The following is a 142,776-nucleotide window of genomic DNA, read 5'->3' as shown; positions in this document are numbered from 1 at the left end:
CCACAGGAAGAACCACAGGTTCTCATGGGCACAAAACTAATAAACGACTACCCCATCCCTTGTAGCAAATCAAGTCTCTGGTGGCTCACTCAGCTTCTCCAAGGAGCACTTGCATTTCCAGGGGTCCTGGAACCCATCTTGTTGTTCAGGATCCCATTCTGTATCCCACATCATATCACACAGGAATTCCTGAGCATTCGTCCACGTGTCTCCTGGACATCACAGGGACCAGTTGATCTCCGAGTGGAAAGCGTTGTTGCACTCCAAGCCTTCTCCCTTATTGCCAAAGACAAAGGCAGAGAGGGCTAACCTTGAGCCTTCTCACACACATCCCAAATTCATCCACCACCAAATTCCTCTCTTCTCTATTTGAGACTTCATGCCAGCTCTTCTTTTGTCTACATTTACATCCTTCAAACTTCATTTAGGTCACCACCATTTTGTTTTCTGTTGCTAGGACCACTGGAGTAGCCTCTGCTATTCTATTCTCCTCTTAGTAATTATAATATCCCTGCCAGCAGGCAGAGGTTATTATCGCTCTGGTCATGTTGACAGAATTTGGGCAATGCCATCTGGCCATAGACAATCCTGTGTTGTATGGTTATTGTCTTTCTTTGCTGGGATCAGAGAATCTCTCTGATCTCATGTCTACCCTTCCTCACAGCCACAATGAAAGAACTTTAAGTTCCTTGAGGGGCCATGTTCTGTCCTCTGCCAGGGCCCCTTGTACCAGGCTGGTTTTTCTCCCTGAAGTGATTTGCTTACATTAAGCGCTCTACAAATGCACACTTGAACAAATTCCAGGATGTTCCTTCCTTCTTCTCTAGCAGTTCACAACTAATGGCCCACAGTTAGGGCTGCAGACAGCTATGATCATGAATGCCCAAGCTGGATGTTCTTCTTGTCTTCCACCATTACAGCCAGTATCTCTACCGTGATACCCATCACCCTTAACTTCACCATCACCAATATGCATTATACAGAAGAGATGGGGCGTCCAGGTTCCTCAAAGTTCAACACCACCGAGAGGATCCTACAGCGCTTGGTGAGCCTCTGCCCATAATCATCTTACCTTCATATCACAGGCTCTCAGCCATCCTCGCTAACCTCCTTCTCTTTTCTCATTAGCTTGAGATTTTGCTCAATAAGACCAGTATCAGCACCCTCTGCACAGGCTGCAGCCTGGCTTCACTGAGGTAAGACACACACACACACACACACACACACACACACACACACACACACACACACTTCCCCCAGACAGAAGAGAGTTTATATGGGAGAGCCAAATCTGCCTGCACCAGATTTAGATGGAGGTGTGCAGAGAGAGAACTTATGGGGGGTGGGGGAGAGAGATACAGGAAAGGGCAAAGAGGAGGTGTGGCCTCAATGGATATGGAAGTGATCTCAGTGCGGGGGGAACTTCCCACTGCCCCCAGGTGCACCAGTTACCTGGTTACAAGTGCTGGTCGTGGACTTCTAGGTAAGATCATGTGCAGAACTGCAAGAGAAGAGAACAAAAGGAATGGGCCATTTTTTCCTGGGCAGACCTAACAGCAAGGCTCAGGCCTGACTCCAGCACTCACCACAATACCTTCAAACCTTTTTCTTCCCAGGAGAAGTGGAGTCGTCCAAACAAGGAACTACATTTAGTGCACAAAATCTAAACAACATTCCACTGGAAATGAGGGTTCTCCTCTTAGAAGAAGGGGGAGGATTACTCACTTTAAAAATGTTTTCTGGAGCTGAGTGCTAGTGGCTCACACCTGTAATCCTAGCTACTCAGGAGATTGAGATCTAAGGATCATGGCGCCAAGTCAGTCCAGGCAGGAAAGTTTGTGAGACTCTTATTTCCAAGTAAGCACCAAAACTCCGGAAGTGGAGGTATGACTCTGGTGGTAGAGCACTAGCTTTAAGCAGAAAAACATCGAAGGGACAGCACCCAAGTAGTGAGTTCAAGCCCCAGTACCAGCACACACACACACACACACACACACACACACACACACACACACTTTCTGTCCTCAGTACAAGGAGGCTGTCTCAGATGAGACACACTTAGCATTCTCACCACAACCTTAATGCTTGGGACCCCTCCTCAGGATTCCACATCCCCTTTCTTCTACAGGCTTGCAAAGGATGGGGCAGCCACAGGTGTCAATGCCATCTGTACCTTCCACCCTGACCCTACTGGCTCTGGACCAGACAGAGAGCGGCTGTACTGGGAGCTGAGCCATGAAACCCACGGCGTCTCCCGGCTGGGCCCCTACACCCTGGACCAGAACAGTCTCTATGTCAATGGTGAGGGTCCATGTTACTGCCATGCCATACTCTCTCCACCCCAGTTGGAGTTTGGGATTTTCCCAAAGTGCTGAGCAAAAACTCTGTGTTGTTCCCCTTTTTGTGGGGCTGGATTGTGTAGTCCTGGTGATGAATCAAAAACATCCGGAGAACCAGAACAGGCTCACACCCTGTAATTCCAACTATTCAGAAGGCTAAGATCCAGAGGATTGAAATTTGAGGCCATCTCAGGCAGAAAAGTCCAAGAAACTCCATTTCTAACATAAAATAAGGTGGGCTGGAGGCATGGCTCAGGTGTAGAGTACCAGTGGAAGAAGTCCAAGGCTCCAAGTTCAAACCTCAAATCCAGAGGACAATGACCAGGTCCAGCTGCCTTGCGATCTTAGTACCTGTTTGCCTCCACTCCCTTGCCTCTTTCCTTTTGCTTTTATCAAAGGTCTTCTTTTTTACCCATAATCCTTTATGTTCACTCAACCTGCCATCAGCTCCTCTTCTCTCCTCACTGCAGGTTTCAGCCTTGGAGCTGCAGTCCCAACTGCCACCAGTAAGTATTCCTGGCCCTCATTTCTGGGTACCAGTTCCATTTTCAGACTGTGGAGCAACTGTTCTCCTCCTTCAGCTCCAATCCTTGGTGATAGAAGCCATCGCTCAGCCCAGGGGGGGTGGAAGGAAGTATGCACAGGAAGATGCATAAAAGAAGGTTTGAAAGGAAGAAGGAGGAAGGAAAGATGGGAGGATTTATCCATGAATGGATGAAAGAAAATAAAGAGATGGAAGGAAAGGGAAGAAGAAACCGATGCAAGGGATGGCTTCACTGGCTCATGCTTAGAACCCCAGCTATTCTGGAGAGGCAGAAATTGGGAAGATCACAATTTGAGGTGAACACTCAGGCAAAAAGTTAGCAACAGGGGCCAGGAAGGTGGCTCAGTAGTAGAGTGCTTGCCTTACATGCATGAGGCCCTGAGTTCGATTCCTCAGTACCACACAAGCAGAAAAAACCAGAAGTAGCGCTGTGGCTCAAGTGGTAGAGTGCTAGCCTTGAGCTGAAGAGCTGAGGGGCAGAGCCCAGGCCCAGAGTTCAGGCCCCACAACTGACCCCCCCCCAAAAAAAAAGGGCAAAAAAAAAGCTTGGCATTATATACATAGGGATGAACATTGCCATCAGAAGGCAGTCCAAAGAGGAAAAATAGAAGACTTTATCTAAAATAATAATAACTAAAACAAAAAGAGCTCTACCCAAATGGTAGAGTGATTTCTGAAAGAAAAATAAAAGAGAAAGATTAAAGGAAGGAAAGAGAGAGGGGGATAGAGGGAAGTGAAGAAGTGATGAAGGGAAGATGAAGGGAAGCTAGGATATGAGAGAGGACAGGAAGGACAGAAAGATGCATAGAAGATATAAAAGGGAGGAAGTGGAAGAGTGAGGAAAGGAGAAGGAAGGGCAGTGAATGAATGGATGGGTGGATGAGTTGTTTAAGTAGATGGGTGGGTGGATGGAAGGGTGGATGTGTGTGTGTGTGTGTGTGTGTGTGTGTGTGTGTGTGTGTGTGTGTGTATGGATGAATGGATTGATGGGTGAATAGATAGATGGTGGATGGGATGGATGGATGGATGGATGATGGATGGATGAATGAATGGATGGATAGATGGGTGGGTGGGTGGATGGATGGATGGATAATTGAATGGATGGATGAGTGGACAGATGGATGGGTGGATAGATGGATAGATTGATAAGTGGGTGGGTGGGTAAATGGATGGGTATGTGGATCGATGGATGGATGGTAAGTTGATGGGTAGATGGATGGTGGATTGATGAGTAAATGGATAGATGAATAGATAGCTGGATGGATGGATGGATGGGTGGCTGGGTGGGTGGATTGATGGATACATGGTGGGTGGATGAGTGGAAATCGTCCACCTAGACCCCCAGTCAAGGACACCCTTACCTTGCCACTAGAGTTGTCTTTTTTCACAAGTCATCCTGGACTTTACCAGGAGACAGACAAAGGGTCCTTGGAAGCCCCACACCAAGGAACCCCACTCCATTCCAACCCCGCCCACCCACTATCTTCCTTCAATATCCCATAATTTCTGTACCTGACATAGCTGGCGAGATCAGTGAGGAGCTGTTCACTGTGAACTTCACCATCGCCAACCTGCGCTACTCAGCCGACATGGGCCACCCTGACTCTGTCAAGTTCAACATCACAGATGCCCTCATGGTGCACCTGGTGAGCAGCCTCCTGTCCCATGACGACCTTCCATGCCCAGTCTTGGCCTAACACTTGTCGCTAATCCCTCCTTCTCCCTCCTTCTCACCCCCCTCCCATACTCTCTCCTCCAGCTCAGCCCATTGTTCCAGAAGAGTAGCCTGGGTCCCCGATATACTGGGTGCAGGGTCACCACCCTAAGGTGAGAAATACCCCCTCCTTACATCCCCAACCTCCCCATCTTCCCCTCCCCCACCCACTGTTCACTCAGAAGGACTTGGAATTCTCATGGTACCAATTCTACAATATGAGATCCCTTTGGATTGAAGGAAGCTGGGATTTCCATTTCCCCTCAGTCATTTAGATTCTTAGCCAGGTGCCAGTGGCTCACATCTGTCATCCTAGCTACTCAGGAGACTGAAATCTGAGGATCTCTATTCGAAGTCATCCCAGGCAGGAAAGTCTGTGAGACTCTTACCTCCAATGAACTACCAAAAAACAAAATGGAAGTGGAGCTGTAGCTCAATTGGTAGAGTACTACTAGCCTGGAGCAAAAAAGCTCAGGAACAGCACCCAAAGCCTAAGTTCAAGGCCCACAACAGGCACACATGTGTGCACACACACATACACACACACACACACACACACACACACACACACACACACACACATCATTCTTAGATAGGCACTGGTGGCTCACGCCTGTAAGCCTAGATACTCAGGATGCTGACATCTGAGGATCACAGTTCAAAGTCAGCCTGGGCAGAACAGTCCCAGTGAGACTCTTATCTCCAAATAACCACTCAAAAACCAGAAATTCAGCTTTGGCTTGAATAGTAGAGCGGTAGCCTTGAGCACAAAGAAGCTCAGGGACAGTGCCCAGGCCCTGAGTTCAAGCCCCACAACTAACAAAAAACAAATTTTCTACCTTATGATTATTTATTTATAGTGCTGAGGGCCAAACCCAGAGCCTTGTAACAGAACAGACCAGTCCCCTGCCACGGAGCAACTCCTTTCCTGAGCTCCTGGCCCTTCTGCTATCACAATTTAGCTACCTGTGTTTGTGCTCATTTAAACTTACTTTAGCTTTGTGAGATTTTAATAGTTGAATCACTGGGAAGATTGCTGCCTTTTCCTTTTTTTTTTTTTGGTCCGGTCGTGGGGCCTGAACTCCGGGCCTGGGCGCTGTCCCTCAGCTCTTCAGCTCAAAGCTAGCACTCTACCGCTTGAGCCACAGCATCACTTCCAGATTTTTCTGCTTATGTGGTGCTGAGGAATCGAACCCAGGGCCTCATGCATGCTAGGCAAGCAGTCTACCACTGAGCCACCTTCCCAGCCCTGATTGTTGCCTTTTCAAACACACTTCTAATTGAAATTTTCTTTTCCTCCACCCTTTATTTCTGTGGAGTGGTGGATTCAACCCAGGATCCTTGCATATGTGAGACAAAAGCTCTAACACTGTGTCCCATGCCCTGGCTGCCACCGCCATACTCCCTTTTTCTATGACTGTTATTCATTTAAGATCTCTTTAGATTCCATGTAGAAGTGAGATCACTGTTGCTTTGTGGTCCCCAGTTTGTTTCATTTAGCATAATGTTTGTGTGTGTGTGTGTATGTGTGTGCATGCACACACATACACACACACATGCGCGCATGCGTGCATATCAGTACTAGGGATGCTGCCCCTGAGCTTTTTTGGTCAAGGCTGGCACTCTCCCTCTTGAGCTTCCAGCTTTCCCATGGGGAGGCAATTGTGCCAGGCGCTGGGGCCTCCAGAGGCCAATAATACACAACGCTGCCCTCATGGAACCACAATCTAGAAGGAATAAGGATAAATGATTTATGATTACGTTGAGATGGGCCAGAGGGAAGGGTGTGGGGACTGTAGTATCCAGAGGAGCCCCCTGATTGATCCTAGGGCAGGGAATTTTTTTTGAGGAAAAGGAGGCAGAAGAAGTGAAGGAAAATAAAGAGGAAGAGGAGGAGAAAGAGAAAGTGGAGGGAGAGGAAGAGAAAAGGGAAAGGGGAGGAAAAGAAAGAGGAGAAGGGGAAGAGAAAGAGGAAAATGGGGAAGAAGAGAAAGAGGAAACAAAAGAGGGAGGAGAAGAAAGGGGAGGAGGAAGGAAGGGAATGAGGAGGAGAAGGTGACAGAAGAAGAGACAGGAGAAAGGGGGAGAAAGAAGGAAAGGGAGAGGAAGGGGAGCAAACAGAAAGAGGATAACAAGGAAGAGGAAGAGGAGGGAAAGGAGGAGGAGGAGGGAACGAAAGCTGGGAGCTGAACAGTGACCAGGAAATAACCTGGGAAAGGAGTGCTGGAGAGACGCTTGCAGACCTAGGAAGAATGCCTGGGTCTCTGCAGTAGCCACAAGCGAGTCAACATGGCTGGGGACTGGGCTATCTGATGTGTGGGGACCACAGATTCAGATGCTGCACCCCTACCCTAAAAGTACACCCTCTCCTTCACCAGGTCTGTGAATAACGGTGCCCAGACACAAGTAGACATGGTTTGTGCCTACCAGAAGGCCCCGGGCAGCCTGGAACTGCCTGCCAAGTTGGTGTTCCAAGAACTGAGCTGGCACACACGTGGGATCACCCGGCTGGGCCCCTACCTGCTAGACAAAGACAGTCTGTACCTCAATGGTAAGAGGCCCTTAGCCCCACCGCCCTAGCCCCTGCACCCCACAAAAAGGCCAAGTGATCTGTTCTGTAAGAGGAGACACAGAAGGGTAATTCGTCAACCTTCCATACCCATCCTGCAAATCTTTATCTTTGAAAAATCCCCCTTTTTTGTTGATTGTGGGGCTTGAAGTCCGGGCCTGGGCTCTGTCTCTGAGCCTCTTCGTGTTCAAGGCTAGCTTATGCCTTGTTCTGAGTAATTTATTGGAAGTAAGAGTGTCACCGACTTTCCTGCCCAGGCTGGCTTCAAACTGTGATCCTCAGATCTCAGCCTCCTGAGTAGCTAGGATGATGACAGGTGTAATCCACCATCTGGACCCAGCTAGGAAATTCTTTTCTTCACCATCATTACTATTATTGTTAAAGAACACAAAGGGGTTTTGATTCAATGTGTCGGTATATGAGTACAGTGCATGTTGATCATGCTCCCCCATCTCTCCCAACCCCACCCCCTTAAGTTACCTGGTTCCACTTTCCTATATGAACATTGACTCCAGGCAGAGTTCAGGCAGACCTATGTAGATGGTGGCCCCACCGGGACAGTTTTACCCACTGTGTGACATTGTTTTCCAGGTTATAATGAACCGGGTCCGGACAAGCCTCCTACAAGTATGTGTCTTCATCCCCCTCCCCTTTTAGCCCCTATGGGTCATGGGCCATGGCTCTCTCCTCATCACAAAGGAGGCCCACCCCAGACACCAGGCAACCTCCTGAGTAGGGTCAAGATCCCTGCAGAAGGATGAAAGCCTGGTCCTTAACCTGTTCATGAACCTGTACCCGTGGTGTTGGATTTCTGAATTTTCCATACTGCTCCAGGTTGGAGGAAGATATTTAAATAAGCATTCCCTATAGAGTTAGAAGTTAAAGTCAGATAGCAACTATCTATCTATCTATCTATATATATATATATATATATATACATATATATATATATATATATCCACCCACCCATCATCCATACATCCATTCACCCGCCATCCATACATCCACCCACCCACTATCCATCTATTCATCCACCCATCCATCTACCCACCCATTATCCATCCATTCATCCACCTATCACCAACCCCCAATTCATCCATCTACCCGTCTGTCCATCCATCCATCCATCTGTCTACTCATCTACCCATTAATCCACTCATCCTTCCATCACCCATCCACCTACCCCTAATCTATCCATCCAACCCATCCATCCATCTATGTATCCATCCATTCATCCATTCATCCACCGGTTCACTCATGCATCCATCCATTTATCCATTTACTCATCTTTCAATCCATCCACCCATCTATCCATTCATGTCTACTCATCTATCCATTTACCCATTCATCCATTCATCTATCCATCTACACATCTGTTCACCAACTCACCAGCTTGTCCTTCCTTCTCTCCTTCCTGTCTCCCCAACTTCTCTTTCTGATTTGCCTGTGCACACATGTATACACACATGTGTGATGCTGGGCCTGGGGCTTGGACTCAAAAGCCTGGGTGCTGTCCCTGAGCTTCTTTTGCTCAAGGCTAAGTGTTCTACCACTTGAGCCACAGTGCCACTTCCAGTTTTTTCTGAGTAGTTTATTGGAGATAAGAGTCTCCCAGACTTTCCTGCTTGTGCTGGCTTTGAACCACAACTCTCCCCTCTAAGCCTCCTCAGCCACTCGGATTATAGGCATGAGTCAGCACCCAGCAGTCTCTTTCTGATTTTTATTCTTCCTGGCCTCCCACTGACCCTCCATTTATGCTTTTTTTCACCTTCATCCATTCTCTTGATCTCTCCCACTTTTTGCCCATCCAACTCACACATCTTCCATGTTAGGCTTCCCTCTTGCTCACCTCTCTGACTCCTTTGAGCTAATGTCGATCACACCCTCACCCCTCCCTCCACATACACACAACCATTCTTTTTCTCACTCCTGTTTCTGGTCTTCTTGGAAATGGGAACACTGGCTTGGGCCTCTGCTGGAGGAATAGTGCAGAGCTCTGCAAAAGGCAGAGCGCCGTCCTTCCTTGACCACAATCTTTTTCCACAGCGCTTGAGCCAGCCACCACAATCCTGCCTTCTCCATCCACGTCTGTGCAGCCAGAATCTACCACAGGTACCTGGGGACCCCTTTCCACCCCGGGGATGACATCCCTCATGCCTCCTGTCTCCTAGCTAGGCTGACACATTCGTTCCAGAGCTAGAGAGCTGGGAGATGAAGATTAAAAGTGTTGGAATCATTGCTGTGATCGTAAATTTAACTAGAAGTCAGTCAGATGCCTGTCTTCATGTAGCTGCCAGTCCTCTGAGATAAACTCCCCATGAGAGCACAAAATGGAATTTGGAGGGAGACACTAGGCCTAGTTTGGAGAGGGAAGGACTTTCTAGAGAAACTTCCACATGTGTGGAGTCCTCCAGGATGAATAGGAATGACCCAGAAAAACAAGATATAAAAGAGTATTCCTGGTCAGGTGCTGGCGGCTCTCACACTTGTCATCCTCCTTACTCAAGAGGTTGAGATCTGAAGGATCACAGTTCAAAGCCATCCCAGGCAATAAAGTCCATGAGATTCTTCTCTTCCAATTAACCAGCAAAAAAAAAAAGCCAAAAGTGGAGCTGTGGATCAAGTGGTACAGTGCTAAAAGGCTAAGGGACAGCAGGCCCTGAGTTCAAGCCTCAGTACCAGCACAAAATAATTAATTAACCAATTAATTAAAAGGGAAGGGGGGGTAGTTCCAGCTCAGGGGATTCTATGAATGAAGACTCAGTAGCCAGAAACTGAATATTGGGGGACTGGGGAGAGACATTGGTTTGCAAGAAATCATAAGGCCTCAACAAGAGCAAATGGATCAGCAAGAACTAGATTGGAATTGGAAAGGGCCTTGAATGTCTAGCCAAGTTGCTGACCACTGAAAATCCATAAGAAACCACAGGTGGTATTTGGAGAAAAAGAGTGATCCTAGTTTTAAAAAAATTACTTCAGAAAAGATTTGCCCAGTATCAAAGCATAGGGAATGATTTAAACAGAGCCATCCACTGGGCTGGGTAGGAGAAGCTCAGACTTGAGCTGGAGATGGGGAAAGAAATCATGGCACAGGAGGAGAATTTATGGTCGCTTGGAGATGACGTGCATGCATATTCTGACTTTGTGTGGCCTCATTGGCTGCTGCGGATGGTGATGCATGGAAAGAAGGAAGAGGACATGAACTTAGGAATCCAGTCTGGTGCCAAAGCCAATGTCCCACTGCCAACATCTCACCTTCTCCCCTCCCCACAGCCACGAGTTCCTCCCTGACAACCTTCACCCTCAACTTCACCATCACCAACCTTCCATTCTCAGAAGACTTGAGCACCGGCTCCACCATGTTCAACGCCACAGAGAGGATCCTGCAGCGTCTGGTGAGGCGGAATCAATTCCACCCATCTCTCTCCTTCCTTCTCCCCCACCAACTCCTGTCTCTCTGAGCCTCCTCCTTCCTCCGCAGCTCGAATCTTTGTTCTGGAACAGCAGCCTGGGCCCTGTCTACTCCCACTGCAGACTGAACGCCCTCAGGTGAGCAGGCAACGCCATTTTGCCAAGAAGGACCAGATCTGTTGGGGGATGAGATTAAACACTGCTCTCCTGCTCCCCATTTTCAGGGGTGCCAGGGTCTCTTCAGAGTCTCCACTTTTTCTCTCTCCCTCCCCCACTTTGTCTTCCCTCCCCCCAGGCCTGAAAAAGAAGGAGCCGCTACCAGCGTGAATGCTATCTGTGCCTACCACCATGACCCTGTGGGTCCCGGGCTGAATATCCAACAGCTGTACCAGGAACTGAGCCAAATGACACACAATGCCACCCAGCTGGGCAGCTACACCTTGGATCAGCACAGCCTGCACGTCAATGGTGAGAGTCAGTTGTCTGTGTTTGCTGTAATGTAGAGCCCACATGCTCCCTCGATTAGTTCGTGCAGATATATAAACATATATATACATATATATGTGTATATATATATACCAACCAATTCCCCCCCCCCTGCAGGTTACACTCAACAGGTCACCATAATCGCCTCTGTTGGTGAGTAGCCAGTGACCCCCCCATATTTGTCCCAAAATCCAGAGAAGGAAGTAACAATTCCTGCCAACGTCTTCATCCTTTCAGAAAAGGATAGAGTAAGGAGAGATGGACACAGACTAGGAATTCATTACAGTCGAACTCAGAATTACTACTGGATCCTGGGCCGGACACAGAGAAAGGGCCACTCGATGTTGTTGGTTGGATGAGAGGTGGTGGGGGTGTGATAGTGAACACCTGTAGTCTTGGCTGCTTGGAAGGAGAAAAGCAGGAAAATGGAGTCCAAGAGTTAGAAGGCTAATCTGGGCAATACAGCAGCACTCCTCCTGAAACAAAAAAAATAGGTTGATTGGGCCAGGTACCAGGGCCTCACACCTGCAATCCTAGCTACTCAGGAGGCTGAGATAGGAGGATCACGGTTTGAAGCCAGCCCAGGGACGTAAGTTCAAGAGACTTTTATCTCCAATTAATCACAGAAAAAGCCAGAAGTAGCTCAAGCTGGTAGATTGCTAACCTTGAGCAAAAGGAGCTCAGAGACAGTACCCAGGCTCCGAGTTCAAGCCCCAGGACTGTAAAAAAAAGAAAAAAAGTTGATTGGTTAGATGGATGGAGGAAAGTACATGAAGAATTCAGTAGACGTACTGTATGCAAGATTGGCAAAGCCAGATGCTGGTGGTTCATGTTTGTCAACCAAGCTACTCAGGAGGCTGAGATCTGAGATCAAAGCCAGCCTGGGCAAGAAAATCTATGAGATTCTTATCTCCAGTAAACCATTCAAAGCCAGAAGTAGAGCTGTGGCTCAAGTGGTAGAGTACTAGCCTTGAGAACAAAAGCTTGGAGATAACATCCAGGCTCTGGGCTCAAGCCCCAGAACTGGCACAAAAAAAAGAAAAAAATTGTTGGGTCTTATACATCTTGGATGTGATGATTCATGCTTGTAATCCCAGCTACTCAGGAGGCCAAGATCAGGAGGATTTCAATTCAAGGCCAGTTCTGGCAAAAAAAAAGTTCGCAAGACCCCACCTCAGCCAATAAAAGCTGAGTATGGTATTGGCTATGTGTCATCCCAGCCACAGCCTATGAAATGTACATAGGAAGATCTTCATCTAGGTTGGCTGAGGTAGTCATGGATGATGATCCTATCTGAAAATAAGGATAAGGATGTGGCTCAGTGATAGAGCAACCTGCCTCACAAACCTAAGGCCCAGGGCTGGGAAGGTGGCTCAGTGGTAGAGTGCTTGCTTTGCAGGCATGAGGCCCTGGATTTGATTCCTCAGCACCACATAAGCAGAAAAAGCTAGAAGTGTCACTGTGGCTCAAGTGGTAGAGAGCTAGCCTTGAGCTAAAGAGCTGAGGGACAGCACCCAGGCCCAGAGTTCAGGCCCCACAACTGACTCCCCCCCCAAAAAAATAAAACCTAAGGCCCAGAGTTCAAATCTGAGTGAAACCATCCATTCTTCTTCCTACAGAAATGCCAACCAGCAGTCCCAGCTCTGAGAACTTCCACCTGAACTTCACCATCACCAACCTGCCCTATTCTCAGGACATTGCCCAGCCAGGCACTGCCCTGCACCGGCACAGCAAAAGAAGCATCGAACACGCGGTGAGGATGGGTTGTCTGTCCACTCTGCTACTAGGCCCAGACTGACCTATGGACCTATTCACAGTTCCTATAGACCGTCCCTTCTTCCCATTCACAAGTTCAGAAACAAGCACAGAGACATTCGGGAGCTAGTTAACGGTCACACCATTGTATCAGACCTTAGAAGAAGAAGAACGTATCTTTGGTACATACACCTGAGCTGCTATTTGTCCAAATAACAATAAATGAAGGGAGCAGACACCAGTGGCTCTCTCCTGTAATCCCCGCTACTCAGGAGGCTGAGATCTGAGGTTTATGGTCCGAAGCCAGCCCCCACCGGGAAAATCTGTGTGACTCTTATCTGCAATGAGCCACCAAAAAGCTGAAGGTGAAGGTATGGCTCAAGTGGTAAAGTGTTAGCCTTGAGTGAAATGGCCAAGTGAGAGCACAGGGCCCTGAGTTCAAACTCCATTCAAAGAAAACACACACAAACAAGAAAAAACAAAACAGATGGACAGAATCGGGCACCAGTGGTGCATGCCTGTAATCTTAGCTCCTCAGAAGGCTGGGATTTGAAGATTGAAGTTTGGAGTCAGCCTAGACAGAAAAAACTGAGAGACTTTTTTTATCTGGGACTTGAACTCAGGGCATGAGTGCTACCCTTGAGCTTTTTCTTTATTCAAAGCTAGTGCTCTACCACTTGAGCCACAGCTCCACTTCCAGCTTTCCTTCTTTCTTTCTTTCTCTCTCTTTCTCTCTCTTTTTTTTTTTTTGGTCAGTCATGGGGCTTGAACCTGCCTGGGCGCTGTCCCTCAGCTCTTCTGCTCAAGGCTAGTGCTCTACCACTTGAGTCACAGCACCACTTCCTGTTTTCCAGTTTTCCTTAGATCTCAGCCTCCTGAGTAGCTAGGGTTACAGGCATGAGCCACTGGTACCCAGCTTTCTTTCTTTTTTACTTTTCCCTTTCTTTTTCTTTCTTTCTTTCTCTCTTTTATTTATTTATTTATTTTTCTTTCTCTCTCTCTTGCTTTTTGGTGAGTAATTGGAGATTAAGAGTCTCACAAATTTTCCTGCCCAGACTGGCTTCAAACCAGGATCCTAAGCCTCCAAAGTAGCTAAGATTCCAGGAGTAAACCACCAGTGCCAGGCCCAAGAGACTCTTATTTTCAGTGAACCACCAAAAAGCTAGAAGCAGAGCTGTGGTTCAAGTGGTAGAGCACCAGCCTTGAGCACAAAAGCTCAGGGACAGCACCCTGACCCTGAGTTCAAGTCCTGGGACTGGTGTGTGCGCGTGTGCGCGTGCGCACACGCGCACACACACACAGATGATGAGTTGCTTTGAGGAACCATACATTCTCTTCTGGCCCTGGGTAAGAAACCCTATTCTGTCTTTCAGCTCAACGCAGTCTTCCGAAACAGCAGCATCAAAAGCTACTTTTCTGACTGTCAAGTCTTGGCGTTCAGGTGAGTCCTAGCACAGGACCTGATGCCTGTATTAATTCTGCGCTTCAAAGAAAAGTGTCCCCTGGTCATCATCTCCTAGTTTTCTCACTCTTGTGGGAGAGTGACTAGAAACAGAGACTTCATCTCTCACAACCAGCTTCTTTCTCAATTAGTCACTCCATGCCCAAGAAAGAGACCATGCTAGCCAGTCCTCTGAACCATGGCCTAAGAGTAGGTACAGCCTCACTGGGCATGGTGATGGATGCTCACTGGGGTGGGGAGCCATTGAAACTAGACTGTGGAATCCTTGCCACAGTCACACCTGTAATCCTAGCCACTCAGGAGGCTGCGATCTAGAGGATCACAGTTCAAAGCCAATCCAGGAAGGAAAGACCATGACACTCTTCTCTCCAATGAACCAGCACCAAAAAAAAGTGGAAATAGAGCTGGGACTCGAGAGGTAGAGCACCACCCTTGACTGGAAAAGCCAAATGCAAGCATGAAGCCCAAAATTCAAGTCCCAGTCATAGCACCAAAAAAAAAAAAGCAACAAGACATGTTGTCTTTATGGAGAGTAAACCATTTTTTTGGTCAGTTGTGGGACTTGAACTCAGGGTCTGGGAGCTATCTTTCAGATCTTTTGCTCAAGGATAGCTCTCTATCACTTTGAGCCACAGCTCCATTCCTGTTGTTTTTTTTTCCTGGTGGTTAATTGGAGATAAGAGTTTCATGGACTTTTCTGCCAGGTCTGGCTTTGAACCATGATCCTCAGATCTCAGCCTCCTGAGTAGCTAGTATTACAGGCGTGAGCCACCAGCACCCTGCTCAACCACTTTTTTTTGGGGGGGGGGGGGGTCCAGTCGTGGGGCCTGAACTCGGCCTGGGCGCTGTCCCTCAGCAGTTCAGCTCAAGGCTAGCACTCTACCACTTGAGCCACAGTGCCACTTCCAGCTTTTTTTTTTTCTGCTTATGTGGTGCTGAGGAATTGAACCCAGGGCCTCATGCATGCAAGGCAAACACTCTACCACTGAGCCACCTTCCCAGCCCCAACCATTTTTTTTTTAAATCAGACCCTCCCTATATTATTCTAAGACTTTCATTCATTTCTAGACTTCTGGGAAAAGTTAATTTTGACAACTATGGCCAGCATTCATTGTTGTATGGATAATTTTCCCTATAACCTTACTTTTATTGTTCCAGAAATGTTCTCTCTGGGGTACTTTCTTTGTATGTGAAGTAAATTAAATCATTAGACATTCCATTCTTCCTTCTACCTAAAGTAGAAGCTTAAGTGTTTCATTAACACTTGGGACAAAGAAGGTCTGGATTCAAAAGCTAGGATTCCATGCCTGTAATCTTAGCTACTCAAGGGGCTGAGATCTGAGGATTAAGGTTCAAAGGTAGCCCAGGCAGAAAAGTCCTTGAGATTCTTATCTCTCATAAACCACCAGAAAACTGGAAGTGGTGCTGTGGCTCAAAGTGGTAGAGTGCTAGCCTTGAACACAAATGCTCAGGGACAGTGCCCAGGTCCTGAGTTCAGAGAGAGGAGGGAGGGAAAGAGGAAGGAAGAGAAGGAGGGACAGAAGGGAGGGAGGGAGGGGAAGGGAAGGGAAGGGAAGGGAAGGGAGGGGAATGGAAGGGAAGGGAAGGGAAGGGAGGGAGAGAGAGGGAAGGATGGGGAGGAGGAGGGGAAGAGGAAGGAAGCGGAGGAGATGAGAGGGAAGATCCTCAGATCTTAGGACTACTAAGCAGCTAAGATCGATTGCAGGTGTGAGTCGCCATCACCCAGATATGGTTCTAGTCATTGATGGCCCACATAGATGACAGTGGTCATTTATGGGAGGGAAGGAGGACATGGAAAGTTCTCGAAGCGCAGCATCCATAGCCCAGGCAGAGCATCACCCATCTTTGTCGTCTGTGCCCCGCCCGCAGGCCTGTCTCCCACAGCAACCACACAGGCGTGGACTCCCTGTGTGGCTTCTCCCCATTGGCCCGGAGGGTGGACAGAGTGGCCATCTATGAGGAATTCCTGCGGATGACACAGAACGGAACCCAGCTCCAGAACTTCACCCTGGACAGGAACAGCGTCCTGGTGGATGGTAAGGGTCCCGAGCCTTCAATCTGTAGCAGAGGCTCTGGCTTCTTCTCTTGGGGTTGCTTGCTGGCTTCTCTGGGAACCTTGAAGCTGGGGCTGGGGTAGCCTTGAACTTGTGCACAGAAAAGGTGCTTCCAGCATTCAGCCACCATGAAAGAAGAAAGGCCATGCCATGGAGCAGGGGAGATTGGCTTCTCTTCCCCAGCAAGCTCTGGGACTTCAAAATCATCATAACAAGAACAAAACCTCAGCCAGGCACTGGTGGCTCATGCCTGTAATCCTAGCTACTAAGGAGGCTGAGATCTGAGGATCTCAGTTCAAAGCCAGCCCAGGTAGGAAAGTCCATGAGATGCTTATCTCCAGTGAACCACCAGAAAACAAGAAGTAGAACTGTGGCTCAAGCGGTAGAGCACTCACCCTGAGGAGCTGAAGAGCTCAGGGACAGTACCCAGGCCCAGAGTTCAAGCCCCATGACTGACAAAAACAAAAACAAAACCTCCTCACATTGACCCCTACCACTACCACCAACCACCATCATTTTCATTTCTTTCCAGGATATTCTGCCATCAGAAATGATTTGGTGACTAAACAAGCAGGTAAGCTTCCAGAAATCCATGCCGGGGGTAGGAAAAGTACAAGGTGATCAACTCTGACCTATCAAGCAGCACCATGCACACAGGGCCTTGAAGCCTGATGAAACTTGGCCCAACCCTGCCCAGGGTCATGGGTATGAGTATACATCTTGCTGCTATAACAGCATAATGTGGAGATTTCTGAGGCATGCTACAAAGACAGCAAGGAGTCTTGTACCCATAAGAGATACCTATGGGTAAAGGTGTGGGTGAGGGGGTAGACAGAGAAATCACATATATTTGTCTACCTAGGCCTTCCATTCTGGGCCATCATTCTCATCTGTTTGGCGGGACTCCTGGGTCTCATTTCCTGCCTGATCTGCTGTTTCCTGGTAAGAGAAGATGACTTGTCTCCTTCTACTTAGGTTGTGAGAATATTTAGTACAATCCAGCATCATCTAGTGGTGTGTGTGTGTGTGTGTGTGTGTGTGTGTGTGTGTGTGTGTGTGTGTGTTTGCGCGCGCGCGTGCTGGCTTCTCAAGGCTGGTGTTCTGCCAACTGAGCTGCAATTCCACTTCTGCTGTGTGTGTGTGTGTGTGTGTGTGTGTGTGTGTGTGTGTGTGTGTGTGTGTGGTTTAATTGGAGATAAGAGTTTCCTGGATCTTTCTGCCAGGCTGGCTTTGAACTATGATCCTCAGATCTCAGCCTTCTGAGTCTCTAGGAATACAGACATGAGCTACAACACTTAGTCTGAATATGTGGTTTTGTCTGCTCTGTGTGTGTGTGTGTGTGTGTGTGTGTGTGTGTGTGTGTGCGTGCATGTGTGCATGTGTGTGCATTCATGTGCATGCACACACACGTATGCCAGTCCTGGGGCTTGAACTGTCCATGACCTTGTATACTGAAGGCTAGCGCTCTACCACTTAAAGCACTCCTCCACTTCTGGCTTCTTTTGTTTAAGATAAAAAGTCTTACAGACTTTTCTGCATAGGCCGTCTTTGAACCTCCAGCCTCAGCTCTCAGCAGCTAGGATCGCAGGCCACCAGCCCCCGGCTCTGTGTTTGGTTGTGGATGGGCCACATCCAGGATAGTGGTCCCATAAGATTTTCTTGCCCAGAGACATCACAACCATCTTTTAGTCAGTGTAAGCCCATTCCTGCAACTCCCCCAATGGCAGCCTTCTCTAAAGATGCATTCATTGGATGCACTGACTATGTGTCATAAATACAAATTCTTAGTCCGGTGCCCATGGCTCACACCTATAAATCCTAGCTACTCAGGAGGCTGAGATGTGAGGATTGTGGTTCAAACCCAAGATCTGACCAAATAAATAAATCAAGAGTGAAAAGAAAGAGCTGAGGAGAAACATCCAAGTAGAAAGAGGAAGACAAGAAAGCCATTAGGTTATTTCACCCCTGTGGTATCCCTTACCTAAGTATCTATATTGTTCATTCATTTTTTCATTTTCTCAGTCATGAAGCTTGGACTCAGGGTCTGTGTACTGTCCCTGAGTTATTTTGCTCAAGGTAAGCACTCTACCACTTTGAGCCACAGCATCACTTCTGGTTTTCTGGTGGGTCCTTGGAGATAAGAAGCTCACAAGGACTTTTCTGCTCAAGCTGGCTTTGAACTGCAATCCTCAGATCTCAGCCTCCTGCTAGGATGAGCCACCAGCACCTGACTCTGTCAATTCATCTTCCCCCTCTTCTCACTCATGCAGGTGACCATCTGCCGGCGGAAGAGGGAAGGAGATTACCAAGTCCAGCGTCACCGCCTGGGCTATTACCTGCCACACCTGGATCTCAGAAAGCTTCAGTGAAATCCCTCCGGCGGGGGGGCCATGGGTGAAATAAACTATACTGCCCCCCCATCTCCTCTCTTTCTTCAGTTGGCCTCTGACTGATTCTGTGGGAACTCAATAAGAGGTGTTTTGTAGGGTGAAGGCCTGGTTCAGGTGGTAGAGCGCCAGCCAATGGGCAAAATTATCAGATGCTAAGCTCAAGTAGCAGTTTTAAACCAAAAAATAAAAGAGGTGTTTTTCTTTTGTTAAGGCCTAGAAGTGAATTTCACATTTTTTATTTTTCACATCATGGTACCCTTCATGGACACCAGAACTGGGTATATCAGTAGTAGTAGTAGTAGTAATAAAATAATTAAAAACACTAAGGTAGAAATGGTAATTGTATGAAAATGAACATCTTGTTTCCATGTGAGATTTTCACTTCCCACTGCCCAGTACATGTCTGCCCATGGCACCAATGCCAGCTGCCACACTCTTCTCTCTCTCTCTCTCTCTCTCTCTCTCTCTCTCTCTCTCCTCTCCTCTCCTTTTCTCTCCACCCTTCTGAGTTTGGAATCACAGCCTCCACACTCTTCACAGAATCAATTCCTGTTTTTGGTTGTTGTGGGGCTTGAACTCAGGGCCTGGGTGCTGTCCCTCAGCAATTCAGCTCAATGCTAGCACTCTACCACTTGAGGTACAATGCCACTTCTGGTTTTCTGATGGTTCATTAGAGATAAGAGTCTCACAGACTTTCCGGCTTGGGCTGGCTTTGAACCATGATCCTTAGATCTCAGCCTCCTGAGTAGCTAGGATTACTGGCGTGAGCCACCGGTGCCTGGCTTCATTTCCTATTTTTTGAATCAGTTATTACATAAAATGGACAAAAAGCCAGGCACTTGTGGCTGAAGCCTTAATCCCAATCACTCAGGAGGCTGAGATCTGAGGATCATGGTTCAAAAACAGGGCAGGAGGGGCTGGGAAGATGGCTCAGTGGTAGAGTGCTTGCCTTGCATGCCCGAGGCCCTGGGTTCAATTCCTCAGCACCACATAAGCAAAAAGAAAAAAGCCGAAAGTGGCGCTGTGGCTCAAGTGGTAGAGCGCTAGCCTTGAGCTGAAGAGCTGAGGGACAGCACCCAGGCCCAGAGTTCAGGCCCCACGACTGGGCCCAAAAAAATAAAAAAACAGGGCAGGAAAGTCCGTGAGACTCCTATCTCCAATAAACTACCACAAAACCAGAAGTGACGCTGTGGCTCAAAGTGGTAGAGCACTAGCGTTGAGCAAAGAGCCCAGGGACAACATTTGGGCCCTGAGTTCAAGCCCCTCCCCTCCACACACACAAGGACACAGAGACCATGAGTTTATTCCCATTCAATAGCTAATGAGATGGATGACTCTGAAAGGTAAGATAATCAGCCGGGCACCAGTGGCTCACGTCTGTAATACTTTCTACTCGTCTGTAATACTTTCTACTCGAGGCTGAGATCTGAGAATTGTGGTTCAAAGCCAACCCAGGCAGGAAAGTCCCTGAGACTTTTTTTTTTCTGGGACATTTTTTTTTTTTTTGGTTGGTCGTGGGGCTTGAACTCTGAGCTTGGGTGCTGTCCCTCAGCTCTTCAGCTCAAGGCGAGCACTCTACCGCTTGAGCCACAGTGCCACTTCTGATTTTCTAGTGGTTTATTGGAGATAGAGTCTCATGGACTTTCCTGCCCAGGCTGGCTTCGAACCGCAATCCTCAGATCTCAGCCTCCTGAGTAGCTAGAATCACAGGCATGAGCCACCGGCACCCAGCTTTCTGGGACATATTTATGCTTATTGCTAATGTAGGACATCCTCCACCTAAAACATCAAGTTTTTTTGTCTTTTTTGGTCGGTTGTCGGGCTTGAACTCTGGGCTTGGGCGCTGTCCCTGCACTCTTCAGCTCAAGGCGAGAGCTCTGCGCTTGAGCCATAGCACCACTTCCAGTTTTCTAGTGGTTTTTATTGGAGATAAGCGTCTCACAGACTTTCCTACCCTGGTTGGCTTTGAACCGAAATCCTCAGATCTCAGCCTCCTAAGTAGTAGGATTACAGGCATGAGCCACCGGTGCCCCGTCCTTGTGAGACTCTTATCTCCAATTAACCACCAGAAAACCAGAAGTGGTGCTGTAGCTCAAGTAGTAGTATGCTAGCCTTGAGCTGAAGAGCTGAGGACAGTGCCAGGCCCAGAGTTCAAGCCCCACAACTGACCAAAAAAAAAATTTATAAATTTTAAAAGGTAAGATAATCACTAAAACCTAAGTTACATACCTAGTCAAACTATCCGTTAAATGTGGGGATCACTGGATGCTGGTGGCTCACTCCTGTAATCCTAGCTACTCAGGAGGCTGAGATCTAAGGATCTCGGTTCAAAGTTAGCCCGGGTAGGAAAGTCCGTGTGACTCTTATCTCCAATAAAAACCACTAGAAAACCGAAAATGGTGCTGTGGCTCAAGTGGTAGAGTTCTCGCCTTGAGCTGAAGAGCACAGGGACAGCGCCCAGGCCCAGAGTTCAAGACCCATAACCGACCAAAAAAAAGGAAAAAAAAAAGAAATCAACTGTCTACTTTCCATGTTACGCAAGGGAAGGGAAGGAGAGGGAAGAGGAAGGGAAAGGGATGGGAGGGGAGGGGAGGAGTGGGAAAGAAAAGGAAAGGAATTGCTGTCTACTTCTGTGTTACATAAAGGGATTTAATAAAAATATTTATGGTAAAGTTTCAAGAAACTCAAATCCAGAGCAATCCCAGACTCTGCAAGGAGACATTGCCCCAGAGCCCAACTCTGTTTCCTCTGTGATATTTTGGTGTAGGTAATGACGATCATTTTTCCTTTCTCAGTCTCTTCTGCATCTCCGCCTCGCTGGCCAGCCTATCTACTAGCAGGGCTAGGGCCAGCCTCTCTCTGGCCGCCTTCACCTTCTTTTCCTGGATCTTTATATCTTCCTCGGTGACCAGAAATTCTCTGCAGAGGAACGGTGGCACACGCAGCTCCGCTTTGGCCGGAATCATCTCCACAAAGGGCAACGATGAGGCCTGACCAGCGTGAACACCTGCCATCCCGGCTTGGTCGAGCAAAGCACCTGTGCCTGCCGCGATGTGTTTCTGCAGAGCTTTGACCAGATCCAAAGTACTTAAAAGATCACCCACACTGCCGTAGGCCTGGACTCCTTGAAGCCTGTTCTGCCAACACACCTGTTGGGGTTTCTCTAAGTTCTCCTCCCAGTGGTCGAACCTAACCTCGTTGTCCGGATATGATGTAATTTTAGTGACTGGCCTCTTAAAGGAGTGACTGGACATCCGCAGGGGGATGGAGAGGCCTAAGGAGGGCTTTGGGTCAGGTGGGTGGGTGCAGTCATTTGGCTTCCTCTGAGAAATCTTCGCCATCAGATTCCTCCTCTACCCCTATAAACAGACAAGTTGGGAAGTTGGATGGGAAATCATCAGTGATCGCTGGGTGATGGGGCTCATGCCTGTGATCCTAGCTACTCCAGGGACTGAGATATGAGGATCCCAGTTCAAAGCTAGCCCAGGAAAGAAAATCCCTGGGCCTCATCTCCAATGAACCAGCAACAAACAAGTAGAGTGGAGGTGTGGCTCAGGGATATCTTGAACTCAGGACCCCCCACCTCTCTCTCTTTGCTGGTGCTCTCCACTTGAGCCACAGCTCTACTTCCAGCTTTTTGCTGGTTGATTGGAGATAAAGAATCTCAAAGGCTTTCCTGCCCAAGCTGGCTTTGAACTGCAATCCTCAGATCTCAGCCTCCAGAGTAGCTAGGATTACAGGTGTGAACCATCAGTGCCAGGCTTCATTAATCTCTTGTCATATGTGTGCTTTAAGTACTTAGATCATAGTCACCCCCTTTTATCCTCTTCCTTGGCCCTTCCCTCTCCTCACTGGCTCTCACTTCCAAACAGCCCTTGCTTCACAGCTCTAGATCCATATATTGATAAAACATCTGTCCTCAGTCCGGATCATTTTGCTTTAACATAATGATCTCCAGTTTTCTCTATTCTTCTACAAGTGACATCATTTTTCATGGCTGAATAATACTCCATTGTACTTATGTACCATGTTTTCCTTATTCCCTTCTAGTTCATCTATCACTCTTGGGCATATACTCATTCTTTGTATGTGTTGGCATATTGAGTTTCCCCAGATCCTGGATTGGATTTGCTCTGCTTGCTTTTACTGTTGTGTTTTCTTCATGTACAGTCCAATCCTCTTTAAATGTCTGTGCTAGTTCAATGGGAAATTGTAAACTACTAGGTTGAAACTGGGGGAGGGGGAGGGTTCTAGTGGTTGAATCAGTGATAATCTCCCAATGATTCTCATGTTTCCCTCCAGTTAACTGAGATTTCCTTGAGTCTCCAATTGGGATGAGTCTCTCATTCCTTCTTACAGCCTCAGGGCCTCCATATTCCAACAGAGTGCTACTTTTTCCTCTTCTCCTGTTCCCACCCAATGTCCTTCCTAATTTAAATATGCCTACATTTCTCCCTACAACCTGGAGATCACATTGGCCCCACCTTCCTGTGATCTCTCTCCAGCCACTTCCTTCTTCCCAGTCCGCTCAGCCCAAAACCCCAGAGGTCAGGCCCCTCTACCTCATCTTTCTCTCATCTCTTACCTCCTGCCAGGTCTGCAGATCAGGACAACCTTCCATCTCCAACCTTCCATCTGCACATCACCATTCCACAGCTGCTTCCCCACCCCAATAAGGTCACAATGGCCCTTTATTGTTGTTAGATCCGAAAGGAACTATTCATCTGTCAGCTGACACCATCTTCAAGGAGAAAGCTTTCATATATATTTGGAGTGACCTGAATTCTGCTTTACATTTGTGGATCTTTTTTTGTTTTTTTAATATGTGTGCTAGTCCTTGGGCTTGAACTCAGGACTTACGCACTGTTCCTGAGCTTTCTTATTTTTGCTCAAGGCTGGTGCTCTACCACTTGAACCATAGCTCTACTTCTGGCTTTTTGGTGATTCATTGTAGATAAGAGTCTCAGGGAGTTTCCTAGCTGGGTTTACACCATGATTCTCAGATATCAACTTCCTGAGTAGCTGGGATTATAGGTGTGAGCCACCAGAACCCAGATACATTTGTGAATTCTGTAAACTCTAAATATGGAACAGGTATATTTGAGAGAGGGATGGAAAGAATAAAACAAAAAGGAGGAAGAATGAGGAAAGAGAGGACAGAGAGAGATAGGAAGGAGGAGGAAATAGGAAACGGGAGGGAGAAGAAAGAGGAAGAGGTAGAAATAAAGACATAAGACATAAGACACAAAAGGATAAAAAGAAGCTAGAGGCTGGAGACTGATGCCTGTCATCATAACTATTCAGGAGGCTGAGATCAAGAAGATCATAGTTTGAGGTCAGCCTGGACAGAAAGTCCAAATCAAATAGCAAAAACCAGAGCTGGGGGCATGGCTCAACACTAACCAGGAACAGATAAGCTGAATGAGTTCTAGCCTTTGAGTTCAAACTCTAATACCAGAGGGAGAAGGAGAGGGAAAGGGGACACAAAACAGGAAAGACATATGTCCAAACTGGTGATCCTCAGCTTTCATCCTCACTACTCATCCCTAGCCTTGAGAGGCATCCCAAAGAAGGCTGAAGTCAGCACAGAGCTCCATGATCTGAGGTCTAGACTTGCATCCAACTCTTCACGGAGACCTGCCTCCTCTGCCAAGTTCATGGCTCCAGACAGGGGCCATCCCAGACCTCCTATCATGGCCACAGAGAGCGCAGGAACCACACCCTCTGTACCTAAAGTGACAAGAGTTCTCTGTGTACGTTCCTGAGTAGCTGGAGGCACCAGTGCCCAGCTGTGGCAGGATGTATGATTGGTTCTATTTACACACTGTTAAGCTGGTGCAGATAGTGAGGACCCCAGCTCCCCACTCTAGGGCTCCTCACTGCCTACATCAACCTGAACTCCTTCAAATACGGATACCATGCTGGAACTGTAGAGGTTGGAGCTGGGATTAAGTCCAGCAAGGGCCTGGCAAGCCAGGGCACAGAGAAGCCTCACTGTCTGAATAACTAGAATTGGGAGGTAATTTGGTTTCTCAGGAAAGGCAGGAGGCATCAACCGAAAGATGACTCAAGACAATAACCCTCATTTCCCCTCCTTCCCACGGGTCAATAAAATAACACTCCATGCACTTTATTTGTCATGTCCACTCTCACTCCCTTTGGCCATCCCCTCCCTCAAACACAGTTAAAATGCAAGTTTTCTGAGGGCAGGGAATTTTATATTTGGTTCCATAATCCCAGGATCTGAAACTGTACCTGAGGAGAAGCACAATGGGCATTAATTCTAGCATATACACAGGCACAAATACACACACACATACAAGTACCCTGCGTGTCTGGAAGGCAGAGGAGAAATCAGTTACCTCTGGGTAAAGGACTAAGAGGGATCCCTACACAGCCATCCCTGGAGTTAAACGCCCCCCACGCCCCGCCCTTATCAAGCCACGCCCATATGAACCGCGCCCAGTCCCGATAAGCCCAATTCTGGTCTCCATCCATTACTGGCTCCGCCCCCGCCTACCAATAGCCCCGCCCCGAAACACTGGTCCCGCCCCGGAAGTGGTCTTCGCCCCCAACCCTGGCCGGGCTCTCCCGTGCTGAAGTAACCCAGGGCCTAATCTCACTCTTTCTGAGTAAACCCAACAACTGGACCTGAGGAGGAGGCACGGCCGCCGCCCGTCATCACCTTCCCCGCCTACCCTCGAGTCCCCCAACGTCTCCCCGCGACTGACAGCCAGAGCCGGAAGTTGACAGCGGGGAGAGCCGCCCACGGCTGGCAGCGGAAGCGCGGGGCGGTCGGCGGACAGCCCTGTGGCGACCAGAGCGGGTGGACGCGCTGCGAGCCCCGGGTGGACCCGGACGCGGTGAGCGAGAAAGGGGGAGGAGGGGCGTGTTACCCCAGGCCGCCGGCTCCGCGTCCCCGGGTCCCTCCCGGGAGCCCCGGTTCCTCCCGCTGAGGCCTCAGGCGCTACTCGCCCTGGTCCGCCCGGGTCTCCTCCGCTTGGGACTCGGCGCTGCCCTCACCCGGGGAGTCTGCACCCCGGAGACTGAGAGCACTCCAGGGGGCCAGTCTGCACCCCGGAGGGTGTGTCTGCACCCCGAGGGGAGTCAGCCACCCCCAGGGACCCTGGCCAAGCCTGGGGACATTGCTTGTTATTTAGCCAGTGCAAACCCACCCCGCCCCCCAGCAAAGAATTTCGGCAGTGCAAAGTTTGGAAATTCCACTGTCAAGTTTTTTTTAAGTGTCAGGTTCTGGGAGAACTATGTAAACTGTGTTGGTGCAGCGCCCTCACTGCTAAGGCCTCTAAGTGACGAGTTTGCAGCATCTGATATCACCCTGGGCTCTCTCTCCTCCCAGCCAAAGGAGTTGAGCAAGTCAGAAACACAGCCTTCAGCTGCTCTCTGCTGTCCTCAGCCCGGGCCTGAAATAAGGATACAGGTTGATCCATTGTAACAATGAGGCCTGATGTACAAGACACAATGTTGAAAACGAACTTTACAACTTGGTGGGGGGATGGAGGAGTTGGAGAGGTGGGGAGGAAAAGAATGGTAGAGGGAAAACAGGAGGTAACAAAACTCAATAGGAAATGTACTCATTACCTTACTCATGTAACTGTAACCCCTCTGTACAGTATCTTTACTATACACACACACACACACACACACACATACACACACACACACACACACACACACACACACACACACACACAAGGATCAGGAAAGTCCTGTCAGGCAGTGGGCTTCTATTACATCATACTAAACATCACACAGGTAATATAAAAAGAATAAAAGTTTTTTCCTATTAAAAACTCATTACTACCAATTAAAATGTCAGAAGTCACCTTTGTACATTTCATTTTTCAGGTCAAGGAGCTCATCATTCAAGCTCAGATTTGTGTTGAAGCCAGGGCTCACTGATCTAAGTTTCATGTGTCCAGGTAAGGACCATACAGAACTTGGATTGTTCCAAGAACCTGAGAACTGGCTTTGCTTGTGCTGGAGCTATAACTATGAGGAGCTATAGGCCTGAAGGTTGTGTGTTTGTGTGTGTGAGCTTGCACCCATCCTGGGACTTGAACTCAGAGCCTGGGCACTTTGCCTGAGCTTTGGTGCTCAAGGCTAGTACTCTACCACTTGAACCACAGCTCTACTTCTGGATATAGATAAATGGAGATAACAGTCTCATAGATTGTCCTTTCTGTGCTGGCCTCTAACAATGATCCTCAGATCTCAGCCTCCTAAGTAGCTAGAATTGCAGACATCTGTACTGATACCAACAGTTTGGTTTTGGTTTTTTAAACAATCCTACAGATAGACTCCAGGACCTTATATACACCAGACAAGTGCTCTGCCTCAAAGCCACATCTCATTGCCTTATTTCTATTTTCTTTCTAGTTTTTATATACTCTGTGTGTGTGTGTGTGTGTGTGTGTGTGTGAGAGAGAGAGAGAGAGAGAGAGAGATTTGGATTTGAACTCTGCGCTCTCGGTGAGCAAATGCTCTACCTCCTGAGCCACACCCCAAGTCCATTCTGTTTTCTAAGCCCACACCCAGTTCATTTCTTGAACTAGGGATCTGGGTTCTGTCTCTGAGCTCTTTTGCTCAAGGCTACCACTTGGACCTCAGCTCTACTTCCAGTTTTTTGCTGGTTAACTAGAGATAAGAGTCTCAAGGACTCCTTAGCTAAGCTGGCTTTGAACTGTGATCCTAGGATCTCAGCCTCCTGAGTAGCTAGGAGTACAGGTGCACATCCAGCATCTAGCCACTTTTCTGTCATTTTTCAAATAGTCTTTTGGTTTTGCTTACATCTGGCCTCAGACCTCAGTCCTCCAACCTGTGGCTCCCATGTAGCTGGACTCACAAGTGTGGGATTACCATGCCCAGCTGTTCTTTGAGATAGAGCCTCACTTTTTGCCTGGACTGACCTCAAACCAGCATCCTTTTTATTTGCATATCCCAAATAGCTGGGATTACAGACAAGATTCACTGCCATCGCTTTCCTTTTACATTCTTGAGATAATAGTTGCCTACCATGGAATGCATAGTCTTGGGTTACAGAATTTAGGATGATCAACTGCCTCTATTCACTCAGGACAGAAGGCATACAGTGTTCAAACTAGAGCAGGCCTAGACAACCAGGGCATTCCATGGCTTTGTAGCTCCCTCCTCCAACTTTAAAGCTATCACAGTGCCATTCTCAGATCTCTCTCCTTTTTTCTCTCTCTCCTTCTATCCCTCACCTTCAAAACACCTGCTTCCCTTGACTCTCCTCTTACAAGGACCCTTAGAATGCCATCTGTGTCATTCTAGGAAAGCATGTGCACCTGATTAAGTCTTCCATCTGCAGAGGAAGGACACACTCACACAGGCCTGGGACTAGAACTCAGGTGTGCACCTTATTGGTGGCAGGAAGTGGTTGCTTACCTGTCTTCCCAGAAGTCCAGGAGTCTGTGACTGTTTCTCCATGTGGCCCAAAATCCACTGTTGGGGTCCAAGCCCATTCCTGCACCATGTTCCCTCCCTCCTTGATTTCTTCTTTGGGACACACAGAGCTCACCAAGACCCCAAGAAGCTGGTCTTACAGGGCTGTATTTTGTCCTGTGACTACATAGGAGGAAGCTCTCCGTATACACTGTTGTTCCTCTACTGTGCATGGTTCCCCTTAAATTGACCAGAGGTGATTGTCTTCATCAGTAAAGATTTTTGCAGGTTTGTGTTTGTCTTACTGGTTACATGTTTCTCCTCTGGAGAAAGCCCATGTTTCCTTTTGATGGCCACAGGATTGGCCATTGTTATCTGTTCTAAGTAATGCTCCAGTGAAATAATGCCACTGTGAACATGTAATGCCCCAAAGAACAAGTGAAGTAATGCCACAGTGAACAAGTCCACATATGCTTCACCAAGGCCAGGAATCAGGAAGAGGAGGGCAGGCTTCTGTAACTTTGTTCAGCCTTGCACCTGTCCTTGGGCCCTTGTTCCCAGAGGCTGTGGTCCCCTGGGCTTTGCTGACAGGACATGTGAAAATAGCCACTGTGGTGGAGCACAGGGGACTGCCGGAGCTGCCACGTTGTGGTCCTGGAGGTAGCGGTGGCCAGGTGTGAGGAGCTAGTGGAAGATGAGGGGAAGAGACAGAAACGTTGGCTGGGTGAGGAAGAGGCCAGGCAGTGAGGGAAAGAAACCCCTGCTTGGAGCTGGGGGTGGCGGCCCCCCTCCCCTGTCATCTTAGCTGATCCAGAGGCTGAGATAGGGAGGATCACAGGTTGAGGTCAAGCCACAAGGGAGGTGATTTGCTCTGTTGTTGTGTAAGACCCCTACACCTTAGTGAAGCCAACAGTAACCACTGGTTTCTCTGACAGCGTTTGTGGGTGAGGAATTCAGGAGTGGCTGGGGAAGATTCTGATTTGGGAACAGCCTGCAAGGGCTACACATCTGAGGCCTACCATCTCCTGGAAATCACCCCCAAGGTCTCACTCACGGGGGCCATGGGCCTGGGCAGTGCTGCTAAGTATTCTCCCCACAGCTGCCCCAGAGCAGCTGCAGAGCCTTCCAGCCCTTTCCTCAGGTTCACCCCTGAAAGTGACTTAGAGCTACTGAGGCAGAGGCTGCCACAAGCAGAGTGGACCTAGGCTATGGAGAGCAGGCCTAAGGCCCTGGGTGAAGGTCTCTGCCCTCACCCAGAAAGATGGGCCTTGGTTCCAAGTCTGCAGGGACCACTTGTTCGGTGTGGAGTTGGTGCTGTGACTTGGTAAAGCCAAGGTCTTCGAAGCCAGCAGGGCAGTGATAGTCACTGCTAGTGTCACGGACATGGGTGGGCTGTGCCATCCTTCGTGTGTGTGTGTGTGTGTGTGTGTGTGTGTGTGTGTGTGTGTGTGTGTGTGTGTGTGTGTGGTGTGTGTGTGTGTGGTGTGTGTGTGTGTGGTGTGTGTGTGTGTGGTGTGTGTGGTGTGTGTGTGTGTGTGGTGTGTGTGTGTGTGTGTGCGCATGCGCCGTGCACGCACACACGTGAGCGGCAGCACAGGCGGCCATGTGGATGTCCTGTCTATTCTAGGGGTGTCCCTGGGGGTCCCAGGACGTCTTCCCTCCACCTCTGCCCTGTGGTCAGTAGCTCTGCCATCGGAGTCGCAAGATGACAGCTGCAGTCCTGCTCCCAACTTGTGGTGAGACTCTGGGTGCTTGAAGGCCTAGACCCCCAAGAGAGGCCAGATGGGGGCTAAGTAGGAGGCAGGACAACAGCACAGCAGCCCCCAAGACCACAGGGCTGGAGAGCGATCTTAGGCCTTGGACTTGTGTGGTGGGTGTCTGCGATGAGCCAGCTCTGGAATATGTCAGACCTTCTGAAAGGGACCCCCCATGGGCCCCTGGAAACCTGTTCCCCCTCTGCCCAGTAGCAATGACCTGCTCCCAGGGGTGTCCAGGATTTGCACAGTTTTATAGCTGGGTTTCAAAACATCAGGTGGAGGTTGTGCCAGGTTGGAGGTGTGTGCATGTGTGAGTAGGGGAAATGAGTATGTGGGGCTGAATGTGGGGGTCAAGGGGAAGACAGTAGGGGTAAAGAAATGAGTTGAGTCACAGGTGAGGAGAGCAGTGTCAGAACACAGAGCAGCTTAGAGTATTCTAACTCATTCCTCTTCGGCAGCTCAGCCTCACCTATACCTGGCCTCTCTCCAGAAAGAAGGCCTGGGGAAGGAGAGGCTGGCCAGCGAGGTCCTCATGGGCTGGACACGTGTGAGTAGACACTTCCTTCTCCCATCTCATGGGGAAAGCAGGGCCTGTTGAGTCCCCAGGCCTAGCAGGTCTCCTTGGAGGTCAGAGTAAGCCACCATGTCCTCCACTCAAGGAATCATTCATTCATCCCCAATCATCCCTCCTCTGTACCCGAGGGAGGTGGGTTGTGTGGGAAGGGACATTCTGGGACACTGCACTGCCCATGCAGAGGGGCACTGGGGCCTCCCCAGCAGGCTCCGGGACTGAGCTGGGACATGTGCAATGCCATAGGACCTTGTGACCTTCAAGGACGTGGCTGTGGAGTTCAGCCAGGAGGAGTGGGCCCTGCTGGACACTTGGCAGAGGACGCTGTACAGTGAGGTGATGCTGGAGAATTGCCGCAACCTGGTCTCTCTGGGTGAGAGGAGCCACGCCCCACATCCATGACACAACTCACCTTTCTCATCTATAGAGGGAGAGTTCACACATTTGAGTTGCTCAGCGATATGCCCGCAGGGTAGACCCCACTGTAACTACAGGACGTTGCCATTGCCCTGCTGTGGTTTCGCTGTGGTCCTCCGCTGGAACCTTTGCTAACCCCTCCTCCTAGAAAACAGTACTGAGGTCCTGGAATGTCGAAGAGGTGAGGCCTCAGAGGCAAGTGTGGTGGGCACAAGCTCAGTAGAGGCACCGGTAGGAGGACTGAGGTGGGAGACTGGCCCCAAGCAGCAAGTCCAAGATCTTACCCAAAACTGGCTCAAGTTGTAGAATTCCTGCCTAGCAAGATTCACACACACACACACACACACACACACTCTCTCTCTCTCTCTCCAGTAGAAGGGGTAGGCATACTGTGAGATGACTGGACAGGGACTGTTTCCTGGCAGTGAGTGGGTCAGGACTCAGGGACCTATTCAGTTTTCTTGGTGGTGGTGGTGGTCATGGGGCTTGAACTCAAGAGCCTGGATACTGTCCCTGAGCTTTCACTCAAGAATAGTGCTCCACACACCAGAATCCTGATCCACAGATAACCTTTTTTCATTATAAAGTACCCAGCCTTGAGCATTTTATTATGTGGGCAGTTAAAGACTAAGACAGCTTTGGGAGAAACTTTCCCACTTGCTAGCACTTCACTGTCCTCTGACTGTGGGCTTGCTGTTCAGAACGCTTTATCAAATAGAGTCACAAAACACAAGAACTTTGTATCTGATTTCTATCACACAACATGCTATTTTAAAGGGTTAACTGATATAGCACATACTCATCGCATTCCTTTTCGTGGTTGATATTATTCCATCATATGGCCATAACATACCAGGCTTACCCATTCTTTGGGGCAGCTGTGAATCTTGAGCACAAGCTTTTGTTTTCCTGCCTTCCCTTCCCTTCCTATGACATCTGTGTTTCACCAGTTTGAGGCACTGGCAGGCTTTTTGGTGGAGGCCACCCCCGCTTTCCTTCCCGTAGCACACAAGAGTTTGTGTCCCCCATCTTCCAATTCCTTCTGATCATGGCCGTCCCAACACAGAAACACACGTAGCATTGTTCTGGCTTGCATTCCCCCATGATGGGTGCCCTAGGATCATCCATATCCTTATTGGCTATTGCAAGGCCTACTGAAGGCAAAGAAGGCAAAGTCTAGTGAACCTGTAGATCAGGAACAGGTTGTCGCTGACTGGGGTGAACCTCTGTGTTTTGTATTGTACTCTCATCTCAGAGTGGAGGAAAGATGGTGGGCACAGGTCATTTACAACATCACCATCAAGTTCTCTGGCCCACATTCTGCTACTTGTTCACCATCCCATTCCTTGCTGCCTACTCTGGGGAAGTTTCCAGACTTCCTGCTTGGAAGGGGGAGGACAGGCTTTGTAGCCCCCACATCACCAACTCTACTGCTGTGGCTATTTCCCAGTCTTGGGCTTGAACTCAGGGCCTGGAAACTATCCCCAAGTTCTTTTGCTCAAGGCTAGTATTGTACCACTTTGAGCCATAGTTCCACTTCCAGGTTTTCTGGTGGTTCACTGGAGATAAGAGGTTAGACTTTTCTGCCCAGGGTTGGCTTTGGACCATGATCCTCAGATCTCAGCCTCCTGAGTAGCTAGGAGTACAGGCATGAGCCACCAGCACCCAGTTGCTGCAGCTTTTCCCAAGTATTTCTCGAGCCCCTGATGTCCCTCTGTTTGTGCATGCCAGAGGAACAGTGGGGGGGGGGGGGAGGGAACTGTGGTCCCCACCTACAGCACTGCCTCATGTCCTCCTCTGTGGACTGGATCTCTTTTTTGCCCTGACTTCCTATTCTTCCTGGCCCACAGTTGAGGACTTGTCCTTGGGCTTTAGCAAGGACTGTGCCTGTCCCATCACCCTGAGTACTGAGTGAAGTAGTACTGAGTCCTGCCTTCTTGGTCCTCAGGAAGGTTCTTACTCTCATTACTATCCAGCAGAACTACTCCCTGCTCTAAAGCCATACTTCCATCCTCCAAATGTCGGCCTGCCCTGCATGGAGATGTTGCCCTGAACCACCTCCCTCCATCGCTTTTTTTCTCTCCATCTGCAGGGTGCCATGTTGATGTGCCCAGCCTGGCTGCCCAGTTGGAACTCTGTCCCCAGGTGGGGACAGAGGAGAGTGGAGTTGTCCAAGACACCTGTGCAGGTAAGCGCCTGCAAGGGACCACACGGGGCGAAGGAGTCAGAACATCCTAGCATCCACTGGGGACCTGTGCTCTTTTCGGATGGAGATGGAAGGAACACAATGGTACGGTGCTTTCAGCTCTCCTCGTCATCTGTGGCTTCTGGGGAGAGGGAGAGGAACAGCTCTCTCCTTCTGGAAGGTTAAGTCCCAGCTTGCAACCTAGGAGCCTTCTTGTCACTCTCTTCGCAAGCTCAGTTTGTTTTGTTTTTTGTTCTTTTTGGTACCAGTACTGGGGCTTGAACTCAGGGCCTAGGCTCTGTCCCTGAGCTTTTCTTGCTCAAGGCTGGCACCCTACCACTTTGAGCCACAGCTCCACTTCTGATTTTCTGGTGGTTAATTAGAGATGAGTGTCAGGAGCTTTCCTGCCCTGGCTGGCTTCTAATCATAATTCTCAAATCTCAGCCTCCTGAATAGCTAGGATTACAAGCATGAGCAACCAAGACTTGTCTTGAGAGACCTTTTTTGGGGGTCAGTCATGGGGCTTGAACTCAGTGCCTGGGCACTGTCCCTGAATTCTTGTGCTCAAGGCTAGTGCTCTATCACTTTGACCCACAGCACCTTCTGGTTTTTGAGTGGTTAATTGGAGATAAGAGTCTCACAGACTTTCCTGCCCAGGATGGCTTTGAACCTTGATCCTCAGATCTGCCTCCTGAGTACCTAGGATTATACGTGTGGGCTACCAGCACCCTGCAAATAGTCATTTAAAAAAGAAGTACCTAAAATCTCCCCTTCATTGCAAATATCCCTGGAAGTAATTTCTCAGAGTGGACCTCACTAATGGGTTCACTCAATCATTTCTTTTTCTCCATCAACCTAAATTCTTTTCATTCTGTTTCAGAGTTGGAGCATGCCCTTCAAGCCAAATGGCTAAGTCCTGAAAAGCATGTTTTTAGAAGACAGCAGTCTAAACGTGGGAAAACAGTAAGACTTAGCATGGATGATCTATGGTTCCCCATAGTAATGTCAAAAGTCAGAAAGAGCTGGGCACCAGTGGCTCACGCCTATAATCCTAACTACTCAGGAGGCTGAGATCTGAGGATTGCGGTTCAAAGCCAGCCCAGGCAGGAAAGTCCATGAGACTCTTATCTCCAATAAACCACTAGAAAACCGGTAGTGGTGCTGTGGCTCAAGCAGTAAAGCGCTCACCTTGAGCTGAAGAGCATAAGGACAGTGCCCAAGCCCAGAGTTCAAGCCCCACGACCGACAAAAAAAAAAAAAAGTCAGAAAGACAAAGTGTGCAGAGTCATTGTGGGAATGTCACATTTATACATGAAAAAGTGGTGTGACACTGGTGATTTTACTAAAGAGTGTGAGCGCCAGACTTCTTCACTGAAGGTTTCCACAAGTAAATATTTTCACTCCTATTTTGGCAGTTTGAAACATACATGGGTCTTAAATCAATTAGAAAATGTCATACTTAAGCAACTTATAGCAAAACTTGTGTGTGCATGTGTGCACATGTGTGTACCCCACGCACAATGATCCTGGGGTTTGAACTCAGACGCTGGATGTTATTCCCTGAGCTTTTTCCCTTTGTTTTTTTTTTTTGGGGGGGGGTGGGGGTGTTTATTGGAAACAAGAATCTCACAGACTTCCCTGCCCAGGCTAGCTTCGAACCACACTCCTCAGATCTCAGCCTCCCCAGTAGCTAAGATAGGCTACTGACGTCAAACATCATTTTAAATTAAAGCTGGGGCTGGGAAGGTGGCTCAGTGGTAGAGTGCTTGCCTTGCATGCATGAGGCCCTGGGTTCGATTCCTCAGCACCACATAAACAGAAAAGGCCAGAGGTGGCGCTGTGGCTCAAGTGGTAGAGCGCTAGCCTTGAGCTGAAGAGCTGAGGGACAGCGCCCAGGCCCAGAGTTCAAGCCCCACAAACAAATAATAATAATAATAAAGAGCCGGGCGCTGGTGGCTCACGCCTGTAATCCTAGCTACTCAGGAGGCTGAGATCTGAGGATCGCAGTTCAAAGCCAGCCCGGGCAGGAGAGACCGTGAGACTCCTATCTCCAATAAACCACCAGAAAACCGGAAGTGGCGCTGTGGCTCAAGTGGTAGAGCACTCGCCTTGAGCTGAAGAGCTGAGGGACAGCGCCCAGGCCCAGAGTTCAAGCCCCACGACCGACCAAAAAAAAATAAAATAAAATAATAATAATAATAAAGCTAATGGCTTCACCAGGACTAGAGCCTTACTCAGGCACCAGAGGGCCCACCAGAGAAAGCATCCATCATCAGTTGGAGGGGAGCGGGGAGCATTCATGTTCTACACCAAGTAGCACAAAATGACAGCCCGCATCCCTTACCCGGCAGGACAGCGGCCATGGCAGGGCGAACGTCAACGAATGCAGCCAGTGTTTTAAGGTGTTCAGCACCAAGTCCAACCTGACCCAGCACCAGCGGACCCACACGGGCGAGAAGCCGTACGGCTGCACCGAGTGCGGCAAGGCCTTCAGCAGCCGCTCGTACCTGACCATCCACCGGCGGATCCACAACGGGGAGAAGCCGTTCGCCTGCCGCCACTGCGGCAAGGCCTTCAGCGACCCGTCGTCGCTGCGGCTGCACGTGCGCATCCACACCGGGGAGAAGCCCTACGCCTGCGGCCAGTGCTCCCACGTCTTCCGCACCAGCTGCAACCTCAAGAGCCACACGCGCACGCACGGCGGGGAGAGCCACCACGAGTGCCGCCAGTGCGGCAAGGCCTTCAGCACCCGGTCCTCGCTGACCGGCCACCGCAGCGTGCACACCGGCGAGAAGCCCTTCGCCTGCCGCCTCTGCGGCAAAGCCTTCCGCAAGAGCTCGTACCTGACGCAGCACGCGCGCACGCACACTGGGGAGAAGCCCTACGCATGCGCGCACTGCGGCAAGGCCTTCAGCAGCAGCTTCTCACTGACGGTGCACAAGCGCACGCACACCGGGGAGAAGCCCTACGCATGCGCCGACTGCGGCAAGGCCTTCAACAACCTCTCGGCGGTCAAGAAGCACGTGCGCACGCACACCGGGGAAAAGCCCTACGCATGCGCGCACTGCGGCAAGGCCTTCACCAGCAACTCCTACCTCTCTGTGCACCAGCGGCTGCATAGCCAGTGGACCTGACCCGTCCTCCCCCCCCCCCCCCGCCCCCACGCAAACACGTACGGGCTCGCGCTGAGCGCGGGCACTCAGGGAGGCTCAGCCAAAGCTCCAGGTCTCCCGGGAGGCGGCCATGGCACGGAGGCCACTGAGGAAGCTGCCGCCGCCTCCTTCATAAGAACGCAGTTCATAGCGCTGCCCCCCACCGCCCAGTCTTGACGCGGCCGGAGGCCACCCACAGGACGAAAGCTTCCGGGAAACACGGCGTCAACGTGATGACATCAAGCCCCCAGCCGCCCGCCGCCGCATCCGGGAAACAGGCCGTGACCATGATGGCGTCAAGCCCTCAGCCGGCTTCCTCCTTTGAACCCATAGACGTGCCCTGCATTCGCTCGGAGGGACCTTGCGTCATCTCTATACAGAGCTTCATCTCGAGGTCACCCTGGTGGGCCCAGACGACGCGGCATAGGAGCCCTGGGACCCAGAGGACAGCAGGAGAGCCTTCCGGGCCGGGGCCCGACGGCGGCCCACCCCCAGCGGGGGCTGGGGACGCAGGCGACCCCCACAGACCCCGCAGTACGCCCAGCCTTCCGGGGTGCACCGTGAGACCACAGGGGCTGCAGGAAGGCTTCGCGTGTCCCCCCGCTTGCAGAGACCCCCGAGCGTCCATTCCAGAGAGGAAACCCCAAAGCCTTCCGTTGTCACCATCGGGGAAACTTGGGAAGGTGAAACAAGGAAAGGCTTCCGCGATGCCCTTTAACATTGAGGAAAGTAGGAACGTTTTCCTGGAGGCCAAACCCCCAAGTGTGCTAATGGGGGGCGTTTTCCTGCATGAGTTTGCACACAAGCCAACCCGGGGGGGGGCGGGCTTCAGCCTCCCCCTTAAGTAATGGTGGAGTAAGTGGGGGTGGAGCAGTCGTCACCAACTTTGATCCGCAGGTTGGACCGGTAGATCACCAATTTCTAGTCTTTGCTTTTGTAAGAACATTTATGCATTTATGTCCATGTCATCTCCCCAAAGTAAGGCTCCTGTTAACATCCCCACAATTTTTATTATAATTTGCTCTAAAGAGCAGTAACATGGTCATCAGAGTTCATTAAAACAAATGCAGCATGGTAACACAAGCCTATAATCCCAGCACTTAGGAGGCCCAGGCAGGGAGATGGAGAGCTTGAGGCCAGCCTGCACTGTTACAGAGCAAGACCTTGTCTCAGGAAGCCAAATTAATGCTAACAACATGCTCTTTAAACTATCAAAAAACTCTATATCCCAAAAGGATTTCTGAACCACTCCTGAGTGCTCTAGTTCATCCTGATGGATGAACTAGCACATACTGGCTGTTCCACACCTGGGAATGATAGACTGGGTGGGTGTGGGTAAGCATATGAGCTAGTGATCTCTCCAGTAATTTCTCTGAAACTGACTTGAGGCCTGGGCTGTGAAGGGATGGGTGTGTGTGTGTTCACACACGCATGCTCCTTTGTGTCATTACTAAGGCTTGAACCCAGGGCCTGAGCGCTCTCCACTCAGGCAGGAAAGTCTGTGAGAATGATCTCCAATGAACCACCCAAAAACCAGAAGTGGAGCTGTGGCTCAGAGTGGTAGAACACTAGCCCTGAGTACAAAAGCTTAGGGACAGCACCCAGTTCCTGAGTTCAAGCCTCAGGACTGGCAAGTCACAGCCTGAACTACGGGCTATTCCTATCAAGCACACTATAATAAAAGGTTGAATCAGGGTTACAGATGAGACTCAGGAATACACTCAGGTAGCTGAGTAGCTGCAAGGGGCTCCATTAAACACCCAAAAGACAAATTGGAGTGGACAACCTCTTAGCACTGCACATGAGAGGAAAGGAATGTAAGCTAGGTGCAGTACCTCATGCCTTTAATCCTAGCTACGCAGAAGGCAGAATAGGAGGATCAAAATTCAAGTCCAGGCAAAAAGTTCTTAGAACCCCCCTCCCATCTCAACCAATAAAAAGCTGGGCACGATGCCTCACACATCTGGCACCCCAATTATGCTGAAAGCCTAAACAGGATTGTAGTCCAGGCTGGCCTGGCCATAAATGTGACAGCCTATTCAAAACAACAAAAGAAAAAGGGTAAGGGGCGTGGCTCAAGCCACAGAACACCTGCCTAGCAAGCCTAAAACCCAGAGTTCAGACTCCAGTATCTCAAAAAAGTAAAAGGCCTGGCACACATTTGGTCTTTCAAAAAAAAAAAAAAGTTCAATAAAGAATAGTTGGAGCTGGGTGTGGTGGCTCACCCCTGTAATCCTAGCTACTCAGGAGGCTGAGAGCTCAGGATCAAGGTTCAAAGCCAGCCTGGGCAAGAAAGTCCATGAGACTCTTATCTCCAATTAACCACTCAGAAAACCAGAAGTAGCATTGCGGCTCAAGTGGTAGATAGCCTTGAACTGAAGAGCTGAGGGACAGCACCCAGGCCCAGAGTTGAAGCCCCATGACCACCACCAACAAAAAAAGAATAGTTGGGATGTGGTGGGATCAAGGTTAATGGCAGGGCTGGCAGCAAAAGACAGACAGGGTGTGATGGCTCATGCCTGCCATCCTAGCTACTCAGGAGGCTGAAATTTGAAGAGCATAGTTCAAAAGCCAGCTTGGGCAGGAAATCCTGAGAGACTCTTATCTCCAATGAACCACCCTCCCGCCCCCTGCAAAAAAAGCCAGAAGTGAAGGTGTGTCTCAAGTGATAGAGCACCAGCCTCGAGTAAAAAAGCTAAGTTAAAAGCCATGGGCAGTGGTTCACGCCTATAATCCTAACTACTCAGGAGGCTGAGATCTGAGAATCTCCATTCAAAGCCAGCCCAGGCAGGAAAAAGTCTGTGAGACTCTTATCTGCAATAAACCACTAGAAAACTGGAAGTGGCACTGTGACTCAAACAATAGAGCACTTGCCTTGAGCTGAAGAGCACAGGGACAGCACCCAAGCCCAGAGTTCAAGCCCCAGAACTGGCACATGTGTGTGCATGGGAATACACACACACAAACACACACATACACACATGACAAGTAAAAATGAGACGTTCTTCCACCATGAACCTTGCCCCCTATCCAGCCTTCACATCAGGTGTCTTCTGAGGGACTGTTTCCATTTTGATGAAAGTTCCAGCCCACTCATCTCAGTTCTCCCTCCTCTCTGACCCTCTCTGCCTGCCTGGCCAGGCTGTCAGCTTTTAAGGCTTCAGCCAACCTCTTTCTGGCTTGGTTTACCTTCTGCATCTGTCTCCGGACATCTGCAGCAGTCACTTGTTGCTTGAAGAGAGGCAGCCGCTGAGGGCCTCCATCTGGGATCACCGCTCTGTGATAGGGAGGCTGGCTTGAGGAGGGCTCTGGGTGAACAGGCCGATTGTCAGCTCCAGCTTGGCCCCATGATTTATCGTCCTGGCTTCCCCAAGACATGATTAATGAGGGATTCACAAAATCAAACGGAGGTAAACGCTGTCCTTCGCTGTCGTAAACCTGCAGGCCCTGAAGTCTCCTGAACCCGCTCAGTTGTTGTGGCTTGGCTAGCTTCCCCAGCACCTCCTCCTCTTCCTGTCTGTATCTGACCTTGCTATCAGGATGGGATGTGATTTTGGTCACAGATCTCTTGAAGACACAACTGGTCATCCTCACAGGTAGGATGGAGGACACCTTGGCTCTCTGCTGGCCCCTGGGGACACGCACGGCCTTCTTCCTCTGCAGAGTCTTAGGTAGGATACTCCTTTTCATGTTCCCCTTTAGCAAACAAAAATTAGGGGGAAAACAAAGGGAGGAGGAAAATGAGTCAGATGGAGGAAGGAGCTTCTCAGTAGCCATGGAAACATTTCCGGTTATCTCAAACCACTGTCCTCTCTCAGTTACCTGGAAAGCTGGTTTACAATTCGGGTTTGTGGAACCCAAGTAAGTTTGGGGGTAGGCATCCCAGAACTTACCACTTCCTAGTTGCCAGCTGTGGCTGCTGCTGCAGCCTTTCCTCCTCCTCCCCTCAGCTCTCCTGGATATCCAATGCATCAAGGTCAAGTGCAAACAATTGTCTACATTTCCAGGAGGAAGTTACTCCCTCCTCTCTTCCCTGTTTGAACATGTAATGATAGCACAATTCCCCCACCTCCACTCCCACCCCCGCTTACTGAGACCCAGAGATCACAGGCTTTCTATGGAGGGATTGATGCCCAATACCTACATTCCTATACAACACAAGCTGGGAACCAGTAGTTCATGCTTGTAATCCTAGCTACTCAGGAGGCTGAGATCTGAGGAACACAGTTCAAAGCCGGCCCAGACAAGAAAGCCTATGAGACTCTTATCTCCAATGAACCAGTAAAAAACTTGAAGTGGAGCTATGGCTCAAGTACTAGAGCACCAGCCTTAAGAGGATAAAGTGCAGGACAGTGCCTAGGTCCTAAGATCAAGCCCCAGTGCTGGCACAAAAATTAAAGATAAAATGGTATGCAACTCACTGAGTTCTTGTTTGCATGGATAAAAGACATCAAACCACAGATTCCCTGAACTCCAAGTCTTGCTTGCAATGTAAATAAAGAAACCAGAACTCAACTACAGTATCATTAAAGAACTAAAGATAACCCTGTGTTGGTGACTTATGGCCTATAATCCCAGCTACTAAGGAAGCTAAGATCTGAGGATTGCAGTTCAAAGCCAGCCTGGGGAGGAAAAGTCTGTGAGACTCTTATTTCCAATAACTACCAAAAAGCCAGAAGTGGAGCAGCGGCTTAAGTAGTAGAGACTTGCCTTGAGTGAATAAAGCTTAGGGACAGTGCCCAGGCCCTGAGTTCAAGCCCCAGAAATTAATTAATTAAAGATCCAAGGATAATCTGGCCCCAAAATCACAGAGATTACATGATTTCAGAGATTATACATTCCAAATACTTAAGCAAAACCAAACCAAAAAAATTACTGAGTGATGACAGCATGTAAGATAGATTTTTGTAAGTACAATTTCTAACTGCCATCTCTTCCAGCACCAGATTCAGGTACCCAGTAGAGCTAATTTAAGTAAGTTACCTCTACCTCTGGAGATGGCAATAACCTGATTAAGATTTTTTTTCTTCTTTCAAAAAGTTCTCTGGAAAAAAAAACTTTGTGCTAGTCCTGGGACTTGAACTCAAGGCCTGGACACTGTCCCAGAGCTTCTGTGCTCAAGGCTGGCACTCTACCATGTTGAGCCGCAGCTCCATTTCCAGCTTTTGGGTGGTTCACTGGAGATAAGAGTCTTGTGGACTTCCCTGCCGAGGGTGGCTTTGAACCTCAGTCCTCAGCTCTCAGCCTCCTGAGTAGCTAGGATGACAGGCGTGAGCCACCAGGGCCTAGCTTCTCTTGTGATTTTTATGAATAAACAGCTTCCTGATAAATCAGATGGAGAAAATGGGAAGGCTTACTCTTACTCTTTTCCTAGATGTAACTAGCACTTGCTTCTAATTTAAAGGGCTTGAACCACAAGATGCACCAGGTGAAGCTTATCTTCTTCCCTGTGAGGATGACCTTCCCGGGAGCTCCAAGTCACCCTGCAGCCCCTCTCTCAGTGTCTCACTCAGCACAAAGCCCGGGGTGACCCCATCTTGAATCTTAGTCAAGCAAGTTAGTCATCACCCAGAAACCAGCAAAAACATCTGACACTAATTCACAGAAGACAAAAAATAAAGAGATGGAAAATGAGATTAAAGGTCCTTGTCGTCTCTAGGGAGCGTGTACTCACTAGCAAAGGTCGGCCAGAAAGAGAGTTTTCTGCTGGGTCCGCCATGGCCACTGAATTGATCCTTTGGACTCCACTCCTGAGAGGGCCGTGGGCTGCTGGAAAGCCACAGAAACCTCTTTATCAGCTTCTCCTTTTATATAGGAAGAGGGTAACCCAAATCTCTCTGACAAGCCAATCCCAGCAGAATTTGGCCAGTGGATAAACCCATTAGCAAAGGCCACCCTGACTGGATAAAACCATCAGCGGATAATCTGCAAAAGACAGGCTATCTCACTCAGATCCTTGGATTTTTGAGGCCTTAAATTTCCAAAAGCCAGGCCCCAGTGGCTCACGCCTCCTAGCTACTCAGGAGGCTGAGATCAGAGGATTAAGGTTTGAAGCCAGTCTGGGCAGAAAAGTCCCGTGAGACTCTTTTCTCCAATAAACTACTCAAAATAGCCAAAGTGGCGCTGTGGCTCGGTAGAGACTCAGTCTTGAGCACAAAGAGGCTCAGGGATAGTGCCCAGGCTCTGAGTTCAAGCACCAGAACCAATTAAAAAAAAAAAACTTTATACAGAAACAACAACAACAAATACCTATCAGATACTATTGCTAAATAAACATTGTTAATGCATTTGTGTAGAAAGAAGGTAGTGTTACAGTTAGTATCCATATTTTATTTTATTGGCACTTTTAAATTGTTGTGCAAGTACTGGGGTTTGAACTCTGGTCCTGGACACTGTCCTTGAGCTTTTTCCAATCAAAGCTAGCATTTTACCACTTGAGCCACAGTTTCACTTCTGGCTTTTTGGTGGTTAATTTGGCAATAAAGTCTCATGTACTTTCCTGCCCATGCTGACTTTGAACAATGATTCTCTGATCTCAGACTCCTGAGTAGCTAGGATTACAGGTGTGAGCCACTGGCAACATCTTGTTAGGTTATTTAATTAGAAAAAAAAAAGGGGCTGGGAGCTGGGTGCTGGTGGCTCATGCCTGTAATCCTAGCTACTCAGAAGGCTAAGATCTGAAAATTGAGATTCAAAGCTAGACCAGGTAGGAGAGTCCATGAGACTCTATCTCCAGTGAACAAGAAAACCAGAAAAGTGGAGCTCAAAGTGGTAAAGTACTAGCCTTGAGCAAAAGTGTTTAGGAACAGCACCCAGGCCCCAAGTTCAACAAAAAAGAAGGAAGAGGAGAAAGGGGGGGGGGGGTAGAGGAAGAGAAAGGGGAAGAGGAAGGGGAGGAGGAGAGGAAAAAGCAAAGATATGGGGTATAGCTTAGTGATAGAATATTTGCCTAGCATGCTTGAAGCTCTAAGGTTGATCCCTGGGACTGGAAGGAGGGAGGGAGAGAGAGAGAGAGAGAGAGAGAGAACAGGAAAATGAAATAGAGATAGAGGGAGACAGATGGAAAGAAAGAAATGAAACTGTGTTCCAAATCACTATCCAGGATTAGTAATGAGAAGCCTCCAGGACCAGCACCTCCTTTTGTTGTTGGTGGTGGTGGTGGTGGTCATGGGGCCTGAACTCTGGGCCTGGGCGCTGTCCTTCAGCTCTTCAGCTCAAAGCTAGTGCTCTACCACTTGATCCATAGTGCCACTTCTGGCTTTTTTTGCTTCTGTGGTGCTGAGGAATCAAACCCAGGGCCTCATGCATGCAAGGCAAGCACTCTACCACTGAGCCACCTTCCCAGCCCCCAGCACCTCCTTTTTTATTTTTGTCAGTCTTGGGGCTTGAACTCTGGTCCTGGGTGCTGTCCCTGAGCTCTTCAGCTCAAGGCTAGAACTCTACCACTTAAGCCAGAGCACCATTTCTTGTTTTCTGGTGGTTCAGTGGAGATAAGAGTCTCCTAGATTTTTCTGCCTGGACTGGCTTTGAACCACAATCCTGGGATCTCAGCCTCCTGAGTAGCTAGGATTACAAGAGTGAGCCACCAGCACCTGGCTGGCACCTTCTTTTAGTGTTTATTTTTCCTTTCTAAGATGTTGTGGGCTTGGGGGTACATGACCATTTAATTGGCAGCTGTTTGACCTTTCATAGACCTAGACAGTTTGAGTACAGGAGTCTCAGCCTACCAGACAGACAGCCTGTGAGACAGCCTAGCTGATTTGAACATGGCAGTCACTCATTTCCAAAGCTCAGCTCTGGTCTCACCCATGACAGTTTCAAAATAGCTCATGCTGCACTTGTTTGCTAGTGAAACTATAGATAACCCACTTCACCATGTATGGAGGTAAAAGCTTGTCCTGTTGGTCTAGTAAAACCTTAAAACCTTCATTTGCTGGAGGGATTATGCTGTGATTGGTTTAAATAATCATTATTTGCATACTTGATTGGGCCCTGACAGGCACAAAAACAGACCTTCATTTGTATAATGTGATTGGTTGAAACATGGTCTTTGATTTTCATAGGGGATTGATTGTGCCTTGATGGGTGCAAACACAGTCCTGGATTTGCATAAGAGACTACTCTCTGATTGGTGTAAATGGCCCTTCATTTACATGGTGATTGGTTCAAACACAGTTCTTCATTTGCATGAAAGTCTGCTATGGTTGTAATGGTAATGGTTGGTTGAACAGTCCTTTTTCACACCCCTTTTTCCGGCTATATAAGCAAACTTTTCTATTTTCAAGCCAATTGGGACATTTTTTTTTCTGCCTGTTCTTTTGGGGTGTGTGTGTGTGTGTGTGTGTGTGTGTGTGTTGTGTGTGTATGCATACAAAAATGTCTTAAGGGCTGGGAAGGTGGCTCAGTGGTAGAGCACTTGCCTTGCATGCATGAAGCCATGGGTTCTATTCCTCAGCACCACATAAGCAAAAAAGAAAAAACCAGAAGTGGCGCTATGGCTCAAGTGGTAGGACTGGACCAAAAACAAACAAACAAAAAAAAAACCCAGAAATGTCTTAAATATAGTCAACCTTCACAGGCAACTGAATCCATGAATTGAACCAATTTCAGTGGAAAATATACAGGAAAAAATATATACCGAACATACATATTTCCTTTCTCTAATTCCCTAAGCAGTACAATACAACTACTCATCATTTGCATTGGATTTAGCATTGTAAGACTTCTAGATAGAAGATATGAGTAGATTATTGTTTTATTTTGTGTTCTGGTACCATGGCTTGAGCTCAGGTCCTTTAGTTCTTGCTCTGCTTTCTTGCTCACAGCTGGTACTCTACCACTTTAATCATGCTTCCAGCCTAGATTTTTGCTGGTGAATTAGAGATAGAGTCACTAGATCTTTTCTCTGGGGCTGGCTTCACTGAAACACAATCCTCCAAGCTCTTAGTCTCCTGAGTAGCTAGAATCACAAGGGTGAGCCCCCACACCTTGCATGAATAGATTCTTTGCAAATGCAATGCCATTTTATCACAAATTTTTTTTTGTTGGTCGTGGGTCTTGAACTCTGGGTCTGAGCGCTGTCCATTTGCTCTTCAGCTCAAGGCTAGCGCTCTACAAGAGACTTGGGCATTTGTAGCTTACAGATAAGGACATTCCATTCCCTTCCTGAAGTCACATCTTCCAACTGGTGCTTACGTACTGAGAATGAAACTTCTCTTCTTGCTTGTGTGATCTTGGTTGTCTCGTATAGGATTAACAGCAAAGCACTACAGACAGTTCCTCCTGAGATAACCCCCAAGGCATAGAGAGGTTGTGTGCAAAATCAGAGAGGCTGGAGGTGAGGAGAGATGGCTTCTCACTCACCTCTGACACCTGAAGGGGTGGGTGGGGCACAGGGTGGGGCTGCCCAGTTAGACTCTCCAAAAGGATGCCAAGTGACAAGGGGGAGGAGCCACCTCTGTGCCACTCCCTGTGCTCTGCAGGAAGAGTTTGGGGGATGTTACTAGGGGTGATGTATTCCCACTTAACCCAGGGAGTTTCTTCAGTATTACCCTTCCTTGCCTCTTCACAAGGCTTCCTGCTGCCATGGTGACTACTTCCCCACTCTTCAAGTGTCCTCCCATCCCAAATCTCTCTGCTCCTCTCTCTCCCTAGAACTGCACCCCAGTCCTGAGCGTGTACCCCCTCACACTCCAGTAGAATGGATCCAGGTGCTACAGAACACTTGGGTAACTCTTGGGCTTCTAGATGTATCATCTGGCATTGCCTAACGTGGATCGGGATTCAGCGTTCTCCACCTGGTTTGACGATAGTGCTCACTGGGCAAGCCCTTACAACCACCGAGGGCTGGGCCCCAGTGATTCCTGAGATGATTACTCTACAGCTGTTGGATCCATGGTGGGGGGATTGGAGTTTTACAGTCCCTTGAAGGGGTGCAGAAAATGGGTGAAGATAGCAGACCACTATTCTGATTAAAAACAAAAACAAAAACAGGTGCTGGAGTTTTGCTGTAAGTACCAGGAGATACTCCAAACTGTAACTGAATGGTTGTGGGAGGCTAACAATATCACAGTCTCACCACCTTCCTGCTCCCTCTCCTCTCCTCTCCTCTCCTCCTCTCTCTTCCTGTCCTCCTCTCTCCTCCTGTCCGCCTCTCCTCCTCTCTCCTCTCATCCTTTGTTTTTTTTTTGGTCAGTCTTGGGGCTTGAACTCTGGGCCTGAGCACTGTCCCTCAGGTCTTCAGCTCAAGGCTAATGCTTTACCACTTGAGCCACAGTGCCACTTCCAATTTTCTGGTGGTTTATTGGAGATAAGAGTTTCACAGCTTTTCCTGCCCAAGCTGGCTTTAAACCGTGATCCTCAGATCTCAGCCTCCTGATTAGCTAGGGTTACAGGCATGAGCCCAGCACCCAGCTTCATCCTCTCCTCTCCTCTCCTCCTCTGTCTGTCTGTCTCTGTCTGTGTCTCTGAGTGTAAGCCACTAGAGACCAGCTCTAAGAGTTTCTTCCTTCATAACCAACCTGCCATCCCAAATTCACCACCCCACCCGGACCAGCCTGCATATCTCACACACACACACACACACACACACACACACACACACACACACACACACACACACAGAGAGAGACAGACAGACAGACAGAGAGAGAGAGAAATAGTATTCTCAGATAATTTATTCAGAATTTTAATATAAACAAGTAATTATTCCAATATTTTACATGCAGAACAAAATTTCAACACTCCCCTTTTCCCTCCCTGAGTTCCCCCCTCCCCTTACAAAAAAAAAGGCATATTCTGTACATGGTGCTCTTTTTGTCTCTTGGAGGAAAACTTTTTTTATTTTGGAGAACTGAGTTTGAGGGTGTTTTGTGTTTCTGAGTTGTCTTTTTCAGAAGCCGTGGAAGCTTTGACCCCCCGTGTTGGTGACACAAAGGACTGAGGTGCAAAGTGGTCACAGGTGACTTTCGACTCCTTGACACACACTGCTAGAGACCAGACACACTGACACACGTGTGGATGTCCACTCATTTCTCTCCCTTCTCAAATAAGATCCAGAACCCCTGATTCAGAATCTTACAAAAAAATTTTTTTTTGTTATGGCCCACACCCAGATCAAAGTTTGTTTGTTTTTTTTTGGTGTTTTTTTCCCCCCAGAGACAGATCCTACAACCTGATTGGTGACAATTCAAGCTCAGAAAGCCAATGCATCCATCTTCTCAGGGAGACTTGAAAGCATATCTTTGCCTTTAGTTAACTCTATCACACTTCTGTGTGCCCCCAAAGGACAAGGGCTGACCTTGAGCATCTCATCAATCTGGTGTAAATTAGGATGCTGAAAAACACTCTGGAAGATTCTTCTGAAAAGGAAACAAATCTATGTACACCATTTGTATATAAAACCATCTCTTCTCTTTTCCCCAAGCCCAACAACAAGCATAATTCCTGAAGAGCCTAAGGCGCTCCCCACCCCACCCCCTCTTTTACTAGGTTGCATCCAAAATATACCCAGCTTCCCAAATATCCACCTGCCATGAAGTTAAAGGATTATGGTTGGAACAATTCATTTACTAGGAACCCTTGTCTGTTGATCACATTGAGGGCATGCTATATAAATAACTGCTCACGCTGGGCCACCCTTCCATGCTGGTGGGGGTGGGATGAGGTAAGATTCACCCCAAGCAGGTGGTATGGTTCCCAGTGGTCACAGATTGTTGCTCCAATTCCTACATTTCCCCTACCATACACACACTCAAATTGGGCTCGTGATCCTGTAAAGAACCAGCAGCGCCCACCTCCTAGCTTCAAATCTCAGGGCAGCACCAAGGACAGCTCCCAGTAGGCATGCCATTTCCTGAGAATCTATCTGCTTGACATCACTGGTCTAGGCAGAAAATACAGTTTTGCTAATATTCTCTTCCTGGAGGAAGTTAACGGCTGTGTGGGTCTCCTCATGGTGATTTAAACAAAAAGAAAAAAAAAGAAAAACATTTTCTTATAATAGTGAGATGTCTTTTAAAACAGCAGAAAGTGCCGGGCACTGGTGGCTCATGCCTTTAATCCTAGCTACTCAGGAGGCTGAGATCTGAGGATCCCGGTTCAAAGCCAGCCCAGGCAGGAAAGTTCATGAGACTCTTGTCTCCAATAAACTGCTCAGAAAATCAGAAGTGGTGCTATGGCTCAAGTGATAGAGTGCTAGCCTTGAGCTGAAGAGCTGAGGGACAGTGCCCAGGCCCAGAGTTCAAGCTCCATGACCGACCAAAAAAAAGTGTCTGTTAAAGCAAAAAGCTGGGGGTGGATGCTTCCTCCTCCTCACTCCCACCCCCTTGTCATGACAAACTCTCAAGATAGCTGGGTAGCAGTGCTTATGCCTGTAATCCCAGCTACTCAGAAGGCTGAGATCTAATGATCTTAGTTCGAAGCCAGCCCAGGCAGGAAAGTTTGTGAGACAATTCATCTCCAATGAACCATCAAACAGTCAAAAGTCGAGTTGTGGCTTAAGCAGTAGAGCACCAGCCTTGAGGGGGGGGAAAAAAAAAAGCTCAGGGGACAGCATGCTGGCTCTGAGTTCAAGCCCCAGGACTGATACAACAAAAATGTGTTTTCAGTGCACTGATGGGCTTGAGATTTCCCAGAATTCCTTCCTTCCACTCCAAGAATATGAAATGTTGCATTGGGTGGTTGAATGTGAAGTGCTGGTGAACAAAACACATCGCCAATCTGAAATGGGTGAGATCGACCTCCGTACTCACTTCTGTCTAAGCCGTGGGAGTCAGTGGGACAAATGGGGACGTTGGCTCTAAGCCAGTAATTAGGGAAAAGCCATCTCTTACAATCTCTTACCCTCTAAACTCTGACAGTTGGTTTATATTTGGGAAACACAGTGTCCCATAGATCAAGGATTTTTTTTAAAGGAAGAGTGAATTCAGAATACAAATGTTATCACGACCAGGAGAAAAGGAATTTATGCCCACTTGAAGACCACACCTTCATTCCCAACTCCTTCCCTCAAAATTCTTCCCGGTCCCTGGCTTTTGTGTTTTGTTCTGCTTTGTTTTCATCAACTGATAAAGCATTATTTTTACCTCACCCCACCACCTGACTTGAGCCAGTTCCAGTCAGAACTCTTAAGTCTTAAAGATAGCCATTGTTGAACCACATCCTAACAAACACTGAGGTAGACTGTGCTGGAGAGGAAAAAAAAATTTTTTTTCATTACCCACATTCACCTGTTTATTTTTCCTTGATAAAAATTTACATGCACTCCTTTTTTTTCTTTTACCAAAGTGATTTTTTTATATATTAAAATAAATACTTTCCCCTCCCCCCATACAAGAAAACCTTTCTGAATTATAAAAAAAAAAAAAAAGTGAAAATTGCTACGAGCGCAATATACAACCACTATGGATTTACTACAAAAAAAAAACAAACAAAATTGCTTAAATCTACATGTGTGTCTTCATTGATGTAAAGACCCTCTTTCTATTTACAAAAGAATTTTGGCGGAAAATAATTTCTGTAACTCTTGCTTCTTGCACTCAATTACTGAGGCTTCCCCACCATTTTTTTTGTTTGCTTTTATTACCATGCTGTCATTTCTCGAGTTATATAAATGAGCTGGCGATAGGTGATTGGAATTTGTGTCTACCTGTGTTCTTGGTGAAGACTGGAGAGAGGGGCTCGGATTTTGTCATTGTCTCTCCATCCACAGGTCTTAACAGAGGGGAAGAGGAGAAGGATACAATCAAGATGCACAAGCTTGTGAGACAATGCACTCACTCCGGTTAAAAACCATAGGCGACGATTTAGATGAACCCCAGATGGTGAGTTCACCGCCTTCGGGACTTGAGCAGCTGCGGTGATTTTTTTTTTCCTGCCAAGAGGAGATACCTATGGATTCACACCTATCCATAAAGTCCTCAATGGCAAATAATAATAATAATAATAATAATAATAAAGGCCATTGGATTGTTTCTCCTCCTGACTTAAGTCTTATGGGGATGACACAAGAAGCACCTAAGAAATGACCCTCAGGCTCTCCACACCTGGCCCAGGGGATGATGGCTACCCCCGAGTACAGAGCAATTCCATCCAGCTATTGTTGTTTTGGGGGGGGATGGGGTGGTGTACCCTTTTATATTGCTTAGTGTTCTCCAGGTCCATCCAGAAGATGAACACAAGGTGTTCTCCAGGAATGGCTCAGCTCCAGCTCACCAACCACCACCAGTTTATTATCCAAGCAGAAAACTTGGCAGCACAAATCTTGATATTCAAACCATTAAAAAAAAAAATCCAGCTGCCCACATTCCAACACTGGGACCTCACAATGTCCACGGAAGGGTTAGCAGCGAACTGTGGCTTGATTCCCAGTCAACAGGTGCCTTTCACAGTCCATAGGGGCCACACCTTGTTCCCTCTCCCCACACAGACCAGTCCCACCCACCCCTCCCCTCCCCCTCTGGAGAAAAGTAATCCTAATAATAACTTAGGGAGGAGAAGTGTGGGGAGATTGCTTCAAAACTTACAGAGGTTACCAAAAGAAAATAAAAATTCGCAACCCTCTTTGTCATCTCAGTCTTTCTATTTTTTCTTTTCCTTCTTCATTTTCCTCTTTTGATGATTAATTTTGTTGTTGTTCTTGTCCTGACTTGATTTGGTCTTCATTTCCTTCGGAACTCTTTTTTTCTTATCACCCCAGGGGAGAGAAGACACCTGTGGCAAGACTTCCAGAAGGAAGTGTAGAGGTCACACTGTCCCAGTAAAGAATAAGAAAGAGGAAATGATGGACACCAGCTTGGAACTAGCAAAGGCACAACCCTTCCTGAAAACCTCATTTCCAAAGGCCAGGCCACCCAGTTTGAAACTCTTCTGAGCATGCCCAGAGGCAACAGACGCACGTGTGGATGAAGACACATGCACACATGCACACGTGGCTGTACCCACGTGCCAGTGTCCTCCTGTCAAAAGTAAGAAAAGAGCAAAAGAGCAGCAGCTATTGGTCAACTTGAGGAACTTGATTTTGTGAACAAGACACAAAAATAATAATAATAATATTAATAATAATAAAATTAAATCCTTCTCAAAGGCCCCACCCTGCAAACTTAGGAATTCTCCTAGAACAGGGTTGTTGTTGCTGTTGGTTTTTCTCTTTTTTTTTTTGCTTTGCTTTGCTTTCAAACATCTGTCTCACAAACAGTTTCTCTCTTACAGTGTAAGCTCAGACACCAGCTTAGAAGGAAGAGGAAAAAAATGTAAAAAACAAAAACAAAAAAAAATAGATGTTTTCTTTTCATCACAACAAAGAAAGGAAGATGAAGAAGAGAATCCTGGTTTGAAATTGTGGAGGCCAAAAAAGGGCAGCAGCTGTGGGAACCGCCCCCCTCCCCCCACTGTCTCTGGGCTCAGAGTTCGCTTCCCCTCCCTCCCCCCCACCCAGGCAACGATCAAAAAGAGGAATAGAAAACGTGTCCCAGCGATCTCTGAGCCCTGTGTCACAGGGGGCAGAGTGAGGAGAATCCTGAGGTTTCTGGAGGCGTCAAACCCAGAGGTCATGGCAAATGGGCACCCCTGCCCCCCCCATATTCCCTGCCCCTTGGGCACTGTTCGTTAGGAAGGATTTGATCTGGGAAGAGTCAGAATCCTCCCATTCTTCTTGCCTCCATTCATGTGGGTGTAAGGGATGTGCTCTTCATAACTCCGCTTCAACCCTAGCGAGGACACTCCGCCCTCCCGGCCCCCTGCCTCTTCCCTCTGACAGTGTGAGGACCGATCCAAGGGTACATTTTCCATATCCCCCTCAAACTCCATCTCCAGCTCCTCATTCTCCGGCCCCTTGTTCTCCTCGCTGTGGAAAAAGGAAACTTCTGGAAAGCTAGGGTGCAGGTCATCCTTGAGCAGGTTGACGATCTCCAGGAAGGTGGGGCGCATTTTGGGGTTGAATTGCCAACACATGTGCATCAAATTGGTGCTGTGGGATGGACAGAGACGGACATATTGGGGATGAGTCTGGGGGGGATCCCCTTCTCCCCCACCCCCTCCCCAAGAGATCTCTTTCCACTCCCCTCTTGGCCTCCTACAACCAGAACTCCAGAGAGGGCCACGTTTGTGGATGATTCTCAAAATAGAAATGGTAAAGCCGATGCTGGTGGCTCATGCCTGTCATCCTAGCTACTCAGGAGGCTGAGATCTGAGGATCGCAGTTCAAAGCCAGCCCGGGCAAAAGTCCGTGAGACTCTTATCTCCAATGAACCACCAGGAAACCAGAAGTGGCGCTGTGGCTCAAGTGGTAGAGCGCTCGCCTTGATCTGAAGAGCTGAGGGACAGCACCCAGTTCAAGTCCCATGACCAACACACACACAACTAGGAATGGTAATTCTGTCAGGGCTGGGAATGGTTGGGGCCAAATAACATTGTCTCATTTCCAAGCCACGTTCCACGTCATCTGACACCTGCCTGGTCCCCAGCACCTTCAGGCACTCATTTCCTGTCAGAAGTTTTCCTCCAGCCTGGGATCAGTTTGGAAAGACTGACTCTCTGCCTGCCAGCTGCATCTAGGCTTAAAGACCTTCCAGGTTGGGATGCTGGAGCCAACCCCCCCCCCATCAGATACAGCTCAGGGGACTTGAACCAGAGAGCCAGCTAGCTCTAAGTGGACAGGCCCACAGTCTAGCCTTCCTCTCTGGGGGCGGGAGTGGGGAGCGGGGAATTAAGGGGAGGGAAGAGGAGATCTTTGGGATGGAACCAGCCCTTGCCTGGAGTGTCTATACCATGCAGTGTCTACACCATGGAGACCCACTTAGGACACAGTGGTAAACAAGAAAGCAAAAACTGGACATCCTTTTTTGTTTTTTGCTTTTTGCCTACTACTAGGGCTTGAACTCAGGGCCTGGGTGCTGTCCCTGAGCTTTTTTGCTACAAGGCTGGTGCTCTACCACTTGAACCACTGCTCCACTTCTGGCATTTTGGTGATTCACTGGAGATAAGTGTCTCATGGACTATCCTGCCTAGGCTGGCCTTCAACTGCTAACCTCAGATCTCAGCCTCCTGAGTTAGCTAGGATGACAGGCGTGAGCCACCAATGCCTAGCAAAAAAAAATTTTTTTAGTTAAACATATAAAAATAAAAATAAATGAAATAAAAAGATTGAAACAAATTTAAAACAAAACAAGATGTCATGCGCAAACACAAGCATGCATGTAGACACACAATACACAAACCCAAACCCGAACAAGTAAAAGGAGCTGTCTCCCATGAGTACTTACACTCTCTCCGGACAATTGTCAGGCTGATCTAAGTACCCTCCATCCATGACGAATTTCAACACCTGTTCATTAGACAGGCCTTGGTAAGGCTGTTCGGCTAAACTGGTGATTTCCCAGAGGACCACACCAAAGGACCTACCAATGACAATTAGGAGTAATTAACAGAAACCAATCAAACACACACACACATACACACACACACACACACACACACACACACACACACACACACACACACACACACACACACACACACACACACACACACACAGCACTAAAACCCAGCTGACCAATGAATAAACTACTTCATGTTGCCAAATTCACAAATTCCCTTATTATTCTCAATCAGAACATAACAGTATGGGGCTGGGAAGGTGGCTCAGTGGTAGAGCGCTTGCCTTGCATGCCTGAGGCCCTGGGTTCGATTCCTCAGCACCACATAAGAAAAAAGCCAGAAGTGGCACTGTGGCTCAAGTGGTAGAGCGCTAGCCTTGAGCTGAAGAGCTGAGGGACAGCGCCCAGGCCCAGAGTTCACTGGGCCCACAACTGGACCCAAAAAAAAAACAAAAAAAAACCAGAACATAACAGTATCCTTGGGCAGAACCCCAAGACAGTACATTCCCCTTCTTTCTTTCTGCTGATACTGGGGTTTGAATTTAAGAGTTCATGCTTACTCCGCTGGTGCTCTACCACTTGAGCCATGCCTTCAGTCTGCCATTTTGTGGGTTAACTGGAGATCAGAGTCTTAGACTCCCCACCACCCCACCCTGGACTGACTTGGAGCTTGATCTTCCAGGTCTCAGTCTCCTGAGTAGCTGGGATTACTGGCATGAGCTACTAGGTGAAGAAATATGAGGAAGAAGGTATTTTTCCCCCATCTCCTCCGCCTGTTGAATTAGCAGAACACCTGGAATTCAAACCCAGCAACACCTGTCTCCCAATTACCATGCACAACTTACCACATATCTGAGGAAGCAGTGAAGACCCCATCCTTCAGGGATTCGGGTGCCATCCACCGCACAGGTAGCAGGCCCTTGCCCCCCTTCCGGTAGTAATCCATTTCGTAGATGTCTCTGGTCATTCCAAAGTCTGACAAACAAAAAGATCACACGCTCTCAGACTTCAGCCCCTCATCTAAGCATCTGCCATCTTGTCTTCCCTACCTCTCACAGGGCCTCAGGGAGACTGGCCCCCAAGTGTGTGATCATCTGGATGGTGGCCCAGTCCAGTGAGAATAGATTGGGGTTTTTGGTCAGTTGTGGGGCTATAACTCTGGGCTTGGGCGCTGTCCCTGAGCTCTTTTGCTCAAGACTGGTGTTCTACCACTTGAGCCACAGCTCCAGTTCCAATTTTCTGGCAGTTCACTGGAGATAACAGTCTCACGGACTTCCCTGACCAGACCGGCTTTGAACCATGATCCTCAGATCTCAGCCTCCTGAGTAGCTGGGATTACAGGCTACTGGTAATAGGCCCATCTTAACTTTGTTGTAGAGAGAGTTGTTTTCTGAGCTGGACTGGTTCCTCTCTATATCAGGAAGTTATTTTCTTCACCACTCTTTGCAATGTCTTCTCATCTTGTTGATTTAAGTATAATTTCCTTTAGGATTTTCCCAGGTTATCTATGATGAACAATGTGGTCCGCCTTTCAATATGGTACCCACAAGGCTATGGAATACCCGAACTGTAACCACTGACATTAATGGATGGAATTCTACTTGGACTTCACTTCTATTCATTTCAGTGAAGACGGCCATGTGGGACCAGACTATGCCCCAGAGCATACAGATTAAAAACTCCAAGTTAAATGGGGGCAGAACATGGTGACTTCTTCTAGGTGACAAGCACCTAATGGGTAAACACATTTTTGAGAAAGTGAATGAGGCTATCAGTAAATGCAATTAGCTGGGCGCCAGTACCTCACACCTGTCATTCTAGCTACTCAGGAGGCTGAGACCTGAGGATTGTGGTTCAAAGCCAAGCCTGGGCAGGAAAGTCCATGAAACTCTTACCTCCAAATAACCACCCAAAAACTGGAAGTGGTATTGTGGCTCAGAGTGGTAGAACAACAAGCCTTGAGCAAAAAGAGCTCAGGGACAGCACCCAGGCCCTGAGTTCAAGCCCCACGACTGACACTAATTCATTATTGTATGTATGTATGCAATTAACTGGTGGTTAGGACCCCACCCCCAACTCATTCCCTCTGGGACTCTCAGAATAAGATTTTTAGAGCTTGTTATAGGAAAAAATCCTCTGGAAATCAAACCCCACCCAACCCAGGTTGCTCAGTTCAAAGCAGAAAGGGCAATTAAGATGCACCTCCAGGACTGGGAAGGTGGCTTTGTGGTAGAGTGCTTGCCTAACATGCATGAAGCCCTGGGTTCCATTCCTTAGTACCACATCTACCAAAAAAGCTAGAAGTGGTGCTGTGGCTCAAGTGGTAGAGTGTTAGTCTAGCAAAAGCAGCTCAGGGACAGTGCCCAGGCCATGAGTTCAAGCTCCAGGACTAGCAGGGAAGAAAAAAAAAAAAAAGAGACGCACCTCCAATTTTGACAGTAAAATCGTGGGCAACCATGCAGTTTCGTGCAGCCAGGTCTCGGTGCACAAACTTCTTGGCATTCAGGTAGGCCATGCCGTCAGCAATCTCTCCTGCCATCTGAATCATCTCTTGCAGCGTAGGGGGTGGGCGACCCGGGTTATTCTGTAATGAAAAATGGGGTGGAGGGGGGAGGGAGGATTTGTTATGTTTAAGAATACTGGAAGCCAGAGCCAGGAGTGGGAGCCCGACTTGGTATCTGGAGCTAAGCTCACCTCGGAGTCTGGCCTCAGAGATCGGAGGTAGCTCTTCAGGTCTCCTTGAGCCATCAGTTCCATCACCACCAGTGTGGGCTGGCCCTTGGACACCACGCCCAGGAGGCGGACCTGTGGGGCAGGCATGGGCGGTGGGGATTGCTCCCATCACAGTCTATCATTTCAGCTCTTCTGCCTGGAGCCTGCACAGTGCTCCCAGCATCTTGCAGCTATATGGAGTGAGCTCAACCACCCCAATCTCGGGGTATAAACAGACCCTGCCCACCTGCAGGACATCTCAAGGCTAATCTCAGCTCCTTCACACTCCCAGTGGCTCACACCTGTGATCCTAGCTACTCAGGAGGCAGAGATCTGAGAAAGCCCAGATCTGAGAGCCCAGGCAGGAAAGTCAGTGAGACTTTTCTTGTTTTCTGTTTTTGTCCGTCATGGACGTAGGCACTGTCCCTGAGCTCTTTTTCACTCGAAGGCTAGCACTCTACCACTTTGAGTCACATCACCACTTCTGGTTTTTCTGGTGATTAACTGGAAGTAAGAGTCACCTGGACTTTCCTGCCTGAGCTGGCTTTGATCCACAATCCTCAGATCTCTGTCTTCCTGAATGGCTAGGATTACAGACATGAGCCACCTGCACCCAGGCAGTGAAACTCTTCTCCACCCACACCCCCCCCCCAAAAAAAAGCTGGAAATGGAGCTGTAGTTCAATAATAGAGTGTAGTTTTGAGCAAAAGAAGCTCATAGACAGCATCTAGCCCCTGACTTCAAGCCCCAGGACCAGCATTACATATACTCCCGACAAATATCCATATTCTCACACAAGCCATGCTTCTACCTCCAAATCTCTGCATCCACTTTCCTGCTGTTGGGTGCTCTGTCTCTTCCCATGTCCACGGAAGTTGGTCTCTCACATTTTTTAGTCTTTGCTTAAGTATATCAACCTCCCCCTTCTCTCCTCTCTCTTTTCCTATTTCCACTGCCTTTTCTCTAAAACATAATTCACATATTGGGTTTCGAATCCGTCTCCACTGCCTGGGACCCAGTCCACAAGGACAGAAATCTGTTGCAAGCCAAGGACAACAGAGGAACTTAGGAGTCCCATACATATGGATGGTAAGGATGAAAGGGTACAGACCCCAACAAGAACACAAAGACAGAGAAAGCTTATACCAGCTTCTGGAAGAAATAGAAAGCAGACCTCCATGTAGTTAAGGGTTACACATGAGCCAAGAAGAGGGAAGAGACAGAAGAGTCTGGAAAACAAAGAAAGATTTTAGAAAGAGACAGAAGATTCTGGGAAGCAATGGAAGATCCTGGATAATGATGAGAGTCTCAGAAAGCAAGATTCTAGGAAGTGATGGAAGGTTCTAGAAAGTGAAGGGAGATTCTGAAAGTCTAGAAAGCAAGGGAAGACTTTGGAAAGCAATGAAAGATTCTAGAAAGCAAGAGGAGTTTCTAGAAAGTGATGGAAGAGTCTAGAGGTGATAGAACATTCTAGAAAGTGATGGGAGATACTCCAAAGCAGATTCTGGAAAGCAAGTGAAGATTCTAGCAAGTGAAGGAAGTTTCTGTGAAGCAATGGAAGATTCTGCGAAGCATGGGAGACCCTCAAATGAGAGTCCGGAAAGCAATGGAAGATGCTAGAAAGCCAGGGAAGTTTCTGGAAGATCAAGATTCTCAAAAGTGGTAGAAGATTCTGGAAAGTGACATGAGAAAAGCAATGGAGGACTCCAGAGAGCAAAGGAAGATTCTAGAAAGTGATGAGTGAAGATTCTGGAAAGTGATGAGAGTCTTAGAAAACAAAAGAATATTCTAAGAAGTGATGGGAAGATTCTGGGAAGCTACAGAAGCTCCTCAAATGAGAGAGTCTAGAAAGCAATGGAAGATTCTAGAAAGCCAGGGAAGTTTCTGGAAGGTGAAGATTCTGGAAGGCGATGGAAGATTCTGGAAAGTGAAGAGAGGAAAGCAATGGAGGACCCCAGAAAGCAAAGGAAGATTCTGGAAAGTGGTGAGTGAGTGATGAGTTTGGTACCAGGTGAGGTGGGAGAGGATGAAATATGGAAGGGCAAGACCCCCATGGCCTCACATCTTGGGCATGGGAGGTTTATTTAGGAGGATGTGGGGCATGCAGGGGTCCATGTCCAGTGTCCTGGATGGGCTCAGTGCTGTTTGCACAGAAGCCTTCGTCCCCTCCCGCCCGCACTCACCACGTGGTGACAGGTGAAGCCCTTCATGACCGAAGCCTCGTTGAGGAACTCAATGCGCTCCCGCAGACTGGCCGCCTCATTGACCGTCTTCACCGCCACACGGGTCTCCGCCTCGCCCTTGATGATGTCCTTGGCATTGCCCTCGTACACCATACCGAAGGAGCCCTGGCCCAGCTCCCGAAGGAGGGTGATCTTGTCCCGGGGCACTTCCCACTCGTCCGGCACGTACACAGAACATGGAAAAACTACTTCTCACTTATCCACACGGTGTCTCGGCCCACCCAGACACCTCCCAACATAGCTGGAGCCCCCCCAATCCATCCTCCTGCCATCCAAGGGGCACCCAAAATCCATCCATCCTACTATCCAGGATCTCTCTCTCTGTCTCTCTCTCTCTCTCTCTCTCAATTTCTCTCCCTTTGCTGAGCACTGAGCTTAGAGCCCAGCATGAGGCAGGCATCCACGGCTAACACAAAGATTCAGCTCATCTCCCCAAATCAACCTGGTCCAAATCCTGGCCCTAAGTGCACAGCATGGCCGAATCCCTGGCCTTCTATCCATTCTCAGGTTCCCCCACTACTTCCTGTTGGCTCTGATGATTTGCCAACTGTGCCGTAGGAGTTGGGATGGAGAGAAGGGAAAGGAAGTCGGTTCACAAAAATGCCAAAAAGGCATATACATCTGTGTATGCTTTTAGATGTGAAAATGCATGTCATTTCTATAGAGAAAAATAAATAAATACTTAGGAAATTATAGACAATGTGGGGGAAAAAAACTGCCCAAGATACTTAGCAGCCCATCCCGCCAAGGGATGGATTCTACAAGGATTGCTTCGGTTGATGGGAGACAATCCAAGATGAGAAGATGGGAAGGGGCTTTGCCCTGGCACTTTCCCACCCTGGTTGCTAGGAATCTATACAAGAATCCCAGGCTGGACCTTGAGAGATGAGAAGGGAAAAGGGAGGGAGAGATGGAGGCTCAGCCATGCCTGGAGACCACCAGCCTGCAGATGACTAGCCATATCCAAGCCCTAAAACAATGGTCACTATCCCACAATTAGGTCCTTTGAAGCCAGGCAAACAGAGTGGCTCACGCCTGTCATCCCAGCTACTCAGGAGGCTGAGATCTGAAGATTGTGGTTAGAAGCCAGCCAGGGCAGGAAAGTCTATGAGAGTCTTATCTCCAATGAACCACCAAAAGAAAGGTAAAAGTAGAGCTGTGGCTCAAAGTGGTAGAGCACTAGCCTTGAGCAAAAAAAGCTCAGGGACAGCATCAGGTCCTGAGTTCAAGCTGGCAAGTACACACACACACACACACACACACACAAACGGACTACCATGAAGGAAGGGCAAAGGACTCACCATCACTGGCACTGAGATACTCAGGATTTGAAGAAGCATATAGTGGTCCCATTGGCCCATCCGGCTGCCTGGAGGAGAAAGACAGGGAAACACAAGCTTGAGATTCTTGTAGAACTCTGTAGAACTGGCCAACATGTGAATATTTACACCCCATGGAAATAGGCAACAACTACAACTCAGGAATTGCTATAAATGAGTCTTGTTTTCCAAACTTGAGAAAACAAGAATGTATAGGAACTTACACATCTTATTTCTGTCTTATTCTCTAATGCAAAATGTTAATCAAGCTGAGTTTGGTGGCACATGCCTATAATCCCAGCACTTAAAAGGCTATATGCCAAGAAGACTGTGAGCTCCAGGTCAGTATAGACTAAATAGTGAGACCTTGCTGTCTATTAAAAACAAACAGGGGCTGGGAAGGTGGCTCGGTGGTAGACTGCTTCCCTTTCATGCATGAGGCCCTGGGTTCTATTCCTCAGCTCCACATAAGCAGAAAAAAGCCGGAAGTGGTACTGTGGCTCAAGTGATAGGGCGCTAGCCTTGGGCTGAGATCTGAAGATCACAGTTCAAAGCCAGCCAGGACAAGGAAGCCCCTAAGACTCTTATCTCCAATTCATCACAGAAGAAGCCTAAAATGGTGCTGTGGTTCCAGCCCGGAGGAAAAGAAGCTCAGAGGCAGCATCCAGGCCCATAGTTCAAGCCCCAGGAATGGCCAAAAAGAGAAAGAAAAGAAAGAAAACCAAAAATCAATTAACATCTACATTAATAGCCATCTTAGGCTGGTCATAGGTACAAAGATTTTATGGAAGACAAATAAAAACTCTCAGTGAGAATCAATGAACTACAAAGAATTTTGTATAACAGTGTTGTAAATGAGAGGCCGAGCTTAGTGGTACATGCCTATCATCCCAGCTACTCAGAAGGCACAGACAAAAGAATTATGGCTTGACACCAGTCTGGGCAAAAAGTTAGCAAGGCCCTTATCTTAAACAAGCCAGGCATGATTACACATGCTTATAATCCCAACAACTTGGGAGGCGGTAGAGACAGAGGATGGCAATCCAAAGCTAGGCCGGGGCAAAAGCATGAGACCCTATCTAAAAAACTAAAGCAAATAAAGGGAGCTGGGAGTGTGGCGCCAACACCGTATCGCCATGTAATTCATCCCATCTCAGTAAAGTCTGTGAACATACTCCAGTTATGCCTGCACCTGTTCCTAGGCACTTGTTTTCTGTCAGTTTGGGGTTTGGGGTGGGGAGGGGTGTCTACCTCTTTCTGAGGAACAGGTAAATGCTTCCGATCACACCGCTGAAGAGGAAGACGAAGATGAGCGGGCCGATGATGATTTTCGCAAGGTTGGATGGGACGTCTACTGAAATAGAGGAGAGAGGAAAAATAACTAACTGACTCGCATCAAAACGTGTTTACCTCAGATTTCACATCACAAATCCCACTCTCCTGGCCATGCTGTGGCCCTGTCTGTCTGTCTGTCTCCGTCTGTCTCTCTGTCCATTTCTCTCTCGTCAAGTGGTAGAGCACTAGTCTCTCAGTCTGTCCTATCTCTCTTTCTCTTTCTGTGTGTTAAGGCAATCCAGGCACAAAGTTTGTGAGATTCTACCCCCATTCTTAACAAATAACAAACCAAGCAAGACATGGCGGTAGAGACTTACAATAATCTGTCACGTAGAAATAAGTAGGTTCGGTCCAGGAGCCGTTGCCGGCCAATGAGGTGGCCCGGATGCGCACACTGTAGTTGCCAGGGGGCAGCCCTCGCAGCCGGCATCCCTGCTCCAGGGCAAAATGCTTTCGGGAGACGCAGAGGTGAAGCTCCTAGAAAGAGGGAACAAAGGACCCACGGGGTAAGGTGACAGCCTTGTTGTCTGAGAAGCACAAAAGTGGAGTCAGGAGCCAGGCATCAGGCCTGCATCCCTGACTTGCTTTATCAGCAGCCTCCAGCGATGAGCAAGAAAACTGGACTTCAGATGGGGGCTGCAGGCCAGGACCTGAGAGTAAATACTCCCAACTCACAGATCAGACTCAACTTTGCACAGAAACAGCCACAGAGAAATCCATCAACATACACAAGGGAGCAGTATAGGAGCCAGGCACTGTGGCTCAGGCCTATAATCCCAGCTACAGGGGAAGCCGAGATCTAAGGATCGTGGTTTGAAGCCAGCCAGCCTGGGCAGGTAAGTCTCTAATTAGCCAGTAAAAGCAAGGCTGGAGGCTTGGCTTAAGCATAGAGCACTTAACTAGCAAGCTTGAGGCCTTGAGTTCAATTCCCCCAAACTTCCCTTAATCTCCCCCAAAATATTTCATAGCTCACGAGGGGGGGGAGAAGGAGGAGGAGGGGAAGGAGGGGGAAGAATATCAGGAGGCCCCACTTGGCTCACAGAGTAGAGTTTGCTTAAAAGATTAGTTCACTTCAACTTGATCAAACAAAATTCTAGAGCTGAGAAGCAACCAGGGGCAAAAATTGAACTCGGAACTCTTACCCCACACCCCTCCCCCAAAGTCAGGCAGGTGGCAAACAAGAGGACCCCCATCGAGGCAACATCCAAGAACAAATAGGCCGGGCACTGATGGTTCATGGCTATCATCCTAGCTACTCTGGAGGCTGAGATCTGAGGATTCTGGTTCAAAGCCAAGCTGGGCAAGAAAGACCATGAGACTCTTATCTCCAATGAACCACCAAAAAAGCAGGAAGTAGAGCTGTGGCTCAAGTGGTAGAGCTCCAGCCTTGAGGGAAAAAGCTCAGCGAGGGCATCTAGGCCCTGAGTTCAAGCCCCAGAACCCACACACATAGATAATAAGTAAACAGAATTTGGCATTTTTCCAAGTGTCTGCAAGGACTGAATATAAAGCAAAGGACACGCATGCCCAGTGCAGACAGGGAAGTGGAGGTGAGCCAGAACTAATCAGGAGAGAGGCTCACTGAGGAAAGCGGGTCAAACCGGTTAGCAGCCAACCAGAACTTGGAAAACTTTGCCCAACCGTTTCAAAGTTAACCGGGTGTGCAGAAAGCCCAGCTTGGAAACTGGCAAGGGGTGGAGAGAAGAAATGTTACACGTCTCAACGCCCATGTTTATCCTGCCAGGTGACTGGAGCTGGCAAACAGGAGACAGGGAGCAAAGGTTCAAATGTACAAATTCTCGAATGTTTACTACAGGCAACTCCAGGGGGTGGGGAGGCAAGAAGGAAACAGGGTGGAAAGATCTAGAATCTGCCCCAGTTGATCTCCATGGAGGCAAAGAGCAAAGTAAGAATTGAAACCCAATCAATGGTGAAGGAGCTAAATGCTCTCTGTCTGTCTGTCTGTCTGTCTGTCTCTCTCTCTCTCTCACACACACACACACACACACACACATACACACACACACACACATATTGTAATCTGACACCAATAGCTCATGCCTGTAATCCTAACTACTCAGGAGACTTAGATCTGAGGATCAAGGTTCGAAGCCTGCCCAGACAGGGAAGTCCACGAGACTCTTACTGCCAATAAACCATCAAAAGAGCCAAAAGGTGGAACTATAAGTGGTAGAGCACTAGCCTTGAGCAAAAGAAGCCCACGGACAACACCCAGGACTGAGTTCCAGCCCCAGGACTGGCACCAAAAAAAGATAATAATAGTAAGGACTGGGAAGGTGGCTCAGTGGTAGTATGCCTGCCTTGCATGCATGAGGCCCTGGGTTTGATTCCTCAGCACCACACAAGCAGAAAAAGCCAGAAGTGGTACTATGGCTCAAGTGGTAGAGCACTAACCTTGAGCTGAAGAACTGAGGAATAGCGCCCAGGCCCAGAGTTCAGGCCCCACAACTGACACAATATAAAAATAAAAATAAAAATAAGGAAGCTAAAGAAAATGTTGATCTAAAAAGATAATATTAATGAATAAAAATAATAAAAATAATAAATATAGCCAGCCCTGGTGGCTCAAGCCGGTAAGCCTTAGCTACTCAGGAGGCTGAGATCTGAGGACTGCAGCTCAAAGCCAGCCTGGGCTGGAAAGGTCTTGAGACTCTTATCCCCAATGAACCACAGAAACCGGAAATGGCTCTGTGGCTGTGGTTCAAGTGGTAGAGCGCTAGCCTTCAGCAAAATAGCTCAGGGACAGCACCCAGGCCCTGAATTCAAGCCCATGACCAACAACAAACAAGCAAATCTATCTTTGGTCTTTTTAGGAAAATAACAATAGTAATAACAACAACGTCATCAATCTTTGTCCAGCTTGGAAGATTCAGGAAAAACAGAAAAGCTTATAGGCTGACACTTCCTTTTTTCTTCCCGCGTGTGTGCGTGTGCGTGCGTGTGTGTGTGTGTGTGTGTGTGTGTGTGTATGTGTGTGTGTGTACACATGCCAGTAATGGGGTTTGAACACAGGGCCTGAATATTACCCCCTTCGCTTTTTTTCTAAGCTCAAGGCTAGGTAGTTCTCTCATCCCTTAAACCACAGATCCATTTCTGGCTTTTTTTCTTCTATTTTTTGTTTTCTGGTTAACTGCAGATAAAGAGTCCTTGGGATTTTTCTGCCCAGGAGGGCTTCAAACCATGATCCTCCAGATCACAGCCTCTTGAGTACACAGTGAGGATGACAGGCGTGTACCCGGCCAGGCCGGCGGCTGGAGGCCATCTCCTGACGGGCTGACCGGACAGCCAGGGGTCTATGTTTCGGTGACCCGGGCTCCGGGGAGGGAAGCGTGACGCTGGGGGCTGGAAAGGCCTCACCTCATCGCCGTACCGCCGGTAGCTGACTTCATACAGCACGATCAGGCCGTTGGGCTCCTTGGGCTCCTGCCAGGTCAAGTGCACAACGTTGTTCTCGAAGATTTCGTGGGTCACGGGGCCGACGATGTCATCCGCCTTGGCTGCAGGATGATGAAGTCTGGGTGTCAGATCGCACCCCGCCCCCGGCCCTGCCTGCCCCAGGGACAGGATCCTCCAGAGGGGTGTCTCCTTCCTCGTTCATCTTCCGGAGCTTGCCTGGGAACCCCAGCAGGGTGGCTACCGCTCCGGCCACGCCCACTGCCTAGCCACGTCCTGATAAGCCACGCCTCTCCTCTGGCCACACCCAGACACGCCCCCACTACCGAGACATGCCCCCTTTGTGGAGCCACGCCCCCACCACTATAAAGCATCGCCGTTCTGCTGAGCCACACCCCCAACGCTTAACCCCGCCCCTTCCGACCGAGCCACACCCCCACCGCTGAGCCCCTTCACTTAGGCCACTCCCCCACCATTGAGCCACACCTCCTGTCTGCTAGCGGGGCTCTTGCCTTACTGAGGACCCAGGCTGGCCTGGGGCTTCAGGCTCCTTACGCAGGGCCTGGAAAGTAGACCTGAGCCACGGGTCAGTGCTTGTGTTTGTTGTTTTTCTTTTTTGTCCGGTTGTGAGGCTTGAACTAGAGTCCCTTCACTCTTTTGCTCAAGGCTAGGGCTCTACCAGTCACAGCTCCACTTCTGGTTTTCTGGTGGTTCATTGGAGATAAATCCCATGGACTTTCCTGCCTGGGTTGGCTTTGAACTGCGATCCTCAGCTCTCAGCTTCCTGAGTAGCTAGGATGATAGGCATGAGCCACCAGCGCCTGGCTTAATATTTCATTTTTTAAAATTAATTTATTTTATGGTTATTATAGAGGTAATCTCTCAACCCACGAGTTGTATAGTTTACCTTCTCCCACATAATACTTCATTTTTAATCCACTCTTTTTCCTCCTCTCCTTCCATTTTTATTCTCTTTCTGTTATAATTAGATCCACTTTTCCTCTCTTAATTACCTGCTTTTGTCATCTTTCATCATTCCTGCTCTCTCGTTCTTATTTTCATTGTTTCAGCTGACTTTGTGTTTGTCTTTCTTCCTTACTCCTCTATCTGGTAGGATGACCTTGTCCCTTCTACTTTCTATCTCCTTTCCTCCTAGCTCTCTAGTGCTATTCTCTAGGGTTGTTTTTGTTTTCTTGCTATTCCTGCCCAAGCCAATAGCTTCTTAGCTCAAGCATTATCTGTTATAGGAGTGGTGGCTATTTTTGTTTTAGGTTTTGTGTGTGCACTAGTACTGGGGCTTGAACTCAGGGCCTCACATTCTCACTTGGCTCTGATATTCAAGGTTGGTGCTCTACGACTTGAGCCAGGCTTTGTTTGAGAAAAAAATTTTTTAAACTATGCCTTTTTTTCCTTTTTTGCCTTGAATATAAAAAAAGCTGAGGAACTGAGCCAGAACCCTGATTTCAAGTGCCAGTACAAGAACAAACAAAAAAAGCTAGCAGGGGTGGCTCATGCCTGTGATCCTAGCTACTCTGGAGGCTGAGAGCTGAGGATCGCAGTTCGAGACCAACCTAGGCAGGCAAGTCCATGAGATTCTTACCTCCAATGAACCACCAGAAAAACAGAAGTGGTGGTGTGGCTCCAAGTGGTGGAGCTCTAGCCTTGAGCGAAAAAGTTCAGGGACAGCACCCAGGCCCTGAGTTCAAGCCCCACAACTACCACCAACAACAAAAAAGACTTCATTTCCAATTAACCAGCAAAAAACAGGGCTGATGACATGGCTCAGGTTGTAGGGTACCAGGCATAAATGAGCATATAACATATATGTGTGTATGGATATAGATATAGATATAGAAGAGGGCTGCACCTTCGGGCATGGTCCGGGCGCTGACATAGGCGGCCACGCTGCACCTCTCCTCCGGGGCGTCTTGGTTGCAGGCCTGCAACTCGATGCGGTAGCCGGTGAAGTGACGCAGGCCAGAGATGACCAGCGACTCCTTGTTCACAACTTTCTCGACGGGCCGGGGTGGCTCCTGGGTGGTGGGCACCACGGTGGAGGAGACGTTGGGGAAAATCGGGATGACAGGCGGCATCATGGTCACATTCACCACGTCCCCGAGAGACCTGCGCTTCCTGGATGGCCTGGAGTGACAGGAAGACACGGGGAAGGGGGAGGGACAGGGTCACAACTTCACCTTCGTGAAAGGAAAGGAAGCGGGAGAGACGGCGGCATGGCAAGGGAAGAGCAGGTTGCAGACTGCACAGAAATAAAATTACCACCAGGAGAAGAAGCTTTCAGGTTATTACTCTGATATTTCAGTATCACAGCCCGTGGCCCCAGGGCCATTTGCTTGATTAACCAAGGTGCTGATTTGCTCCAAATAATCACCAGGGTTAGTTTGGAAATAGAGATGAGATACGAGCTGGGTGCTGGGGTATATGGGGGGGGGGGGGGGAACGAGGGAGAACCTCACATTTGTCATCTTAGTTACTCAGGGGACAGCGATCGGGAAGATCGCAGTTCCAAGCCAGTCCAGGCGAAAGAAGTTCACAACGCCTCATCTCAACAGAAAGGGCCAAGTGTTGGGACACACACCCAGCTATGGCGGGAAGTAGGAGCAGAGGAATCATAAAACCAGGCTGACCCAGGTTCAACTAGAACACTATGTAGCCCAGGACAGTTTTGAATTTGAGGTCTACCTGTGTCAGACTCTTGAAGGCTGGGACCACAGGCTTATGCCACCACACCCAGCTCATCTTCCTATATATATGTTTTGTTTTGGTTTGGTTTTTTTTTTGGGGGGGGGGAGAATCCATCATGGGGCTTGAACTCTGGGCCTGGGTGCTGTCCCTCAGCTCTTCACCTCAAGGCTAGCGCTCTACCACTTGAGCCACAGCACCACTTCCAGTTTTCTGATGGTTCACTGGAGACAAGAATTTCGTGGACTTTCCTGCCTAGGTTGGCCTCGAACTGCGATCCTCAGACCTCGGCCTCCTGAGTAGCTAGGATTATAGGTGTGAGCCACCGGTGCTCAGCCCTTTTTTTTTTTTTTTAAATTTTAATCAGAGTATTCTCTTGGAGGCCGAATGATAGGATACATGCTCTGGGTTTGATTTTTTTTTTTAATTTTAAGAGCATTTCCATTTTTTTTCCTACCATAATATTGCTCTGCTGATTGATATCTTATTAGTTTTCAAATGTTGATCAGTGGGGGGGAAAAGTCACTAAATTAAAGGAAATAGGAAACATTTTACACTTCATAATCCACCATGGCTACATTTGTTATCTAGAAACATTGTAACAATTCGTGGGCTGACCTACAGGGAGCTCACCAAATTCAGCAAAACTAGAGGTTAAAAAATTGGATTAGAGGGGCTGGGAAGGTGGCTCAGTGGTAGAGCGCATGCCTTGCATGCCTGAGGCCCTGGGTTCCATTCCTCAGCACCACATAAACAAAAAGAAAAAAGCCGGAAGTGGCGCTGTGGCTCAAGTGGTAGAGTGCTAGCCTTGAGCTGAAGAGCTGAGGGACAGCACTCAGGCCCAGAGTTCAGGCCCCACGACTGGACCCCCCCAAAAAAAAATTGGATTAGAGGGTGGGACCTAGGGCTCACACCTTTTATCCTAACTATTCAGGAGGCTGAGATCTAAGGATCACAGTTCAAAGCCAGCCTGGGCAAGAAAGTCAGTGAGACTCTTATCTCCAATGAGGCAGAAAAAAGCCAGAAGCAGAGCTGTGGCTTGAGTGGTAGAACAGTAGCCTTGAGCAAAAAAGCTCAGGGACAACACCCAGGCCCTGAGTTCAAGCCCCAAGAGTGGCCCAAAAAAAGAAAGGAAGGAAGGAAAGAAGGGAGGAAGGGAGGGAGGGAAAAAGAGGAAAGAAAAAAAAAAAAACATTGGGTTGCATTTGATTAGTTTGTTTTCCAGATTTTCAACCTGAGAGATGAAATATACGGTATATTTGGACTGTTTTGATTGCAGTGCTTTTAATTGTGTATGAATGTGTGTGTGTGTGTGTGTGTGTGTGTGTGTGTGTGTGTGTGTGTGTGTGTGTGTGTGTGTGTGTGTGTGTGTTGGTTCTGGGGCTTGAACTCTGGGCCTGGGTGTTGTCCCTGAGCTTTTTTGCTCAAGGCTAGTGCTCTACCACTTGAGCCACAACGCCACTTCCAGCTTTTTACTGGTTAATTGGAGTTAAGAGTCTCACAGACTTTCCTGCTCAGGCTGGCTTTGGACCTCAATCCTCAGATCTCAGGCAAGAGCAACCGGTTCTGGCATACTGAGTTTTTATGGCAGTTATGACAGGAATCACTCGCTTATTTCATATTTCAATTATGGCAAGTGGATCTGCTTGGGGCAGCTATTTCCGGATAGGCCTCCTTAATCTAAACCCAAAACAGGTTGTTGACAGGGCACTTGGCTCTCAGAATCTGAAGGCCTCACTGTCTGGCCCTCCAGGATGACAATGAACTAGAAGGTTCTATGCTTACCTTTTTCTAGCACGCTCCCTGATAAACCAACCATGTTTAGAGTTTATCCACCAACTTCACGGTGGACCAAAGGGACCAATCACAGGAGCCGTGACTCCATCCCAGGCGACTCCCTGGCCAGCAATGCTGCTGCTTAGAGCCCAGGATGGGGTGCACACACAGATTGGTCTCAGCCAGGGGTGATCCCAGAAATCCAGCTTCATTGAGACCCAGACAAAACCCTGTTTTTTCTCCACCACCTGTTATGCTCAAAATGACCATTAGGGGGCAGAGCGGATCACACAGGTAACACCTGGCCTAACAAACCTAATTCAGGAGCTGGTAGCTCACACCTGTCATCCCAGCTACTCTGGGGACTAAGGGAGATATTCACATTTTTGTTTTTCACCTCAGCCTTCCTGCACCTAGTAGGCGCTCCTGGAGTGTGCCAGACCTGCTGCTGCATGGATCTCAGGCTGCGGATGTAATCCTAGTAGAGGTAAACTGAGGCATGGGAGGGACCCAGGAAATCCTCCTTCGATTCTAATTTTTTGTTTTCCTTTTTAGGAAGAGTGTGTTAGTTCATTCTTTCTCTCCACCCCCACCCCCTTATTCATGCCCAGATTCCGTTTTGATAGGAAGACATTGAATGGGTGAATTTGGGAAGCATCTGACAAGACAGCCCGTCATGCAGAAAGCTACAGGAACCCCTGTGTGGCACTGAGCAGCCACAGGGTGAGGGGGGCCATGAGGACGTGGCCAGGCTGAATCATACCTAGAATCTTCTACACCATTGCCTGAAGAGGCTTTTCTGTAAAAACAAACAAAACGAAAATCAAACACTTTTGAGGCCAGACACAGCATCATCCAACTGGACTCTGCCACTCGGAAACCACGTCAGGATGAGGACAGGGGTTGAGTACAGCTTCCCAGGAATTTAGAAAATATTTGGTAGGCAGGATGGCAAATAAGGGGTAATGGACCCTTTAAGGGGTAGAGCCTAAGTGTGACCTCATCATCAGGCCCCGCCCCCTGTTCCTCATTGGCTTCCCCACTGACATCATATGATGCAGCCAGGGTGACCTTGGCTCTTGGGCTCCCCAGAATGCCAGCTAATAAAGGAATCTTTCTTCTTTATACTGCACCAAGCCTCATGCATTTTTGTTTTTGTGTGTGTGTGCCAGGACTGGGGTTTGAACTCAGGGCCTGGCTCTCCATCCCTTAGCTTCCTTGCTCATGGCCTGGTTCTCTACCACCAATGTGGTCCACATCTCCAATCTGGCTTTTTCCTGGCTCTCTGGGGATTGGAGTCTCAGGCTGGCTTCAACACTCCATCCTCCGAATGTCAGCCTCCTGAGAGGTAAGGCTAGGATGACAGGCGTGAGCCGCTGATGGCCGCCTCGGAGATGATTTTAAGCTATGAGGAGAGGTTCTCAGGTTGCCTGCAAACGCTGCCCCATTTGTAGAAGACATCTGAGCATCTTTCTTGGGGCAGACACTTAGAACTCAACTGTTAAAGGAGAAAATCATGATGGAGGAGGAAAGGGAAACTGAGTCAGGCCGATAGTCAGCTCATGTCCACACGGACAACATTCAACATCTCTACCACTAAAGCAAAGAAACTCAACAGATGAACCTGTCCAACGTGGATCCACAAAAGACAAAATAAAATAAAATTAAAACTTTCTTTAAAAAAGATGGATTTTAAGCGTAGAGTGATTTTTCTTGCCAGCTCCCAGCCCAGCACATGAGCCTTTCACTCACTAAAGAACTGGTACTATTTCAATAGGAGAAGCCTTTAGGAGTTTTGATGATGCTGTGGAAAGTTCCAGAAAGGTGAGGGGCTGACATGGATTAGAAAGGGAAAGTAGGCTGGACACTGTTGACTCATGCTATAATCCCACCTAATCGGGAGGCTGAGATCTGGGGATTGTGCAAACAAATCCAAGATACTCTTATCACAAATTAACCAGCAAAAAGATAGAAGGGGAGCTTTAACCCAAGGGGTACAGCGCCAGCATAGAGAAAAAAAAAATCAAGCAAGAGTGAAAGACCCTGAGTTCAAGTCCCAAGGCTAACATGAAAAGAGAGAGAAAGAAAGAAAGGAAGAAAAGAGAAAGAAAGAAAGAAAGAAAGAAAGAAAGAAAGAAAGAAAGAAAGAAAGAAAGAAAGAAAGAAAGAAAGAAAGAAAGAAAGAAAGAGAGAAAGAGAGAGAAAGGAAGGAAGAAAGGAAGGGAAAAGATAGGAAGGAAGGAAAGGAAAAGATAGGAAGGAAGGAAGGAAGGAAGAAAGGAAGGAAGGACTTCTCAGGAGCACCAGCAGGAAACTGCAGGTAGGAGCGTGCAGGCCAGGTTCGACTCAGGTGTCTCAGGCTGGGTTTCGTGGTTCCCTCTCACTGGTTCAAATCCACCCCCACACCCTAACCCCTTCCCCCCCCCCCCCCCCCGCAGTAGTTGCAGGATCTCTCCATCCACAGAGGGCTCAGCTCAGAAGCCACCACCAGCTGTGATCTTGGGGTGGGGGGATACCCCATGTCACCTCATTCCCCCTACAACCCAAGTGGATGGGCACCAAGCGAGCCCAGGATTCACACACACACACACACACACACACACACACACACACACACACCGCCAAAGCACACACCTGGGGACGAATACCACGTTGTGCAGGTAATCCTCGAACGTCTTCCGGAACGAGGACTCCTCCAGCTCTTTCAGGATCTGAGAGTCAGTCTTGGGGCAGGAGCAGCACTCGCTGGCAGAGTCGTCATACTCGCTCTGATTGTTCTTCTGAGAATCCTTGGACTCAAACGGTGGGGACCACATCCTGGAAGGTAGCTTCAACCCTAGGGAAAGACACCCAGCAAGAGAGAGGAGTGCTCAAGTGTCACCTCCCTCCCCCAAACAGACACACGCTCGGGCCCAGGTGGAAAGTTCCACGTTGCAAAAAATAAAAAGAAGAAGGAAAAACCTCCTGGGCGGGTGTGGTAGTGCATGCTTTTCATCCCGGCTCTCTGAAAGGCAGAGGTAGGAAGATCACAGTCCAAAGCGAAGGGGAGGGGTGGCTCAGGTGGTAGAGCGCCAGCGTTGAGTGGAGAAAGCCAAGCAAAGTGCGTACATGATATGGGACAACAAACCTAACATGAAGCATGCTATCTGAACCATCTAGCAGTGTCTTTCTTTTTGTTTTGGTCGATTGTGGGGCTTGAACTCAGGGCCTGGGTGCTGTCCCTGAGCAGTTTTTTTCCTCTACCAGTTTGAGCCACGGCGCCACTTCTGGTTTTCTGATGGTTCATTGGAGAGAAGAATCTCAGGGACTTTGCCTACCCAGGCTGGCTTCAAACCGCGATCCTCAGATCTCAGCCTCCTGAGTAGCGAGGATGACAGGCGTGAGCCACCAGTGCCTGACTGATTTTTTTTAATTCTGTAACCTCTGTAATAATTACTCGAATCCAAAATTTAATAAGCTCCATGCTAATCCCCTCAAGAGGCATGTTTGGCTGCTGTAGCTGGCGTCAGACCCTCAAAGGCACAGCCAACTGCTCAGCATGGAGCCCGACGTGGGTCAGCCTCAAGTTATATAAAGCAGCTGAGGAAATAAATCACGCCTGTAATCCCAGGCCAGGCCAGGGTGATGTCATAGGCAGACATATAGCACATGATGTTACACTTGGGGAAGCTCCCAGCCGTCATCTGCCTTCTACCCCATCTCCCAAAATGGAGACACACAGGAACGCCACCAGGGACTTAAGCCAAACCTGGCAGCAGAGTCCAGAGCCAGGCCAAGAGGCCTGCCACACGTCACCAGCATTCCCCTGGCCTGGTGCCCAAGCTGTGCCACCCACTGACGCCAGCCCAGGAAAATCAAAGACAAACAAACCAACTAACTCAGAAACACACACACACAAAAAAGACAAATGAGCCGGGGCTGGTGGCTCACGCCTGTAATCCCAGCTACTCAGGAGGTTGAGATGTGAAGATCAGTTCAAAGCCAGCCCAAGGAGGAACATCCATGAGACTTTTTTTTTTGTCAGTCCTGGGGCTTGAACTCAGGGCCTGGGCACTGTCCCCACGCGCCTTCTGCTCAAGGCTAGCGCATTACCACTTGAGCCACAGCGCCACTTCCAGCTTTTTGTTTCTGTGGTACTGAGGACTCGAACCCAGGCTTTATGTATGCTAGGCAAGCACTCTACCACTAAACCACATCCCGAGCCCTCCGTGAGACTCTTATCTCCAATGACTCACCAGAAAACCAAAATTGGAGCTGTGGCTCAAGTGGTAGAGTGCCAGCATTGAATAAAAAGAAGCTCAGGGACAGCGCCCAGACTGCAAATTCAAGCCCCAAGACTGACAAAAAAATAAATAAAAATAAAAACTAAAATAAAAAGATAAATGAAACAACTAACTCAAGGGGGGGGGGAGGGAGGAGTAAAACAATAATAACTACAAAAGCTTTCTCTGTGCATCACCTTTATAACAGTAAACAAAAAAATACTTTCTCTTGTCCAAATTTTTAACCCCCTTTCTATTTTGAAATATATAATATATTCTAGTTTTCTTCCTGTATAAGAGAACACCAGAACATTGTCACCAACTTGTTCACTTAATATGTTATCAAACTACACACACACACACACACACACACACACACACACACACACACACCACTTTCCTCTCCTCCCTCAGCTTCTGATAGCCACTATTATAAGGGTTGTGAATGCTTTCTTATTTGTTTTATTGGCCCTGGGACTTGAACTCAGGATCTGGGCTCTGTCCCTGAGCCTCTTTTTGCTCAAGGTTAGCACTTTATCACTTGAGCCACAGACTTTTCTGCTCAGGCTCGCTCCGAACTGGGTCCTCAGATCTCAGCCTCCTGAATAACAGGATTACAGGTGTGAGTCACCAGTGCCCAGCTTTGAATACTTTATTACAGATCGATATTAAATGGGAAACCTGTTACATTTGATTTAAGCATATTGTATACATATATATGTAGAGAAGAGTTTAAACTCAAAGCCTCACGGTAGCTAGGCAGGTCACTCTACCTACTGTTTGAGCTAGGCAGCCAGCTCTTTTTGCTTAAGTGATTATTCAGATAAGGTCTGAGGCTTTTTGCCTGGAGTCAACCTCAGAATCTGATCCTCCTACCTCTGCCTCCTGAGTTGCTGGGATTACAGGCATGAGCCACCGCACCCCAGCTAATATGGACAATTATTAGATAGCAAAGAAAAATTTTAAAGTAAACTAGTTTTAAAATAATCTACACATATTACTTTGAGGTTTTAAGTCTTTATCCATTTTCCTTCAAGGCAATTGAATCTGGTGAAATAAGATTCAAAATGGAAAACAAAAACAAAACAAAACAAAAACAAACCTGTCACAAGGATGTCTTTCTTTACTGGAAGCACAGAAAGATCAAAGATAGCTCCTTATTGTCTCTGACTCCTAAAGCTATGAGGTATTAGCCAGTCATCGATGGCTCACTCCTGTAATTGTAGCTATCAGGAGGCTGAGATGTGAGGATCACAGTTCAAGGCCAGCCTCAGTAGAAAAATCCGTGAGTCTTTTATCTTCAATGAACCACCACAAAGCTGAAAGTGGTGCTGTGGCTCAAGTGGTAGAGAACCAGTCTTGAGCATAAAAAGCTTAGGGACAGCACTCAGGTCCTGAGTTCAAGCCCCAGAAAAGGCACAAAAAAACAACAACAACCAAAAATATAAATATATATTTTATATATATATATATATAAAGTGTGTGTGTGTGTGTGTGTGTGTGTGTGTGTGTGTGTGTGTGTGTGTGGTCATTCACAGATGCTGTGGCTCACAACTAGAATCCTAGCTACTCAGAGAGCTGAAATCTGGAAGACCAGCCCAGGTAGAAAAGTTTCAGACACTGTCTCCTCCAATTAACTAGCAAAAAGGCAAACTAGAGGCATGGCTCAAATGGTAGAGTACCAACCATAAGCAACCAAGATGAGCAAACATGGCAGCCTGAATTCAAAACCTAATAGTGAAGGAAGAAAAAAAAAATCTATGGGGTCCTGGAAGGGCCAAAATCCTTCTCTGACTTTGCCAGTGACTTTCCCACAAGCTGGCTGCATTTCTGGCTTTGCAGAGTCTCGAGTAGGTTAACACCGCCATGTGCCTTGCAGTGGGGGTGGAAGAAGGGGAAGAGAAAAGCAAGAGGAAGAGGAGAACATTCCAGAAGAGAATGGTGGGGGCCCATTTAAGGATGGCACAGGAAGAAATGAACCATTCGGTGATATCATCACTGTGAGACCAACTGAGTGAACGCTGCACAAACAAGATGGCGGCCATGCCACTAAATGATACCACTGCACGGGGGCACCATCATCTATGTGGCGCAAGGCTGATTGAGACGTGGTATGTGGCCTGCTATTGTATCTGGATATTTTGAGTTCCAGTGGGAGGAGGGGGTGTCTTTGTTTTTGTTTTGCTATGTTGAGGATGGAAGCCCAGGGCCTAGCCCATTTAGACACATGCAGAACCACTGAACTACATCCCACACCCACACCCCCAGCCCTGTGCCTGGCTTTTACATGAGTCTTCAGTGTGTAGGTATGTATAGTGTTTAGAATGTACATGCCTCACTGGAATATTACTCAGCAGAAAGAAGAATGGGATCATATCATCTGCAGGAAAATTGAGGAGGTCCTTTTAGGCGATGCATGCATGTACGGGCATGTGCGTGCATGCCTGCGTGCGTACACACATCCTGGAACCAGGAAGAGGCCTGCATCCCAACACAGAGATCTAAGCGTGGCCCGTGCTCACCTTTGAGGCAATAGTCCAACTCGAAGAGCTCACTGTCTTCTGCCTGCCTCTGCCAATACACTAGATAGTGTGTGATGTTGCCGTTCGGGTCTGAAGGGGGCTTCCACTTCAAGATGATCTGGGATGAGGAATTGGAAACGGAGATGGGGTCCAGAGGGACGGAAGGATCTGCAAGGGGGAAAAGGAGACAGAAACCATGAGGGACAGATACGGCAGCGCATGCCTGTAATCCCAGCTGCTCAGGAGGCTGAGATGTCAAGATCGTGATTCAAAGCCAGGCCAGGGAAGGAAAACCCTAGACACCCTTATCTCTGAGGAATCAGCAAAAAGGCTGGAAGTGGAGCTGCGGCTCAAGTGGTAGAGGGATAACCTTGAGCGGAAAAAGCTCAAGGACAGTGCCCAGGCTCTGAGTTCAAGTCCCAGGACTGGCACAAATCATCGAGCAAACCAACAGCAGCCGGCGTCACGTACTGGTGGCATCTGTCTGTACATAGATGATGTCGCTCTTGGCCCCATAGGTTCGGCGTTCGTCAGAAAAGGTGACCAGAGTTTTGACAAAGATGGCGTACTGGGTCCAGGGTTTGAGGCCCCGCATCAGCCAGCCAGGGTGCTTCTGGGACTTGGCGTCGTTGGATCTTTGGGGTGGGTCAATGTCCACCACGGTCCAGCTGTTGGAGCCACAGGCATCCTGTCCATCAAACTCCGTCACGTTCTGGTAAGGACTTTAAAGAGAGAATGGGAGGAGGGTGATTAGCACGGAGAGGCCATTGCTCTGAGCACATCCAATGGGTTTCTTGTCTAGCCATCAGTAATACCACATGGACCCACCAAAGAGAAAGGACCTGTCAGTTATACATAATAATAATCATGAGGCTATCTGGCTTAATGTTGTTTTAATTGTCTGTCTGTCCTAGAGCTTGAACTCAGGGCCTGGGCACTGTCCCCTGAGCTTTTTCCCCTCAAGGTTAGCACCCTACCACTTGAGCTCCACTTCTGGTTTTCTGTTGGTTCATTGGAGATAAGAAGGCTGGGAAGGTGGCTCAGTGGTAGAGCGCTTGCCTTGCATGCCTGAGTCCCTGGGTTCAAGAAGTCGCTCAAACTTCCTGGCCTGCCTTTGAACCACGATCCTTTAGATCTCAGCCTCCTGAGTAGCTGGGATTATAGGCATGAGCCACCAGCACTGCCCGGCTCAAAAAACCCTTTTGCTTTACAATCTGTTGGATTTATGCCAGTACAAAAATAAACGCATTCTGTACAAACCAGGTTTGGAATCTTAAATCTGGGTTTTGGTAATGCTAGGCACTTTCATAAAAATTATGCTGAGCCGATCTGAGGATTGAGGTTTCAAAGCCAGCCCTAGCAGGAAAGTCCATGAGACTCTTATTTCGAAAACTGCCATAAAACCAGAAGTGGCACTGTAGCTCAAGTGGTAGAGTAAGCTCACATTGAGCTGAAGAGCTGAGGGACAGTGCCCAGGCCCAGAGTTCAAGCCCCATGACTGAAAAAAAAAAAAAAAATTATGTTGGAAAATATATTTAAATGGATTCAGAAATGTTTTTCTAAAAAAATAACTCAGTGGACTACATGCCTGATTGCTAAGGCTGTCTGATACACACAATGGAACAATGTTCTAGGAAATGAGTAACTCTGGACCTATGGCAGGGTAGGGGGCCTCATACCTGTAGTCCTGGCTACTTAGGAAGATGAACCAGGAAGATCCCTGGACCCCAAGAATTAAGACTCAGCCTGGACAACATAGGAAAACCCCGTATCTTCTCTCCTTCCATTAAACTTCCTCCAGAACCAACCGCTACACGAAAACTTTCAGCCTTAATTTCAGATCTTTGATCTGAGGGGATTTATTTGTTTGTTTGTTTTGGGTTGTAGAACTTGAACTCAGGCTTAGGTGCTGTCCCTGAGCTCTTTTGCTCAAGGCTAGCGCTCTAGCACATGAAGCCATACAATTCCACTTCCGGTTTTCTGCTGGTCCATTGGAAATAAGAGTCTCATGGACTTTCCTACCCAGGCTAGCTTTGAACTGTGACCCTCAGACCTCTGCCTCCTGAGTAGCTGGGATTATAGGCATGAGGCACCAGCATCCAGCCTAAGGGGATATTTTTGACTTTCTGCAATAGGAACCAGCAAGACCATCCAAAGGGAAGTAGACTATTATTTATTTCATGCAGAGGAAGGAAATAATGAGGTGTAGTCCCCCCGACGGATGGGAGTCCCCCTCCAGGCCATCTCTCCTGACCCTGCCTCTCACTACTCACGCCTCTTTGTAGAAGAGCATGAACCCCAAGAGGTCTCGGAAATCGGGGGGCCAGTAGGGCTCCCATTTCAGCATAATCTTGTCATATGATGTGCGGATGAAGGAAAACTTAAGTAATTCGTTTTCACCTAGGAAAGTTGAAAAGGAAGAAAAAGAGAAAAGAATGAAAAAAAAAAAAAAAGACAATCCAGTCATTAGGATAAGGGGTGGTGTTCATTTCAGGCCAAAACATAATCTGAGCAAGGGGTTTGCCCAGATCAAGGCCAAGCCAGGTAGCTAGCCAAGACTGCAATAATCAGGGGTTTAACTGAATACCAGATTGCACAACTAGGCCACGCCCCCTAGAAAAGGTACTCCATTGGGAACACTGATCCACATGCGTAATTAAAATATCTATATAAATAGAATGCAATCTCTACTTATTTGAGAATAAGTAGATATTTGCACAGTCAGGGTTTTTATCTTTTTCTTGTTCTTTTTTTTTTTTTTTTTGTCGGTCCTGGGGCTTGAACTCGGCCTGGGCACTGTCACTCAGCTCTTCACTCAAGGCTAACGCTCTACCACTTGAGCCATAGTGCCACTTCTGGCTTTTTTTGCTTCTGTGGTACTGAGGAATCAAACCCAGGGCCTCATGCATTCAAGGCAAGCACTCCACCACTGAGCCACCTTCCAGCCCCAATAGTCAAGGGATTTTTTTTGTCAGTCGTGGGACTTGATTGAAATCTGGCCCTGGGCACTGTCCCTCAGCTCTTCAGCTCAAGGCTAGTGCTCTGCCACTTGAGCCACAGCGCCACTTCAGGTTTTCTGAGTGATTATTGGAGATAAAGAGTTTCTCAGACTTTTCCTGCCCAGGCTGGCTTTGAACCACCATCCTCAGATCTCAGTCTCCTGAGTAGCTAGGATGACAGAAGTGAGCCACCAGCGCCCAGCTGAGTCAGGGTTTCTTTTTTCATTTTTTATTTTTGTCAGTTTTGTGGGGCTTGAATTCAGGCCTGAGCGCTGTCCCTGAGCTCTTTTGCTCAAGGCTGGCGCTCTACCACTTGATTCACACCTCCACTTCCAGCATTTTTTTCTGTCAGTTGTGGGGCTTGAACTTAGGGCACTGTCCCTGAGCTCAAAGGCAGCACTCTACCACTTGAGCCACAGATTTTTGGTAGTTCACTGGAGATAAGAGTCTCATGGACCTTCCTGCCCAGGATAGTTTCAAACCTCAATCTTCAGATCTGAGCCTCCTGAGTGGCTAGGATGACAGGCATGAGCCACTAGCAACCAGTTTGGTCAGGGTTTCATTGTGATTTTCCATACACACATGCACATATAGACACAGACACACACAGACACACACACGTGTGTACACACACTCGCACACCACATTCAGCTCCTTCCATTCAGTGTGGTCCTGCACATGAAAGGTGTATGATATCACAGATTGGCTAATCTGTATGCAAATGAGCCCATGCAAATGAGCATGGACAGACCCAACTGTCCAACTGTGAATAGACAGGGGTGGAGTCATTCTGCCTGTCTGGGATTTGAACCCTCTCCCAAACTCCATCCAAGACTTAATGTCTCCTTGGACTTCCAAGGGCTGACCAGAGTCCCAGTGTGCTGATTTCGCAGCTGGGTCAAAGGCAGGGTGCCTGCTGGAACATTCTGAGCCACAGCACGACTCTGCTCTGCTCAGTCTCCATCCGTGACAGAACTAAGTGGGGCTCAAGCCTCTCTTTCCTCCTCCCTCTTAGTTCTTGGGTTCCAATCTATACTGCTCTCAGAAGGGTGTGGCAGTGCCTGCCTGCAATCCCAGCCAATCAGGAGGCTGAGATAGGATCTCAGTCCAAGAGGAGGAGGGGGATGAAGAAGAGGAGGAAGAGGAGATTTCCCCCCCCTAATTCTCTTCCTTCTGCAATTTCTCCTCCGTGGGTTATCTGGCTGGGAGCACCAAGGCAGTGTGACTTACAGGAGGCCTGGTCTCCATTGGTCTTTAGGGCAATGTCATTTCTCTCCTGGCGTCCCTTGGTTCCAGAAACTTCTTCCATCTTGTGGATTTCGGACAAGCAAAGTTTGGGATTATAGTGGAAGAAGAGTTTCCCATTGATGATGGTGAGGTTGTGCTTGCTCCAGTCCCAGAGTTGCCTTAGGTTCTGGTTGTCCAGAGCATAGAAAGAGTAATTCCTACAGAGACAGAGGCACCCAGGTCACGTGACAGCTCGACCTCCAGCAGGAGCCAGGCTGGAGCCCAGCTTCACGTTCTGTTTTGATTATGGGTTCCCCTTTTTGTTTTTTTTTTTTGGGTCCAGTCGTGGGGCCTGAACTCTGGGCCTGTGCGCTGTCCCTCAGCTCTTCAGCTCAAGGCTAACGCTCTACCACTTGAGCCATAGCGCCACTTCTGGCTCTTTTCTTTTTGCTTATGTGGTGCTGAGGAATCGAACCCAGGGCCTCAGGCATGCAAAGCAAGCGCTCTACCACTGAGCCACCTTCCCAGCCCCCCCTCTTTTTTTTTTTTTTTTAAATTAGTATACATTAACTGTACCAAACAATGCGTTTCATTAGGACATTCTCAGACATGGATACCATGTACTCTGTTCATCGTCACCCCCATTATCTTGTTCCCTTCCTCTTCCATTTAGTCTCCCCCACCAAAAAAAAAACCTCCCCTTCCATTTCTTTGGGGGGGTCCAGTCGTGGGGCCTGAACTCTGGGCCTGGGCGCTGTCCCTCAGCTCTTCAGCTCAAGGCTAGCGCTAAACCACTTGAGCCACAGCACCACTTCTGGCTTTTTTCTTTTTGCTTATGTGGTGCTGAGGAATTGAACCCAGGGCCTCATGCATGCAAGGCAAGCGCTCTACCACTGAGCCACCTTCCTAGCCCTGAAACCTGATTTCTGCGACAGCCAATTGAACATGGCAATAAAGGGCCCTCCTGGTAACTCTTGCCTCTACAGCAGCCCAGAATACACTAGTGAGCAAGTTCCAGCCACGCACCCCCACGTAAGGACCCCAAATTTGGGGCTGTAACCCTGCTTCTGTTCTCAAGAATGACTGTAAAACAGATTGGGGGGATGGGGTGTTTGTTTTGGGGGGAAGGCATACCACCCCTTAAAGCATGTACTAAGACTTTCAGAGTGTTTGATTTCCTGTGGGTTGGTGTTTTTTGTTTTTTGTTTTTTCAGGTCCGGTCATGGGGCCTGAACTCTGGGTCTGGGCGCTGTCCCTCAGCTCTTCAGCTCAAGGTTAGCGCTCTACCACTTGAGCCACAGCGCCACTTCCAACTTTTTATTTTTTTCTGCTTATGTGGTGCTGAGGAATCGAACCCAGGGCCTCAGGCATGCAAGGCAAGCGCTCTACCACTGAGCCACCTTCCCAGCCCTGGGTTGGGTTTTAAAAGAAAAAAAAAAACTAAATTTTTCTAACCCAAGAGCTTCCCTGGCACAAAACATACCATCAGGCCCACCTACCCCACTTCCAAGGTCTCCCCTCGAATCAGACGCAGCTTCCGGAAGAAGGAAAGAGAAACCAGAGCGTAGGAGCGTCGGATTTTTAGGTACCCAGATATTTCCTCAATGAGGCCAAGATTGGCCTCTAGTTCAGCCGCTAGGTTGTCTACAGAAACAAGAGAATATGCCGTGAGTATGGACCAAAATATTTAAGTCTTCCCTTTCATTTCTTCTTTTTTTTTTGTCCGTCATGGGGCTTGAACTCTGGGCCTGGGCGCTGTCCCTCAACTCTTCAGCTCAAGGTGAGCGCTCTACCACTTGAGCTACAGCGCCACTTCCATCCCTTTCATTTCTTATGGTGAGGAAGTCACCAGATGGCAAATGAGTTTTGTTTCTGATTTTGTTTTTTTGTCAGTCCTGGGACTCGAACTAAGGGCCTGGGTGCTGTCCCTGAGCTCTTTTGCTCAAGGCTAGCATTCTACCACTTTGACCCATACCACCACTTCCAGTTTCCTCGTGGTTCATTGGAGATAAGGGTCTCACCGACTTTCCTACCCAGGGCTGGTTTTGAACAGTGATCCTCAGATCTCAGCCTCTTTGAGTAGCTAGGATGACAGGAGAGAGCCACTAGTACCCGGCTTGGCAAATGATTTTGATCTACAAAGCTATCCTGTGGAGGTAAGTAGGTGGCTTTGGTAGATGCCGCCTCAGATGAAATGGAATACAAAAATTAAATAAAAACTACTTTCAAATCTGGTCACACTTAGAAGACAACCCAAGGTCCTCAATGTTCCTTAAGCCAAGCTTAAGTGAATCAAACAAGCAGATATAGAAGGAAATAATGTATTCTATATCTGCTTGTTTGATTCCACAGTCATCTCAAAGTTCCCTTCTCAAGACCAGATACTTCTTCCAATAGCAACCTCTTTTATTTTCTACCTCAGAGGTTGGCAAGCAGCAGCCCATTGGATTCAGCCAATTTTATAAATAAAGTTTTATTGAAACACAGCCATGTCAATTTATAGCCCTGTGTCTAAGACTATTTTCATTTTAAAAAAAAATTTTTTTTTTAAAGGAGCCAGGCACTGGTGGCTAACACCTGTAATCTTAGCTACTCATGAGGCTGAAATCTGAGGATCACAGTTCAAAGCTAGCCTGGGCAGGAACGTCCCCAAGACACCATCTCAACAGAAGAAGGGGTACAAGGGCGCATGCCTGTCACTCCAGCTATAGGAAAAAGTATAAAATAGGTGGTCCAGTAGTACTCAGAGCAGAAATCCCAGGCCTTCCTTTAGAAATAAGTGCAAAAGAGTATGGTTTTACAGTTGAGGGCCTGAGTTCAATCCCCCGAACTTATTTTATTTTTATTTTTTGTCGTGGGGCTCGAACTCTGGGCCTGGGCACTGTCCCTCAGCTCTTCAGCTCAAAGCTAGTGCTCTACCAGTTGAGCCACAGCTCCACTTCGAGTTTTCTAGTGGTTTATTGGAGATAAGAGTCTCACAGACTTTCCTGCCCAGACTGGCTTTGAACTGTGATCCTCAGATCTCAGCCTCCTGAGTAGCTAGGATTACGGGCATGAGCCACCAGTGCCCAACTTAATCCCCAGAACTTATTAAAAAAAAAAAAAAAGCAAGCAGATTCTTGACACAGATTGGAAAATGAGAGTTCCAGGACTACAAGAGTGCATCACCCTACCCAGCTGAAGGATGCTCTTAACATTGCAAAAGGAGGGTACAAGACAATCAAGGTTGTTTTCCTGCCCTGACCCCTACTCCAGGTAGCCTGGCACCCAGAGCCTCCCCCTCTCACCCCTCCACCTCCCACCCAATACTCACTGCCTCCTCGGATATTGATGATCAGGCTGCCGTTAACCACCGTACAGCCTCGGAGCTCCTGGGCTGAGGTCACTGAGTCAATTGTCTTCTCGCCTTCCAGGAGGTGACAGATCTTGGGACAAGGCCCCAGGCATGGGGTACACATCAAGCTGAAAATGGAGCCGAGAGAGAGAGAGAGGTCAGACATCTCACCCAGCTCAATCCAGCCCTCAGCACACACCAGTGAGCTGGAATGGGTTCACATGTAGCCTGAGAAAAAGGAAGAATGATATTCCGGTGGAATATTACTTGGCCATAAACAGAAACGAAACCGTTATCATTTGCAGGGAGATGAATGGAGCTGGAGTTCATCATGTTGAGCAAGATCAAGCTAGCTCAGAAAGTCCAGGAGCACAGGTTTTCCCCCCTATGTGGGGTTTATACATAAACTACACATAAACACAAATCCATGCATATGTAACTGTGGAAATATTGGGGGAGGGGCAAGGGGAGAAGGAAAGACAGAAGCCAAACAAGATCAAAACCCATGGTGAGCCAGTCGCTAGTGGCTCATGCTTGTAATCCTACTCAGGAGAATGAGATCTAAGGATTCAGGTTCAAAGCCAGTCTGGGCAAGAAAGTCCAAGAGACTCCTATCTCTAATGAGTCAACAAAAACCTGGAAGTAGAGGTATGGCTCAAGTGGTAGAACACCATCCTTAACAACAACAACAACAACAATAAAGCCAAGGGAGAACATAAGGCCCTGAATTCAAGCCTCACACGAAAATAAATGAACAAGAAAGGGCTCAGGTACATGAGAGGGTGTGAGGTTCCCCAGGAGCATCTTGTAGGATGCTGAGAGCTGGCTGGATCTCTGGACTGTGCACAGCACAGCAAGCCATCTTGGAAGTTCCTGCACCAAAGTCACGGTTTTGAGGACTGTTGAGAATGTTGGGGTGAACTGTGGCAGACCCCTGGAGACTGCGAGGCTTGCCAGTTTGCCAGGATCATTTGTGAGATGAAATGGTTGGGGGTTTTAGCTGCACCCAGCACCAAGCCAGGCCACAACAAACCACAGCTCAGAAATGTGCAGGTTGGAGAGAGGGAGAGAGAAAGAGAGAGGGAGAGAGAGAGAGAGTGTGTGTGCGTGTGTGTGTGTGTGTGTGTGTTGGGACTTGAACTCAGAGCCCCATCACCTCCCATTTTCTGGTGGTTCATTGGAGATAAGAGTCTCGTGGGGACCAGAAGCCCGTGGCTCACGCTTGTAATCCTAGATACACAGGAGGCTGAGATGTGAGGATCACAGTTCAAAGCCAGCCTAGGCAGGAAAGTCCGTGACTCTTATCTCCAATAAGCCCCTCGGTAAGCTAGAAGTGGTGCTGTGGCTCAAGTGGTATAGCGCTAGCCTTGAGCTGAAGAGTTGAGGGACAGCGCCCAGGCCCAGAGTTCAAGCCCCATGACTGACCAAAAAAAAAGAGAGAGAGAGAGAGAGAGAGAGAGAGTCTTATGGACATTTCTGCCTGGGCTGGCTTTGAACCATCATCCTCAGATCTCAGTCTCCTGAGTAGCTAGGATGACAGGTGTGAACACCAGTGCCCAGCCCTTCTCCTACCCCCTCCTTTTTTTTAAAGGCTTTTTATTTAAAGTTAATGGCTTTTAAACAAACATGTCAACAAGAGCGCTTTGTTTTATTTCAAATATGAAAACAAAAACATCCTAGCCAGTAGGAAAAGGTAATTTTATAGAGTCCTATTTTTGGTCAACAAAGTCACTTGATGTTCTGCTTTTGAAAGAAAAAAAAAAATCAAAAAGAACAAAAACAAAACATATTGTACTTGGAGGTTTTTATAAACACTAAAAAGGAAGATCTGGAAGAACTGGGCTGCCATAAAGATGATTTTCCTTCCCACTGAGTGAAATCAAATTCCCACCAGCACATGCTCGCTTGGCTAATTCTTCAGTCTGAAGAGGAGTTGTTGGGTTTTTTTTTTTTCTTTTTTGACGTAAGCAGGTCACCTCCAAGCCTTCCAACGACAACACCGTGCGTCTGTCTGCTTGGCATTTGCTTGGTTTCATTTCGTTTTTCTTCTCTTTTTTTTTTTAATTGTGAAAATACTGTACAGAGGGGTTACAATTACATGAGCAAGGTAATGAGTACATTTCTTAGCAAGCATTGTTGCCTTCTCCTTTGTTTCCCCTTACCATCCCTTCCTATTCTTCTCTTCTTTGATGCTTATGTGTTTGCTTTTCATTATTTTTTTTTAATCCTCCATACCAAAAAATTAAAAAGTACAAAACATTTTGTTTTTCTTTCCCTTCTTTCTGGAAACTCAGGGCCTGGGCACTGTCCCTTGAGCTCATTTGCTCAAGGATAATGCTCTACCACTTTGAGCCATAGCTCCACTTCAGTTTTCTGGTGGTTCATTGGCATTAACAATCTCCTGGACTTTCCCGCCTGGGCTGTCTTTGAAGTTCAATCCTCAGATCTCAGCCTCCTGAGTAGCTAGGATGGAGGACAGGTGTGAGCCACCAGTGCCTGCAGGATAGATTTTTTTTTTAACTTGGTGAATGGCCCAAGACACCAAAATATCTCATATAAGAAAAGAACACAGGGGGCTGGCTAGGAAGGTGGCTCAGTGGTAGAGTGCTTGCCTTGCATGCATGAGGCCCTGGGTTCGATTCCTCAGCACCACATAAGCAGAAAAAAAAGCTGGAAGTGGCACTGTGACTCAAGTGGTAGAGTGCTAGCCTTGAGCTGAAGAGCTGAGGGACAGTGCCCAGGCCCAGAGTTCAGGCCCCACAACCAGACCCCCCAAAAAAAGGAAAAGAACAGAACACAGGGCTGGGAACCTGCTTAATGGTAGAGTGCTTGCCTAGCATGCATGATGCCCTGGGTTCAATTCCTCAGTACCACAGAAAGAAAAAGCTGGAAGTGGCACTGTGGCTCAAGTGGTAGAGTGCTAGCCTTAAACAAAAGAAGCTCAGGAGCTGTGTCCAGGCCCTGAGTTCAAGCCCCAGGAGTGGAAAAAAAGAAGTGGAGGGGAAGGAAGGAAAGGAGGGAGAGAGGGAGGAAGGAAGGAAGGGAGGAAGGGAAGAAGGGAGGGAGGGAGGGAGGGAGGGAGGCCACAAACAATATGTCTGTGACATTTGAAAAAAAAAAAGAAAAGAAAATTAACCCACCCCTAAGCAGAGTAACCCTGCTATTTCTCACCCAAATGGTAGGATACAGTCTAATTATGTCATTGTTCAAACAGCAGCAAAGTCCATACTAATGTTAACACCACCCAGATGCCAGGTAAGATAAGACATGGAAAGCAAAACCTCAGCCTGGATCCTCTTACCTATACCTCCCACAAAGCCATGATTACAGCAAGCACCACCATGCCCAACTGCCATATTAAGAAGGCTAATTAAAAATTTGTCCAGGTCAGCCCTGAACTTAAGTCACTGAGGACAGCACACCACAGCAGGAAGCCCAGGGGAGATTAAAGACTTCCTTGTTTTGTTTTGTGTTTTTTTTATCTTTTCTCCTCTTGCAAATAAGCACAAGCTGAGCACAGCCGAAGCACCTGCCCATCCATCAGGGAACCAGCCCAGGTGTCCAACAACTAATGAAATGGATAACAATAATTTTTTTTAAAGTGGTGTATATGCTTGGTGGAATTTTACTCAGCACCACTGGAGATCATCAAGTTAAGAGCAATAAGCCAGACTCAGAAAGACAGATATTATACATTTTTCTCTCCTCCGCAGGAGCTAGATCCAAAGAGTAAAACAAAATTAAAAAAAAATTTTAAAGACATTAACAGCAAAAAAAAAAAAAAAAAGGTGGGAAGGAAAGAAGACTGTGACAAAGGCAAGTCGTGTGCATAAATGAGAATATCATAAGGAAAACCATGCTAAAGTAAAGAAAGCTTTTAAAAACGGGAATAGGAGCCAGGCGCCGGTGGCTCATGCCTGTCATCCTAGATACTCAGGAGGCTGAAAGCTGAGGATCATCGTTCAAAACCAACCCAGGTAGGAAAGTCCATGAGACTCTTATCTCCAATGAATCACCAGAAAACCAGAAGTGATGCTGTGGCTCAAGTGGTAGAGCACTAGCCTTGAGCTGAAGAGCTCAGGGACAGCACCCAGGCCCAGAGTTCAAGCCTTGCAACCGACAGAGAAGGAAGGAAGGAAGGAAGGAAGGAAGGAAGGAAGGAAGGAAGGAAGGAAGGAAGGAAGGAAGGAAGGAAGGAAGGAAGGAAGGAAGGAAGGAAGGAAGGAAGGAAGGAAGGAAGGGAAAGAAAGAACAAAAGGAGGGAGGGAGGGAGGGAGGGGAAAGAAGGAAGGAGAGAGAAAGGAAGGAAAAGAAAGAACAAAAGAAAGAGAGAAAAAAAGAAGGAAGGAAGGAAGGAGAGAGAAAGAAAGGAAGGAAAAGAAAGAAGGAAAGGAAGGAAGGAGGGAAGGAAAGAAAGAAAAGAAAAATGGGAGTAGGACTCAGGAGGCTGAGATCTGAGGATTGCGGTTCAAATGCAGTCTAGCCAAGAAAGTCCAGGCCTTTATTGCCAATTAACCATCCAAAAGCCAGAAATGGAGCTGTGGCTCAAGCAGAAGAGCACCAGCTTTGAGCAAAAACACAGCTTAGGGACAGTGTCTAGGTCCTGAGTTCAAACCCCGGGACTGACACACAAACATACACATACAGCTGGGCGCCAGTGGTTCACGCCTGTCATCCTAGCTACTCAGGAGGCTGAGATCTGAGGATCACGGTTCAAAGCCAGCCCAGGCAGGAAAGTCCGTGGGACTCTTATCTCCAATAAACCACTAGAAAACAGGAAGTGGCATTGTGGCTCAAGCGGTAGAGCGCTTACCTCGAGCTGAAGAGCACAGGGACAGCGCCCAGGCCCAGAGTTCAAGCCGCCTGACCGACAAAAAAAAAAAAAAAATACACACACACACACACACACACACACACACAAAACACACACAAAGGTAGGAGAGGTTGAGGAGAGGAGGAGGTATTTAAAAGAGAGATAGAGGCATGAACATTAAAAAAATAAAAAATAATTTCAGGGGCTGGAAAGGTGGCTCAGTGGTAGAATGTTTGGCTTGAATTCATGAGGCCCTGGGTTCGATTCCTCAGCACCACATAAGCACAAAAAGCCAGAAGTGGCGCTGTGGCTCAAGTGGCAGAGCACTAGCCTTAAGCTGAAGAGCTGAGGAACAGCACGCAGGCCCAGAGTTCAGGCCCACGACAGACAACAAAAAATAAATAAGTGAATAAATAAATAAATGACAAATGAGCAGCAACAAGAAATGGAGCCCAAAATGCCAGCAATCCTTCCTCTCTGACTTTTTTTTTTTTAATCAACGTCTGCCTCGAAGCCCAGGAACCAGGACAAGAGGTGAAAAATGGCAACTGAGGCCGGGCACAGTGGCTCACGCCTATCACCCAGACTAATTGGGAGGAAATGATCAGGAAGATCTCACTCTGAGGCCAGCTTCAGGGTAAAAAATAAAAATAAAAAGTAGCCAAAACCCCATCTCAATCAACAAGTCACATGTGGTGTGGCAGGTGCCTATCATCCCAGGATGGGAGGCTGTAGGTAGGAGGAACGAGATAAAAGGCCAGTTTCTGGGCAAAAAGCGTAAGACCCTCCCATAGCAGCATGATGAACCCGGGCTGGGCTTGGCAGACTCACTTGGTGGAGTTCATCGTGTACCCGGAGGGGCACTCGGGGATGCACTTGTTGTCGTGGATGACGTACTGGTGACAGCCCTGCCTCCGCGAGTTCTTGCACTTGTTATGCAGGTCCAGGCAGAAGCTGAAGTTGACACAGCGCCAATCTTGGAAGTGGTAGTAGGGCGGCGGGCAGGTGGGCACGCAGCGGCCTTCCAGGTAGAAGTTGCGGCAGGCCACGCACTTGGTGGGGTCATCGGGCGCTGAGCAGTTCCCCAGACACTCGCTGTGACAGCACAGGCCGTCAGCCGTGCAGCCGTGCGACTTGCAGATGGTCGGGCACACTAGGGAGAGAGGGAGAGGGTCAGACAATGGATCAAGAAGGTGAAGGAGGAGGAGACTTGTTACCATGGCAACCGCAAGTCTCTCTCTCTCTCTCTCTCTCTCTCTCTCTCTCTCTCTCTCTCTCTCTCTCTCTCCCCCCCCCCTCCCCCCTTCCCCCTTCATACACACACACACACACACACACACACGGTTCTGGGCCTGGGTTACACTCATTGAAACCCCCCCCCCCCCCAGATTGGAGAGGAGGCTTGAAAATGCAAAATAACTTTGTGGGGAGGATGGGGGGGGGGTGAAGGGGCAAAGTGGCCTTAAATTAATTAAAACATCTGACAAATGTTCCTGGTGAATGCCAAGCTGCTATTGGCCCTCACCAAATACACTCTCCAGGCTAGAGATACAAAAGTAGCCAACTATCCAAACGTGGCAAAATAACATATACAGTAGCAAGTCGCAGCCAGCAACTACACACTTGTAATCCCAGCTACTCCAGAGGCTGAGATCTGAGGATCTCCATTCAGCAGGAAAGTTCCTGAGACTCTTATCTCCAACATGCTACAAAAAGCAGGGGGAGGAGGAGGAAGGGGGGGAGGAGGAGGAGGAGGGGGAAAGGGGGAAGAGGGGGAAGAGGAGGAGTGGGATGAGGAAGGAAGGGGGAAGGGGAGGGGGAAGGATGATAAAGGAGGAGGAGCAGTAGCAGCCAGTGGAGCTGTGACTCAAGTGGTAGAGCACCAGCCTTGAGGGAAAAAAAGCTCAGGGACAGCACCCAGGCCCTGAGTTCAAGTCCTAAGTCCCACACACAAAAAATAACTAATTAAAAGTAAATAAATAAAGACAGGGAGAAATGAGTCAAGAGGGAGTGTTATTACTAATAAGTGTTATTATTAATCATTGTTATTGTTTGTATTGCAGTCTTCTCCTGGATATCCATAGGGGATTAATTCCAGGACCCCCAAGAAAGCAGTATCTTCACCCCCATACTAGTGTCTTTAAATCCTGTCACATGACTTGTAATGCCTAAGCAACACCGGTGCTAGGTAAACAGTTATGACCCTGTTCTGTTAGTGAATAATAAGGGGGGGGGGGGGGGGGGGTGGCTATAACCAGTGACTCATGTCTGTCACCCTCAGGAGGCTGAGATCTGAGAATCATGGTTCAAAGCCAGCCCAGGCAGGAAAGTCCTGAAGAGTCTTATCTCCAATGAACCACCAAAAAGCCAGAAGTGGAGGTGTGGTTCAAAGTGATGAGTGCCAGCCTTGAACCCAGAAAGCTCAAGAACAGAAGCTAGACTCTGAATTCAAGTCACACACACTCATACACACAAAATAAATTAAAAATAGAAGTAAGCCAGGAGCCAGTGGCTCACGCCTGTAATCCCAACCACTCAGGAGACTGATATCTGAGGATCTGAGATCGAAGCCAGCCCAGGCAGCAAAGTCCTTGAAACTCTATCCCCAATGAACCACCAGAAACTCGAAGGACACTGTGGCCCAAAGTGGTAGAGCACTATCTGTGAGCAAAAAGAGCTCAGGGACAACACCCAGGCCCTGAGTTCAAGCCCCACAACTGACAAAATAAAAATAAAAGACCTGCATAAGTGCAGGTGCATTTGCTGAATGCTCTGCTCCCCAGCTGGGCGGACCAGGCAGGGAGGAGTAGCCAGCCTGCTGGTGCCCCGCCCCCTCAGAGGATCTGAGGCCTCAGCCTCAATTGGAGGAAGTCATATAAATAGGACAATGGTGTAAGACCCACCAAGGCCCGGTGTCAGACATAATGCAAGGAAGCCAGGAAGGGGCTCACTTCCTGGCAAGAGCGCCATCAAAGACCTCATAAAAACTTCCCACACACCCCAAGGGGTCGGGGGTGGGGAGGGGCTTGACAGGGTCAGGGGTTGAGTGATGCAATCTTGATGTATCTTGATTATTGTGTGAGCATACACTCATGCACGCACGAGCATGCACAGGCGCACACACACACACACACACAGGTTCACAGAACTGGGGGTTATGAGGCCCAGGAGGGGGTCCTGGAGAAAGGAGGGGGAGCTGAGAAACAGGGTACCTGGGGATTGCCCACAGTTAACACAGAAGCGGGAGGCCAGGTAGGCTAACGATACAAAATATGGCAAGCACATTTCTAAGAGCTACAAAAATAACTGTCCTGAAAGTACAGTAAGGGCTGGGAAGGTGGCTTAGTGGTAGAATGTCTGCCTAACATGCATGAAGCCCTGGGTTCCATTCCTCAGTACCACAGAAACAGAAAAGGTCACAAGTGGTGCTGTTCAAGTGGTAGAATGCTAGCCTTGAGCAAAAGAAGCTCAGACAGTGCCCAGGCCCGAAGTTCAAGTCCCAGGACTGGCAAAAAAAAAAAAAAAAAAAGTACAGTAATATACTGTAATACTAATATTTGAGGCCAGACACAATTTGACCTTTTTTAAAAAAACTTAATTATGTGCTATTACAAAGGTGATATAGAGTGGTTACAGTTACCTAAATCATTTCTCTTTTTTATTTTCTTCTCTTTTTTTTTTGTCAGTTGTGGGGCTTGGACTCTGGCCTGGGCGCTGTCCCTCAGCTCTTCAGCTCAAGGCGAGCGCTCTACCACTTGAACCACAGCACCACTTCCAGCTTTTTCTGCGTATGTGGTGCTGAGGATTCGAACCCAGGGCCTCATGCATAGAAGGCAAGCACTGTACCGCTGAGCCACCTTCCCAGCCCTACCTTTCTTTTTGAACAGTATCTCACCTTCCCTCACTCTCTCCCAGTTTTTCCCTCCCCTCTCCACCCAAAAGCTGTATAAGTTCGTTTTCCACAGTGTCCAGTAACTATCACGGCTGCATCTGTTCACCCTCTGTCCCCTCATTTCTGTGCTTCCTCCTACCCTCCAAAGACAGAAAATGAACAAATGAGGCAAAAAGAGAACAAAACCAACAACAAAGAGGAAAAAAACCCTCTTGTTTCCATTTCCTGAAGTTCATCTCGATAAATCTTATTTTATGTGATCAGAGACACATAGGCATTGCGCCTTTGTCCCGTGTGGTCTTCTTTTTGGTTTCTGGGTTTCTTGTGTTTTAGTTTTGTTCTGTTTTGTTTGTGTTTGCGAAGAAAGTGTTATAGGGCTTGAAATCAGGATCTGGGTGCTGTCTCTGAGCTTTTTGAGTTTAAATCTAAAGCTCTACCACCACTTTGAGCCAAGCCTCCACTTCTGGCTTTTTAGTTGCTGATTGGAGAATCTCACAGCCTGCCCAGGCTGGCTTTGAACCATGATCCTCAGATCTCAGCCTCCTGAGTAGCTAGGATGACAAGTGTGAGCCACTGGAAGCTGGCACAAACATTCTTTTAAAACCACTTTGTGGGGCTGGGAAGGTGGCTCAGTGGTAGAGCGCTTGCCTTGCATGCCTGAGGCCCTGGGTTCGATTCCTCAGCACCACATAAGAAAAAAGAAAAAAGCCGGAAGTGGCGCTGTGGCTCAAGTGGTAGAGCGCTAGCCTTGAGCTGAAGAGCTGAGGGACAGTGCCCAGGCCCAGAGTTCAGGCCCCACGACTGGACCCCCCCCCCCAAAAAAAAAAAAACCACTTTGTAACTGGGTGCTGGTGGTTCAAAGTCAGCCCAGGCAGGAAAGTCTATGAGACTCTTATCTCCAATGAACCACCACAAAACCAGAAGTGATGCTGTGGCTCAAGTGGTAGAGTGCTCACCTTGAACTGAAGAGCTGAGGGACAGAGTTCAAGCCCCATGACCAGCAAAAAAAGAAAAAAATCACTTCTTTACTACAACACAGGAACCCAACACAAAGCAAAGGATTGTTCTTTTAGGAACTACTGAATAAATTGTTGGCTTTTCATTGTTTTTTTATTCATTCAAGAAACATATCAAATGCACAGCCAGCTAGTGTTTTCAGAGACATTTTGAGAACACAGGAAACCCCTCCTCATTTTGAGTAACCATCAAAACAGTCACAGAAAGGCTATCTGTGATCTCAGAAAGTTCAGTCTAAATCGGGTGCAGTGGCTTTCAGCTATAAATCCAGAGACTTGGGAGGATTGTGGTGTGAGGCCAGAGAAAAAGTTCTCAAGACCACCATCTTGACTAATATGGTGGTGCACACCTTTAATCCCAGCTATGTAAGAAATGTAAATAACTGGCTTTGAACCATGATCCTCAGACTTCAACTTCCTCAAAAGTTCGAATTACTGATATGAGCTACCTGTACCTGACAAATCTTACTTAAAACAGCATCTTCCAAAATAGAGGAATAACCTAACCAGAGCTTGCCGACGGGGTGCATTTTGAAAAGGTATGGAATTTGTAGTTTCTCGCCAAAGAATAAAAGCCCATCTGGAATACATTCAATAAAATAACTGGGCGAGGCACTGGTGGCTCACACTTGTAATCCTAGCTACTCAAGAGGCTGAGATCTGAGGATCACAGTTCAAAACCAGCCTAGGCAGGAAAGTCTGTGAGACTCTTACCTCCAATTAATCACCAGCAAACAGGAAGTGGAGCTGTGGCTCAAAGTGGTAGAGGGCTAGCCTTGAACAAAAGAGCTCAGGGACAGTGCCCAGGCCCTGAGTTCAAGCCCCACAACAAGTATATATAGATAGATAGATACATAGACATAGATATAGATAGATATCTGTAGCTATCTATCTATATCTATCTATATACACACACACATATAAATAAGTAAATAAAATAACTGGCCTGAGTATTTTGAAAATATGAATGAAAGAAAAAAACTAAGAAATTGTATAGAGAGAAAGAGAGAGAATGATGGCAAAAAAATGTAGAAGTGTGATCCTGAATTGAAATTGGGACATAATAATAATAATATCCAATGCAAGAGACTACTGGGACAGGTGATGAATTTATATAAGACTGTATTAGTGTTATTAATTTTCTGAGTTTTACCCCATGTGGTTGTTTTTTGTTTTGTTTTGGTCGGTTGTGGGGCCTGAACTCTGGGCCCTGGCGCTCAAGGCTAGCGCTCTACCACTTGAACCACAGAGTCATTTCTGGCTTTTTCTGATTATGTGGTGCTGAAAATTGAACCCAGGGCCTCATGCATGCAAGGCAAGCACTCTACCACTGAGCCGCCTTCCCAGCCAGTGGTGCTGTTATTTGTAAAGGAACTTTCTTGACCTCAGGAAAACCCTCTCTTCCAACTTCAGATGTACTGTGATTTCAGTGGACTGAAATGATTCCAGAAAAGAATTTTCTTACAAGCGCCTAGTAATATATTACAGAACACGTGGAAGCTATGAATGGAAACACAACTTCTCAGAAAGCTCAAAACGACATCAAAATAAATAGCCACCAATTCGTCCAAGGCAAACTGAGAGATCCGCGCAGTGCTGTTAGAAACTAACAATTTAAATGACGTGGGCATAGAAATGTGGCCCTTTTGACTTGCTTTTAATTCGAGTCAGCTTATTTTTTTTCTTCAACTACATGGTGAATGCAAAACAAACCATACAAAGCACTGTGTGGTTATATTCCTGCTCACAGCCTGTCTGGGGATTTTTTGGCTTGGTTTGGCTTCGTCTTTTTTTGGGGGGGGGGTGTTTGTTTTTAAGACCCCAAATTTTATTATTCCAAAATTTCTTCCTTTCCAGAAATTTCCAAAGGGAACGGTTGCATCATGGGATTGCAGGCAATATCAGGACCAGGCCCCTGGGTATCCCTGAGTGTGAATTTTACAAACTCAAATATTATATTTGGGCTCTGTGCAGAGTCTTTCCCCCCCAACCCATCTCCACACCCCAACCCTGACCTCAGAGGTTCGAGTCCCCAGAGCCAAATTCCTCCCCCTGGAACGTCATTAATGATTTAATGACGTGTTGGGAGGCAGAGCCTGAACTTTTGATAACTGGTGGTCAGAGCAACCCAGAACCGTGTGTCCTTGAAGCAAGGAGGCGCCCAGATTCCCAGCCCTGACCACGCGGGCCCCAGAATGGAACTGCACGGCTCTTTGGGGACACACGGTAAGGCATATGCCAGGGTCCCGACCCACAACGCCAGCATCCGGATTGGCCAGGTCTTTGTGAGGATACGCATGCGCAGGTGGGAGGCGGAGGGCGGGCGTGAACTGCGGCGCTCATTGGAGATTTACGGCGCATTCAAAGGCCAGCGAGGGGGCGGAACCACCCCGCTAACGTAGCCTCACGATTGGCCGATTCCTAACAAGTGAACTCCTAGCACCGAAGGCGGGTCCAGACGACACGAGGCCACGCCCCTTCCACCGTTGTCAAGAGGCGCCAACACACCACAAAGCCCGCGGCGCGTTCCGCTCCTTTCCAGCGTAATCCACGCCGGGCTCTGGCGGCAACCGCAGCGCCGCCCTCGCGCTCAGCCAATGGGCAAGCGTGCTGCCGGGGCGCTGGCCCCGCCCCCCAGGGCGCGCAGGGCGGGGCCTGCGGGGACCCCGCGTCGTCGGTGGCCGCGGGGCGCGCGGTGGGCGAGGGGTTTTGAGGGAGCACTGAGGTGGGGGGTCGGCGAGGTTCCCGTGGGCGCAGCCGGTGCCAGGTGGGTCCGAGGTCGAGGGGACTTGGCCAACGGTGAACGCAAAGGCGAATCTGAAGGTGCAGTTTGCATTCTGCACCCCCCCAACACACACACACACACACACACACACACACACACACACCCCGTGACGGGCTGGGCCGGTGCCCGGGAGGAGATCGGGTCACCGCGTGGCAGTGCCCGGCATGGCCGGGGGACGCCCTGGCTTCAGGCCCTGCCGGGAGAGGCCCAGAGAGGGAAAGCGGCCCGCCAGAGGCACACAGCAAGACTGCACGAGGAAGGCGAGGCATCTGCACCTCTGGAACCCAGGAAAAAAAAAAAAAAAACCAAGATCGAACCCCCAAACCACGATCTCTCTAATGAAAAGTCCCAGGCGAAGGCGAGAGGTGCCGGGTCCCGTCTCATCTATCCCTGACATGGGCAGGGGCGGGATTTACAAATTGCAAAGTTCTTCTCGGTGCATTGGGCGTGTATTGTGCAATTCTAGGAAACCGAGGCCGGGCAAAGGGCATCCTCTCCCAACGCCCTCCCTTCAGCCAGGCGTCAAATGCACCTGAAAAATGTAGATTCCGTTCGTTCAGCTCGTATGAGTTAATTAGATCTTCCTAACTCGTAACAACAGCCTTTCCCCCCAGAGAGATGGAAACTTACAGAATGGCCATTTTCTACCCGACGCTGGTGGCTCAGACCTATCATCCTAGCTACTCAGGAGGCTGAGATACAAGGATCGCGGTTCGAGGCCAGCCCAAGAAGAAAAGTCCCCGTGAGGCTCTTATCGCCAATTAAGCACTGGTTCAAGTGCTAGAGCACTATCCTTGAGCACAAAACGGCTCAGGGACAGTGCCCAGGCCCTGAGTTCAAGCCGCACAATTGACGACAACAACCAAAAAAAGCCTTTTTCTGACTGGCAGGACCTGAACTCAGGTCTCCAGGAGAGCCAAGGTTGGTTAGATACTGTGGATCACAGTCATCCGTAGGGCCCATCTAGGAAAATGGAGATGCAGAAATGGACGGGAGACCCAGTGTCTCTATCCCCAGGAGGCATAAAACAGGTACCTAACAGGGGAAGGGAAGGGGGGCCCGCTGGGGCTCATGCCTGTAATCCTAGCTACATCAGAGATCAGCTGATGCTGGTTCAAAGCCAGCTGGGATAGGAAAGTCCATGAGACTCTTTATCTCCAATTAACCAGTCAAAATCCAGAAGTGGGGGTGTGGCTCAAGTGGTAGAGCCCCAGCCTTAAGTGAAAAAGGTAAGGGAGAGCACCAGGCCCTGAGTTCAAGTCCCAGTAACTGGCATTAAAAACAACAACCAGGCCCCTGGACCCTAGAAGAGAGCATATCACTTGCTATTACACTCCAGAGGCATGCACACAGTAGGTGCACAATAAATCGCAGGGGGGAGGGAGACAGGGATAAGGAGCGAAAGTAGAACAGTACGTGCAAATGTGTGAGTCTCCAGGGAACTATAAACTGGGTAGTTGTTAAAGGCTAAAGTACAGAGTGTGGCCAGTAGGCAATGGGGGGGGGGGGGGGCGGAGATTGGGACCCCAGGGGCCCAGACTTTATCCTGCCACACGCACCAGAGAACATGGAGGAGAAATGGCCATCGGGGGCCATTTTCTGACTAGTAGGCGGATGAGAGGAGGGAGGACGCGAGCAGGAAGGGAGAGACCTTATCCAGTCACGCGCATGCCCAGGTATCCACCTTGAGGCTGAACACAACTCCCAAGAGGAGTGAAGAGATGTGAACAGCCCTGGGATGTGAGGTGTGGGATGCCAGAGAGCCCAGCAGGACTTCCAGGCATCCACACGAACCTGGTTGTGTGTCCAGAGATTGCAAGTCACAACTTCCACCGTCCCAGCCTGCTTCAGAAAACCAACCAACCTTGCCAAAAACAAACAGCTATCCTCTTTCTTTCCCATACATTTGAGGCAATTAACTATAAGGGGACATTTTTGTGTTCTAAGTGGTTACTTTTCAGCATACTCTTGGCTTCTTAATTTATTTTTGTGCCAGTCTTGGGGCTTGAATTCAAAGCCTGGGCATTTTCCCTGAGCTTTTCTGCTCGAGGCTGGTGTTCGACCACTTGAGTTACAGCTCCGCTCGCGGCTTTTTGCTGGTTCATTAGAGGTAAGAATCTCACAGATGTTCTTGCCTCATCTGGTTTTGATCCTCACATCTCAGGACCGGAGTAGTTGGGATTACAGGTGTGAGCCAACATCCAGCTTCAAAGCCTTAACCTTCTTAACAACAAAAAAAGACCCAAATAAAAATCAGCACTTACATGAGTGAATAAAATGATTTTGCTATTTCCAAGGTAAACAGTAAAACTGTTCTATGACATAAATGGATTTTAAGTTATATCTGCTCCATTCTTAATTTTATATATGATATTCTCCCCTCTCCCTTTTTTCTTACCCTGTTTACTTGATGTTTTCTCCCCTCTAGAAAAGGGCAGTCTAAAAAATTAATGCCACTCTAGGAAGGCAACACAGTGTCTCATGCCTGTAATCCTAACTATTCAGGCGTCTGAGATCTGAGGATTACGGGTTCCAGGCTAGCCTAGGGGGGAAACATTTCATAAGGTCTCATCTCAACAGAAGAAGAAAAAAAAATAAAGTTGGGCTTGGGAATACCTATCTGTCATTCCATCAGGAAGTATAAACAGGCTTGCCCAGTTAATTTAAAAAAAAAATGAGACTCTCACTCAAAAACAACAAGAATAAGTTGGGTGCTAATGGTTCACACCTGCCATCCTAGCAACTCAGGAGACTGAGATCTAAGGAACACAGTTCAAAGCCAGCCTGGGAAGGAGAGTCTGTGAGAATCTTACTTCCAATGAAGCACCAGAAAACCAGAAGTGGAGCTGTGGCTCAGTGGTAGAGCACTAGCCTTGAGCACAAAAGCTCCTGAGTTCAAGTCGCACTGATGACAAAAAAGGAGAGACCCTCTTTCTCAAAAATAGCTGGAAATACAATTCAAGGAGTAGAGTGCCTGGCAGCAAGCTCCAAGCCCTGAGTTCAAACCACAATACCATATACATATATATGGTGTGTGTGTATATATATATGGTATATATAATTATATATATATTTATATGTATATGTATATATATATATATATGATTAGCTCTATTGTTGAATCACTTCAAAGACAGTTCCTAGCTCCAGGCATGTGCCTCTGGGTAGAATTCTCTCTTCGATCAGCTGGTGTTTAGTGACTTATGTTAAGTTTTCTGGTCATTTTTGGCATTAGGTAATGAGTACGCTTTCTTGTGCTAGGGGAGAATAGAGAGGAACAGCCGTTTCCCTGGGAATCTGTTACTGTGTAAGTGAGGTTTCCCAGGAGACCATCTCCCCCAACGAAGCTCAGCTCCCACAACCAGAAGCTGGTCAACAAGTACACAGTATTCTTGGGTATGTACTAGTCCACAGAGCTGCAAGCAAGCAAGCAAGGAGGAACTGGAGAACAACAACATCCTCATCTCTTCAGCGACCACCCCTCCCCCCAAAATAAACAGAATGAACTGCAGAGATGCCTCAAAAGTAGAATCAAGAAGATGAAAAGGATGAAAAGATACCTATTCTCAAATATCATGACAGAAAGAAAAAAAAAAGAGGAGGAAAAAAAAAAAAAAAACAGGCATGGTGACTCATGCTTGTAATCCCAGCAACTCAGGAGGCAGAGATCAGAAGGATTGCAGTTGGAGGCCAGCTGGTAAAAAATGAGATCTTCATCTGAATCATGGTTCCAGGCCAGCATAGGCAAAAAGCTAGCCAAAATATCCCCCCCACTCTCTCTCTTTCGCTCTCCTCTTATCTCTGACTCTTAATTATTTATGTATAGAATTGGTGGTACTAGAGTTGGAACCCAGGGCTTCACACCTGGTAGGTAGGCACTCTACGGCTGAGCCATACATACCTGCAGCAACAAAACCCCAGCTCAGTCAATAAGCCCAGAGTGGTAGAGCATGCCTGTGATACTGGCTACTCCGGAGGCCTTAGCGTTGGAAGATCAATGTTGGGGGCTAGCCCTTGACGAAAGCTTACTTGAAAAAAACTATAACAAAAGCAAACAGGGCTCGGAGCATGGCTCCATTCCCCTCCCCCACTGCCCACGTGGTGCTGTAACAGTATTTTGGGGGTGACTTGAACATCAAATGGGAGGGGATGATAGGGCAAAGTTGGTCCCCCCACAAAAGAGCCCAAGAAAGATGACAGAGGCATCAGTCTCCCCAGCCTCCATTCCCCCAGAGGCCAGCACCCACTTGCCCATGTGTAGGACCCAGCTTTGGTATTTGGGGTGACCTGTCCTGGTACCTGATGTGGGGTACCCCCACACACACACTTCCCCCACCACCATCCTCCATTCAATTCAGCACTGCATTCCCACTCTGTGCCAGGGCCTCCACGGGAAAGGCTCGGCTCAGTCAAACCCACACAGGGAGACCCTGTCTCCCCACTTTTCCATTAACTCTCCACCCATCGCCATCCCACAAGACACACCCCGAAGAGTTCATCAAGAGATGCTGTGTAAAGCTGGCCCTAGGCTCTAAAGCCCTAATAACCACCACGGTCCAACCACACCCACGGTACTCCTGGAAAACTGCATGGCAATTTCTAGAAGGGCTCTTCTACAGTAGCCTGACACTCAAGCCTAAAAGCCAAAACACAGCCGCCAGTGGCTCATGCCTGTAATCCTAGCTACTCAAGAGGCTGAGATCTGAGGATCACAGTTCAAAGCCAGCCTGGGCAGGAAAGTCCATGAGACTCATCTCCAATAATAAACCACCAGAAAACTGGAAGTGGTGCTCTGGCTCAAGTGGTAGAGCCCTAGCCTTGAGCTGAAGAGCTGAGGGACAGCGCCCAGGCCCAGAGTTCAAGCCCCAGGACACACACACACACACACACACACACACACACACACACACACACACACACACACAAATGCCCTTAATCATCTCAGAAATCACGATCTCAAGTCAGGTGCTGGTGATTCATACTTGCACTCCCAGCTACTCCGATGTCTGAGATCTGGGGATCAAGGTTCAAAGCCAACCAGGGCACTAAAGTCTGTGAGACTCTTATGTCCAATGAACCACCCAAAAAGTGCAAAGTGTCGCTGTGGCTCAAGGGTTAGAGTGCCAACCTTGAGTGAAAAAGCTTAGGGATAAGCCCGGCACCAGTGGCTCTCGCCTATAATCCTAGCTACTCAGGAGGTTGAGATCTGAGGATCACAGTTCAAAGCCAGCCTGAGCAGGAAAGTCAGTGAAACTCTTTTTTTTTTTTTTTTTTTGGTCCAGTCATGGGGCCTGAACTCTGGGCCTGGGCGCTGTCCCTCAGCTCTTCAGCTCAAGGCTAGCGCTGTACCACTTGAGCCACAGCGCCACTTCTGGCTTTTTTCTTTTTGCTTATGTGGTGCTGAGGAATTGAACCCAGGGCCTCGAGCATGCAAGGCAAGCGCTCTACCACTGAGCCACCTTCCCAGCCTGTCAGTGAGACTCTTATCTCCAATAAACTACTAGAAAACCGGAAGTGGCACTGTGACTCAAGCGGTAGAGTGCTCGCCTTGAGCTGAAGAGCACAGGGACAACACCCAGGCTCAGAGTTCAAGCCCCAGGATGGACCAAAAAAAAAAATAGCTTAGGGATAGCACTCAAGGCCCTGAGTTCGAGCTCCAGGACCAACACACACACACACACACACACACACACACACACACACACACACAGATCACCATTCAATAGCCTGCAGAGCAAACCATAACTGGAGGCCTTAACTAGGCACAGGGTCTCAAAGAGGCCCAGAATTGAGGGGTGCTTAGAAAATTGGGGACAGAACAAGAGCCTCAAATGAATCTGTGGACAGACTGTAATAGGACCCAAGATAGGTGTGTACACACACCCAGAAATGGAGGGCAAGCAGGATGGGGTACAGAAGGCCAGAAAGTAGGGGTGTGGCCACCCCAGGCATCTTCCCCACCGAGGCCTAAGGAAAGGAGCATGGCTTTGGAAGTGAGAGCTGCCCCCATCGCTCCTGGCCCCCAGAAATCCACCCCGAGCTGGACTTCAACTTGGATTTCTTGGAATCAGCCTAAAGCAAAGGGGACACATGGGGCTCCTGCCACGTGTCCCCCGCGCTGGCACCACCGTCCCTTCCTTAGCGGCCAGGGGGAGCTGCCTTTGCCCTTCCTGGGGCTCCAGGGGGCTTCTTCCCCTTGACCTTGACCTTCTAAGAGGCCTCGTGGTGCCCACTTTTACAATCACCCTGGATCTCCTTCCTATCTGCTTCCTAGGACCCATAGAAGGCGAAGATAAAATGCAAAGCACTCACTTTAGCAACCAAAAAATAAAATAAGCCTTGGAAAAATTAAACAGTGAATATTCAAGTCGAAACTTCGCTTTAGGAAAAACAACAATGGCGCTTGTGGCTCACGCCTGTCATCCGAACTGCTCAGGAGGCAGCCATCTGAGGGTCAAGGTTCTAAGTTAACCTGGGGCAGAAAAGTCTGTGAGACTCTTCTCTCCAATAAACCACCAAAAAGTGGGAGGTGAAGCTGTGGTCTGACACTGACACACCACAGGGGGTCACAGACAGACAGACACAGACAGGCAGAGAAAGAGTCATAACCTTGACCAGCTTCAGAGAACTAGTCTCCAGGATGTGTGAGAAAAGGAACAGCTGTGTCCCCAAGGAAACCGAAGTGGACAGGGTCAAGATAAGACCTGGCCTCCGGGATGCGCCCAGGAGCCAGTGAGCCCTTGAGGAAGTGGGAGAGGGAGGGGGGGAGAGGGAGGGAAGGGAAGGGAAGGGAGGGGAAAGGGAGGAGAGGGGAGAGAAAGGGAAAGAGGGGAGGAGGGGCTGGGTGCTTGTGGCTCATGCCTGTCATCCTAGCTACTCAGGAGGCTAAGATCTGAGGATGGTGGTTCAAAGCCAGCCCGGGCATGAAAGTCCATGAGACTCTTATCTCCAATTAACTACCAGAAAACCGGAAGTGGTGCTGTGGCTCAAGTCATGGAGAGCTAGCCTTGAGCTTGAAGAGCTGAGGGACAGCACCCAGGCCCAGAGTTCCATAACCAACAAAGGAGAGAGAGACAGAGACAGAGAGACAGGAGAGAGGGGAGGGGTAGGAAGGAAGAGGAGGAGAAAGGAGAGGGAAAGAGCAGGGGCAGCTGTTGGAGCTAAGAAAGGATGGTGGGCAGGGCCTGTGGAGGGTGTGGCTGGGCCTGTGGGAGCCTTCCTGGGTTTTCTATTTAGAGTCATCAATAGAAAACTGATATCCATCCAGCGTGGAATCTGGCACTCCCTGATGCTGAGACACTGCAGCCAAGTGTCTCAACTCCTCTGAGCCCTTTCTTCAAATATTGGTCCTCGCTGCCTCCCCCCTCTCCCCCAGCTTTACAGAGCTGGCCTTCCCTGAACCCTCCTTGGAGCCAATAATGCTAGACTTTCATCAACGAATCCTCAACGCAGCAGACCCCAATGATCCCGGTCACTATGGGGACCGATTGGAGGAAATTGTAGCCAAGGAGTGTTTCTATAGAAAAATACCCAAGAGGATTGGAAACTGCAGCCATAAATCCTGCCCACCCTATTTCCAAATAAACACAGCCACGGAATTCTGTCCCTCCAAAGTCACCAAGCCTGAGGTTTCGCCACTGCAGGACCTTGGCACATGCGCTTTAGGATTCACTCAGTTCTCCGGCTCCCCCCATTCTATCTTCTCCTCCAGTCTGATCTCTCTGCTCCACAGGGGCTACCCTGGAAGCACCCCTCCCTCCCATTGCTTCACAAGTCCTAACGATCCCTTCTCCCGAACTCACCCAGAGCTGATACAGAGCCAGAGTTTCCAAAACATTGGGCCATTCACGCTACCTTCCTCTACAGACCAGACAAAAGTGAGCTTGGGGGCCAGCCACTGAGTGTACGTGTGAAGAAACTCAGGCTGCAGGTGATGGGTAGAGGCCCAGGGTCAAGTTGTGTCCAGCCCCTCCCCCCCATCACAATCTGAGAAATGAAAGACAGCTCACTCTCTCACAGCAGACACAAAGCTTCCTAAAACAGGATTCTGGCACCAAATGGTGGATAAAAAAGAAATCTAGAGTTACTCAGGAAGCTGAGATCTGGAGGGTGGCCGTCTGAAACCAACCCAGGTAGAAAAGTCCAGGAGACTCTTCTCTCCAGTTCATCAGCAAAAAGCTAGGCTGGGGGTGTGGCTCAAGTGGTAGAGCACCGGCCAAATAAACAAGCTCAAATAACTATTCCAAAACATAAAACGCTTGGCTTTGGGAAGGGCCTGATGTTTATCTGAAGGACGCTCACTGGTGTGATGATGACAGGGACAATTCCATGAAAGCACAGTTATACAGGGCATCTTGCAGAGAGCAACAGATAAACAACCCCACATTGGCCCCTTGGCTAGTGGCTGCTGTGTCTCCAACATCAGCTCTCAAGTGTATGGAAATTCTGAGATCACCTCCATGAAACTCAGGTGACAAGCCAGGTATCAGTGGCACATGCCTATAATCCCAGCTACTGGGGAGGCTGAGAGCAGAGGATCTTGGTTCAAACCCAGCCCAGGCAGGAAAGTCTGGGAGACTCTTATCTCCAATAAGGGAAGAGAGAAGAGAAGAAAGAGAGGGGAGAAGTGAGAGAGGAAAAAGATGAGAGAGGAGAGGTAAAGAGGAGAGAAGAAAGGGAAAGAGAGAGAAAGAGAGAGAGAAAGATTGACTGGACAATGGTAGCTCACACCTATAATCCCGTTACTCAGAAAATGCCAGAAGTGGCGCTGTGGCTCTAGTGGTAGAGTGCTAGCCTTGAGCAAAAGAACTTCAGGGACAGTGCCCAGGCCCTGAGCTCAAGCCCCAGGTTTGGGGGGATTCTCGAGACACCATCTCAACTAATAGCCGGGTTGTGAGGTGGTTCATGCTGTCATCACAGCTGTATGGTAAGTGTACATAGGGGATTTGGATCCAGGCTCATTTGAGTGTTTAGCCCTTTAGTGTGTGTGTGTGTGTGTGTGAGAGAGAGAGAGAGAGAGAGAGAGAGAGAGAGAGAGAGAGAGAGAGAGAGAGAGAGAGAGAGGGAGAGAGACAGACAGAGAGACAGAGAGACAGAGAGAGAGAGAGAAAGACTTGAATCCAGGATCTTGTGCTCATTGGGCTTTCTTGTTTATGGCTGGTGCTCTACTACTCAAGCCACACCCCCAGCCTGGCTTTTTGATAACTGGAGATTAAGAGTCTGACAGTCCTTTCTTCCCCAGGTTGGCTTCAAACCACGATCCTCAGATCTCAGCCTCCTGAGCTGCTAGACGATGGGTGTGATTCACAGATGCCCCTGAATGCCCTGGTTATTTTTGAGTTACCATCTGGCTTCCCCACCCCTGACCCCCAGCCAGCCTGGAACCTCGATCCTCCTATTGACCTTTCCCATTCCCGTGGAGCTAGGTGAGCAGTCTACACCAACCAAGCTCAGCTCTTCATTGGCCAAGATGGGGAGGTCTCACAAACTGTTTTCCCGGGCTATCCTGGAACCTTGATCCTACCAATCTCTACCCCGTGTAGCTGGGATTACAGGTATGAGGTGCTGAAGGCGGTCAGAAGGCCGGTGGAAACTCTGTCCCCTTGGGATAAGATGGCTTTGATTTGAAACAAAAATTTAAATTTCACTCTGAGAAGGTGAAACGCGGCTCCTGAACCTAGGATTCCAGGTGAGGGTTTTGGGTTTTTTTGGGGGTGGGGGGGGTGTTTTGTTTTTATCCTTGGCTTTTCCAGTTACAATCATTCCAGTGAACATTTCCTCCAAGCCAGGCACATTGGGGCCAGGTTAAGTTCCGGATTTTATTATGAGTAACAAATTAAATTGACTAACAACACAAAGTAAAGCGATCAAAACATTGACCTTTCCGAAACCAAAACACTGCACACAGGGCCATTTCCACAAGGGCCAGGTGCCTCCTCTCCCACAGGCGGAAAGCTACTGGGGTCGGGCTTGGGAGGAAAAAGCTGGCCCCACCCACGTGATCTGGAACAATCCAGGAAGCTTATCAGGGCTGATGCCCTGGGCAATAAACATTCTTCCCAAAGAGAGTTGAGGAGGCAAAACGGGCCCTAGAACAAACACCATTCCTCCCCAAGCCCAACCCCAGCCCCAACCCCTTGATCCTCGGCCAGTTCCCCAGCTGAGAAGCCTAGCATCGCTTCCCGAGTTGCAGACCAGAGCTGACAAAAAGATCTGAAATGGAGAATTCCAACAGCAGTAGAATTACCAAAGTAGGCTCACACCTGTTAGCTGAGCTACTTGGGAGGCTGAGATCCAGAGGATCTTGGTTCAAAGCCAGCCTCTGTGTGTGTGTGTGTGTGTGTGTGTTTTCTTTCTTGAAAACAAGAGGAAAAGCTGAGATCCAGAGGATCTTGGTTCAAAGCCAGCCTCTGTGTGTGTGTGTGTGTGTGTGTGTGTGTGTGTTTTCTTTCTTGAAAACAAGAGGAAAAGCTGGAAGCCAGTGGCTCACACCTATAATCCTAGCCATTCAGGAGGCTGAGATCTCGCAGTTCAAAGCCAGTGCAGGCAGGAAAGTTCCTAAGACTCTCATCTCCAATAAGCTACTCAAAAAAAGCCAGAAGTATCTCTGGCTCAGAATGGTAAGAGTGCTAGCCTTCAACACAGAGAGAGAGGCTCAGGGACAGAGCCCAGGCCCTGAGTTTAAACCCCAGGACCAGCAAAAAATAAATGTGGATACCATTTATCAAAATGCACTCCAGGAAATGTAAACGAGCTTTTTTTCCCCCCTTTTTTTTGCTGCTTTTGTTCTCATTTCTTGTTGTCTTGTTCATTTATCTGCCTTTGAGCAAATAAGAAGCACAGAAATGAGTGGACAAAGGGTGAACAAATGCAGGTACTCACTAGACACTGTGGAAAATGAACTCTACAACCTGTGAGCGGGGATGGGAAGAAAACACTGGGAGAGAGCAAGGGAAGGGGTGATGTACTCTTATCTGACATGTCACTGTACCCGCTCTGTACATCACCTTTATAATAACAATAAAGAGACAGAAGTAGAGCAGATTGGGGGGGAGCATCCAGGGGCCAGGCAAGGGAGGGGAGGCTGGTGTTGAATGGCCTCGGAGCTTCAGCATGGACAGAGAAAGTTCTAGAGACAGAGGGTAGGCTGCTGCACACAACACGCACGTGCTGAATGTTTCTTCACAGTGCACTTGAAACATGATTATAAACAGCGAGCTTTATGTTATACATATGTAACCACTACTACTACTAATAATAATAATAGTAACTATGGGAGTGAGGCCCATAGCAGACATGGGTCTGGGGTATCTGTGTCCTTCAAACCATACTTGGTGGGTGAGCCTCGGGGACTGGTCTTTATTTTGAAATGAGGAATTGGGAGGGTGTCAACAGCTGGTTGAAGGTCACACATGAAGGTCATGGTGGATGAAGCCAGGTTTTCTAGCCAGGACTCTGGCTCCCTCTGGCACATTTAATGGCCGCCCTGTGGCGTTCACACAGAGGCCTCCTTGGTCCTTCCCTTCTGCCAACCCTGCCCACCTCCTAGAAAAAGCTTCCCCCCCTTCTCAGTATCTCCCACAGCCGCATTTGTGCCCAAACAGGCAGGGAGTGTGGAGGGTGATAAGACCCCCCTCCTCCTTCACCCCCAGCGAGACCACAGGCCTGGAGGCACGGGAGGAGACTCACAGGGCTCCCAGCCCAGTGGGGAGCAGGGAGAGGATGAGACAGAACAGACACGAGCTGGAAACCAGCTCCCCCCAGCTCATGACCAAATCCACCTTCCCTTGGAGAGACCTCCTGGGCTCCAGTGTTGTCATCTGTCAAATGGGCACAGGAGGAGGCAAAAATAGCATTTTGTACTGCTGGACAGCTGATTGAAGAATTAAAGATGTTGACACAGGGAAAGCAACTCGAAATTTGAAATGAATGAACTAATTAAATTCCCCACAACGTCAGGCCCTGCAGGCTCATGTTTTATGTAATCCTAGTTACACAGGAGGCTGAGATCTTGAGGATCACAGTTCAAAGTCAACCTGGGTAGGAAAGTCTGTGAGACTCTCTTCTCCGATTCCTTACCAAAGAAGGCAGAAGTAGAGCTGTGGCTCAACTGGTAGAGTGCCAGCTTTGAGTGAAAAAAGCTTAGGGACAGAGCCCAGGCCCTGAGTTCAAGCCCCAGGATCTGCGCACACGCACGCACGCACATACACACACACACACACACACACACACACACAGATAAGAATTTACATTCTGAGGGAGGAGGGACCAATGAGAATGTTCCTCCCTCATAAGGGCCCAAAATCAGCCTCTCTCCAAAATCTTTGGGATTCGAACTCAGTACCTGACACTTGCATTTGCTGGCTAGCACTCTACTAACTGAGCTATGCCTCCAACCCCTCTCCCCCAACTTTTTCTTTGCATCTGGAGAAGCCTGTCATCTTTCCCTCTGGAGCCTGGCCTCCATAAACATTTGGCTGACCAAATAAACCCACAGAGGGAAGGAAAAGCCACTGAACCCTCAAGACTCCTGCTTGTTGACCGCCTGAAGGCTCAAGATGTGTCAACTGTGTTTTACATATATACACACACACACACACACACACACACACACACACACACACACACACACACACACACACTTTTTTCTTTTAGGCCCGAGACTAGGACTCAAACTCAGTACCTGACACTTTTGATCACTGGCCGGTGCTCAACCAACTGAGGCACGCCTCCAACCTCTCAACTGTGTTTTATGTAACCCACTCCATGATCTACAAGGCAAAGATGATCACTAGTCACTTCCTTTTTCATTTCTTTTTTTGGTTAATCCTGGGGCTTGAACTCAGGACCTGGGTGCTGTCTCTGAGCTCTTCTGCTCAAGGCTCCTGCTCTATCACTGTGAGCCACAGCACCACTTCTAGTTTTCTGGTGATTAATTGGAGATAAGAGTCTCATGTACTTTCCTGCCATGGACACCTGGCCCCTTCTTTTTATAGAAGAAGAAATAGAGATGCTAAATAACTTGAGGTTGCACAGGAAGGACGTGATAGAAGCAGGATTTGAACCTAAGATCCTAGGTTCCCAGAATCCATGCTTGTTTGTGTGAATCCTGTTCAGTTCAGGCCCTCCCTGGGGCCAAATGATCAAATGCTTCACATGAGGCATGAGGTGCACCATCCTCATTTCTAGCCCCTTCTGTCACTGTCTAGATCCGGTAGAAAGAATCACTGTCAGAACATTCTGTGACTTCCCAGAATGCCGGTCCAGGCCCGGCAGGCGCCACCGCCCTGGTTACGGGTCCCTCTCCCTACCCCGCTTCTTCCTGTTTTGAAAGAAAACAAAAAATAGGGTATCAGTGGCTCACACCTGTGATCTTAGCCACTCAGGAGGCTGAGATCTGGGGATCACAATTCAAAGCCATTCCAGGCAGGGAAGTCTATGAGACTCTTTTCTCCAATGAACCACCAAAAAACTGGAAGTAGAGCTGTGGTTCAAGTGGTAGAGTGCCAGCTTTGAGTAGAAAAGCTCAGGGACAGTGCCCACACCCTGAGTTCAAGCCCCAGGACTCACATTTAACACAAAATTCAGGGCTGGAGAGGTGGCTTAGTGGTAGAGTGCTTACCTAGCATTCATGAAGCCCTGGGATCGATTCCTCAGTACCACATCCACAGAAAAAGCCCGAAGTGGTGCTGTAGCTCAAGTAGTAGAGTGCTAGCCTTGAACAAAAGAAGTTGAGGGACAGTGCCAGGCCCTGAGTTACAGCCCCAGAACTGGCAAAAAATATATTTATATATATACAGCCAGGCACCAGTGACTCATACCTACTCAGGAGGCCGAGATCTGAGGATCTGGGTTCAAAGCCAGCCCAGGCAGGAAAGTCCATGAGACTTTGTTTTTTTTTGGGGGGGGGTGCTAGTTCTGGGGCTTGAACTCAGGGCCTGGGTGTTGTCCCTGATATTCTTTCTCAAGGCTACCACTCTACCACTTGAGCCACAGCCCCACATCTGGCTTTTTCTAAGTAGTTTATAAGAGATAAAAGTCTCACAGACTTTGCTGCCCCAGCTGGCTTTGAACTGGGATCCTCAGATCTCAGCCTCCTGAGTAGCTAGGATTACAGGCGTGAGCCACCAGTGCCCATATCCGTAAGACTCTTCATCTCCACTAAAACTACTTGAAAAGCCAGAAGTGGATCTGTGGCTTAAAGTGGTAATGAATTCATTACTCCTTAATGCTGTAACAAAAGATCCCAAATTTAAAATACCAATATAGCTGGGCTCCGGTGGCTCACACCTGTAATCCTAGCTATTCAAGATGCTGATATCTAAGGATCATAGTTCAAAGCCAGCCCAGGTAAGAAAGTTTGTAAGGCTCCTATCTCCAATGAACTACCAGAAAACCAAAAGTGGTACTGTGGCTCAAGTGGTAGAACACTTAGCCTTCAGCAAAAGAGCTCGGGGACAGTGCCCAGGCCCCAAGTTCAAGCTCAAGACCAACAACAACAATAACACACACACACACACACACAAAGGCTGGGTGCTGTGGTGAATGCCTATAATCCCAGCACTCAGGAATAGAGGAGATAAGAGGATGTGGAGTTCCAGGCCAGCATGGGTTACAGAGTGAGACCTGATTTAAAAAAAAAAAAAATCTTTTTATGTATATAATATTATATATTTGAAAATAAGTCTTCAAAAATGGCACAGAATGCATCCTTTTCTTACCACTAGAAGCCTGAAATGAATCCTTTTTTTTTTTTTTTTTCATCAGTCATGAGGCTTGAACTCTGAGCCTGGGCGCTGTCCCTCAGCTCTTCAGCTCAAGGCTAGCGCTCTACCACTTGAACCACAGCACCACTTCGGGCTTTTTCTGCTTATGTGGTGCTGAAGAATTGAACCCAAGGTCTCATGCATGCAAGGGCAAGCACTCTACCACTGAGCCACTTTCCCAGTCCCCTGAAATGAATCTTACAAGATTAAAATGAAGCAACAGCAAAGGCTGGTCCCTCCCAGCATCTCCAGAGAAGAGTCTAACATCGGGGCAGCTGGTGTCTCTCAACCTTATCGCTCGGCTCTCTTCCCTCTAGGCCTTCAAAGTCTCTCTGGGCTGGCCTCAGGCCCACAGGAAAATGCAGGATAATTTTTCTCTATCTCCAGATCCTTAACTTAATTGCATGCACACACACACACACACACACAAAAAAAAAAACCTCTCCAATCTTGAAGAATAAAGTGTGAAGGGGGTCACGATCCAGATGCCACGTGATTCCTGCACATACCTTTCCAAATTTTTTCCCAGCTGATAAATATTCCCTAGTCAAACCTCTCTCTTTTTCCCAATAGGGAAAGGGATGGGAGGGGAGAGGAGGAAAGGGGAGAGAAAGGCAGGTACCAGTGGCTCACCCTGTAATTCTACCTACTCAGGAAGCTGAGATCTGGAGGATCTTGATTTGAGGTAGCAAAGTCTGAGAGACTTCTATCTCCAATGAGCCAGCGAAATGCTGCACTCCAGGCATGGCTCAGGTGGTAGAGTACCACTTGTGAGCAAGGAAACCAATTGTAAGCTCAAGTCTCCAAGTTCAAGTTCCAATATCACCACACAAGAAAAAAAAAAGGGGAGGTGGGTAATTTCACATTGAACACATTATTATTAAGGTTAATGAAAAAAATTTTACTTGAAACAGCTTACATGAAAGCATGAATGAAAGTGTAAGAGATGACTTTTGCTGAGGCCATGAATTAACTAAAACTAGGACCAAAGCTGGGCACCCCAATATGTGACCAACTCAAGGCCTGGGGGCTTGTCCTTGAGTTTTCCCCTCAAGACTGATGCTCAACCCTTAAGTCACATCTCCACTTCCTAGTTTTTGCTGGCTAATTGGGGAGTCTCACCGACTTTTCTGCTTGGGCTGGCTTTGAACCACAGTCCTCAGACCTCAGCCTCCTGAGTAGCTAGATTAAAGGTGTGAGCCGCTGATGCCTGGCCTATCTTTATTTTATTTTTCATTGAGTCACACCTCTTGCCTCATGAAATTATTTTTTAATAGTCAGATAGTAAATATAATTTGCTTTGCCATATGACCTGGATTGTGGCCACCCAATTTTGTCATTAGCTCAAAATAGCCAAGTGAATGGCCTATCTGGGTTTCCAATTAAAATTTTATTAACCAAAAGTGGAGGGCCTAAGTTTGCCAGGCCCTGATCCAAGCTGAAGAAAAACCACACACACACACACACACACACACACACACACACACACACACACACACACACAAACACACACAAACACACACACACACACACACACGCACGGCCTCAGAGCTGACATGAATCCTTGGGTGTTGTAACTGAATTGCAAGGAACTTTCAAAGCTTTAAAATCTAAAGAGCTCAGATCTTCTCAAGAGAGTTTGTCATTTCTTTCCCACACCCAAAAAGGCTGAGGAAGGGGCCCCTAGGGGCTGTCTCCAGGCCCAGAGGAGGAAGTGGTCAGAAACTTCAAACTGGCTGGAGAAAAACTCCATATAGACGTAAGTCAGAGGGACAGTGTAGGGAGGAGAAGGGACAGCTTCAAAAATGCACTTAAGAGGCTGGGAAGGTGGCTCAGTGGTAGAGTGTTTGCCTTGCATGCATGAGGCCCTGGGTTCAATTCCTCAGCACCACATAAGCAGAAAAAAACAGAACTGGTGCTGTGGCTTAAGTAGTAGGGCATTAGCCTTGAGCTGAAGAGCTGAGGGGCAGCGCCCAGGCCCAGAGTTCAGGACCTACGACTGACAAAAAAATAAATAAATAATAAAATAAAAATGCCCTTAAAAATGGATTGCTTTGCTCAGCACTGGTAGCTCATGCCTGTAATCCTAGGCATTCAAGAGGCTAAGGATCAAAGTTCAGAGCCAGCCTAAGCAAGAAATTCCAAAACACTCAACTCCAATTAACCAGAAAAAAAAAAAAGCTATCAGGGACAGCACCCAGGCCCTGAGTTCAAGCCCCAGAATTAGCACCAAGAAAAAAAAATCCTTTAAGTTGATGTAACACACACACATACACACACACACACCTCCATCCAATTCTAGAAAACTTAAGCAATCTCTGAACAAGTCCACTTGGACACTAGAAATCTATGCCAGGGGACATTTCTTACATGAACTTCCTTCAATAAACAGCTCCAAACTTCACCTTAAAAATCACTAAAAACAGCCAAGGCACCAGTGGCTCACACCTGTAATCCTAGCTACTACAAAAGAGGCTGAGATCAGAATCATGTTTCAAAGCCAGCCCTGGCAGGAAAGTCCAAGAGACTCTTATCTCCAATGAACCACCAGAAAACGGAAAGTGGTGCTGTGGCTCAAAGAGGTAGAGTGTTAGCCTACCACTCAGGAGTAGCGTACAGGCCCTGAGTTCAAGTCCCATGTCCAACCTTAAAAAAAAGAAAAAGAAATCACTAAAACCTCAAGAGCCAGCCATGGGACTGTGTGAACCTTGAACACTTAAAACTAAGTAGGGAACACTCAGTGGCTTTTGCTGTGTGGGTAGATTGTCAAGCTGGATGTGTTTCAAATGGCTTGTTTGAAAGCCTATGTCTTTCTTCTTTATTGGCTGTGAAAAAAAAAAAAAAAATGAACTGAAGTCACTATTTGCTGCTAGCTTGTCCCCTGGGACCCAGAACCGTATGACACCCTTTGGCTCTAGCAGGAAGCAAGGGTTGGCATTCTTGACAGGCAGTGGGCCTAATTTGGGGAGGGAAAGCTCTTGCCTAGCACAGGGTTCCATCCTTCGCATGGCCAAAAAGGAAAAAGAAAGAAAATCACCAGTGACTGACGCCTGTAATCCTAGTTACTCAGAAAGCTGAGATCTGAGAATAACAGTTCAAAGCCAGCCTGACCAGGTAAGTCCATGAGACTCTTATCTCCAATGAAGCACCAAAATGCCAAAAGTGGATCTGTGGCTCAAGTGGCCAAGCACCAGCCTTGAGTAAAAAAAAGTTCAGGGACAGCACCCAGGTCTAGAGTTCAAGTCCTAGTACAAGCACAAAATAAATAAAGCCTCTTGGCATTTTTTTTTGCCAGTCCTGGGACTTGAATTCAGGGCCTGGGCACTCTCCCTGATCTTTTGCTCAAGGCTAGCACTCTACCACTTGAGCCACAGCACCACTTCTGGCCTTTTCTGCTTATGTGGTGCTGAGGAATCGAACCCAAGGCTTCATACATACAAGGCAATCACTCTGCCTCTAAGTCACATTCCCAGCCCATCTCTTGGCAGTTTTAACATCAAAGTTAACAGTTTTGTATAAGTCTAGGCCAGCTAGTTTTGTATAAGTCTAGCTCCAAGCTATGGAGTTGGGAAGGTGGCTCAGTGGTAGAGTGCTTGTCTTGCATGCATAAGGTCCTGGGTTCGATTCCTCAACACCACATAAGCAGAAAAAGCCGGAAGTGGCGCTGTGGCTCAAGTAGTAGAGTGCTAGCCTGGAGCTGAAGAGCTAAGGGACAGTGCCCAGGCCCAGAGTTCAAGACCCATGAGCAGCAACAAAAACTAAATAAATAAAACAAAATAAAAAATAAAAAAGAAGTCTGAGCTAGCTTTCTCTCTCTTTCACCAAGATCAACAAATCACTATTGTATTGTACACATTACAAAATAATATGTCCAGCCAGACAGATTGAAAAAAAAGCAACACAGGCCTTAAATAAAGCCAGTATGAATTGTTTTGTTTTCCTCCTGTTGAAAACTAACAGCTATCATCGGTGATTAATATTGTATCCTGATATTTGTTTGATTTGTGTGTGTGTGTGTGTGTGTGTGTGAGAGAGAGAGAGAGAGAGAGAGAGAGAGAGAGAGAGAGAGGGAGTGTTTGTATGTTTCCTGGGGCTTGAACTCAGAGCCTTGGCACTGACTCAGAGCTATTTTTGCTCCTATAGCGCTCTACCACTTGAGTCACATCTCTTTGGTGGTTAGAGATAATGACTCTCACAGGATTTCCTGCCTGGGCTGACTTTGAAGTCAGATCCTCAGCTCTCAGACTCCAGTAGCTGGGATTACAGACATAAGCACTGGTGCGGTATGCTTGATTTTTTTTTCAAACATATCAAATAAAAGCAAGTCAGAGGACTGGGAAGGTGGCTTAGTGGTAGAGTGCCTGCCTAGCATGTATGAAACCCTGGGTTCCATTCCTCGGTACCACAGAAACATTAAAGGCCAGAAGTGGCGCTGTAATTCAAGTGATAGAGCACTAGCCTTGGGCAAAAGAAGCTAAGGGACAGTGCCCAGGCCCTGAGTTCAAGACCTAGGACTGGCCAAAAAGAAAAGCAAGTCAAAGACTAAAACTTGGGGTGTCTGTGGGTACACAGTCACTGCCCTAGAGAGCCCAGATTGAGTCTAAGAGCAACCCTAACTTCAGCCAAGGACAAGGGTGTGCAGAGTGCCTAGACTGGAACCCAGCACCTCTGAGGAGAAGCCAACTGAGACAAACATGGACTTAGATTTCAATATTCCAGCACTCAACTCTCCTGGAAACCTGGAAGCTATTTTTGTTTTGTTCTTCATTTTGCTGGTTGGTCTTGCTGTTACTACTGCTGTTGTATTTGAGACACGGTCTCTAGGGTCTTTCTACATAGCCCAGGCTGGCCTTGAGTGCACACAGTTCTTGTTCCTCAGCTGGTGGAGTTTGGGATTACAGGTATATGCCACCATGCTCGCCCAGCTAGAAGCTATTTAAACAACTAATCGCTTAACCACATGAATCTATTAGATAATGGACAACTGTTATTTGTGTCTCTTGGCTATAGCAGACAGTCAAGAGTTCACAATCACACCCCACTGGGTAATCAACACCGAACACAGGAAGGTCAAGAATATTAACGGTGATATAATTATCCTCCCCAGTAAAACAATTGAAACATTCCACTGGTTATTGGGGAAGTTCCTGCTGCGATGAGATTAGCAGCAATAACGACATGATTGTCGCAGAGAAGGCAAATCACCCACATCTGCAGATGTCCAGCTCATCTGACCACCAAGCTCAGTAAATTCCAGGGTTGTAAGAACTAAGGAAGTATTTCATAAGGAAGCTGGGATTAGATAAAACACAGTGCCCAACTCCTACTTGGGAAAATGACCACTTTTAATGTTCTTTTTTTTAAACAAATGAAAAACTTTTGTATTAGAGAAAAATAGGAATAGGTGGGTGGGGGTGGATCGATGGATGAGCGGATGAATGGATGGACAGATGGATGGGTGGGTATGGATCGATGAACAAATGGATAGAGATGGATGGTGGGATGGATGGATATGTGTAGGTGGATGGATGGGTGGATAGGTGGACAGACAGGTAGGTGGGCGGATGGATGGATGATTGGATGGATGAGTGGATAGATAGTAGACAGATTGACAGGTGGGTAGAAAGAAGAGTGGGTGCATGGATGGTTACCATGGGGAATAGGAGGGGACAGAGTTAGGGATAATAATTATAAATATTGTTATAGGCCAGGCACCCGTGGCTCACACCTGTAATCCTACTCAGGATGCTGAGATCTGAGGATCATGATTCAAAGCCAGCCCAGCAGGAAAGTTCGTGAGACTCTTATCGCCAATGAACCACCATAATACCGTAAGTGGTGCCGTGGCTCCAAGTTGGCAGAACACTAGCCTTGAGCAGAAAAGCTCAGAGACAGTGCCCAGGCCCTGAATTAAAGCCCCACAGATTAATAATAATAATGTAATAGATAGAGATATGGTTATAGATACAGTTAGAGATAGGAAAAGAGTCAACCAAAAATCAATGATCCCAAGAAGTGGACAGATGGCTATCTTTAAGTATTTTGGCCCAGGATTGGCCTCAGACCCCTGATCCTCCAACCTCTTTCTCTTCTGCAAAGCTGAGATCACAGGTGTGCATCAGTATACCTGGCTAACTGATTGAGGCCAGCCTGTGGGAGGTGCTGGGCCTGGTGGTATACACCTGTGCTTTCTTCCCAGCACCCCACACACATACCTTGCAGGAGGTATAGGGAGGAGGACTGAGGTACAAGGACTGCCCTTGGCAAAACACACACACACTCACACAAACACTAAAAACTTGAGACCCATCCATAAAATAACTAAAGTAAAGTGGGTTGGGGGAATGGCACAAGTGTAGAGTGCCCTCCTGGAAAGTTTGAGACTCCTGAGTTCAAACCCCAGTAATGTTAAAAAAAAAAAATTATAAAACAATAGCCATGATATAATATACATAATATAATATATAATAGCATAATATGCAATATACTCAAGTGACAGGGATGTGGTTCCAGCAGTAGGGATGTAGCTCCAGTTGAATGGAGGCGTGACTTAAGCAGAGGGCGTGGTTCAATACGTACGGGGCGTGGCTTCAGTGGTGGGCGCGGCCCGAGTTTCTGGGGTGCGGCTAGAGCCGTAGGGAATGGCTCAAGTTGTATGGGGCGAAGATTGAGGGGTGGGGCGTGGCTTGAGGGGCAGAGGCGTGGCTCAAGGTGTATGGGGCGTGGCTTGAGTGGCTGGGGCGCAGCTCAAGCCATAGAGTGCTCGCCTGATATGTGTGCGGAGTCCTGGCTGTGGGTTCAATCCACCAAAATATTTTTCCTATGGCTTCTGCTTCCTTTCTCCTCCTACTCCCGAAGGCGTGCCTTAATTCCTGGGCTTTCATTGAATGTTTGCTGATGCTGTGTGTGCACTATCTCCTGACACCTCCACGAGGACGCTGGATCACGTTTATGTGGCACAAGTGAGAAGCCAGAGCCCCAGGACAGGATAAACGACCTTCGTAATACCTGGGCAGAACACTTGCCTGAATGCAGTTTGCAACTTGTTTGGGTTTTGTATGATCACTTCTTGAAAGTCTCCTATTAGACATCAAGTTACTGTCTGAACAACCGTTAAAATACTGGTTCTGATCCTCTTTTTCTTGTTGTTATTTTTCTTGTGGCATGGGATTTGAACTCAAGGCCTCACACTAGCGAAGCAGACCCTCTTCCCTCCTGAGCCACGCCCCCTACCACTTGAGCCACGCCCCCTCGCGTTTAAACCACACCCCCAGGCCTTTTTATTTTCCTTATTTTTCAGATAAAGTCTCTTGCTTTTCTACTTAGGAAGAGCCTGGATCAAGATATTCACACACACACACCTCTTTCAGCGGGGCCAACACCTGCTAGGGAGTTGAGATAGGGGTTTCTAATAACGTTTGCCCCCTCAAACTTCCATCCTTGCTCTCTCCACCTACTGAGTAGCTGAGATTACAGGCATGAGTCACCTCACCCAGCCTGCACCCACAGGATTGCCTGAGAACTTAGCACAATGGACCCTCTTAATGTGATGTTCTTCACACTTTGTGTTTGAAATGTGATATTCATTCACAGCCTGTAAAGTCCCAATTACTGTGTGTCCAAAACACACATACATGGGGGGGGGGGGGGGGGGCGGGAGTACAGAAAAGTTCTCCAGACTGGAACATAAATTTTGTGGAGGCAAGTGATCAATTCAAAAAGTGTCCAGTGTTGTGTCTAGGTCCACAGTTAGATGTTAAAAATAGAATGCTGGCAGGTTTGGGTTGTTTTCTTTAATGGCTTCCTCAGGGAGCAAGAGAGGTTGGGATTGAAATGGGAATGTGGATAAACTTCTGAGTTACATCCTGGCATTCTTTTCTTAACATTGCACGTGTTGATACAATTATTCTGTGCATGTTTTAAAATATGTCCTACCCAGTTAGAAAAGAGAATGAAAAAACTGACAATTCATAATATCAGGACTCACTATATAGCTTAAGTTGGCCCTGAACTCAAGATCTTAATGCCTTTACCTCCCGTGTGCTGACATTACAGGCACACACTACCATGCCCAGTAAGAAAGAGCTTGAGGGTACTGGATCTAGAATGCTGGGGCTGTGTCACCATCCCTTAGCTTTTTCCATTAAGGCTAGCATTCTACCACTTGAGCCACAGCTTTACTTCTGGCTTTTTGGTCGTTAATTGGAGATAAGGGTTTCCTAGCCTTTTCTGCTCAGGCTGGCTTTGAATCTTGATCCTCAGATCTCAGCCTTCTTCAGTATCTGGAATTACAGGCAGGAGTCCCCCCCCAAAAAATCGATTTTTGACTATGTTCCTAACAACCAGTACTTAGAGCTCCAACCTTCTGGCATGGTGCTATTTGCTGAACTTTAAACCCAGCCCACGGTATAAAATCAAAACCAGAGGGGCCAGGGGTGTGGCTCAGCAGGAAAAACTGTTTGCCTTAGAAGGACACAAAGAGACATTCAGCTTTCTTAGGAATCAAGGAGAAGCCACAAAAGATCATGATAGAACAATGGCTGTGCGTGGGAAAATTAAAATTTTTCCTGCAGCTGAGCACACACCTGCAAGCCCACCAATGGAAAGTCTGAGGAAGAGGACTCAGAGTTCAAGGTCAACCTGGACTACATAGTTTTTAAAAAAAATTGTATCTTTGTTTGCCAACATTGGCCATATACTTTTGATACACTGCAGACTGTGTCAGACACTTCAGACATGAGTCTGGGGACATATACTGTGCAGCAGTCTTGGAGATCAATAAGGCTACTTCTGTCAAAATCACATATATCAAGTCACACCAAAATCATTTCTAACAAATAACACCGAGGCACGCCTCCCATACTATAGGAATCTTTTTTTCTTTTTGTCTAGGAATAACGACAAGAAAAACAGTCTGAACATGTTCTCAGACACATTCTTTTCCAAATATTTCGATCCGACACTGATTGAATCTACAGATGTGCAACTCAGGGACGAATACACAGGGCCAACTACATCTGAAAAAAACAAAAAAAAAACAACGCACACACACGCTGGGTTTCCATCCATCAACCCGAGAAAAAGCACTCACAAAAGGAGGAAGCTAATGTCCACTGCAGCCCTGATCATGGATAGTGGCCAGCCCAGGCAAAATGCTAAATCCTCTCTCAAAACTCAGTGGCGCAAAAGGAGGCGTGGCTTGAGCGGTAGGTGTGGCTCCAGCGGTAGGGGCGTGGCTTGAGAGGGAAGGGCAGCAATCAAGCCGTGGGGGCGTGGCTCAAGGCGTGGGGGTGTTGCTAGGATGGAAGGGTCATGGCTTTAGAGGGATGGTGCGGATCAGAGAGGGCGTGGCACATGGTGTGGGGCGTGGCTAGACCAGGAGGGGCGTGGCTCCATTTATGCACAGCACATTATGTGGTATGGATGGGTGATGTTCATCAGTGGCACTGACGATGATGATATGATGAACTCGGGCTGCAAGTTCATGGACCAAGTTCCAGGTGCTTCTCTCCTTGGCTCACAGGGCCCATTGTGTCCCCATGACACGTGGTCATCCCCAGGAGCCCCTTTTTGCAGGGACATTGGGCTTAGGGCCAGCCTGGAGAACTTGCTACCGCCTTAGCTTCCTGTATAAGAACCCTATCTCCAAATACAGCCACATTCTGAGGCCTGGACTAGAGATTTTGATTAAAAAAAGAACTTGAGAAGAAGGTATAGAGGCAATCTAGCCCATAACTGAAAACAGAGGGACAGCAACAGGAGATGGACAGATGGAACAGGGAGAGGGAAGGACAGTAGGGAATGGAAGAGACAGAGAGAAATGACAGAGACAGAGACGGAAAGGGGAATCCATAGATTGTCTTACAAAAATCACATCCCCAGGAAATGGCCACCCACCTCCAGAGCATTTGTGTTGCCCGGAACTTGGCCTTGGGCTAAGCACAAGCAGGTGTAAAGTAAAGACAGCGATGGTGGCCAGGCACTGGTGGCTCACGCCCGTAATTCCAGCCACTCAGGGGGATGAGATCTGAACAGCACAGTTCAAATGCAGCGCAGGCAAGAAAGTCCATGAGACTCTTATCTCCAATTAACCAGAGAAAAGCCGAAAATCGAGCTGTAGCTCAAGTGTCAGAATATCAACCTTGAACAAAAAAGCCAAGGGACAGTGCCTAGTCCCTGAGTTCAAACCTCAGGACAGGAACACAGGCGCACGCGCACGCACGCACGCACACACACACACACACACACACACACACGCACACACACGTAACTCTGAAAGTTGCCATTAACACAAAGCTGTTCTCTCAAAGACCATCAGTCACCTTCCAGGGTCCTTGTAAAAATTCTTGGCTTGATTTATCCCAAATGCCTGCCACCTGCCCATGGAGCACTCAACCTCTCTTTGATTTGGTGTTCTAGATTTGTTCAGGGAGGCCCTCTGGGAAGAGAAGGAGGAGAAAGAGTGTGGGCTCAGTGTGTTCCACTGAGAGAGGTCTCTGGAGAGAGCCCCAGGTCATCATTACTTGGGAAAAGCAAGCTTGGAGACTTTCCTAAGATATGCTCAGACCAAAAGCTGCCCCAGGACCTTGGAACATGCTATTTATTGCATGCTACCACCTCCCTCTCAGCAAGGCATTACACAACCTGTACTTTGTTCTGGACAGGAGCCCTAGGGTCAGCCCACAACTGACCACACAGCTTCCTGAGAAGGTGACAGTGACCCCCCGGGACAACTCCACAAAGAAGGCCCAGATGAGCCCTGGGGAAGCTGAGGGCAGGATTTGAGTTGGGGGAGGAGGGTCACACAGTCACTTCTGTGAAGAATCAGCAGCTCAGACTTTGGTCTGTGTTAAGTATGCGTCCCCTCCCCAACCCCCTCCCCATGGGTCAAAAGCTTGGTGTGGTGACATCAGTCATGGTGGAGCATGGAAAATGGGGGTGGGGCCGTTTTGGAATGAGGTAACAGAGTTGCTCCAGCACTTTGTTCATCCTCAAAAGAAAATACAAGAGCAGGCCTGGCTCTGCCACACCGGTGTCTCTCTGGCTTTCTGTTCACCAAGTGACCTCTCTCTGTCTCATATATGACTGCTTGTTCATGGTGGGAGGCCTCCAGAAATGGAGGCTTTTCAGACTCCAGAACAGTGAGCAATAGGCAACCTTTTTTCTTCACAGGTTATCCATCCTCAGGCACTTTGCTACAGTCATGGGGCAAAAAATGGACAAATATAGCTATACTATCTTCACCAGATTGCAGTTTTCCTTGATTACAATAGAATGGACTAGCCAGGCACCCAGGAGACTCCCACCTGTAATCCTAGCTGCTCAGGAGACTGAGAGCCAGAGAAATGTGGTTCAAAGCCAGCCTGGGCAGAAAAGTCCATGAGATTTCATCTCAAAAAGCTGTGCTTGCAAGCATGACTCAAGTGGTAGAGCACCAGCTTAATAAGCACAAGGTCCTGAGTTCAAACCCCTTTATACCTCCCTCAAAAAAAAAAAAAAAATCAAAGCTAGCTAAGCATTGGTGGCCCACGCCGTTATCCTAGCTTCTCTGGAGGCTGAGATCTCCAGGATTGTCAATCTAAGCCAGCCTAGGCAGGAAAGCCACGAAATCTTATTTCCCATTAACTACCATAAAGCTGGAAGCAGAGCTGTGGCTCAAGTGGTAGAGCACTAGCCTTGAACATGACGCTCAGGGACAGCACCCAGGCCCTGAGTTCAAGTCCCAGGATCAGCACAAAAAAAAGTTTTTTCAAAATTAAATTTAAAATGGCAAGGAATTCCTACCCTACCCCCTCCATCAAGGGTAGCACCGCATTGTCTTGTCTGGCTACAGCCAATGCTGAGCAGATCCTCTGAGTGTATGTCAGCAATATGGCAAAACCTATTTCTTGTCCTCAACACTACCCTTCAGTCATAGGCAATAAAGAATTACAAGGCACACAGGCTCCAGATGGCAGGTTAAAAGCCTTATTGGACTTCAAACAAAAATACTGCTTCATAGCTCCAACGTGATCCAGCCTCCCTAAAAATAAAGATGAAAAAAAACACTAAAAATAAAAAATAAATAGCCAGGCACTGGTGGCTCACGCCAATAATCCTAGCTATTCAGGAGGCTGAGATCTGAGGATTGCGGTTCAAAGCCAGCCCAGGCAGGAAAGTCCATGAGACTCTTATCTCCAATGAACCACCAGAAAATGGGAGGTAGTGCTGTGGCTCAAGTGGTAAAGCAGTAGCCTTGAGCTGAAGAGCTGAGGGACAGTGCCCAGGCCCAGACTTCAAGCCCCATGACAAGAAAGAAAGAAAGAGAGGGAGAGAGGGAGAGACAGAGGGAGAGAGGGAGGGAGGGAGGGAGGGAGGGAGGGAGGGAGGGAGGGAGGGAGGGAGAAAAAGAAAAGAAAGAAAAAGAAAAGAAAAAAGAATAGAGAAAAAGATGCGCTGGGCACCAGTGGCTCATGCCTGTAATCCTAGCTACTCAGGAGGCTGAGATGGAGAGGATTATAATTCAAAGCCAGCCAAGCAGAAAAGTGCAGGAGAGTCTTATCTTCAATGAACTACCAAAACAAAGCTGAATGTGAAGTGTGGCCCAAGTGGTAGAGCACTAGCCTTGAGCAAGTAAGCTCAGAAACAGTGCCCAGGACCTGAGTTCAAGCCCTAGGACCGGCACAATAATAATCTTCCTCTAAAGATTGTCCTACCATAAGATTTCCCAACGAACAATCATTCAAGGAATTAGCCTTTCTGGCACCGGAATTCTAAAACATGGAAAATGGAAATCTGCCCAATTGGCCTTTATGTAAGAGAACATCTGATAGCCAAAACTGATGGAAGACTGTGATATCAACAACCCAGAAGCGTGGCCTAATTTCCCTCAGAAGCACAGAGGGTAAAAATCCAAGGAAGAAAATAAAGCAGGGCAGGGAATGTGGCTTCGTGGTAGAGTGCTTGCCTAGTATGCATGAGGCCCTAAGTTCGATTCCTTGGTACCACAAACAAAAATAAATCAAATTAATTTTAAAAGAAAATCAAGCAGGCCAGGCACACCGAATTCAACACTCTCGCTCAAAGAATAAACTCATCACCAACCCAGCTAGGGCTGACCACAGGAAAGCAAGATGACAGATCTTAAGAAATGTGTTTGGCAGGATCAGGCAGTAACCACTGTTAAGTATTTAGTAAGCCAAGCGCTGTGGCTCACACCTGCCATCCTAGCTATTCAGGAGGCTGAAGTCTGAGGATCGGGGTTTAAAGCCAGCGTAGGGAAGGAAAGCCTGTGAGATTCTCTTATCTCTAATGAACCACCAGAAAACCAGAAGTGGCCGTCTGCTCAAAGGGGTAGAGTGCTAGCCTTGAGCAAAAGGAACTTAGGGACAGCACCGGGGCCCAGAGTTCCAAGCCTAGGACTGACAAATAAATAAATAAATAAAATGTTTAAAAAAGGTTAAGACATCAAGAATCACTGAGGAAGAAATTGAGCGGTCAGTAGTTGCAACTCCCATATTTTTCCCCCCTCATGTCAGACATTTTTTAATTTAGTGAACAAAAAGTTTAATGACTTAGAGAAACCACGTGGTGTCCCACCTGAGGCCTACGCCGGGGGTCATTTGTCACCTTGCCCCTCCCATGAGCCCGTGGCTTTTGGATCTGTTAGTCCTGGAACAGTGAGACCATTCTGTGATTCCAGAGTGACAGATGCAGCCACAAAGAGAAAACCAGGGTGTTCCCTGCCCTGCGGGAGACCCCAGGCTTGTCAGACTCCCAAAGGACCCATGAGAAGAGCCCAAGGCACAGACAGCTGGGCCTCGGTCTGGCTGGCCTTCACACTCGAGTCACACAAGGACTCTGATGTGCAGCTGCCATGGCTAGGAGAATTTGTTACCCAGCAGGAGCCGGCAGATACACACACACACACACACCCCCACCGCTCCCTAAGAAAGAGCATCATCCTTTAAACACACCAACCGGGGCCTGAAGTCAACAGGTTCACCACAGGCAGGAATGAACAGAGGCACCTGATGCTGAACCTGGAAGATAAACTCATCACCTCCAAGACCTCCTGCACCCCATGCCCCGCCCCCTCCCTCAGGCTCCTCCCATTCTCTTCATGCCACGCCCCTTTCCCGTGGCCACACCCCCTTCACTCCATGGCCACACCCCTTCTTTTAGGACTCTTCCCTTCTCTCCAAGACCCCTTCCCTTCTCTGTATAACTCCTCCTCTCACACCAGGCTCTGAGTTCAAGTTCCAGAGCCAGCATATTATCTGACTTATGAACAACACCTTAATCATAACAATAAAGTCTAAAAGAAAAAGAAGAAAGGAAGGGGAATGGGGGAGAAGGAGAGGGAAGGGGGAAAAACAGGAAAGAAGAAGTGAAAGAGAAGGGGGAAAAGGGGAGAGAAAGAAGAAAAAGAAAGATCACCTCTCCACCCCCACCCCAGCTCCAACATTAGCTTCCAGTATGAAGGCAGAGAATGTTCTAGAAGGGGGGGAGGGCCCGAGAAGCTGGGTTCCCTAGAACTCCCCTGGGGCATTTCAGGTGCTCAGTGACAAAGAACAGATTTGAATTCTGACAAAGGGTCTGGTGATAGGACAAGGAATAAACTGGTCCATGAACGTCACCGACTAAAAAGAAAAACCTGTCCAACCAGCTAGCCAGCTGCCAAACCGCCAGCCCCACCGATGGACCTTTTTCTCATAGTAGATTTGACTCTTACCACACCTCTCAAGGATCTGTTTATTTTACTAAAGGATTTGCTTATTTCTCCGGAGAAGGACAAGTAAATAAATCAACACCACTGTCCCTCCCAGGGAAGCACCAGACTTAACCAGAACTTTTAAGATTTGGATGCAAGGATAACTGGCGGGCGCTGTGACTCAACACCTGTAATTTCACCTACTCCAGGAGGCTGAGATCTGAGGATCACAGTTCAAAGCCAACTCAGACAGGAAAAAAACAAAACTGTGAGCCTTTTAAGCTCCAATGAGCCAGCAAAATGCCAGGGTGGGAGGTGTCACTCAAATGGTAAAGGTCCAGCCTTGGGTGAAAAAGCTAAGAGACAGCACCCAAGCCCTGAGTTCAAGCCCCAGGATGGCCCAAAGTGAGCGGGGGAGACTTGATTGGAGACCCTTATTAACAAGACAGGTCCATACACCTGGGGATTGCTATCCTGAAAGGAAAGCTGTGAGTCCATACACACACACACACACACACACACACACACACACACACACACACACACACACACACACACACACACACACACACACACACACACCCCGACAGAGCCCCCCCCCCCCCAACCCCAATCTCCCATGCTGGAAAAACAAACCTAGTCCTCAATAACAAAAGATAAAAAAAAATTTTTTTCAAAGCCATTCAGCACACCGAGGAATGAGAGACTAAACTATTGCTAATTCCTTCTAGGTTATTTTCACTAAAACAGACCCAGTAACGAATGCACAGGTAATGTCTTCAACTCTATCTCAACACATATGTGCCCAAGACACTTGAATTTTGGAGACACTGTGGCTGCATTGAAAAGTGTTCTTCTTGGCTGGATCCTAGTGGATCATGCCAGATCTCACTAGGAGAGTGAGATCTGAGGATCCAAGTTTGAAGCCAAACTGGACAGGAAAGTCTGTGACACTCTTATCTCCAGTGAACCACCAAAAAAGCCAGACATGGAGCTGTGGCTCAAGTGGTAGAGCACCAGCTGTGAGCAAAGTAACGCAGAGACAGCACCCAGGCCCTGAGCTCAAGCTGCATGCGAGCACACAGGTGTTATTTATGTAATTATTTATTTTCAAAATGAGGGTCTCACTATTTCCTAGCAGGTTCCCAATTCCCAGCCTCAAGCAATCCTCCTGAACAGATAAGCATAAAGACACCCCAGCAAAGACTGCTCATTCTTTACCCTGTGACCCAGTTTTACAAGCATTCTGCTGTTTCAACAACTCAGCGGACACCCCTCCCCCCCAAAAAATTGTTTTTTGTATACGTGTCTGGCCTAGAGCTGGCAAGAACACCGGCTTTGTGTTTCATCAGCTGTGTGACATTGAGTAAGTTAAGGAACCTCTCTGGTCCCACACAGGTCAGCAGTATTTCCTTGCCGCCAGCACTAAGGTCCTAACACAGTAGGCCCAACAAACACACAGTAGGCCTAATTACACACAGTAGATCCTCATTTATAAATGCCAACCCACCTCCAAGTCCATCTAGCCCAGCACCCCCCAGCCAGATTATTGGCTGTTTACCAACCTCAGGAGTTTTCCCCCAGTCTAGAAAATTCCAAACCCACAGGTGATCTACACTTTCCCCAAGACATCTACCCCAGCCCTGAGCCTCCCTCCAGCTCATAGTTTAGCTTCTCTTTGTTCTGGATCTATTAACATTCTCCAGATTTTTCCACAAGGAAAGATCATTTCCTCCTCCTCCTGCTGCAGGCTCTTACCCATTGCCTTTCCCAACTCTCGCCTGGCATTGCCTACATCATCATTAAACCCTCCCTCCCCCCCCAACCCTGCCCCCCTAACCCAGAGCACATAAGGATCTTCCCTGGGCTCCAACACAGCCCTCCAAAATCTACCCAGGCTTCCAATTGTTTGGGGCGAGGTGAAAAGACCCTCTTTTCTGTCGCTCTTCTCCTAGCCTGTTGTTTTGGTTTGGTTTGATTTGTTGTTTTTTGGTTTTTTTGCTGGGTTTTTTTGTTTTTTGTTTTTTTGTTGCCAGGCCTGAGACTTGAATTCAGGACTTGAGTGCTGTCCCTGAGCTGCTTTTATTCAAGGCTAGTTCTCTACCCATTGAGCCACAGCGCCACTTTCAGCTTTTTTTTTTTTTTCTTTAAGTAGTTTTTATTGGAGATAAAAGTCTCACAGACTTTTCTGTCCAGGGCTGGCTTTGAACCAGGATCCTCAGATCTCAGCCTCCTGAGTAGCTATGATGACAGGGGTGAGCCACCAGCACCCAGTTCCTCCTGTCTTTTTTTTCCGCCCCCAGTCCTGGCACTATCCCAGCACTCTGCCTCTTAAGCCACAGCACCACTTCCAGCTTTTTCTGTGTATGTGGTACTGAGGAATCGAACCCAGGGCTTCATGCATGCTAAGCAGGCACTCTACCACTGAGCCACCTTCCCAGCCCTCCCCCTTTCTTTTGTAATAGAACCATTTACACTGGGTAATCACTTTCACCCCGGGAGCTTTACAACCCATCATCTAGGTGGATGACCCACACACAGGCAGTCAGCCATGTGGGCGCTGTCTGCATGGGGAGCAACAGATCCCAGAGCTGGTGCAGGAAAGCCAGGCCCTACACTCTAGGAAACACACCCTAACCCTGACACAGGGAAGCTGTCAGCCGTCCATGGTGCTGAGACTCCAGCACCACTATTTGGGAGAGGGGGCAGATGGCTGAACCACACACATGGAGAGAGCCACAGCCCAAGTGTGGAGGATGGATACTTTATTACATGACTATATAAATATTATGTGTGTGTGTGTGTGTGTGTGTGCACGCGCTAATCCTGGAACTTGAACTCAGGACCCTGGGCACTACTCCTGAGCTTTTTCACTCAACGCTGGTGCTCTACCACTTGAGCCACAGCTCTACTTCCGACTTTTCGGTAAAAGTCTCATGGACTTTCCTGCCCAGGCTGGCTTCAAATCATGATCCTCAAGATCTCAAGCCTCCTGAGTAGCTAGGATGACAGGTGTGAGCTACTGGCACCCAGCTAGAAAGGCACTTTCTAAGTATAATGTACAGAAAAAAGGCTGGAAAATCCTGCTATACAGCACTGTCTATGCACGTATGAAAAGAGTATAATAAAATTTATTATAACCCAACTTTTTTTTTAAAGGTGGGGATGAGAGAGAGAGGATGGAGGAATAGAGATAGTGAATTTGGTGAATTTGGTGAAAGTGCAATAGATGTATGACACAGTAAATCCCATTGAACAATGAAGATGTGCTAATAACTCTAGCCATAAAAGGTAACATTAAACCAGGCACTAATGGCTCACGCCTGTAATCCTAGCTACCCAGGAGGCTGAGATCTGAGGATTAGGATTCAAAGCCAGCCCAGGCAGGAAAGTCTGTGATACTCTTATCTCCAATGAACCATCAGAAAACCGAAGTGGAGCTGTGGCTCAAGTGGTAGAGCTCCAGCCTTGAGCTGAAGAGCTGAGGGAGAGCACCCAGGCGCAGAGTTCAAGCCCCACAACCGACAAAAAAAAAAAAAAAAAACACCATCACCACCACCACCATCATCATCACCATTATCAGCACCACCTTCATTATTCTCTCTCTCTATCTGAACATCTCAGAGCATTTTTTCTTTGTCAGTCCCAGGGCTTGAACTCAGGGCCTGGGTGCTGTCACTGAGCTTCTTTTGCTTAAGGCTAGCAGTCTACCACTTGAGCCACAGCGCCACTTCTGGCTTTTTCTCTGTATGTGGTACTGAGGAATGGAACCCAGGGCTTTATGCATGCTAGGCAATCACTCTACCACTAAGCCCCTCCCAGAGCATTTTATCCACTAATAACCAAATGGGCAGAGGACAAACAACCTCTTCAGCAACTGGAAGATACATAGGCAAAGGACAATGAACAGAGGAACAGATAAATGTAAATCAGCATCATACATATGCAAATGTAAACACCACCAGAGGCTCCTCCCCCGATGCAGTACATTAAGACTGTCCCCAAACACCATTCAGCACCCTGCCCTCCATGCGAGGCGAGGAGGCGCCCCTGTGGAGACACCATTTCCAGAAAGCCACTTGGCAATGTGGATCAAGAGCCTCTGACCCAGAAATTTCACTTCTGGAAGCAAGACATAAAGAAATAAACACCAGATAAAGCTTTGCCCAGAGCAATCTCTATTTAAACGAATGAAGCAAAAAAATCATCAAAACCCCTGATAAAGGAATAAAAACACAACAGACCTACTGAATATTGATCAGAAGGAAGTAACTATTGCCATCTGGTTTATTGGGGCCTGAGACAGACATTTTGGCTTTTTACCCATTTCTTCTTTTTGTTAGGTTTGCTTTTTGTTGTTGTTGTTGGTCATGGGGCTTGAACTCTGGGCCTGGGCACTGTCCCTGAGCTCTTCAGCTCAAGGCAAGCGCTCTACCATTTGAGCCACAGCACCACTTCCATTTTTCTGAGTGGTTTATTGGGGATAAGAGTCTAATGGAGTTTCCTGCCTGGGCTGGCTCTGAACCATGATCCTCAGATCTCAGCCTCCTGAGTAGCTAGGATTATAGTCATGAGCCACCAACACCCGGCTTTTTTACCCATTTCTATGAAGAACAATTTGACATTTATAAATCAGACAAAACATAATACACACACACACACACTTCCATTCCCACATTTTAATCAGCAAAACAAAGGAACATTTACAAAAACAAAAAAGACACCCTTCCAGAAAACAATCTGGTCCCTACTTGTTTTTGTAAATAAAGTTTTATTCACACAGAGCCACGCTTATACATTAACACCAGCCTAGGGCTGCTGGCCTGTGTATTACCCACACACACAACTATGATGAGATAATATGAAATGGAAAATTCCAGAAAGGAGCAATCAATTCACAGGATTTCAAGAGGGTGTGCTCTTCGAAATAGTGCAAAGAAAGCTCAAGCTATCTTGATTAAGAGCAACATGAGAGTCCCTCAGGCGTCTTGTCAGTTATCAGGTTAACTACAGATAATAGCTACAAAGCAATGGTCTCCCATGGGCTGGGAATATGGCTTAGTGGTAGAGTGCTTGCCTAGCATGCATAAAGCCCTGGGTTCGATTCTTCAGTACCACATAAACAGAGAAAGTCAGAAGTGGAGCTGTGGCTCAAGTGATAGAGTACCTTGAGCAAAAGAAGAAAGAGAAGGAAAAGGAGAAGCAGCAGCTGCTGCTGCTCAGGGACAGTGCCCAAACCCTGAGTTCAAGCCCCAGGACTGGCAAAAAAAAGAAAAGAAATTGTCCCCCAGTTCAAACGTGGCAATGCAAGCCATTTATTATAATATAGCATAAAAGTCGTTCCTTTGTGCCTAAATCAACAATTCCACTTGATCATAGGAATGAACTCAGAGGAAAGAATGAAAGACAGCTGGGGTTTTCTACAATCTGTGATTCTTGGGCTCTAGCAGGGGGCTAGGTAAAAGGGGACAACTGCATTTAGAGGTAGAGATTTCATGGCCTGTGAAGTTCAAAACTGTTATCATCCAGGATGGGTGCCGGTGCTCACGCTTGTCATCCCAGCTACTCAGGCAGGAGGATGAGATCTGAGGATCACAGTTCAAATCCAACCTGGGGCCTCTTATCTCCAGTGAACCAGCCAGAAAGCCAGAAGCGGAGTCATAGCTCAAAGGGTAGAGCACTAGCCTTGAGCACAAAAGCTCAGGGACAGTGCTCAGGCCCTGAGTTCAAGCGCCAACACAAGCACCAAAAAAAAGTTATCTAAAACTTTACAGAAAAAGTTTGCGATCCCAAACAGTGCTGTCCCTCAGTCCTTCCATCATGGCGCGCAAGCACACACACACACACACACACACACACACACACACACACACACACACACACACACACACACACACACACACACACACACACACACACACACACACACACACACACACACACACACACACACACACACACACACACACACACCGGTGTCTCTCATCTTACCTTTCTGGCAATGGCTGTGAGTCCAGCATCGCTCAACAAAATGCCCATTGATGACGGTGGCAGGGCAGTTGGCTTTGCCCTTCCCAGTGCCAGGACAAATGTCACCACACTCTTCCTTGTCATCCTTGTTCAGGACAATATAATTGTCCTCCACAGAGTCCAGGATTCGGGACCAGTCGATGGTGGCCAAGTAGCAGAGCTCATTGTTCTTCTCGATGCGGACAGAGCCCCGGGTGATGTTCATCAGGTTGTACAGGCCGAGTTCCTTGAGATGAACCATCTCGAAGATCACCAGGGCGTAATTGAAGAAGAGACGGGAGCCCCGGATGACCGTGAGATTGGGAAACAGATCTTTCAGACTCTCCAGCCCATACACCCGGAAGAGCAGCAAGTAATCAGTGATCATGATGAGTTTGGGGAAACTGAGGTAACGGAAATCTTCGGGCCTCGTTTTGAACATCAGAAGAATCTGCAAATGGCCTTCGATGACTGAGCAATTCTCCAACTCATGCAACCTAGTGAGGTTATTCCGAATATCCATGCCCGGACACACTGGAGGGGAAAAAAAGAAGAAGAAGAAGAAGAAAAAAAGACAGGTAAGGAGACAACCTCTTACACAGGTAAGGAGACAACCTCTTACACAGGGACACCGAGCACTGGTGCTCACACCTGTAATCCCAGCTATTCGGAAGGCTGAGATCTGAGGATCTCAGTTTGAAGCCAGCCCAGGTAGGAAAAGTCCATTCAGACACTCTCATCTCCAATGAACCATCAAAAAGCCAGAAGTGGAGCTATGACTCAAAAGCTAGTCTTGAGTGGAAAAAAAAAAAAAGCTCAGAGACAGTGCTCAGGCCCTGAGTTCAAGCCCCAGGACTGGTGCCAAAAACAACAACAACAATAATAATAATATTAACATGGAGTATTATCCAGACTTGCTATGATAAAAGAGAGGCTCTGGGTGTCACGTCTTCATCACGGAGATGGAGTGAGATGGAAATGTTAATTATCCTGATTCTATCTTCTCACACCACAGGCTCATGCTTAATTATCTTCCTGCAATTACTATGTGTCAATTAAAACAATTTGTAAAGTTGACTTATGAACCATGAAGGAGCTCAAGATGGGGTTCACAGGTAAAGAGCTTGCCTAACATGATTGGGGGCCCTAGGAGAGACCCCTAGCAAGAAGCAAGAACAAGAAGAGGAGAAGGAAAAAGGACAAGGAAACGGAGAAGAGGAAGAAGAGGAGGAGTCAGGCACTGGTGGCTCATGCTTGTGATCCCAGCTACTCAGTAGGCTGAGATCTGAGGATCATGGTTCAAAGCTAGTCTGGGCAGGAAAGTTCATGAGACTCTTATGTCCAACTAACCACCAGAAAATCAGCAGTAGCACTGTGGCTCAAAGAGGTAGAGTGCTAGGCTTGAGCAAGAATACCTCCGTGACAACACTCTGGCCCTGAGTTCAAGCCCCACCATCAACAATAAGAAAGAGGAGGGAGGGGCCGGAGAGAGGAAGAAGGAGGGGGAAACTATGACAAGAATAGGATTTGGGGGAGAATGATGGGAGGGGCTGACAATGGTCAAGATGCACTGTACTTCTAATCTGACTTGTTGAACCCCTTTACACAACCACTTAAACTTTACAGGCTCACACCTGTAATCCTAGCTATTCGGGAAGCTGAGATCTGAGGATTACAGTTCAAAGCCAGCTAGGCACGAAAGTCCGTGAGACTCTTATCTCCAGTAAACCACCAGAAAACCAGAAGTGGTGCTGTGGCTCAAGTGACAGAGCACTAGTCTTGAGCTGAAGAGCTGAGGGACAGCGCCCAGGCCGAGTTCAAGTCCCACAATGGACCAAAAAAAAAAAAAAGGACAAGATAACAGAAGGGAGGAAGAGGAAGTGGAAGGAGAGGAGGGAGGGAAGGAAGGAGGGAGAAGGAGCAGGAGGAAGAAGAAAGGAAGAAAAGGAAAACAGTTGTTGGTGGGCTAATCCTGGGACTTGAGCTCAGTCCCTGAGCATTTGTGTTCAAGGCTGGTGGCGCTCTGTCACTTAAGACACAGCCCCACTTCTGGCTTTTTGGCTTTTTAATTGGAAATAAGACTCTCACGGGCTTTCCTTCCCAGACTGGCTTCCAACTAGGATCCTCAGATCTCAGCCTCCAGAGTAGCTATGATGACAGGCGTGAGCCACCAGCTCCCTACTAGGCCTGCTAATGAATTTCAAGCCTGAATAGTGATACAGTGGTGACAGAAAGTGCACAAAAGACTGGGGAGCTGTTCCCCCTCCAATCCTCCCACCTCCTCCCCCACTCTATCAGAATGGAAAGACTTTCCATAAATGCCTGCGGGAGAAAAAGGTACCCACTGCAGAAAATATTTGTCTTTTCCATTTTCCCACCTGCCTCTGCTTCCTGGCCCTCCTGGCTGCCTGTCAAGGTGTAATTACCTTTCCCTGGGTGTGGCCAAAGCCTGCCTGCCATGCCAGTGTGATCTCCATCTCACCCCACAAACACCCAGCAAACTCATTCTCCTAAAGATGGTGCCCGCAGGGTCCCATCACCCTCAATGGTTCCCTAGGGCCCTTGCTCTCACATGGTCCTCCAGATTCCACTCCTCCCTTCCCCAACCTGCTGCTGCCCCTCCGGTTTTGCTTACTGGAGATAAGAGTTTCATGGACCTTCCTGCCCAGCCTGGCTTTGAACCGTGATCCTCAGATCTCAAGCTCCTGAGTAACTACGATGACAGGCATGAGCCACTGGTGCTATTTATTTATTTATTGCTAGTCCTGGGGCTTGAACTCAAGGTCTGGGTGTTGTCAAGACTAGCACTCTATCACTTGAGCCACAGCACCACTTCCGGCTTTTTCTGTGTATGTGGTACTGAGGAATCAAACACAGGGCTTCATGAATGCTAGGCAAACACTCTACCACTAAGCAATATTCCCAACCCCTCCCCCCTTTTTTTTCTTTCTGGCTTTGGTTTCCTTTCCTTTTATATTTTTTTTAATATGTGTTGTTTTTTGAGACAGACTATGTTGTCCCTCCTGGCCTCCAACTTGGGATCCTCCCGTCTCCCAAGAAGTTAGGATGACAGGCATGTACCACACCACACTTGGTTTAACTCTAAATCCAATCTAATGGCTTTCAAGAGTCAGTTCAGATGCCTCCTCCTCCACCACCAGCAGGTAGCCTTCCCTGATTTCCTTTCCTTGGGATACTTATTTGGGTTTTCCCTTGTCTGTGTGTCCCAGGAGAAATGAAGACACAGTCCCACAAGAACTTGCAGGCAAATGACTGTAGCAGTGATTTGCATAACCACACACACGTAGGAGCCACCCAAATAAATCCCCATCAAGGGATAAATAAATGAAAAGAAAGGTGTACATTCATATAAAGGAAATTCTGATACACGCTACCATATAAATGAACCTTTGAACTATGATGCTCATTGAATAAATCAAACAGATGAAAAGTCCCAAACAGGCAACTCCAGAGACAGGAAGCTGGGGCTGGGGGGGGGGGGTAGCCCTGAGGACACTGGGGAGGGGGAGTCTAGAGCTAAGGGGAACCAGGATTCTTTGTAAAAACTAACTGTGGGGACCGGTTGCATAACTCACTGAATAAAACTCAAAACCACCGAATTACACGCTCTAAATGGGGGAATTGTATAGCACGGGAATTCTATCTGGCAAAAGTTATTGTCAATAAAGATTAAGCTCTTATAATGTAACAGGCGACAATAAAGAACTGCTTTGCTGTTTTAATCTTCCCCAGGAATCTAACTCTTAACTCATTAAAGTCTTATGGGTTCCTATTAGTCAAAGACAATAGAGCAATTTAGAAAACTGCCCAGAGGAGGTTAAAGATGCCTCCAGAAGTTAACTAGAGGAACTTCCAGGGCTTTAATCCCTGGGGGCAGGGAGGGGACCCTCACTTCACTCTAAGTTTTGTGTAGGAAGCCCCAAGTTCAAGATAGAGACCCTGAGCCATCCACCCTGCTAACAGTAGGCTCTACTCTAGGCCCAGGCCCCCAGGCTCTGTCTCCTAAGAGACAGCTCCAACCCACTAGAGGTTAGAGCCACGCCTCTATCACTAAACCACGCCCCCTGACACCTAGCCACGCCCCCATACTTGACACACGCCTACCACTGAGCCACGCCCGTTACCGAGCCACGCCCCTAATGCTTGACTAGCTCCTACCACCAAGCCACGCCCCCGTTGCTGAGCCACGGGGCCCCTACTGTTTGATATACCCATCACTAAGCCGCGCCCCTGCTAAACCCCGCCCACACTCCACGGAGCCACGCCTCCAGCCAAAGGGTCTTTCAAATTTGTAGGCAAACACATAGACTCAGTCACAGCTATTCAATTCCACCTTTTCAACCACCTGTGAGGCACAAAGAACGGAGCAAGCCAGGCTGTGCTCCAAACAGGACTCCGAAAGATACATCAGAGCAAGTATATGGGAGGCCCTGGGTTCCATCCCCAGGAGTACGCAGGAGAGGCAGACAGACATCGGATAGCTACAGCTCAAACGGCATCTATTTTTTTCATGGGTTGCAAAAGTCGAAAGTGAGTTTCCATTCAAACACTTAAGAGTGCTTGCCTAGCATGCATGAAGCCCTGGGTTCGATTCCTCAGTACCACATAAACAGAAAAAGCCGTAAGTGGCACAGTGGCTCCAGTGGTAAAGTGCTAGCCTTGACAAAAGGGGCATTGCCTAGCCCCTGAGTTCAACCCCCAGAACTGGCCCAAAAATAAATAGTTTCCCACAGCTCTCTCAACTAGGGGAATGGGCGGAGGGGGGGGGGTCTCACAAGAAAGCAGAAGCTGGATGTGGGCTGCAGATGCGCCCTAAAAAACAACTAAGAGATACACAGTGGTCTCTACCATATGCTGCTGCAAGATATGCTATCCACTATGACTGACGTATAAGGTAAACACACAGACGTGTTGACCTGTGTGTGCAAACACTGTGGTCCAGAAAAGACACATGTGCGTGTGCACATGCACATACACACACAAACATCTCTGGGTGTCTCTGGGTAAAGAACCCAGCATGTGAGATACGAAAGGAGAATTTTCACTACCCATGCTCTTTGTAACTGTGATTTTTGTAACTGTGATTTGGGTTTCGGGAGCTGTAAGCCATCATGAAAAAGTGCAAAGGTGCCAGGCATAGTGGCTCAAGCCTATAATCCACACTTAGGAGGCTAAGATCTGGAGGATGTTAAGTCAACTCCAGGCCTCCCAATTTTATTTTTAAGTCTAAGAGAAATTAGCCAATATAAAGCAGAGCTGTGGGTGTGGCTCAAGTGGTAGAGCACCTATCTGGTAAGCATGAGATTCTGAGTTCAAACACCACTACTGGCAAAGAAAAAATAAAAATTAAAAAAGAGGGGGTGGGGTGGGGATATAGCTCTATAGGAACAGAATACATGCAAAGGGCCAGCACCCTAATGAACCCACAACATGCAAGTGGAAAGAAAAATGAATGTAAAGTTGAATAACAGAATTCCTAGAAAGCAGGTATGACTGGCTTCCAGCCCAGCTCAGGTAGGAGTAGGGGTGGGAGTAATAAGCGGTGGGAGTAGACCTGGAGCAGAAACCTCAGATCAGTACATCAGCCTGGACAAAAAGTTCTGGAGACTCCATCTCAACCAATAAGAGACTGGGTTCAGTGGTGCATGCCAGTCATTCGAACTACAGAGGAAAAAAAAAAAATAGGAGGATTACATTCCAGACGAGCCTAGGCAAGAAATGAAAACTTATTGGAAAAAGAACTACAGGAAAAAGAACTGAGGATATGGCTCAAGTGGTACAGCACCTGCCTAGCCAGTGCTAGGGCCCTGAATTCAAATCATAGGGCATGAAAAAGGAGGTGGGGAGAGGGCTTTATTTAAAAAAAAAAAAACAACAGAAGAGAACTAGGCATTAATGGTTCACACCTGTTATCCTAGGTACTCGGGAGGCTGAAATCTGAGGATCACAGTTCGATGGCAGCCCAGACAGAAAAGTCCCCATGAGGCTAGTATCTCCAATTAACCACTCAAAAACGAGAGTGGTGCTGTGGTTCAAGAGGTAGAGTGCTAGCCTTGCGCACAAAAGAGACTCAGGGACAGCGCCCAGGCCCTGAGTTCAAGCTCCAAAACTGATCAAAAAAAGACCAGAAAAGACATGCAAATTCTATTTATCTCAGCTTTATCAGGAGAGATGAACCAGAAAATAAGTAGGAGCATTTCATATTGTAACAAGAAAGCCATGTTAAGCCAGGTGCCAGCAGCTCACAGCTGTAATCCTAGCTACTCAGGAAACTGAGGATCAGGGGTGGAAGCCCGCCTAGGCAGGAAAGTCCATGAGACTCTTATCTCCAGTTAACCAGCAAAAAGTCCAAAGCATAGCTGTAGCTCAAGTGACAGAGCATCATCCTTGAGTGAAAAAGCTAAGGGACAGTGCCCAGGCCCTGAGTTCGAGCCCCAGAATACACAAACAACAAAGTAATGCAGGGAAAGGAGAGGGAAGACCAACCTTTTCCATGCTGATAGGAATGCAAAAAACGTTAGTCATTTAGGAAAACAAATGAAGTTTCTTAGTTAAACATACACTAGGCATGTGACCCAGAAATCTTACTCCTAGTACTGAAGCAAGAGAAATGAAACGTGCACGCACCCCAAAACCTATCAACAACTAAGCACCACTGGCTCTCGCCTGTAATCCTAGCTCCTTAGGAGACTGAGATCTGAGGATCGCAGTTCAGAGCCAGCCTGGACAGGAAAGTCCATGAGACTCTTATCTCCAACAAACCACTAGAAAAACTGGAAGTGGTGCTGTGTCTCAAGAGGTAGAGGGCTCGCCTTCAGCTGAAGAGTGCAGGGGCAGCGCCCAAGCCCAGAGTTCAAGCCCCATGACTGACCAAAAAAGAAAAGAAAAAATCCAGAGAGACTCTTATCTCCAATTAACCAACAAAAAGCAGAAGTGAATAGATGGACAGACAGACAAATAGATTGATGGCTGGATGGGGACAAGTAACAGGAAAAGAACAAACAGGTAGATGGATAATGGATGACAGGTAGATGAACGGAATGGATGAATGGCCAGTTCTAGGTAAGAGACATAGACTCTGCAATGTGAATGTATTTCTTGTCCTTTTAAAACACACATACACACACATACACACACACACACACACACACACACACACACACACCTCATACATCTAATCCAATCTCAAAACTGAAAAACACACCACTCCAAATGTGTCCTTAGTGACTTAACACAAAGGGTCTTGAGAAAAGATAAAATCCCGCTTTCTTCTTGAGTTCCAGAGGCAGCTAACATCAGAGTTCCCACTCTGAGCCAACGTGACTGTTTAAATCAATAAAATCCAAGCTTGCACAAGGTATGGGGGAGGGGAGGGAAGGGCAGAAAATCACTGTTATTTAATTCCATCACTTTTGAAACCCACCAACTCGGCCCCGAAAACAACAGAAACTTCTCTACCAGGGGCCACACTAGCCGTTAGGCACGTGCCATCACCAATCAGCTGAGGAAGGAAGGAAGGAAGGAAGGAAGGAAGGAAGGAAGGAAGGAAGGAAGGAAGGAAGGAAGAAAGAAAGAAGGAAGGAAAAGAAAGAAGTAAATCTTGGTTCAGGGCCCGGCATGGTAGTGCATACCTGTAATCTCAGTCACTTGGGAGGTCGAGACTGGATAGGATTGTGGCTTAAGGCCAGCCCAGGCCAAAACATGAGTGAGACCCCATCTCAACCAATTAATTGCATGGTAGCACACACCTGTGCATCCCAGCTATGTGCAGGACTATGCTGCCCAGGCAAAACCTCAAAACCCTTTCTCAAAAATAACTAAAGCCAACCAGGGCACCCGTTATCCTAGCTACTCAGGAATTTGAGATCTGAGGATCCCGGTTCAAACCCAGTCTGGACAGGAAAGGCTATGAGACTCTGATATCCAATTAACCACCACCAAAAAATAAATGAATAAATAAAAGTGGTGCTATGGCTCAAATGGTAGAGGGATAGATTGGAGCACAAAAGCTCAAGGACAGAGCCCAGGTCCTAAGTTCAAGCCCCAGTCCCCCATATACTCAAATGGCTCTACTATGTTCTTGTGGAAAATATAAACTTTCAAAGACTTGGTAAATCCATTCACTGATCCCAGAAAGCCCAGGCACATACCTGGTAAATTACCAAAGCAACAAGGCAGCCAGGTGATTGTGGCTCACGCTTGTCATTCTAGCAATTTATGGAGGAGGCTGAGATGTGAGGATCACAGTTGGAAGCCAGCCTCAGCAGGAAGTCCATGAGACTCTTACTGCCAAAGAATCACCTAAAAACAGGAAGTGGAGCTGTGGCTCCAAGTGGTAGAGCAGTAGCCTTGACCAGAAAAGCACAGGGAAAGCTGGGCACCGGTGGCTCACACCTGTAATCCTAGCTACTCAGGAGGCTGAGATCTGAGGATCACAGTTCAAAGCCAGCCTGGGCAGGAAAGTCTGTGAGACTCTTACCTCCAATAAACCACCAGAAAACCAGAAGTAGCACTATGGCTCAAGTGGTAGAGCACAAGCCTTGAGCTGAAGAGCTGAGGGACAGCGCCCAGGCCAGAGTTCAAACCCCACAACGGACCAAAAGAAAAGAAAAGCAAAGGGACAGCACCCAGGCCCTGAGTTCATGTCCCAGTACCAGCACTAAGAAAAAGAAAAAAAAAGCTACAAGAAGAGCATGCACAAAGCCTGATATAGGTCTCACAACTCATCCTGAATTTGCTTAAGAAGAAGTCACCCTTCATTAAGCACCTACTGTATACCAACTCCCCCAGGGATTACAAATATCAGACAATAAACTCAGTTTGGTTCATTGCTTCCTTCCTGGATATACCGCCCCCCCCCCCCTCCTCCATGCCATATTTCTAGAAAAAGCAGAAACTGAAGCAGAAACTCAACAGGTATATTCCTAATGCAGAACTTCAGACTCCCACAGTGAGAACCCCAAGCTATACATTATTTGTTACAAACTTTTTTTGGGGGGGGAGGGAGGGAGGGAGAGCCCTATGGGGTTTTTTTGTGGTTGTTGTTGTTTTGTTCTGTGCCAGTTCCTGAGGTTTGAACTCACCGCCTAAAGCACTGGTCCTTTAAGCTTTTTTCATCAAAACTGGCACTCTACCACTTGAGCCACAGCTCCCCTTTCAGCTTTTTGGAGGTCAATTAGAGATAAGAGTTCTTACAGACTTTCCAGTCCAGATGTTCAGATCTCAAGCTCCTGGAGTAGTTTAGGATTACAGGAGTGAACCACAGCTGTACTGGGTTTTGAAGTCAGGACTTCCAGGTTGCTGGAGCGGTATCTTAGCCACGCCTCCAGCCCCGTATGTATATATGTATGTATGTATGTATGTGTGTGTGTGTGTGTGTGTGTACACATATATACACATATATACTTAAATATAGGTATATATATATTTAAATAGATATAGCTATATATACTTAAAAGATCTTTCCATCTTTGTCCACAGATAGCCAATCCCAAGAGGATGTTGGGATGGAGATGTCAGGACCAGAATATCTGAGAAATTAAGGTCACAAGGTCTCCCTGAAAGACAGGGCAGAGGAGCAAGAGGGCCTAGGAGTCATCAGACAAGAGGTTGGTCAGTTTGCAGCCTCCTACAGAAACCAGACACAGGTTCCAGTCCTCCGTCTCTCCAGAGAAAGTGAATTCCGTGTCCTGCCTGTGCCTCAGTTTATTCCTTTGCTAAATGGCTGAGTGACCCTATCCCGATGGCCTCATTTCAACCTGATTGTAATAATATTTGTGTGTGTTGTGTGTGCCCGTCCTGGGGCTTGAACTCGGGGCCCGGGCACTGTCCCTGAGCTTTTTTTTTTTTTTTCTCAAGGCTGATGTTCTCCCACATGAGCCACAGCTCCACTTCTTCCACAGCTTTTATTGGTCGTTAGAGGTAAGGGTCTCAGGCACTTTCCCTTGGCTGGGCTGGCTTTGAACCACAATCCTCAACTCTCAATCGCAAGCATCGCTGGGATTACAGACGTGAGCACGGGGCCCAATCCTGGTTATAATCCTCATGAAAACCAGTCACTACCTTTGTCCCCTACCAACAGTGTAAAAGTTTGCCTCGTGGACCTCGGCATAGAGACTCAGAAGTGACCACCCGCCTAGATGGAAGGCCAGGCTAGCGGGGGATCTCCACTACTCATATGGCCGTGGGAACCCCCAGCCCCTACCCCGTGGACTTTTCGCTTCAGCCCTTGGGCACTTGGCTGACCCCACTCAGTGACCCAGGGGGACCCCCCTCCGAGGGAGAGGGGTGCATGGGAGCGAAGCCCCCCTACCCCGAAGAAAACCAAACCCAGGAGCGGGGTGCGCTGGGAACGCGCGCGCGCGCGGGCCCGCAGGGCGGGCACTGGGGCAAGGTTCCCCGGGTCCGGGTCGGGCACGCGGGGCGCAGAGCGACGAGCCCCGGGGCGGGCAAAGGCCAAGGTCAGCGGCTCCCCCCCCCCACTCCTCCTCCCGTTCCCGTTGGAGGAGCCCTGCGCCCATGGGGAGGGAGGCTGTGCGCCCCCCCCACGACGCCCCTCTCTCCCCGAAGGAGAGAAAGGAAAAGTAGGAGGGTCTCCGTCCTTGATCGGGGGCTCTATTGTGTCTGGAGAGGGGGGATCCCCTCCCCAACCTCCCCGGCGCTTCCCCCCACCCTCGACCCGACCCGACTCACCCTCTCCGGGGTACAGGTGGCCCGCGGCGCCCGCCAACAGCGCGGCCCCGGTCAGCAGCAGCAGCAGGAACAGCAGCGGCGGCGGCGGCGGCGCGGCCGACGCCCCCCGCCGACCCCCGGGGTCCATGGCGCGGGGCGGGGGGTCCCCGACGATCAGAGCGCGCGGCGCCCGCCCGCGGGGATCATGCTCCGAGCCCAGCGGCCGACAGACGCTTTCCGGGTGCAGCCCACCCCCCCACCCCACCCCTCCAAAAAAATAATAATAAATAACCACACGGGGATGGCCCTGGGGATGGGGGAACCCCGGGAAGGGCGCGCGGCCTGGAAGGCGCCCCCAAAACCAAAGTGAAATGAAAACAAAATGATCACAGGAGCGGCGCGGCCCGAAGAAAAACGAGGGGGGCTGGTGGTGCCCCCCCCTCGCCCTCCGATCCCCACCAAACTCCGGCGGTCCAGGCCCCCCCCCTCCCGCCCCGCGATCTCGAGGCCCGAAGCTCGGGTGCCGCGCGCCCCGGGGCTTCCCGACTCGTGGCTGGCCCCGCGCGCTTCCAAGGCCGCTCGTGGACCCCGGGACCGAGGGCGGCGCGGGCGGCGGGCGGCGGAGCGAGCGCGGCTCGGCCGTA

The 142,776-nt window shown here is 48.2% G+C and overlaps 3 protein-coding genes across 4 annotated transcripts; 1 reads left to right on the top strand and 2 right to left on the bottom strand.

Moving 5' to 3' along the window:
• Window positions 1–21,522: 21,522 nt before the first annotated feature.
• LOC122119924 (methyl-CpG-binding domain protein 3-like 1) lies at window positions 21,523–22,086 on the bottom strand. Its single transcript, XM_042693975.1, has one exon. The coding sequence runs from the start codon at window positions 22,084–22,086 to the stop codon at window positions 21,523–21,525; it is 564 nt and encodes a 187-aa protein (XP_042549909.1).
• Window positions 22,087–25,434: 3,348 nt separating this feature from the next.
• Window positions 25,435–36,247, top strand: Znf557 (zinc finger protein 557). The gene is made up of 8 exons (XM_042693574.1): window positions 25,435–25,608; window positions 26,612–26,685; window positions 29,796–29,904; window positions 30,384–30,472; window positions 30,743–30,869; window positions 33,006–33,101; window positions 33,979–34,061; window positions 35,450–36,247. Exons 3-8 carry the CDS (start codon window positions 29,874–29,876, stop codon window positions 36,230–36,232), a joined length of 1,209 nt encoding a protein of 402 aa, XP_042549508.1. The 5' UTR covers window positions 25,435–25,608; window positions 26,612–26,685; window positions 29,796–29,873; the 3' UTR covers window positions 36,233–36,247.
• An 11,245-nt stretch (window positions 36,248–47,492) lies between these two features.
• On the bottom strand, window positions 47,493–142,381 carry Insr (insulin receptor). 2 transcript variants are annotated; one of them, XM_042693571.1, is made up of 23 exons: window positions 142,154–142,381; window positions 131,423–131,974; window positions 89,113–89,434; window positions 83,448–83,596; window positions 81,634–81,778; window positions 80,138–80,352; window positions 78,182–78,308; window positions 76,380–76,630; window positions 75,909–76,076; window positions 71,759–71,960; window positions 69,888–69,923; window positions 66,516–66,790; window positions 64,613–64,752; window positions 61,552–61,711; window positions 61,151–61,253; window positions 59,882–59,949; window positions 58,521–58,765; window positions 56,320–56,430; window positions 56,050–56,209; window positions 54,471–54,600; window positions 53,512–53,646; window positions 49,899–52,217; window positions 47,493–47,610 (listed from the first exon to the last, which is right to left on the bottom strand). In XM_042693571.1, the coding sequence occupies exons 1-22, from the start codon at window positions 142,278–142,280 to the stop codon at window positions 51,857–51,859; spliced, it is 4,182 nt and encodes a 1,393-aa protein (XP_042549505.1). In that variant the 5' UTR covers window positions 142,281–142,381; the 3' UTR covers window positions 47,493–47,610; window positions 49,899–51,856. The 2 variants fall into 2 exon arrangements, with proteins under 2 accessions (XP_042549505.1, XP_042549506.1); XM_042693572.1 differs by lacking the exons at window positions 47,493–47,610; window positions 69,888–69,923 and having other exon boundaries at window positions 50,537–52,217.
• Window positions 142,382–142,776: the final 395 nt, after the last annotated feature.

The sequence above is a fragment of the Dipodomys spectabilis genome, unplaced genomic scaffold, assembly GCF_019054845.1.
Source record: "Dipodomys spectabilis isolate Male_0828 unplaced genomic scaffold, ASM1905484v1 ptg000173l, whole genome shotgun sequence".
In the NCBI taxonomy this organism is placed as follows: Eukaryota; Metazoa; Chordata; class Mammalia; order Rodentia; family Heteromyidae; genus Dipodomys; species Dipodomys spectabilis.
Note: the sequence above shows the minus strand (reverse complement) of the source record. Positions and strands in the feature narration are given on the sequence as shown.

Coding starts and splice junctions, on each gene's coding strand:
- Znf557 (XM_042693574.1), top strand. CDS start 29,874: ATGACAGCTGCAGTCCTGCTCCCAACTTGTG. Junction 30,870..33,005: donor CCGCAACCTGGTCTCTCTGG/GTGAGAGGAGCC, acceptor CTCCATCTGCAG/GGTGCCATGTTGATGTGCCC. Junction 33,102..33,978: donor TGTCCAAGACACCTGTGCAG/GTAAGCGCCTGC, acceptor ATTCTGTTTCAG/AGTTGGAGCATGCCCTTCAA.
- LOC122119924 (XM_042693975.1), bottom strand. CDS start 22,086: ATGGCGAAGATTTCTCAGAGGAAGCCAAATGACTGCACCCACCCACCT.
- Insr (XM_042693571.1), bottom strand. CDS start 142,280: ATGGACCCCGGGGGTCGGCGGGGGGCGTCGGCCGCGCCGCCGCCGCCG. Junction 64,753..66,515: donor CGCCCGGACCATGCCCGAAG/GTGCAGCCCTCT, acceptor ATCATCCTGCAG/CCAAGGCGGATGACATCGTC. Junction 56,431..58,520: donor GCTTCACCTGTCACCACGTG/GTGAGTGCGGGC, acceptor CCTGCCCCACAG/GTCCGCCTCCTGGGCGTGGT.